Source organism: Thamnophis sirtalis, unplaced genomic scaffold (genome assembly GCF_051295495.1).
Source record: "Thamnophis sirtalis isolate CommonGarterSnake01/CBP01778 unplaced genomic scaffold, rThaSir2_p1.2 scaffold_4, whole genome shotgun sequence".
Taxonomy (NCBI): domain Eukaryota; kingdom Metazoa; phylum Chordata; class Lepidosauria; order Squamata; family Natricidae; genus Thamnophis; species Thamnophis sirtalis.
Genome location: NW_028261384.1, coordinates 119,828,477 through 119,938,636, shown reverse-complemented (window position 1 = coordinate 119,938,636; position 110,160 = coordinate 119,828,477). Strand labels below are relative to the sequence as shown.

The window sequence follows — 110,160 nt, the reverse complement described above, 5'->3', positions numbered from 1 at the left end:
ACCATCTTTCCAAGCAGCCTCCATGTCTCCAGTGTCTTTTTCCCCACTTGGAGCCGAACCCAGAAGGACATTTATTTCAACAGGACAATGCAGCCTCTGGCATATTTTTGTGGTTCTTATCTACTTATTACTAGCCAGTTACAGGTAGTTACAACAGCACTGAAAAAGGTGATTTATGATTGTTTTTCACACAACTGTTATGGCATCCCCATGATCAGGTGATCAAAAATCAGATGCTTGGCAACTGACTCATATTTATGATGATTGTAGTATCCCAGTGACCCCTTTTTGCAACTTTCTGACAAGCAAAGTCAATGGGGAAGCCAGATTAGCAATAGCAATAGCACTTAGATTTTTATACTGCTTTACAGTGCTTTACAGCCCTCTCTAAATGGTTAAGAGAGTGAGCATATTATCCTCAACAGTCCTCATTTTACTGACCTCAGAAGGATGGAAGGCTGAGTCAACCTTGAGCCCGTCAGAATCGAACTTCTGATAGTGAACAGTGAGTTAGCCTGTAATCCTGCATTCTAAACACTGCACCACCACAGCTTACATTCACTTAACTGTGTAACTAATTTAACAACTGCAGTGATTCACTTAACAAATGTGGCAAGAAAGGTCACAAAATGAGGCAAAAGTAAATTGTTTCACTTAGCAACATAAATTTTGGGATCAATTGTGGTCGTAAGTCGAGGATTATCTCTATTATCCACTATGGTAGTTCTTTCCTCTGATATTGGGATTTCTGTTTTTGGAATTTGGCAAACTATGCACAGACCAATCATTTACCAATGCAGAGCCTTGCAGGTAAAAGGGATTAAATTTGTATTTATTAATTAGATATAGAACCTGACTTTAATTCAAATGCTCAAGAAGATGATGTAGAAGATGAAGGCAATAAAACTTTCCCTCAAAGCTGTATCCAGAAGTTATATTAGTGGTCTTCCCATTCTGGAGAAGGAAAAAATAGGTTGGTATCACAGACACTGTGGTGAAACTATATTTGGCATCATTGCCCTGATTACTTAGAATACAGTATATTTTTGTAAAGATCTTACTATACTAATTCACATTCATAAGATTACCGTATTTTTGATTTTTTTTTTTCATTTTTGATTGGACGGCCAAGGACGCTTTCCCAGGACATAGGAGGAGAGAGAAACGGAGTATCTCTCCCCCCCCCCTTTTTCATATTGTTATACATCTAATTGCGCAATTTTTTAAATAGTATGATGAGTGTATGGGACTGGTTGTGATTGAATGAATGGCCCACTTTTATTATCATATTGCTGTAAATTTTTGTGTTTTTTTTAACTTCTACGTGGGGACTGGTCGGGGGAGTGCATGGGTATGTATGATTCGGAGGACCTGCCGGGAGACGCGGGGGCCATGGGGATGGTTGAGGGGACCAGAGACACGGGAGAGGGTCGGGGTATTACGGTCGTAACAGGGAGGGGCAGATACGGCGGGGACTTTAGGGCAGGCCATTACCGGGGAAGGAGGGTTCGCTACATTACAGAGATCCCTCCTTCCGGCCCTATGAGTCCCACTCCGAGACCAGATGGCGCAAGTGATCAGGACCCTGGACTCAGGCTGCTGTCGCTAAATGCCAGGTCTGTAGTACACAAAGCTCCTCTCGTCCGGGACTTAATTTTAGACGAGAGGGCAGACCTGGCATGTATTACTGAAACCTGGCTGGGCCCAGAGGGAGGAGTCCCCCTTGTAGAGCTGTGCCCAGAAGGATTTCAGGTGCTGCACCAGCCGAGAGCCCAGGGAAGGGGTGGGGGTGTGGCCGTTGTTATCCGGGAGTCGTTAGTTCCTCGTAGGGTCCCTGCTCCGGAGCTTGTCGGGTGTGAGTCTCTGCTGATAAAGTTGGACCTCAAGGGTCAAGTGGGTCTGCTGTTAACGTACCTGCCTCCCAACAGCGTTGCAGCAGCCCTCCCCTCGCTCCTCGAGTCGGTAGCCGAGCTGGCAATTGAGTTCCCTAGGTTGATGGTCCTGGGGGACTTTAATTTGCCGTCGCTCGGTGAAAACTCTGACGGGGCGCAGGAGTTCATGGCTTCCATGACGGCCATGGGCTTGACCCAAGTAATTCGGGGCCCGACCCATTCGGCGGGGCACACGCTCGACCTCGTATTCCTCTCGGAGCAGTGGATTTGTGATCTTGGTCTGAGGGGTAATGACATCATACCCCTGTCGTGGACAGACCACTGCCTACTGAGGCTCGACTTCCAGAGGCCAAACCCCCACTGTAGGGAGGAGGAACCGACCAGGTGGTTCCGCCCCAGGCGACTCATGGAACCATTAAGGTTCCAGACGGAACTTGGGGTCATTCCTGATTCTTTCGCCCACAATCCGGTAGAAACTTTGGCTGCTGCCTGGCATTCGGCAGCATCAGAGGCCCTCGACCGGATTGCGCCACTACGGCCCCTCCGAGGCGGCGGATCCCGGAGACCTCCTTGGTTCACCGAGGAACTCCGGGAGATGAAGCGCCGGAGGAGATGCCTAGAGCACCGATGGAGGTCCAATAAGTCCGAATCGAACCGAGCAATGGTAACCACCTGCACCAAGGAATACACCAGAGCGCTTAGGGCAGCGAAAAGATCCCATATAGCCACCTTGGTTGCGTCCGCTGAGTCCCGCCCAGCCGCCCTGTTTAAGATAACCCGCTCCCTATTAAATAAAAGGGAGGCGGGGGAACCCTTACAGGGCAGAGCTGAGGATTATGCCCAATTCTTAGCGGACAAAATTGCTCGGTTTCGGTCGGACTTGGACTCCACCCCTGCAGTTCCAGCCGAGGCACAAGAGGATCAGATGGAACACCCCTGGGTTGAGTTTCAGGATGTTACCCCCGGGGATGTGGACAAGGCCATGAGGGCTGTGAGTGCCTCCACCTGCGTACTGGACCCGTGTCCCTCATGGCTGGTTACCAGCAGCAGTGAGGTGACACGAGGCTGGATCCAGGCGGTCGTGACCGCCTCTCTTCGGGAGGGGAACTTCCCCGCCGCACTGAAAGCGGCGGTGGTGAGACCCCTCCTAAAGAAGCCATCTTTGGATCCAGCTGTCCTTAATAACTATCGTCCAGTCTCCAACCTTCCCTTTCTTGGGAAGGTTGTTGAGAAGGTGGTGGCCTTTCAGCTCCAGCGGTCCTTGGAGGAAGCAAACTATCTCGACCCCTTCCAGTCAGGCTTCAGACCCGGTTACAGCACTGAAACCGCTTTGGTCGCATTGACTGATGATCTATGGAGAGCCAGAGATGGAGGACATTCCTCCATCCTGGTTCTCCTTGACCTCTCAGCGGCTTTCGATACCATCGACCATGGTATCCTTCTGCGACGACTGCGGGAGGTGGGGGTGGGAGGCACCGTGTTGCGGTGGTTCTCTTCCTACCTCTCGGACAGGTCGCAGTCGGTGTTAGTGGGGGGGCAGAGATCGTCCCCTAGGCCCCTAACTTATGGGGTGCCTCAGGGCTCGGTCTTATCCCCCCTACTATTCAACATCTACATGAAACCGCTGGGAGAGATCATCCGCAGGCACGGGATTAGATACCATCAATATGCGGACGATACTCAACTGTATCTGTCCGCCCCGTGCCAACTCAATGAAGCGGCAGACGTGATGAGCCGGGGTCTGGAGGCGGTTATGGACTGGATGAGGGCTAACAAGCTTGTGCTCAACCCAGAAAAGACCGAGTGGCTGTTGTGTTTCCCTCCCAAGGATTCCACCAATATTCCATCTCTCAGGCTGGGGGGTCAAACTTTATACCCCTCAGAGAGGGTCCGCAACTTGGGAGTCCTCCTAGATCCACAGCTATCATTCGACCACCATTTGACGGCTGTGGCTAGGGGGGCATTCGCCCAGGTACGCCTGGTGCGCCAGTTGCGACCCTACCTGAATCGGGAGGCACTCACAACAGTCACTCGGGCCCTCGTGACCTCTAGGCTGGAATACTGCAATGTGCTCTACATGGGGCTGCCCTTGAAGAGCATCCGGCGTCTTCAGCTAGTGCAGAACACAGCCGCGCGAGCGATAGTGGGTGCACCGCGGTTCACCCACATTACACCTATCCTCCGCGAGCTGCGCTGGCTGCCTGTCGACTTCCGGGTGCGCTTCAAGGTGCTGTTAATCACCCATAAAGCCCTACATGGTAGTGGATCTGGATACTTGAGAGACCGCCTTCTGCCAATTACCTCCCTGCGACCAATAAGATCACACAGATTGGGCCTCCTCCGTATTCCATCGGCCAGCCAGTGTCGGCTGGCAACTACAAGGAGGAGGGCCTTCTCAGTAGTCGCCCCGACCCTTTGGAACGAACTCCCCGTGGAGATTCGTACCCTCACCACCGTCCAGGCCTTCCGCGCAGCCTTGAAGAACTGGCTAGCCCGTCAGGCCTGGGGATGAAGATAGTTGCCCCTCCCGAATGATGAATGCATGTTGGTTACTGTTTTTATTATATGTGTCTTTGTTACTGTCTGTATCTCCCCTTTCCCGATTTTGTGTGAGCCGCCCTGAGTCCCCTCAGGGAAAAGGGCGGCCTACAAATCTCAATAAAATCAAAATCAAATCAAATCAAGTATTTGCACAAAAAGTTGCATGATTTTTAGCACTTTGATTAGGATGATTGTTGTTATTATCCCTTGGAGCATGTTTCTCAACCTCAAGCTATGCTGGCTGGGGGATTCTGGGAGTTGAAGTCCACAAGACTTAAAGTCACCAAGGTTGAGAAACACTGCCTTGGAGCCTCCACACCATTTCTGAAAATATTCAGAGGACAAACGATACTTAAAAGACTAAAGTTTACAAAGCCAACATAAACATCTTAATCTGCCAGGCCGTGAGACCCATTCTGAAGAGGTGTATCAATCCACATTTTAATTTATTGTACGTAGGCTTTCCACTATTGTTTGTCTTGAGATGGCATATTATTAGGAAAAAAAAAAGCTCAGCTAAAATCAAATAAACACACAATCTGCACTGGAGGGTATAATCTTAGTTTAGATACAGCAGAATACTTTAGAACAATTAATGTATATATAGAAAAGTATAGTAAATAAATGAGTAATAAAAGTTATTCAATGCAGACCAGAGTAGTATTCTGCTGGTTCTCCCCGGTTCGGGCAAACCGGTAGTAGCAGTGGCAAGAGGCTCCACCCACCCACCCAGACATCATCACGGACGCTCTGCGCATGCACAGAAGGGCTGCACGCACACGCTCCCAGTTCCGAACCAGTAACAAAGATAATAGCACTTCATGCCTGATGCAGGTGTACCGAAAAGATCCCTCCAGCATTCTATTCTTATATTTAAAAAAAACTTTCATGCCTTTAGAAAGGTTCTTGAATAAACATACCGGTTATGGAATAAAAGGATCTGTTCTTTTATGGCATGGAACCAGCAAATGGTAAAACTAAACAGATAATTTTCTCAATGGAAGGCCTGATGCTTTTTTTATTGAGATAAAAATTATATTGACAAGGGTAAGCAGTGAGCTGGCCAAATTTGTGAATGATACTAAATTATTCAGGTTGGTAAAAAATAAAATTGATTGTGAAGAACTCCAGAGAGATCTCTTAAACTGGAGCAACGAACAAAGGGCAAAGTAGTTAAGTAATGGTAATGTGAAGCATTTTTGGAGCAATCTGTTCTATCAGCACATCACAATGATGGGAACGACCTGCAACCAGTGAGGAAAGTTGCTGGAATCATAACAAATAACTTAACAAAAATGTTAACTCAGGGTCTAGCAGCTGTGGAATAAATGCACATTCCATGCCTGAAATGACTAGGAAAGGGATGGCAAAAATCAGAACGCCCTTATTACAAATCAAATCTGTATCTCTGAATCTTAGCATCCAAAAACAGATCTACAGGAAGGTAGGAAGTGGGGTGGTGGTGGAAGAGAGTAGAACTCTCTTCTCTAGGACCTGGCTACCTGAGAGATTGCCTCCAGCCATTTACCTCCCAAAGACCGATAAGATCACACAGATTGGGCCTCCTCCGGGTGCTATCGGCTGGTCAATGTCGGCTGGCGACCCCCCCGGGGGAGGGCCTTCTCCGTTGCTGCCCCGGCCCTATGGAATGATCTTCCCGTTGAGATCCGGACCCTCACTACTCTTCCAGCCTTCCGTAAAGCTACTAAGACCTGGCTGTTCCGGCAGGCCTGGGGCTGTTGATTAGCATCCAGCCCCATTTTAAGTGGTATGTATGTTGTGAATTTTTAAACAATTGTACTTCTATTTTTAATTTTTATATTCCCTTGTTTATCTGTAAGCCGCCCAGAGTCCCTTGGGAGTGGGCGGCATACCAATGTCAATAAACTTCCAAGCTTCCAGAAGATTTGAACATCTGGAAAGAGGACAACGAGCAGCAAGGTGGGTGGACTCACAGTAGTAGTAGATACATCACTGGAAGACAAGATTTGGGGATGGATCATCTTGAAGAAAAACTAACTACACAATTTCTAAGAGTCAGTACTGACTGATGGCACATAATCATCATCAGAACAAATGGGTCTCACTCCTTAGCTTAGAAGGAGGCAACTGAAGGACACAAAATATACAAAATCATGTCTGGTGTGGATAAAGTGGCCAGAGGAAATTCTTAACCCACTGAAACAGGGAGATTTAGAAATGAACTACTTCACACAACACATACTCAAGATATATGTCAACTGGGATGGCTCATAAAAGGGAATTGTGTGGCTTCAAATGCTACCAGTAGAAGAGCTTGAGAGAGACTTTTGTATGAGACACTGGTAGCCCTTTGTAAGAAACGAAGTGCTGGACTCAAATGCCCCTTACTCTGAGACAGAAAGGCTCTGCTAATATTATTAAGAACTCTTGCCACTTCCAGCCACTATGATTTTTGTCATTTAGACTTGACTCATGTGTTATAAATATTTAGTTCTCTCTTCATTTTATTGAGTGAGTTCTCTTACAAAGTCTTGGACAAATAAGTAATAACTAGTAATCAGCTTCATTGGAGAGTAATGATATTTAGATATTTTGAACTAAATATATTTATTTGTATCCCAGATTTAGTAAATTGAGGGCTGCCTGTGTACACTCACTGGGAATGGGATTTCCACTCAGAAGCTGAGATCAATGTAGCTTAGTCCCAGACAAATGGTACTAGATGAGTGTGCCACTTCAACATTAAACCACAAATGAAGTTTTAACTTTCTGGAATCTAGGGCACCATCAACAGTTCTCCTCTTCTTAAAGACAGCAGTTCAAGAACATTTAAATTAACTACTGTATAGCCAGCTTTGTATAACTCTATACCTAGCTATCCATCTATCACACATGCGCCTTGCACTGCATGTTTCTTCACGTGCGCCGCCCTCCGGCCAACCAGCTCAGTTCAAAAACTACATTTTTCCTTGACTTCCTGATTAGAGGGGTTTTTTTTTTGTTGTTTTTTTGTTTAGAACGTGGCGTTTCAATACGGCTGCGCGTGGAGCCTGAAGGAGCGACGACATTGGCTGAAGGCAAAGGACATCAAGAGCCAGATCACTGGCGGCCAGTGGCTGTTCTGAAGGCGTGGCTGGAGGGAGGCGTGTGAGAGCGATTCCGCTTCTGATTGGCTAGCAGTTCGCAGTGGCCCCAGAGAGCATTAGAAAGGTGAGTGTTCCGCGGAGAGGTGGGTGAAGCCTTTATGAGGGCCTGGGCAAAGCAAAGCACTTACGTGGCGCCTTACCGACCTCACACTGGAAGGCTCAGGCCCTATGCGGCAGGCGCTTTGCATTGGTAGCTGTGGATGGCGGGGTGAAGCCTGAACTGACTGCGGACTGCGGAGAGAACTGCCAGCTTCCGTGTTTTTCTTTCTCCCAGTGACAGCCTAAATTAAGCACATGGGGTGGGGGGAGGAATCCTATTTAAATATGGTAGTTAAAGAAATGCAGGTCGAGCTTTCAGTTCCCAGAAGAAATAAGCAAGTTTGAGCATCAGTTTGGATTTTTAATGATTTTTTAAATTTTATTTTATTACTTTGTCAAACACGTACAAGATAGCAGGTCTACGTATGAGCATGGACATGAACAAAGGAAATGAATGCAAATAGATGGGGACAGTAGGACCGGTTTGTTAGGTATGCTGGTGCGCTTATGCACGCCCCCTTTACAGGCCTCTTAGGAATGGGGTGAGGTCCACGGTGGACCACTTAAGGTTAAAGCTTTGAGGGTGCCATCTGGTTGGGGTGTTGGGTAGCAGCAATATAGGAAGATGCTGGAAACAGATTATTACTTTAGTGACAACAGCAAAGGCCGCAATTTATACCACACAGGAAAAGGCAGAGGTTCCTATATTATTACCAAGGCAACTGCACGTATAGAAAACAGTAAATGATTGGCAATATAATGGCAGGTGATGGCCCTTTCAGGTCGGATAGCATTCAATGTGTTCCTGAGGACAAGTTCTTCGTTAAAGCATTCTTAAGAATGGTGGTAGGATTGCATGTGGGATGACACATAAAATAAAATAAAAAACAGTTTGTATTTGTTCAGTCTGACTCTCTTTATGTATCAATAGTATTAATACGAAAGTCTGTTAACATTCACTAGCAAAAATATGGAAAACTCCAGAAAATCTCAATGGAGCAATTATGGGACTTGAAGCCCAAATTATGAGATAGTTACATGAGAATCAGTGTGATGGAGCAGTTCAGGTGCTGAACTAGGAGTGAGGAAAACCTAATCTTCCCTTAAGCACAGAAGCTGACCAGTGACTATGAGCCAGTTATTCTCTCACTCAGCCCTAGACTGGGAAATTAAAAATAAAATAAAAATTACCAACCCACATTGGACCAGTGTGGCAGCCTACGGTCTATAATTATCAGGTAAGGAGCTCTTAATCCTATACTAGCTTGAGTGAGCTAATAATAATTGTGAAGCTTCCACAAATTACTTTGGAGTTGAGCAGTCTAAAAATATTTTTTATTAGATATATTTGCCACCCATCTCTTTTTAAAGCAACTCTGGGAGGCACACAGCATTAAAAGCATTAAAACCTTAAAGATAACTATTTCTAAAACGATAGAAATGGAATCACAATCAGGCTGGCAGCTGATCTCAACTCAGGAACTAAGATGTTCCCGAAGGCAAGAGCCACAGTAAAGAAGGCCCTTCTCTTAGACGCTGCCAGCCAAAATTCATTGACTGATGGGTACCACAGCAGGCCTCCTGTCAGCGCGGATGGGGTGGGCCAGTCCCATTGGAATGAGATGGTTCCTTAAGATCCATGCCATGCAGAGCTTTAAAGGCAATAACCCAACACTTTGAATTGCTTGTAAATATATGGTGAATGAATACACATTTGAAATTTATGAATAAATATTTAAAATATTTAATATTTAAAAAACAGTTCAATTGATTTTGTACAACTACATTTGGATCTTACCTAATGTATTTTACATAAATATTCTTTTACATATGCATAGAGTTTTTGTTGAGGTTACCAAAATAAATTGTACGTCTTTAAAACAAGCCAATATATATTTAATAAAATAGCAAAAAGAAAGTTTCAGGATCTTCTAATATCTCAATCTGGTCTCAGCTTGGAAATGTCCCTGGCACGGCTTGGAAAAGTGGTTCCCAAATCAAGCATCTTGTTCCTGTGTGACATGCAAGAGAAATTTCGCCCCAACATCAGCTACTTTCCTCAGATTGTATCTGTGGCAGCTCGGATGCTGAAGGTAAACACTGGAGGGTAAGGACAAAGGAATTTGGCATGCTCTTAAGAGACAGGACACACAGAGAGAGATGAAGGGATAGAGAAAGAAATTATTTATTTCACTAAATGGTTTCGATTAGATATCCAATCCGCACGACAAAACCGCGAAGCCCTTATCCGCGGAGATATAAGCGCGTCGCTAAAGTCGCAACGTCATCACCGCCCGTCATCACCGCTGCGACAACAGCGCGGCAACAGAAGGGCGCTTTAAAACGGCGCTGCGGCAAAAAGCCGATTTCAATTAAGGTAAGCGTTAGGGTTAGGTTTAGGGGTTTGTTTTAGGGTTAGGGTTAGGTTTAGGGTACTGAGTGCTTGGGAATGCGCGGATCTGCCCTCCGCGATTATGTCATCACAGTAGGGTCGCGTTTTTCCTTAGCGCTTCGAACGGCGCGAATTAGTCTTCGCGCTTATGTCTCTGCGGATAAGGGCTTCGCGGATTTGTGGTGGAACCATCCAATCGAAGTACCCAAAGTACAGAAGTTCAGGATTCTAAATATGAATTCCAGAATTTATTCAGATGTTACAAGGAGGCCATGCTTTAGCTGTTAGGGATGTTACCCAGCAAGTTCCTCCAAGACTGAGTCTAGTCCATAATTTTGAAGTAGATATTGTCCAAAATTTACTGACTTGGGAGCAAATGTTTAGCATTTGCTGTCTAATGTTGGCAAAACCAGGCATTACAACATGTTGTTTTGCCAAATTTGGCAAAAGTGATCAGTTGCCTAAGCAATTGGTTCTTTGGCTTCCAGAAGACAATGGAACTTCTAGTAAATATAGGGATTTTAAGCTATATTATTAACTCCAGCAAACATGTGGAAAAGCATAACATAAAAAGCATATATCCAAGCAAAATATTACCAAAATTTATTTCAAGTTGTCAGGAGTTCCTTAATAATGACAGCAGAAATGTCCCAAGAGTGGCCAATTTCCATGGTACTTAGTGCTAGGTTCCATGCTGAAGTTCCAAACAAACAACAACCACCCACCCACCCCAGGTTTTTATCAAAGTGTGGCACCATGACTTCATGGCCCTGCTATGATCAGAAGATTGCAAGGCCTGACCTTGACTGGTGGTACATGATTCTGGGATGGCAATCAAAAGCCTGAGACTTTCACTGTGAGTAGTAGAGTTATAAGATCCAGGGAACAGGAATAAAAAAACAGGCTAGCTCAAGAAAGAGCTCTAAACCTCTAGGCTTTTTCTTAAGATGAAAGAGAATTCAAAATATGTCACTAAATTCCTCAAAATAACAATGGTCTTCCTGATGGCCACTACCCAAGTACTTACTACTTGGGATGCTCCCTCGATCAGAGGGTCTTCATGAAAGACAGGCCTTTAAGAAAAGGTTAAGGTGTCTTGTGCACTTCTTTAGATGGACACAAGGGGTCAGCATAAAACCAGCATCTGAAAAGCTTACCTCTCCCATCTAAACAATCTGGGAGTCCAGCTTGTTTTCACCACACCCATCCCCAAGGCTCTGTTCTGTCTCCCCCACAGGTTGCTAAAGCTCTTGAAATCTGCACTGTGGTCACTGAGCAATACCCCAAAGGTTTGGGTCCAACAGTACCGGAGCTGGGAGCTGAAGAACTTCCCAAATACACCAAAACATGCTTCAGCATGCTTATCCCAGAGGTGGAAAAGGAGATGGCATCTGTTCCCAACTTGAAATCTGTAATTCTCTGTGGGATCGAGACACAGGCTTGCATCATGGTATGAGATCAGGAACCTGGATTTTGGGGAGAGGGCAAAAGAGCTGATGCCAGGATAGACAGGCTGGCGATGCAGCAATGTACTAGTAGAAGAGAATATTGGTAGCTCACGGTTGAACTGTGGGGTTCTTGATGCTTTCTGAGCTTGGTTTCATCAATGTTCAGCAGAAAGCTAATAAACTCAATGTCAGGATTCCAAATAGCATCCAAAAGTAAATCAGAGTCTGAGGCAAAGTATTGCTCAAAGTTCCAGTTTATTAAGAGAGCAATGTTGGCACATCTGGGAAAACCCGGATCTGAAAGCTTCACGGTTTTCCCCACCCAGTTGAAAGTTCAAGAACTTGCCCTCACACCCACAAGTCCATCACATGGTCGAATCTTCCACTGCCATGCTGGCAGCTCCACCCATCCAGATCCAGGTGCAGAGGTGTAAAGACAAAGCATGACCTTGGCTTTCTAGAAAGAATTTTGTTATGGCTACATCCCAGCTCACCCCATACAATTCCCCCTCCCATTTTCCCACGATAGAAAATTCTTAGTAGAATAATGGAAAGTGTGGCAGATGGCTAAAATATCTGCATATCTTAAAGACCACTCAAATGAGAGATATAAACGAGACTGGAAAAATGGATTGATTATATACAAAATAAATACGGGACTAAGAAATTCCAGTTAGCCTATGCTTAAGATCAGGAATGATTTAAATTGTTTAAAGTTAGTTTAGCAAGGAGGAGCTAAGTTCTATGTAAAGATGTTATTAATTTCTTATTCTTTTTTTTCCTCTTCAATATATCTTAGACTGTGTTTGTTAAAAATCTATACCGTGTACGGGTTCTGGGAAGTCAGGGGGGTAGGTTGAGGGGGGTTGGGGGGGAAGGTGGGGGGGTAGGTTGAGGGGGGTTGGGGGGGAGGGATATATATCAGGTTAGATGAGACATGTTAGATTTCAATGTAATTTGTCTCCACATGTATACTGTTTCTTTTTTTCCCTTTACTTTATATTCTCATTACTATTATTATTACTACTTTTTCTTTAAAATTAGGATAGGTTAAGTATATTGACATGTAGCGGAAATACACCAAGGGGAGGAGGAATGGGAAAGAAGAAAGATGGGAAGAGAAGGATAGGAGAGAGGGTAAGGGGGGAAGATGACAAGGATAAGGAGGAGTGGATTGTAGAGAGAGGAGCAGTAGAAAGAGAGGGGAAGTAGAGTAGAAAAGGATGATGGAGGGAAGATAGAAAGTTGGATAGTGGTAGAAGAAAGAGGTGTATGGAGAGCAGAAGAGCTATAATGGGTTTCTATTTTGGGGGGGGCATTGTTGACAAGAGGAACTGATGTAATTATTATTTAATACTATATTATATGGGCTATGCATAGTATGCATGTGAGTGTGTGTTATGAAAATGAAAATGGAAATAAAAATATAGTAAAAACAAGAAAAATAAAATAAAAAAGGAAAGTATGGCAGGCCAAAGATCCAAAAGAAAAGATGGCTGCAGGTCTGACAGGCAGCCTCCCCTCAGAAGAAAAGCGTATACTGTAAAGAGAATAACTTAGGGTGTTAACATAAGCATAACTAACCACCTCTTCCCCTCCCCTTTGGCTTATCGGGAAATTTATCGTGGACATTTGTTCCCTTCTATTGGTGCTGCTGGGGGGTCCACGACAACTCACTGTGGCTGAGTCGCCTCAGCCAACTTGTCACAGTCAACTTGCTGCAGCCAATTTGCCATGACCACCTTGCCAAAGGACAACTTGCTGCAGGACAAGAGTTGCACTGATGTCGAAGAAATAAGGAATAGGTTAATTAAAGAAAGGATGCCAAAGGTGGGACAAAATGAAATGTAAATGATGAAAATTTTTAAAAAAATTAAATTATTTTAAATAATTAACCTGAATTGTTGAATTGTCCCACAGTGAGTTGGTTCCATGGTGAGTTGAACACAACAAATTGTCCTGTGATAAGTTGGCCATGGTGAGTTGATCATGGTGAGTTGGCTATGGTAAGTTGGTTGCGGAGAATTGTCCCATTCTGCCTACAGCAGTGTTTCTCAACCTTGGCAACTTGAAGATGTCCGGACTTCAACTCCCAGAATTCCCCAGCCAGCGAATGCTGGCTGGGGAATTCTGGAAGTTGAAGTCCAGACATCTTCAAGTTCGCAAGGTTGAGAAACACTGGCCTACAGCGAACCCAAATGCATACATATATGGTGGTGCTTAAGGTCTTGGAGTAAACATGGGAGATTCCAAGTTTAAACCACCTTTAGCTCTCAAGCGTTTGAACTGGTCTCGCTAAGTGATTATTCTTTACAAGATTATGGGAATCTGCAGGAACTTGCTTCTTTTGTCAAAAATAACAGGTGAACCATCATGCTGTAAACTCTGCCCCAAGGCAGAGCTTAGAGTGCAACATGGTTTTAATTGTGCCCCACCTCCTGTGGACCCAGCTGCAAAGGGCTATTGTACAGATAAAAGGGAGAGAGTTTCCTATCTCAATCACCTTGTATTCCTGGAGGAAAACGTGGGTTAGAGGCTTAACAGACAAATAAATGGAAGGTCTATATAGAGATCAGGAATATCAGCCTTGTTCAAATAAGCCAGTAGCTTTTTTTAATAGAACATGCTAAACCATAGTTTACTGAATTAATTATCGCTGCTGGATTCACTAGCGGAATAAACTGTAAATCATGCTTATAAGCTATCCTATCTGGGTTCATACAATGTACAGGTAGTCCTCAACTTACAATCATTCATTTAGTGACCATTCAAAATTACAACAGTGCTGAAAAAAGTGACTTGCAACTGGTCTTTACACTTTTAACCATTGTGGTGTCTCTGGGTGCTTGGAAACAGCATGTACTTATGACAGTTCTAGTGTCCCAGGGTCATGGGAATATTTATTTATTTATTTATTTATTTATTTATTTATTTATTTATTTATTTATTTATCTATTTATCTATTTATCTATTTATCTATTTATCTATTTATCTATTTATCTATCTATCTATCTATCTTGTATGCCGCCCACTCCCGAAGGACTCCGGGCGGCTCACAATAGATAAGGGAAGGGGGAAGACTAGACAAAGACAACACTTTAAAAACAAGACCGCAACATTCACAATTTCCGCGGGGCTGGATGTTTCACAGCCCCCCCGGCCTGCTGGAGCAGCTAGGACTTGGTGGCTTTGCGGAAAGCCGGGAGGGTCGTAAGGGTCCGGATCTCGACAGGGAGATCATTCCAGAGGGTTGGAGCTGCAACAGAGAAGGCTCTCCCCTGGCGGGGTCGCCAGCCGACATTGGCTGGCGGATGGAATCCGGAGGAGACCTAACCTGTGAGATCTGATTGGTCTATGGGAGGTAATCGGCAAGAGGCGGTCTCAGGTTTTTGAACCATTTTTTTGAACTGCTCAGCCAGCTTCTGACTAACAAAGTCAATGAGGGAAGCCAGATTCACTTAATAACTGCAGTGATTTGCTTAACGACCATGGCAAAATGTTGTGAAATTGAACATAACTCATTTAAGGACTTCTTCAGTGATGAAAGTGCCAGTCCAAATTACAGTCATAGTGTTGTGTAGACAAAACAACAGAACTAGGACTACCTAGTGTAGACAAAGCAACAGAAGAGATTCTACATAGCTCAGGGATGTGCTGTTAGTTTCTTGGTATTCTTTGAGCCTGGTCGTTTCTTTCCATAGGTTTCGTTGATTTAAAAATAAGCCATATTTTGATCTAATGTGTTGAACATACTCAGCCACGTCATATGACTTCTTTGGTTTTGACTCTGCATGTTGTGTGAATCTACCCACCTATAATTTATTCAGCACACTATGGATAAGTAAGCTGTGCTTTCCCGTGTTGTTTGCAACCGGCATTTACGTGCCAGAGTAAAATTGGGAAGACATCCATTTCTTCCTACCTCTGAATCTTTAATCGATGTAGCTGGTCTGGTAAATACAGGTAGTCCTTGACAGGAAACAGCTCATTTAGTGACCGTTCAAAGTTACAACGGCCCTGAAAAAAGTTACTTACGACCCTTTTTCATAGTTATAAACGTCATGGCCATGGCCCATGGCCACGTGATCAAAATTCAGATGCTTGGCACCTGGTTCATGTTTATGACCATTGCTGTGTCCCGGGGTCATGTGATCATCTTTTTGCAACCTTCTGACAAGCAAAGTCAATGGGGAAGTCAGATTCACTTAACAACCGCATTGCTAACTTATCAACTGCAGTGATTCAGTTAACAACTGTTGCAAAAAAGGTGGTAAATGGGGCAAAACTCAATTAATATCTCACTTAACATAAATTTTGGGCTCAATTGTGTAATATCAAATCCTGAGGAGCCTGGGAGGGGGGTAAAACAAAGCAACTTCAACTTTTTTTTTCTCAAGCTAAGGCAGCCAAATAATGTACAGGTAGTCCTCGACTTACAACTATTAGTTTAGCAACCATTCGCAGTTACAACAAGTACTGAGAAAAGTGATTTATAGATGGTCCTTGACCCTTCCCAGCCAGCTTCTGATAAGCGAAGTCAGTGGGGGAAACCAGATTTGCTTAACGATCATGTGATTCACTTAACAACTGCAAAAAGTAAAATTGAGTAAAACTCAGTGAACAACTGTCTCGCTTAGCCATGGAAATTCTGGTGTGAATTGTAGTTGTAAGTCGAGGACTACCTGTAGAGCTTAGAAATAGGCACGAAGCTAATATGTGCCTATGAATTAAAGGAGAAGCAGCTTCTTTACATGCAGCCAGCCAGCTTACTACTGGTGGGTGTATTCATGGTGGGAATGAAGACCCAACAAGTCATCTCCACAACACATAGTTAGTACCAAATACCCCAGCATTTCTTAGCCAGGAGGGCCTGCTGACTGGGCAATTGTGGGAGATGGTTGAAGAACTGAAAGAGTTGCAAAACCCTGGGAGTGGCAAGAGTTCTGAAGAGTGCCACCACAGGAATTACTGCACTCTCGTAGAAACTGATGGGAGTTTCTTTCGATATTTTTTTTGGATCCAGAGTACTGCCTTGGATGCCATGGAGCGAGGGCTGGACGTTCACGTCGTGGTGGATGCTTGTTCTTCTCGCAGGTGATCAGTGGGATGTATGGGGAGAAGAGTCCCAACATCACCCCTCCCATTTTCCTCATGTCTTCCATTGGGTTCTTCTCTTTCTGTCTCCCGTTCTTAGCCAGGTGGACAGGATCATAGCTCTGTCCAGACTGCGTCAGAGCGGGGCCTTCCTAACCACCAGCGAGGGACTTATCCTGCAGCTTGTCCAGGATGCGGCCCACCCGCGTTTCCGAGAGGTAAATCTCTAAATTTCTTTGCATGCATCCAAGCTGCTGGCTTCATTCACCTGCTTCAGTTGACTCTCTATAAATGGTGAAGCAGCCATCTATGGTGGTATCTCAGCCACATTTACAGAAGTAAGCAGGCTAGGCCTGTTTCTTTCTCTCTCTCTCTCTCTCTCTTTTTTTTTTTTTGATGGGTTAATAAAACTACGAAACCCATAGTTGCTTGGTCAAGATCAGCAATATCATGAGTAGGTGATGGGAGGAGAATATATCCTTCTTGTACGTTATTCTGTTGTGTCTTATCTCCTCATGTGCTCACTTGCATAGAGGAGGAGAATGCTGCAACTAGTTAGCAGAATTCCTAGAGAAGCCTAGTGTGGGGCCACTCTAGGCTCTTGTCTCTATCTAACTGTAAGGCAATCTGGTTGACCAAATGAGGCCAGCTGATCAAAGCAATGTGAACAAACCAGTTTTGTGTCTCCACCCAAGGGAATGTGGTCTGGCAGAGTTAAACCAACCTTTGCCTGGGAGCACATTTTTGGAGAAAATAAGAACTACACTCATGTTTCAATAGACTATTAAGCCACTTTCCAGAAACTGGATAGCACTAGGACTGAAACCGTCAGACTTATTTTAAATGTAAAAGTATATTCCTTCAGTCACAATTAACATTACAGTTTGGTGAGAACTTCTGGGAGGGTTCTGGTGAAATCCATGTTCGGGGATCTTGTGAATTGCTGCTGGCTTGAAAGAAAGCAAGTCAGATAACTTCCGGATGATTCTCCAGCTGTTCTCCCTCCCCCTTTTCTTTTTCAGATTCAGAAATTGATTATGGATCCTGCCCCTGACAGTGGTCTTCTGCCCCTCATAAAAGTGCCAAATCCCCTTTTCAGTTAGCCCAGCTGCTTCAAGATTGATCTTCTTCTAAAGCACCTTCAGCCATTTCCTCTGATGTCCTTGTCCTTCTCAATGGGAATGATTCTTCAAGTTGACTTTAAAGAGGAAAATGATGAACTATAAATCTAACTGAGAAGCTGCATCAAAACTGTGATCTTTCTATAGTTATGCAATGAAAGGGTTGAAAGAAGGCTAGTAATATTTTGACCTGGTCTTTTTTAATTAAGAAACATCAATTCTGCCTCCTTAGTTCATGATGTGAATCTTGACAATGTGTACAAATATATATTTAATTTGCACATTTTATTGTTCTCTTGTGAGAGTGTATTAATAATATCTGGAATTGTTTTATGTCTATGGAGATTCTCAGTCATCCAGATCATGCTTGTCCCAAAGGTGCTTTTTCAAAAGGCAACTGGGGTTTGTTTTGAAGAGCATTCGGCGACTCCAGCTAGTCCAGAATGCGGCCGCGCGAGCGATTGTGGGTGCACCTCGGTTCACCCACGTAACACCTATCCTCCGCGAGCTGCACTGGCTACCTGTTGATCTCCGGGTGCGCTTCAAGGTGCTACTTATCACCTATAAAGCCCTTCATGGTAGTGGGCCTGGGTACTTGAGAGACCGCCTACTGCCAATTACCTCCACTAGACCGATCCGATCGCATCGATTAGGCCTCCTCCGAATTCCATCTTCTAGCCAGTACAAACTGGCAACTACCCGGAGGAGAGCCTTCTCGGTGGCTGCTCCGTCCCTTTGGAACGAACTCCCCGTGGAGATTCGGACCCTCACCACCCTCCAGTCCTTCTGCGCCGCTGTAAAGATCTGGCTGTCCCGGCTGGCCTGGGGTTAAGATTGTAGCCCCACTCGAATTGTGCGATTGTTGTGTTTTCTTTTTAACATGCTGTATTGTCTATTGTTTGTCTTTTTCCCCCTCCCTTTTTGAATTGTGAGCCGCCCTGAGTCCCCTTAGGGAAAAGGGTGACATACAAATAAAGGCAAAAGTAAAAAGTAAAAAGTAAAAGTTTTTCCTTGAAGACTTTTCACTTCTCATCCCAGAAGCTTCTTCAGTTCTGAGTGCTGAACAATCTTCCTGGATGAAGAGTGAAACGTCTTCAAGGAAAAACAGCCCAGTTGTCTTTTGAAAAAGCACTTTTGCATTTTACACTTTGGTGCAGATTTAGGAAACAAGCAGGAAAGTAAGCAGGTGCTGGATGCATGATGGATATATGATGCTTTTTTGAATAAACTACAGTTTTGAAGTGGTTTTAGTTAACTGCATTTAACGTAGTTCATACAACATGTAATCTAAGCATCATGATTCAAGTCTGATGTATGAATCCAGTTTATTTCTATGGACAGAAAGACAAGTACAGCTCATCTGGTGACCATTCGAAGTTTACAATGGCACCGAAAAAAGTAACACATGACCATTTTTAACTTATGACCAATGCAACATCCCTGTGGTTATGTGATCAAAATTCAGATGCTTGGCAGTTGCAATGCCCCTGGGTCTTGTGATCACCTTTTGCAAACTTCTGACAAGCAAAGTCAATAGGGATTGCAGATTCACTTAATAACAGTTTCACTAACAACTGCAATGACTCATTTAACAACTGTGGCAAGAAAGGTCATAAAATGGGGCAAAATTAACTAAGCAAATGCCTCAGTGGCATACATTTTGGGCTCAATTGTGGTCATAAGTCAAGGACTACCGGTAGCTGTGCACAGGAAAACAGAATTTGTACAGGTAATCATACAATCCGAAAAAATCCTCCCTTCCATAACTTTACTCACAATCATGAAAGCTAAAAATGTGGGTTTATTTAAAAACACATCCTCACAATTTCATGTTAGCCCTGTGTTTCATGCTCTGTTCAACACAGGGAAATGTGTATTTTGAGCGTGACCCGTCAAAACCGCGGTCCACTAAAGCGCGCCCGATCAAAGCGTGTACGTGATGTCATCAGCAGCGCGACAAATAAAATTAAAAATAAATAAAATTAAAATTAAAATTAAATTAAAGCAAGCCGATTCACATAAAGGTAAGGGTTAGGGTTAGAGTTAGGTTAAGGGTTAGGTTTAAGAGTTAGGGTTAGGTTAAGGGTTAGGTTAAGGTTAGGTTTGGGGGGGTTAGGGTAAGGTTTTCGCTTTAATTTTAAATTTACTGCTCACAGCGTGCCGTTTTCGTCGCACTGTGATGACGTCACGTACGCGCTTTCGTCGAGCGGGCTTTAGTCTACCGCGGATTTGTGGTGGAACCTATTTTGAGACCCTAACAATTACCAAATGTTCAATAAGCCCCAGCTGTATTTTTTTTTAAAAAAAGCTTACTAACTTCAGGTACAGAAATTAATAAGTTACGAAGTTTCCCTTCATTTCCTGACAAATTTCAACTGTTGATTTCTGGAAACCAAAAGCATAACATTAATGGCTGCTTTCAATTGTGGAATAAAATGGTGATTGTTTCACTCTCCAGGCTCACATTTTGACTCGAGTCTGAAACAACATTTATCAACCTTAGCAACTTTTAAGATGTGTGGGCTGTTCAATTCTCAGAAGCCAGCAGGCTGGGGAATTCTGGGAATTGAAGTCCAGGTATCATAAAGTTGCTAAGGTTGAGGAACCCTGTTCTTAAGTCACATTTGATTTACATAAAATCTGTCCAAGCCAAGCATCACCATGGGATGTCAATGGTGGTTCTCAGTCATCCAGGTCATGGTTGTTCCAAAGATGCTTTTTCAAAAGGTAACTGGATTTAGACCAGGAGTCCCCAAACTTGGCAACTTTAAGACTTGTGGACTTCAACTCCCAGAATTCTCCAGCCAGCTCTGTTGGCTGGAGAATTCTGGGAGTTGAAGTCCACAAGTCTTAAAGTTGCCAAGTTTGAAGATCTCTGACTTAGACGTTTCGCTTCTCATCCAGAAAGCTTCTTCAGCTCTGACAGGATAGTGGGGAACAGAAAGATTTATACTTGCAGACAAGAATCTGCAAGGAATACAAATCCTTCCATTCCCCACCATCCTGCCAGAGCTGAAGAAGCTTCTTGGATGAGAAGCGAAACGTCTTCAAAGAAAAACTAGAAAGTCCAGTTGCCTCTTGAAAAAGCACCTTTGGGTCATCGCCATGGGAAAAGCACATTATTCTGACAGGAAAGGCTTCCAAGAAATCTATGCGTCCATCATTCCATGGTGAGCAGGGAAAGAAATAATGTTTGCTTCTGTCCCTGTTGTTGAGACTGCTTTAACTGACAAGCTTCAGTCAGAGCAAAACTCTCTGCACCTCTAGAGGATGCCAGAAAGTTAGCTTTCTGGATATGGTGCATTGCCACCCTTCAGGCAGTTGGGTAGTATTTGAAGACAAATCCAACCTCAAGGATATTTTTTTTAAAGTCATATCCACTCCAGATTTGACCTTTTGATCCCCTCTTCATCCTCGCCCCCCCTCCCCATTACTTTCCAGTGACTACTGCTCCTTTAAGACCCAGGCTTCCCTTTCTGCTCACCATCACAACACCAGCGACACGTGCCTCCCCGCGTGCTTCCAGCACTGAACTGTCGCCTTTTTCCCCCTGCCGCCTTCCTATTGGTCAAAACTGGGTCAGGCTCCTCCCACCGTCTCCCCTCCCATTGGTCAAATCTAGGTCAGAGCCCCACCTGCCCCATGGCAGACGCACATGACAGAATAAGCAGCGGGGGGAGCGTTGTTTGCAAATCTCACGCTCTTGGGCGGCTGGTTGGTGGAGAAGGGCACGCTAAGCCCCGCCCACTTTCGCTGGCCGGCCCCTCCTACTTTGTGGCAAAAGGAGGGGCGAATTCGGAAATAGTTGCGAAGTGCTCGTGGAGGAAAGTAACTGGAGCGATTTTTTTTGTTGATGCAATTTTATATCTGCATCTCTCCGTCTATTGCACGCGTCTAGCTCAAATGCATTGGTTCCCTTCTGGGGATAGCCTGCATAGGACTCCGGAACGGATCGGGATCCACTTTCGGTTTCTCCCCCTTATTATAACGGCGATCTGGCAGAGAAGCAGGTGCGAAAATCTCGGATTCCTTCATTGCCCGCTCGAGAAGAGGCTTAAACCCGCGTTGGAGACTGCTCTGCTTTTTCCAGTGCTTCTGGGATTTAGCTGGAGGAACAGGCGAGTTGATCCAAGGGAGCAGGATCTATTAGGGAAGGGATCCATTGCCCAGTCTTTTCCTTTAGAGAGAGGGAAAAGGCTAGGGCTTTGGAGGAAAAACCTCCTAAAGGTCCTTAATGTTCCTCCAAAATAAATAAATAAATAAACCTTTTAAAAAAAATTGCGAGTTAGACTATCAATTCCTCCCGTTTCCTTAATTATAATCGTCCTTAATTATCATTTCCTGCTTTAAAAAAAATTAAATCTCTCCCAGCCCAGCCTTCTCATCTCCAGCAAGATCCTAACAGATCTTCTGCGAAGATCCTTCTCGGTGCTGCCGACTGTTCGCTAAATTTGGAGCGGGGCAAAGCGGGGGCCGTCCGCCTGCGCCCTGGAGGCTTATTTCGGGGCTGGTGGTGGAAGAAGAACGAGAGAGGAAAGGGGGGGGGTGCAAGCGGGAAAGAAATATGTTTTTTGGGGAGGGGGCTGTCATCCAGGTACTGAAATTACCTTCCCTTCCTGAGCATCGTCGGTGGATTTTCGATAGTTCGAAGCTTGATGCTTTTACTGGTGTTTTTTTATATTTCTAAAGTCGGGACACTTTGCTGGAGATCGGCGAAAAGAGGAAAAACCCACCGTAGGCGGTGGGCATCTCCCGGAGTTAGCTGCGGCTCCCCCCACTGTCGCTGCAACCTTCACCATGGCCCAGGGCAGTCCGGCACCCAACCTCATGTCTTCTCCTCCTCCTCCTCCTCCTCCTCCTCTGGCCATCGGAGGCCCGAGTTCCACTATGGTCAGTCTCAAGAGCCTCCTGCAAGGACCGGTCAAGAGTCCGGATCGCCGGGGGACCAAGGAGCTAGGCTCATGTGAGTGATTCCACCCCACCCCCACCCCTACCCCACCGCTTGCAACATGCCAGGTCTAACCAGCATTTGCCACGCAAAACATTTGCTGCTTTCCAACTGTTTCACAGTTCACAGTGGAGGGATTTGATTTGTTCGTTTAGAAATTTCTAAAGCAATTTTTGTGTATCTCTGTGTAGATTATCATCTATCATCTATCTGTCATCTATCTATCAATCAGCATTCTAGCTAGCTACCTAGCTACCTAGCTACCTAGCCTGTCTGTCTGTCTGTCTGTCTGTCTGTCTGTCTGTCTATCTATCTATCTATCTATCTATCTATCTATCTATCTATCTATCTATCTATCTACCTACCTACCTACCTACCTACCTACCTACCTACCTATCTACCCACCCACCCACCCACCTACCTACCTATCTACCTACAGTATCTATCTAGAGTATCTATCTCTATATCTCATATCTATCTATCTATCTATCTATCTATCTATCTATCTCTATCTACCTACCTATCTATCTATAGTATCTATCTATCTATCTATCTATATATCTATCTATCATCTATCTATCTATCTATCTATCTATCATCTATCTATATTTTTATCTAACTCATCTCTGTCTATATATCATCTATATGCAATCTATATTATCATTCATTATCTATCTGCAGTCTATATCTACAGCCATCTATATCTATCTATCTATCTATCTATCTATCTATCTATCTATCATCTCATCTACTATCATCCATCATGTGGTTGCTAGGAATCAAAAACAACTTTGGAGGCACATAATCCATCAACTATATATAGAATTGCTGCTAGTTCCATTTTACAGTTTGGGAACCAAGAGGATGAGCCACCCTAGAGGGAGAAAGATATTGGCCATGTTTGCAAGGCATATTTTCTGGTTATGAACCAAATCATGGTTTATTTAACCCATTTTTAATGGGCTTGTCCCACTTACTGAAGCATGAACTTGAATGGCTGGCCAGGTTGCACCACACGTTAGATACATTACATTTGGCTGGTTTGTGGTTCAGTGTGCCTGTGGGAACATGGAATAAAAGTGAGGGTCTCCTCTGGGCGGGCATCATTTTTCATCCACCACTTGAACCTTTCCCAAGTATTTCATTTTAATAGGTCAAGTGTTTTCTGGCTAGCTTGCCTGAGACATGCCAATTTCATAACATGGATGTAAAAGAATGTAAAAGAATTAGGTGTCTTATCTCACATTAAATATAAATGGTATCAGGTTGTTGTGGGCTCTGTATGTGTGTGTGTGTAACACACACACACACACACACACACTATAATAAATATCATTCCAGCTGTCACTCCATCTTGTTCATTTTTCCTCCTGATTACATTTGTTTCCCAATCTCCCTGCTCATTTGGGATTCTTTGCAACACTGGATTGTCTTTTCCATCCCAACCTGGCCAATCTCTTTTAAAGTATCAGGAACACACCAATGCTAAAAGGCCTCCTTGCTGTGGTTTTCTGCTTGCTTTCACTTCTACCTTTTCTGCCATCTGGATTTGGGAAGCAGGGGGAGGGGAGGAGCAGAGGGAATGTTGCCATTAATGCGGTGTCCTCATTTCAACCTGCCACTGTTACTTCCCCTTTTTGTTCTGTTTCCTGTACTGTGAATTGCAAGAATGAGGTTTGTGTTCAAGGAAGATTCTTTCTAAAGAAATTGCTTATAGGAGCTCCTGTGCTTTCCCTGTGCATAGAAGACACAGCCCTGTTTTAATTTTGATGGGATCATCATTTTAATGAATATTTGGAAGGGGGGAGGTTGTTCTCTCATAGCTTTTGGCTGGGAGGGGCTTAGATCTGAGAATTCCACAGGAGAGCAAAGCTCTTGTAAATAGGATACGGTATAGTAGGTGGAGTTAGGCACATAGCACTTCTGAGTTGTCCTCCTCAAATCTGGACCCTTCTGCAGCAGTGGCTGGAGAGGGAGTGGGGAGGGGAAGTTGTACCCATATGAAAGATGCTTGCTTCTGGGAGACTTTGGCCAAGATGTAGGTGGGAGCCAGTATTTTCAAAGATAAGGATGGGGGGGGGAGTAAGGGGGGGGGAGAGAGAGGAATCTTCAAGCCTAAAACTTATACATTCCTTGCAATGACACTTGCAATGTCTTCTGTTGCAGTTCCTTCGTTTTTTAAATGCATTTTTGGAACTCTGTTTTCTATTTCAGTCCTTCTAATGCCTCACAATGCAACAGCATCACGGAGGGTCTTTTGGAAGTCTTGCGGTGGTGCAGGGTATCAGGATTTCAGGTGGGAAAGTGGCTGACATAGTCTCCTTGCAGGAGAGGGGTCCAGGAGAGGATAAACACAGAGATCTTGGGTTTCTGGGAAGAGAGGGGAAGCCATCGCCCTTTTTAAGACCCTCCGGGAGAGAAGATTTGGGGGACCCAGGATTCCTGGAGTTTTGTTGCTGGAGAAATGCCAACTCGTCAGGGTTTTCCAGGGTGATCCATCAAGGGGTGTTTCTGTAAATGCGCGTGCATACACACACACATACACACGCTTGCATCTGCTGGCTGGCAGCAGTAAATCCCTTAAAGCTGCACACAGCTCAGCCACGGGACACAGCAGGAGGGGACGAAACGTGCCGGCGTGGAGCTTCGCCCCAGGAAACAATCTCTAAGACTTTTCACACGGGCAATCAGACAACAGGCGGGCAAGGGAAGTGGTATCAGCCAGAGATATTGTGGAGACTATCAGGGCATTTCCCAGGGTCAGCAAACTTCTCCTCCCTCCCCCCCCCCTCCTCCCGCAAGGAAAAAGAAGTGGGGGAAAGCAAAGAAGTGTGTGGGAAAGCTCCTTCTCTCCACAAGCTGGCATTTATATTCTAGTTTAGCAGTCAGGATGAGAGGTGGACAGAAGGATACAGACGGTGGGTATCTTGGCATAGAGACCATGATGTGGGGATGGGCAGCTGGTAAGCCAGATCAAGGTTTGAAAGGTGCCAGTTAGACCCCCTTTTAGCCGACCTGGGCAGAATCTTCTGTGGGCTCCCAACCTCCCCTTTTAGTCCTTACTTAATATTTACTTTTCTCCTAGCTGCATGATCATCATTAAGACAGGAGGGGAGACCGTTGCGTGTTTTAAGCCCCCCCTTCCCCCAACAAGTACATTGGGATGCCTGCATTGGGAGACATATTCTTTCACGTGCGCCTCCTCCCCTCCCCTCCGCCTGGATTTCGGGAGCTGGTGCTAACCTTGACCATCCGTATTAGCGTTCAAGGGTTGCTGTTGAGGTTTTTTTTCTTTCTGCCACGTGCATTATTTTGTTGCTTTGGAGAGCATTCTGCTCTTGGGAGGGGGGGGTGTTGTGTTGTCTACGTTCGCTGGCTGTCTGGGCACTCGGTTTGCTTCTGATAACTCCAACCACTCTCAAGGCTGCTTGGTCCTGGCTTCTGTCTTTGGAGGTTTGAATATTTTGGTTTGGTTTGGTTTGGGTTATGACTGCAGCAGGCTGGTGGAGCCTCGGTTCAAAATAATAATAATAATAATAATAACAAAATCTTGTGATATTCATTGCTTGGTGCCACAGCCTGAATATTGGGCATTAGCTATTTCCCTGCTCCCTTTCATTATATTCCTTTTAGCAATTGATCTCCAAATATCCTGAGCCATTAGTCACAAAGCTGGTGTGGTTTGTGGGTGAGAGTGTTACGTGGACCCCAAGCTAGGATTACCTGATGGTTCTGTTCACTGTACATACATGCCTAGGAATAATGCAGGTTAAATATATTGTGTGAATTCAACCTTGAAGTACTTTGTATTCTGAGACAGTTTTCACCCCTGCAATAGCTAGTGGGGCAGAATTAGAAAACAAGCCTCATGTGCTGAAGTCCAGCTTTAGGTATGATGTTAAATTGGCCACAGGGAGGCATTTATGGGAATTTTGGGGGGAGTGAGGGAACAGTTTAAGAGGTAATTTTAGTGTCACAGAGGAAAAATCTTTGGGCTTAAGAGCCAAGACTAAAGGCAAAGGAGGAATGGAGACAACATGTGTCTCATTTTTATTTTCCACTGTATCATTCCCCATATTTTAAATAATATCAGCAGTATTCTTTCTATATCCTGTTCTTTCCCGTTATGTATCCTCTGTAGGCATTTTATCACTGAAGTACCTTTGTTGAGGTAGTTCATTATTCCCATTTTACAGATGGGGAAAACTGAGGCATTTAAAAAGATCAACCATGGATTATTCTGATGAGCCCTGTGACTGGGACAAGATTTCATTCAGCAGTTCATAATTGCCAGTTTCAGGTAGTTGGATGGGTGGATCTAGGCACTGGAAGAAGAGAGGAGCAGGAGGAGCAGGAGAAGGAAGGAGGGAGGAGAGAAAATGTTCCGGGATCAATCTGTATGGGGCATCTCTTTACAATTGGGAATTGCATGTGGGTTTAATCTAGTCATGGGGCGTTGGGAGTGACTCGCCCAGTTTCGGGGCGCCAGGTTGGTGTCGCCACAGCCCATCAGCTGGTCCTGGACTTCTTTTCCACGTGTGCAGGCAAAGCGTAAGAGTTCAGGTATGGAGTGCCACTCCCAGGCCTGTCTGAACCTCATCGCGTGGGTTGGGCACCTGTAAAGCAGACAACCACCTAAGCTTCCAGAGACCTTGTGATTTGTGGAAGGAGTGCAGACAGCCCAGGTGCAGTGGAGAAAAGGTGCAGGCAGGTGTCTGTGTGTGTGTGCGCGCGCATGTAGGTAGATAGTAGGTGTCAACTCAAGGACGTTTGGAGAAACGTTTGCATCCTCTCCCACTCACCTCCTGGCACTATCCTCTGTTTTAGCCCACTCATGAATAATGATCCCTGCAGTCTGCTGTAAACACTGGGGCAACCAAAGGGCAGGGTGTATGGATGGTGGAGGTGGGAAATGGATCCTTTTTGCCCCTGTTTTAGGCACTAGGCAGGAGCAGATTGAATCCTATCTGAACCTAAGCTGGTGGATTCCGGACCTAGACTGCTCACCCAGGCAGAAAAAAACCTCCTTTTGCCATTACTTTTGCTTTTGCCCTAGATTAATGGTCTATATTAAAGTCACTGAGAAATTATTTCCCTTTCTCTTTCTCTGAAAAGAACCACCTTCCCGGCTGCCTCCTCTGAGCTTCAGGCTGGCACGTTGGCAAGGGGCAGCAAAGGAGCAGGAGCACTGATGAAGCCGATCAGATATGGCTGAGTGCAGCAGGGGTCAGCTGGGGTAAAGCCGCTTGTATTTTGCTGCTGAACAACAGGCAGGCCTTGGGGCGGAGAAAGTGAAGGATAAGTCCGGGGCAAATTTCAGCAGTTTTACGCTACAGATAGGAGCGATTGCATTTTGCAGCCTCACTGATCTACAGTTGTCCTTGTTTTCTCAGTCCTTCATTTTAACCACAGCCATAGATTAGAACCATTTTAATGTGACGCCGTCCCCTGACTGGAGCCTCCTGGCTGCCAGATATTTAAAAAGCCAAATAAAAACACATGATACACCACAGTCAGACACATGTCCAAGTCTGCAGCGCAATGCAAAAAAAAACAAAACTCAACCCACAACCAAACCACCACTAAGAACAATCATGCAAATCCTGGAGAAGATTGGCACGATTGCAGAAAGATAGAGGGAAGATTTAGCATCCTTAATTTGTTACTAGAGGAGTGAAGAATATTTCTGATCTAAATATCTTTTTTCCATTTTTAATCGGAAAGTAGTTGCTTCAAGGGTGAAGCAGGCTGTTCAGATCATTTGGAATCCTTCCAAATTCAGAAGAGAACTGATTGAAACAATGTGATAGAAGCAGGCGGCTTTGAACCTGAAACAAATTTTTGCATTCCACTTTAAAAAAAAAAAAAGCAGGTCAAATTTTTTTAAGGTACCAGCTGCTGATTAACCTGGGGGGAACTTCATTTTGAGTTTGCATGAAGCCACCAAGGAGATCAGAGGTAGAATGTGGGACAGTGTTATCTACAGCAAACAGTAGAGATGGCAGAATACCAGTATGTGCCTGGTGATACCATCACACAGCTGCCACCCTTCATGTGTTTGCATCCTGACATCTGATGCAAGGGTGTAAGTTAGGGTGTTTGTGTGGTGACTTCGCCTGCTTATCCCCCACCCCCCCACCCCCCGTTTGTCCCTTTCCCTTCCTGCAGAAACCCATGGGATTACTAGTTTGCATAACCACTTTAAAACTTTTAAAATCTTGGAATTGGGGTTATATAGTGTGCCTCTGATTTTATCGGTCCCTGAAAAGCAGCATTTCTCACCATTAGCAACTTTTAGGAAGTATGGACTTCAACTCCCAGAATTGCTCAGCCAGGATGCATCTTAAGGTTGAGAAGCATTACTGTACAATTAGAATAGTTTCCAACAAAGGCTTAATTATAGAATGCAGTGGGTAGGTGGTTTCAGTCCAGGTAGCATAAATGGTAGGTGGTAAATACTTTGACTATCATTGCCAGAATTGTTGATCTAGAAACTTTCTTGACTATCTATCCACAAACTACCTGCATGCATGCAAGTCAATATCAGGAGGAAACTAAAAAAACAATGAAAAGATAAGGAATCCCATAGCTGAGAGGTGGTGGGTTTCTCTTGTGGGCACTTAAGCCAAAGCTGGAAGGCCATCTGTTCAGGAACCTTTAAATCTGATCTTTGAATGGAACAGGCAGATGGACAGCCTAAATTACCCTATGATTATTATTAAGTGTTGTACCTTATGATTCGTGATGAATGTATTTTTCTTTTATATACAATGAGAATATATGCACCAAAGACAAATTCCTTGTGTATCCAATCAAACTTGACCAAAGAGAATTCTGTTCTGTTCTGTTCTGTTCTGTTCTACTCTACTCTGTTCTACTCTACTCTACTCTACTCTACTCTACTCTACTCTACTCTACTCTACTCTACTCTACTCTACTCTACTCTACTCTACTCTACTCTGTAGTGTGGTTATTAAGTGAATCTGGCTTCCCCATTGACTTTACTTGTCAGAAGGTTGCAAAAACCATAGCAATGGTCATAATATGAACCAATTGCTAAGCATCTGAATTTTGATCATAAGATCATGGGGATGCTACAAAGGTTGTAAGTGTGAATAATGTTCATGTCACTTTTTCCAGTGACTTACATTCTAACAGTTGTAACTTATGTTGTAACTGTTGTAACTTGGAGCTTGGAATGATTATTTTATTTGACACTTTACAAATCTCTCCACAGCACAATTAATCACTGTAAGTAAGTTGATTCAAACCAGGGGTGGGTTCCTGCCAGTTCTAACCTCTTCTATAGAAGAGGTTCCACAAATCTTCACTGCCGTTTAGAACCAGTTCCAGGTCCCTCCCCCCGCCCATCCACCCATCATCAAGATGAAGAGCGAGAGGAGGAATTCTGGGAGTTGAAGTCCACAAGTCTTAAAGCTGTCAAGTTTGAATACCCCTGGGTTTTTTTCCCTAAAGGGTTAGGGGTGCAAGGTCTTGTAACTTAACAGCTTTAAGACTTGCATGCTTCAATGCCAGAGTTCCTGAGCCAACATGACTGGAGGAGGAATTCTGGGAGTTGAAGTCCACAAGTCTTAAAGCTGTCAAGTTTGAATACCCCTGGTTTTTTTTTCCTAAAGGGTTAGGGGTGCAAAGGTCTTGTAACTTAACAGCTTTAAGACTTGCATGCTTCAATGCCAGAGTTCCTGAGCCAACATGACTGGAGGAGGAATTCTGGGAGTTGAAGTCCACAAGTCTTAAAGCTGTCAAGTTTGAATACCCCTGGAATTTTTTTCTAAAGGGTTAGGAGTGCAAGGGTCTGACAGCTTTAAGATTTGCATGCTTCAACTGCCAGAGTTTCTAAGCCAACATTTTGGTAGCTAAGCAAAAGTGTTGTTAAATGAGTTTCACCACATTTTACAAATTGGCCACACCCACCCAATCACATGACTGCCAAGCCACTCCCACAAAGCAGGCCACACCTACAGAAGAGGTTCTAAAAAATTTTGAAACCCACCACTGATTCAAACAGACCTGTGTGTGAAATCTAATTTACTTAACTTGCAAACTATAATAACTTATTGCTAAGTTAGTTTTTATTTTTTACATTGCATTCTGTATCCCTTCCAGACAAGAAGTTCCTCTTCACTTTGTCTGTTAAATAATCTGAAGCCTCCAGTTGTATGTAGGAAGTCCTCACTTTAGGACCACAATTGGCACTGGGACTTCCATTGACAAGCGGGCAGTTGTTAAGTGAATCATGCCTGATTTAATGAACTTTTTTTTGCTGCTGTTGTTAAGCGAATCCAGCTTCCCCCACTCTGACTTTGCATGTCAAAAGCCCCTTGGGAAGCTTGCAAATGGTGATCACATGATTCCTGGATGCTGTGACTATTGTAAATACATGCCAGTTGCCAAGTGCCTGAATTTTGATCATGTAACCACTGAGACAGTCATAAGTGTGAAGACTACCTTTTTCAGCATTGTTATATGTTTGAATAGTCATTAAACAAATGGTCGTAAGTGAAGGACTACCCGTATTGCCATTTCCAAAAATTCAAGGTAAGTAGGTAAGTAGGTAAGTAGGTAAGTAGGTAGATAGGTAGGTAGAGATAGATGATAGATAGATAGATAGATAGATAGATAGATAGATAGATAGATAGATAGATAATAGATAGATAGATAGATAGATAGACAGACAGACAGACAGACAGACAGACAGACAGACAGACAGACAGATTGATTAACAGAATTGGAAGGGACCTTATAAGTCATCTAGTCGAACCCCCCTGCCCTCCCAAGTAGGGGACCTATACCATTTCTGACAGCTAGCAGTCCAGTCTCTTCTCTTTTGAAAGCCTCCAATGATGCTCCCACAACTGCTGAAGACAAGGTTAGAAAACTATAAATGGAATTGGAGCTAAACATTTTGAACTTTCTGGAGTTGGAAGATGATGAGGTTCAATGTTTTCTGCTTTTGAAGGGTTAACTTTTGGTTTGGGAAAGGCGCTTATCATTGCTAAAGGCATTTTTTATTCCTTTTGAATTATATTTTCCTTTAAAACGGGTGGGGAACAATGGCCCTTTTATGATTTGTGGACTTCAGCTCCCAGAATTCCATGCTGGCTCAAGAATTCTGGGAGTTGAAGTCCACAAGTTATGAAAGGGTTAAAGTTCTCCATCTCTTCTTTAAAAGAACATCACCTTTGGTTAAACGGCTTAAATATGCATAGCTGTAATTTATATTCATTCATTGTTTTCCCTTTCCTCCTCACATTAGGTCGTTCTTTTTTTAAATTATAAACTGCTTTGGCAAGATATGGCCCTTGTCCCTTTAAGATGCAATGTATGGTGTATCGGGGAAACAATTATTAACCAATTAATTAATTATTCTTCCTGTCCAAGTTCACTTTGTTTCTAAAAGACTTTTATGTATGACTTTTTGGCACAAGTTTTTCAGTTTCCTTAAGCATCTTATCTCAAGATTTTCAGCCTTCAGCCTTCTCCTCACAGCATGAGCAAATTCTGGTCTAATTTTCCAGATCCTGACTTTCCAGTTAATTGCCTGTCTTGATTTTGATCGCATTTCAGTAGATTCCTATTCTTAGATCATACACATCGCACACATCTTGTTCTTTAACCTGCGTTTCTCCCTTTTGCCCTCCCCTGCTGCTTCTGTTCCATTGCAGGTGTGATCAAAGACAAGGAACGTAAAATGGAGGACGATATGAGCGTCGCAAGGCCTGGGCACTGTGCATATCTGGGGTCCCTGCTGTGGGAGCGCACCCTGCCCTACAACGAGATTGAATATGTTGACTTGGACGAATTTTTGCTGGAAAATTTGCCCCCAAGTCCAGCTCATCAGTCCTATTCCCCAAGCAGCCAGCCCACCGCCTCGCCTTCCAGTGGGGTAGTGGTAGATCTTAGCCGACCAGCTTCTTGTGCGTCATCATCTTCGGTCTGTTCTTCATCTGGTGAAGGTCTAGTTGGCAGTGATTATGACCAAAACTGCAGCAAGACAGGTAAATTTGGCTGTACATTGGGTAAGAAGATAGGGGGGGAGAATGAAAACCTAGTTATTGGCTTTTGTGGGTCTGCTTTTGGGACGAGATTTGTAAGAATCTCCTTTTAACTCTTTCCCAAAGTCTGTTTTTGCTATAGGAGAGAGTATTTGTAACTCAGGGTTGAACTGTGGGATCCTTGTTACTTCCTGAGGTTGGTGGTTGTCTTGCAGATGTTTCATTACCCAACCAGGTAACATATGCACTGATGGTGTTACCTAGTTGGATAATGAAATGTCTGCAAGAAAACACCAAGCTCCAAGAACATCAAAGATCCCACAATCTGGATTTCCCCCCCCCCCCCCCCCAGTTTCCAAATATTTTAGCAGTCACATCCAGCACAAACTGGTTGCAGGCCTAAAACCATAGATGGCCACACAAATACTATTTGTTGATAGTATTATAAAGAACACCATTATAAAGCTAGGGTGCAAATTAGAGTTGCATTGCTATATGCTTTGCTTTGTTTTCCTTTTGTAGTGCCTCTATGGCAGAGGTGGGGAACGATGGCCCCTTTATGACTTGTAGACTTCAACTCCCAGAATTCCTGAGCTAGCAGGGCTGGCTCAGGAATTCTGGGAATTGAAGTCCACAAGTCATAAAGGCGCCATCGTACCACACCCCTGCTCTATGGGATAACAAGAAAGCGTAATTTAAACTTGTCCTTTGAAGTTATAAGGGGCAAAGTCCTACTGTAATTTATATTTTATTTAAAGACACACAGGCTTGAGGACCTGCATCCAGGTTACACATGGATGCATGTAACAAAGCTTTCCTTATTTAAAAAAATTGATTTGCAATGAAAGAGCAGCAAAAGAGAGGAGTGCGTATAGGTTCCCCCCCCCCCCCCCGTTAGTCATTTTTTCTTTTCTGAATCATTCCTTTCAAGTTACTTTTCTTCCTGTGGCTAAATCTGTAGGAAGAGAAAAGGACTTAGTGCGCTGAGCAGAGAAAATTGCATTTTTTTCTTCCTTCTGCTCCAGATCTCAATTTTAACCCCCTATTTTGACCCTTGTGCTAAATGTACTCTTGTTTGTCCTGTTTGGCTAGTTCTTACATTAAAAAGAACTCTAAAATTATTTAAAAAATATTTATTCTTGGATTAATAAAGACTCAAAGGTGCTTTTTTCTTCTTCAAAAGACAATTGGATAATTTTTTCCCTTGAGAAAGAAAAAGATTTGCTTCCCATCTAAGAAGCTTCATCAGTTCTGATGGTGGGGGATGGAAAAATAGATTCATCAGAACTGATGAAGCTTCTTGGATAAGAAGCAAAACATTTTATCTCCCCCCCACTTCTTCCTCAAGGAAAACACAGCCCAGTTGCCTTTTGAAAGGGGAAAAAAACACCTTTGAGACAGCTATGACCTGGATGATTGAGAATCTCCATAGATAACTGCAGAAAGACTATTCTTTTGAAACATGGTGTATTTTGCAGACTTAGCAGTGGTGTGGAGGTGATAAATTTTTTTATTTTAGCATCCTCAGTGGGTTAGAGAGGGGAAGGCAGGCAGTTTCGTGTTCCTCCCTAATTGTGGCAAGAACTATCAGTTTCATCTCCTCCTAATTGCAAATAGTTTTCAGTCCCACCTCCTGGTTGTGGGGGCAGTGACAGGCTTCTCCTGGCTGTTCAGAAGTCCAACCTCTCATTCCTACCCTAGTTGTCACATGCCACTACAGACCAATACACAAGGAATTGTGTACTGCTACCCCACACCATGCACCTAGGAAGGAACGTTATTTTTAATCCCAACCTAATTTGTATAAGAATTATTTTCTCTACCTGTTGGAAGTTTTAGAATTTCAGAGACATTTGAAGCTTCTTTGTGGTTGTGGAGAATTGTGAAGAGGACCAGGAAACAGATTTTATGGAATAATCTGAAGGCAACTAACGGTGCAATGTTCTGTAAATAAGCCTATCCTAACTTGATCAAAGGTTCACAGTAATCTTCATCAATGTGTGGACTTCAGTTTCCAGAATTCCCAGCCACTGAATTTTAATTATAGATATTGCAAGGAATTCTGGGAGATGAAGTCTATACAGCTTAGAGCTACATCTATTGAGACAATGGATGAAAATCCCATGTTTTAATAAAATTGAAATATTAAAAAGTACATGGAATGGGATGGAGATTTAAGACAATTTCCAACAGTAAAAACATTGTGAATTAATGCATATAATCAACTTTATTTTACTTTAACTGTCTAATAGTCTTTGGGGATGTTTAAGACGTTTGAGGTGGATATTGTGTTCAACTCCCATGCTGAAAACCATCACTTCTAAACTTCAATTTCTTTGTCTAGATTTGCACAACATGCTAAGTTTGGTTACTTTTAACCTTGTTTAGGGTTTTGGTGGAAGGATTAGCACGTTGTACAAGTCCAGCCTGTTTGAATAGTTTATGGTTCAACAACATTAGAAGATGGATTAATTCAGTAAACCAAATTCACTGCATTGTGCAAACCCCACCTCAGTGGTAATATTATTGTTTTTAACTTCATTTCTGACTGAGACTTGTTCTGATTCCCAATAAAAAGGTGGAGAGTGTGGATTTTTAAAAAAACAGAATAATAAGAAGTTTGAGTTGGATAATATTTAGAAAGCTATCCTGAATATTGCTTTTTGGCTTCCATTTAGAAGTGTAATTGTTGAGAAGTTGGAGGAAGTTTACAGAGCTTTGGATGGGAAAGTGGTGCTTGCAGTTATGCTGAAAAATATCAAGAGTGCAAGTTACTGGGGATCAATTGATTCCATCCATTGTGTTTGGGACTCCTTGGAGGATATGCAACACCAGAATTGTGCTCTAGAGCAGTGTTTTTTAACCTCAACAACTTTAAGCTGTGTGGACTTCATTTCCCAGAATTCCTCCAATTCCCAGAATAGCTGACTGGAGAATTCTGGTGCACATGCATGTGTAACAATCAGCTGGAACAATCATGCTCATGCTGGGAAACGGAAGACCAGCTCTTCCAGTTTCCAGCACTGCCGCACGCACAAGCCCAGGTGAACATTGTGTGCACATGTGTGCCAGAAACCTGGAAGAGGAATGGACAATGCCATGCATGCCAGACAACATGGCTCCGGGTGCCACTTCGGGCACACGTGCCATAGGTTCTCCATCAAGGCTCTAGAGTCATTCTTAGACCAGTGATGCTCCAGTTGATTTGCACATCAGTAATGTTTTGATTGCCTCAGTATCATCAGTAGGGTGCAAAAGTGATGCAACTAAACTAATGTTCAAGATAATGCAGGCTTTCAAGTGAATTTCTAATTCCTATATTTGATAAATGTATAGAGTCCCCCACAAACTTTAAGACTTGATGCTACATCAGCCCTCCCTACCTCCCCCTACCTCCCGTAAAGTTTCTTCTCAATAATGATTCTTCACTTTCTCTAACTTAATTAGCTCAATGTTAATTGGAAACCCCCCGTATTTCTGAATGTTCCATTCAGACATAGGCTTGTAAGACATAGGCTGGATTCTCACAACACACTAAAACCCCATGGAGTTTGGTGACCCAGCACGGAAAGACAACCCAGCCATGATCTTACCTTGTGGTGTGCACCAGGCCATCACATTGTGCCATAAAGTTTTAATTGTTTGAGCACATTATGTGAAATGAAGACAGAAATTGTTTTGTTCATCCAGATGTATTAGTCAGTGAATCTAAGACCACTGCAAATATTTTTCTCTATTATTCAAATCTAAAGAAAGTAACTGGAGCTCTTGGGGTGTGTGCGTGTGGGGATCCAAAACATTAAATACAAATTGCCTCCCCCCCTCTAGATGTTCTTACATTTAAGTCAACCTGTAAAACCTCTGTGGGATCCTTTGTGCTCTCTGAGCTTGGTGGTTTTCATCCAGATGTTTCATTACCAAACTAGATAACCTCATCAATGCACTAATGATGTTACCTAGTTTGAAAATGAAACATCTGCAAAAAAATCACCAAGCTCGGAGAACAACAAGGACGCCACAATTCAACCCCGAACGACAAATATTCTCTTCTGTCTAAAAACTCTCTTGCCTTCCAGGAAGTATGGAATCCTGATATTTGCCCTGTACCCTTTATCCTTCCCCCCACCCCACTGCTTGTTGCTTCGTCAGCTATGTTAGTATTTCTGGATAACAACAAGCCTCCATTTAAAAACAGAAAACCCTCCCCTTTGCATGAACACTGCCCCATAACCTGGAGATCCTAGATGTAAGGCTTTTGCCCCACTTACAAGAAGGAGAACTCCCCGGGATGAAGCTTTCCCCTTTCTTGAACATCAGCTGTAGGTCTCTCTCTCTCTCCCCCCACCCCCTCTTAAGGAGCATGTTTGAATGTGTGTGCACGTGTCCTGGAGTAGAGACCCAGCCCTAGCGTGCCAGGAGGCTGCGGGGAATCCCGTGTTACTGGTGTGCCAGAGCCCTGTGTCAACCACGCCCGCTCGGAAAGGCCCAGTCTCGTGTCTGTGCACGGAGCCTCCTGCTTTTGCTCACGTTTCTCACCCTGCCTCTGCGAACACATGTCGCTCGGCTGGGCTCTGCGCTCATCGCTCCTGCCAGCTGGCAGCCTGCCCCTTCCTCTCCTGCCAGCTGGCAGCCTGCCCCTTCCTCGGCGCAGGGCGGGGCGAGCGGGCACGTGGGGCTGCGGTGTGAGGCAGGCAGGGCCTCTCCAGGGGTGCCTGTGTGGCTCTCCCAGCGGGCAGGTTCCCACGAGGGGCCAGCAGCAGGGGCTTGCAAAGCGGGGCGGAATAGCCGTGGGGTTCTCCTCCAAAGGGAGGTGGGTGGAGCACTCCAGCAGGGCGGTCATTTAGGGTCTCCTAGGGGGAGATTAGAAGAGATAACTGGCAGATGTCTGGGGGAGGGGGGGTACCTGGGTTCTGCAATAGGCAGGAGCACCTGAGTTCCTCGGCTCTGTTACAGTGGCGGGGGGGGGGGAGAGAGACAGCATTGATTTGTTTACAGAGGAGGAGGAGAGGGAGATGGTTTGCTAACAATAAAGAGCTAGAATGCTGATAGGGAAAATGTTGGCTAGAACAGGAAATGGAGGTTAAGTGCAAAAGGGACTTTTGGATCCAGGATGGATCTTAGCAGCTGATTGAGTTGCAGGTTGTTGGTGGTGAGCATTTAAAACTGCACATTATAATTTATGAAGGTTATATTACTTTGTGACCTGCATTTTGAATTCACTTTCTAGGTCCTAAATCTTGAGGAAGAGGGAGGGAAGAACCAGGAAATTTGGAGTTAGGAAGTGGGGGGGGGAATGGTGTTTCAAGTTGAGGATTTCAGGGGAGCGTTAAAGATTGGGAGGATTGTCAAGATATATTGAATATCTGTTTTCTGGCAAGTGCTCTCATTATCCATTGCACAGGGGTGTTGCAACATTGCAAAATTCCAAGCCATCGGTGCTTTTGCTAGCCACAAAATGACCTTCTCCTTCTCTGTCACATCCCCTGATTTCTGCAGGCAGGGTAACTTAATAAGCTTTTAAAGCGACGTTTCTCCACCTCAACAGTTTTAAGAGGTGCGGACTAACTCCCAGAATTCTGGCTGGGGAATTCTGGGAGTTGCAGTCCATGCCTCTTAAAGTTGTTGAGGTGGAAAAACACTCTTTTAAATCAACCATCCCTTGATTTGGGGTTGCCAGAACAAGTTTGCTTTTATGCTCTTTCTCTGACTGCTTCTTATGTCCTGTCAAACATGGAGGGCTCCAGAAAATCCAAATGGGGTTGTTGGGATGTTTTTTAACCTGCATTGGGTGTTTGTTTATTGGATTTATATGCCGCCCTTCTCCCAAAGGACTCAGGGCGGCGTACAACATTAAAAAAACAAAACACATATTACAAAAGTTAAAAAGGAAATTAGATAGAGTATCCAAAAACAAACCTAATTAATATTAACAATAACTTTTTAAAAATTAGATTAAAATTAACAATTAAATAAATCATTTATTTTGTTTTGTTCAGGCCAGGTTGCTGGAAAAGTCAACTTTTTAGGGTGTGCCGGAAGGACCGGAGGTCGGGGATTATGTGAAGCTCCGGGGGCAGCTCATTCCAAAGGGAAGGCACTCCCACAGAGAAGGCTCTCCCCCTGGGTGTCGCTAGCTGACACTGCCTGGCCGACGGCACCCTAAGAAGGCCAACTCTGTGGGATCGCACTAGACAGTGGGAGGCTACTGGTAGCAGTAGGTGGTCGCACAGGTACCCTGGGCCTAAGCCATGGAGCGCTTTAAAGGTCATAAGTAGTACCTTGAATCGTACCAGGAAAACAACCGGCAACCAGTGCAGGCCGCCTAAAAAGGGCGTAACATGGGAGCACCTAGGTACCCCCGTGATAACCCGCGCGGCCGCATTCTGGACCAGCTGAAGCCTCTGGGTGCTCTTCAAGGACAGCCTCATGTAGAGAATGTTGCAGTAGTCCAGGTGAGAAAGGACAAGGGCGTGAGTGACTGTGCACAGAGCATCCCGATCCAGGAAGGGGCGCAACTGACATACCAGGCGAACCTGGTAAAAGCCCCCCCCCTGGTCATGGCCATCAGGTGTTCTTCTAAACTAAGCTGTGTATCCAGGAGGACTCCCAGATTCCGGGCCCTCTCTGAGGGGGCTAAAATTTCTCCCCCTATCATCAAAGATGGAACAAGATGCATAAATCGGGATGACGGAAACCACAGCCACTCAGTCTTGGAGGGATTGAGCTTGAGCCTGTTCCTCCCCATCCAGATCCACACAGCCTCCAGGCATCAGGACATCACGTCGAGGGCATTGTTTGAATGGTTTGGGGTAGAGATGAAAAGTTGGGTATCATCAGCATATTGATGATACTATACCCCAAAACCACGGATGATTTCACCCAGCGGTTTCATATATATGTTGAACAGGAGGGGTGAGAGAACCGACCCCTGGGCTACCCCATAAGTGACGGACCTCGGGGTCGATCCCTGCCCTCCAGTCAACACGAACTGTGACCGATCCGACAGGTAGGAGGAGAACCACCGTAAAACGGTGCCCCCCACTCCCAACCCCCCGAGTCGTCGCAGTAGGATACCATGGTCAATGGTATTGAAAGCTGCCGAGAGGTCTAATAGGACCAGGACAGAGGAGCATCCCCTATTCCGGGCCCGCCAGAGATCATCGACCAACGCGACCAATGCCGTCTCCGTGCTGTACCCGGGCCTGAAACCTGACTGAAACGGATCCAGGTAGACAGCTTCATCCAGGTACTGGGGAAGCTGACATGCTACCGCACTCTCGACAACCTTTGCTACAAAGCAAAGGTTGGAGACCGGACGATAGTTGGCTAAAGAAACTGGGTCTAGGGAAGGCTTCTTAAGGAGAGGCCTCACCACTGCCTTCTTCAAGGCAGTGGGAAAGAATCCCTCTCTCAATGAAGCGTTGGTAATCGCCTGAAGCCAGCCTCGTGTCACCTCCCGGGAAGCCAAAACTGATCAAGGGGGACACGGGTCCAGCACACGTGGCAGCACTGAGTCTCCCCATAATCCTGTCCATGTCCTTGGGGGTCACAGGGTCAAATTCATCCCAGATAGTCTCCACCCAGATTCAGCCCCGTCAACTCGCCCGAATCTACCCAGTCAGAGTCCAAGCCTGTCCGGATCTGAGTGATTTTTTTCTGCAGATACTGAACAAATTCTTCAGCCCTACCCTGCAAGGGGTCTTTCCCAGTTCCTTGGTTAAGTAAGGAGCGGGTCACCCTAAACAGGGTGGCTGGGCAGTTATCTGCGGACATGATAGGAGCGGAAAAATGTTGCCATTTTGCCGCTTTTATCACCACTAAGTAGGATTTAATATGAATTCTTACTAGTGTTGGCTCAGCAGCACTTAAATGTACTGAGTTGCTTTCCACAATATTTGTTAATCCCTTTCTTGAAGAGTTGAAGTGCACCGAGAAGCAAGAGGGGCGGTTGGACATATGTTCATCGGGAAGGAACAGGGACCAGCAGGTAACTTTTGATGGTGCTTTGTGCAAAATTCACCTGCCTTCTTCCTTACCTGCCTCAGGTCCTATCACGCCAGTATCCCGAAGCACACCCAGCCCGGTAGACCCTGAGGCTGTGGAGGTCCTCATGAACTTTGACCCTGACCCTGCTGATTTGGCCTTGTCCAGCATTCCAGGCCACGAGACCTTTGACCCTCGCAAGCATCGGTTCTCAGAAGAGGAGCTTAAGCCTCAGCCAATCATGAAAAAGGCCCGGAAAATACAGGTTCCTGATGATCAGAAGGTGAGCTGGGAATAAAGATAGGCTCCTGTTTTGGGGTTCAGAGGCCTTTGGCTTTCATTTTCCCATCCTCCTTCATGTGGTTGAAATAGCTTGGATGTTTCTTTAAGGAAGGGAGTATAGTATTCAGATAAAGAAAGAACAAAGTTTACTCACAAACCAAGCAATGAAAACAAGACCATAAACAGTTTTTATGTGTTCATTGCACGTATAATAAATTCTTGGGTTTTGCAGTTGGTTGAAAATGATTTAGGAGGAGTTTAGATGTAGCGCAAGCCCGACACTTATGTGTAGTCCTCTTATGAAGGGCTCATTTAACAACAGTTTGAAGTTATGATGGCCTTGTGGAAAAAATGACGTATGACTGGTCCTTAAAGTTATGACCGTCACATCACTCTTCCAGTCACATAATTATGATTTGCAGTCTTCCTAGTTAGCTTCTGACACACAAAATCAGTTGGGGAAGCTGGATTTGTTTAACATCCATGTGATTCATTCAGTGACCATGTGATTCACTTTAGAAAATTAGAGTAGAATAGAATAGAAATAGAATAGGAATAGGAATAGAATAACAGAGTTAGAAGGGATCTTGGAGGTCTTCTAGTCCAACCCCCTGCTCAGGCAGGAAACCCTGTCATTTCAGATAAATGGTTATCCAATCTCTTCTTAAAAATTTCCACTGTTGGAGCGTTTATAACTTCTTGAGGCAAGTTGTTCCACTGATTAATTGTTATGACCGGCAGGAACTTTCTCCTCAGTTCTAGGTTGCTTCTCTCCTTGCTTAGTTCCCACCCATTTCTTCTTCTCCTGCCTTCAGGTGCTTTGGAGAATAGGTTGATCCCCTCTTCTTTGTGGCAGCCCCTTAGAACACTACTATCATGTCACCCCTTCTTTTCATTAAACTAGACATAATCCAATTCTAGTAAAAACGGATTTGACTACTTAATGACTTACTTAACAACTGCATCACTTAGTGACTGAAATTTTGGTTCCAGTTGTGGACGTTAAGTCAAAGATTACCTGTATGACCTTTTTCAGGCTAAAAAGAAAGTACATGGTTTAACAGAAAGCAGAGAAGTGGTCTGCTGGTCAGGTTAGATCTGAGTATTTTCAAAAAGTCCATGGACCTAAACACAGGGAGATAAAAACAGGATGCTTAGGCCTTCTCCCTCGTCTTTTCTCTTCACAACAATGAGGCTAAAAATAGGAATGAATTTCAGGGACGCTTTATGGTAGAGTGAGGATTTTAACTCCCATCTTCCTAGTTCTTTCCTTCCATTGTAATGGATTAGTAATGTTTGGGGGGGCGGGGGGAGAGAGAATAATACAGGAGGAATGAGAAGTTTTACAAGTGGTCAGTCACCTTGAAGCAGGGTCTCTAACCTCCAGGCCACTGACTGGATAGGTGGGTGGCCTGCTAGTTGTGCAACAAATGAAGCTTTATCTGCGCATGCACAGGATCTGGGTTGCAAGTGAAACCATCTTCTCTCCCCCCCCCCAAAAAAAAAATAAGTGGAAAAATTGTCTTCCACGAAACTGGTGCCAGAAAAGTTTGGGCTGTCTTGAAGGATTTCACTTGTTATTCATTTGGTTGCTTTTCCCAAATTGGAGTCCCTACCAATGATGTACATATATCCTTTTACTCTAAGAATGCCTTTGTTAGCATTTGTTTCTTTATTGATTTATATCCCACCCTCGTTCAGAAGACCATGTCCCTTGCTAACAGATGTGCAAGATTCTGAGTTGAATCTTGCACATCTGCAGGCCGTGTTGAAGAGCCGAGGTGGCACAGTAGTTAAATGCAGCACTGCAGGCTATTTCAGCTGACTGCAGTTCTGCAGTTCGGCGGTTCAAATCTCACCGGTTCAGGGTTGACTCAGCCTTCCATCCTTCCGAGGTGGGTAAAATGAGGACCTGGATTGTTGTTGGGGGCAATATGCTGACTCTGTAAACTGCTTAGAGAGGGCTGAAAGCCCTATGAAGCGGTATATAAGTCTAACTGCTATTGCTATTGCTATTGAAGAAAGATTGGAGTGCCATCGAGTCCAATTCCCCGCTCAACGCAGGAAACCAGGTTAAGGCTTCCTCCGTGGAGGGATTTTCAGCTTTTGCTTGGATGCAGCTGTGAAGGAAAACACACCATCTCCAGGCGTTCCTATTCTACTGCCAAAGTGCCCTTAGATGTTCGTTTCTAATCTTACAAAGCCTTCTTGTAATGTAAATCCAGCATTTCATGTTCTGTCGTTCTGGTCATGCATGACATCCTTGAAAGTATTGGTACAGAGCTGTCCTATTCCCACTCTGCCCCATTATTCCGTTCTTTATAGAACTTGATTTCTTCTCCCAAAATCACATTCATTGATCTTTTCCAAACCAGTTGGTTTGGTTTCCCTGGGGTTTATTTTTCCTTCAAGTGCAATGATCCCTTGAACGATTGGCTGAAAGTTTGACTGGGGAATCTGATCTGTGTAGGATGTAGTGAAACTATTAGTTGTGTAATGTGAAAATAATCCTCCTTGGCCCTAACCTTAACAAGGAAGCTAGAATGAAATAAGTAAAATAAATTTAGAAAAGCTTGTTCTTGAAGTAGCCATCTTGACTTCAGGTAATTATTGCATTGTTTTCAGGATGCTTATAGATCGGTTGCTTTATGGTCCCTAGAATTTCCCCAGGTATCAGTGACAGGTTTGTGACTTCTTAGATCCACCTTTCCTTCTTTTTTAAAGACAGATATAATGTTTGTGCATCTTCGGTCACTAGATCAGTTCTCCAGGGTTCCTCAAAGGTTCAACCAGAGTGGAAAAGGTTCTGTTTGGTTTTGGTTTTGGTTTTATTATTATTTATAGGCCGCCCTTTTCCCTGAGAGGACTCAGGGCGGCTTACAATATATAGGGAGGGGAGTACAAGACAATAAAAAACATAAAACAATACATAAATAAAAAATAGTACACAACATTCATCATTCGGGTGGGGACGGATTATGACTTTTATCCCCAGGCCTGACGGGATAGCCAGGTCTTGAGGGCTGTGCGGAAGGTCTGGACGGTGGTGAGGGTACGAATCTCCACGAGGAGATCGTTCCAAAGGGTCGGAGCTACTACTGAAAAGGCTCTCCTCCATGTAGTTGCCAGTCGACACTGACTGGCAGATGGGACTCGGAGGAGGCCTAATCTGTGTGATCTAATAGGTCGCAAGGAGGTAATTGGCAGGAGGCGGTCTCTCAAGTACGCAGACCCACTACCATGAAGGGCTTTATGGGTGGTAAGTAGCACCTTGAAGCGCACCCGGAGATCAACAGGTAGCCAGCGCAGCTCGCAGAGGATAAGTGTTATGTGGGCGAACCGAGGTGCACCCACAATCGCTCGCGCGGCCGCATTCTGGACTAGCTGAAGTCGCCGGATGCTCTTCAAGGGCAGCCCCATGTAGAGCACATTGCAGTATTCCAGCCTAGAGGTCACAAGGGCCCGAGTGACTGTTGTGAGAGCCTCCCATCACAATACATGTTGGATCCAATACAGGTGTATTCAGAACGTTTCCTGGGCTTGGAAATGTGTGTGAGTTAGGAAGATAGCAACAAGGAGTCCAGGTAAAAGAATCAAGGGGCTGCCCACAGTTAGAGCAAGTAACACCTGCTCTGAAACACGTTTTCTGCTTTGGAGCCAAATACTGCAGGCAACAGGTAGTCCTCAACTTACAACCAATGGGTTGGCAATTCTTCAAACTTACAATGGACCCCCTCAAAGGATACTTAGAACCTGCTTTCAAAATTCCAACAGCCACACACCCTTCCACAGTCATGTCACGCTTGCAAACTGGCCCATATCATGACAATTTATTGTTTTTGCTAGCAAACACAACCCATTGGAAACAATGAGTCCACTTAACGACTGTGGCATTTGCTTAACAACTGCAGCGTTCACTTAGTGACTCTGGCCGTTGCTTAGTGGCAGCAGTGTTTGTTTAATGACCACAACAAAAAGGTTGTAAAATTGTACATGGTCCTGGGGTGGCCTGCGTAACGGTCAGCATGACTTATAGTGGTAACTCTGGGCTCAATTATGGTTGTAAGTTGAGGAGTATCTGTAATTTCTTGCTTTATCTCAGTCCTGTTCTTTCATTTCAGCTTCTCAAATTAGAGAAGAGAATCAAAATAGAAGTTGAGTAGATCTGGTTTTTTATTTGTTACTTGTTATCATTTTACCACTTTTGCTCAGCTGCTTAATTTAATGTACAGGTAGCCCTCAACCTACAACAGTTCACTTAGTGACCGTTGAAAGTTACAATGGTACTGGAAAAACTGACTTATGGTCATTTTTCATACATATGACCGTTGCAGCATTCCCAGGGTCATGTGATTTATGTTCGGATGCTTGATTCATTTTTATGACCGTTGCAGTGTCCCGGGATCATGTGATCCCCCTTTTGGGACCTTCAGACAAGCAAAGTCAATGCGGAAACCAGATTCACTTAACACACCTGTTACTAATTTAACATCTGCAGTGATTCACTTAAGAAATGTGGCAAGAAAAGTCGTAAAGTGGGGCAAAACTCACATAACGAATTTCCCATTTAACAATGTAAATTTTGGGGCTCAATTGTAGTTGTAAGTTGAGGACTACCTGTATCTTCTTCTTTTTAATTCTTTAATTTAGCTTTAAAAATTCTTATTTATTATTTCTAGCATCCTTCATCCACTCAGCGCCTTATTTTAGTTCTGTTCCCTAGCACTTTTTCTAGTATTCTGGACTAGCTGCCTGTAATGTTTCATTTTCGCTTTTCAAATGGTCGCTAAACTTTTCTTCTACTCTTTTGAAAGAGAACGTTGCCAGGAAGACAAAGTAGGAAGCTTTGCAGAGTTTCCAGCAGATATTGGAGTAACTAAACTCCTTAGTTAGTTCACACTCCTTGGCAAAATCTGCCACTCATTTGCATGAATGGATTACTTTTTTGTCTGGCGCCACTGAAAGGTCATTGAATGGAGATTCTTCCTCAGCTGAAACCCTCCTGGTGTCTTGGACTCCGGCCCTCTCTCATTCTTTTCAGCCAGGGTAGTTGCATGCCCATCAAGTTAGGAAGATGTGATGCATGAACTAAAGCAGCCATTTTCAAACTTGGAAGCTTTGAGATGTGTAGACTTCAACTCCCAGAATTCCTCAGCCAGTTTGAAAAACACTAGTCTAAACCCAGATTCCACTGTTTTTGGCAGGACAGGGATCACTTTTAGGAGGGTCAGCCAAAGGGTACACTCCAGAGATGGGTTGCTGCCAGTTTGGCCTGGTTCAGCTGAACCGAAGTGGAATTCAGGCCTGGGTCGCAGAACCGGCAGCAACCCAGGACTGCCATACCCCGGAACCGTTTCCCTCGCTGCCGCCTAACCGCTGCCATTTTGTATTCTAGTGACTGTGTATGCACAGCTCATTATAAATTGTTCAATTTACATTGAGTAACGCATGCGCAGGGCACAAGCAAATGGAGATTGGTTTTAATTATTTTCAGTTAATATTGAAATTCCCTTGAATTTAACAATGTTCTTATCACAAATACTCTGTGATATTTTAACTTGCATTTTAGAGGTTTTGCTTATGTAAGTTGTTTGTGCTAGTCATATCATCCCTGATTAATATGACATCAATCCTGCGTTCTTGTAAGATATTATGTCTACAGAACTAAAAACCCACAGATGGTTTAATATTTTTGGCTGTATAAACATAATTTTACAAGGTCGTCGACTCGTAGCTAGTTTCCACAATTCACCTAATCACAAAGCCACACTAGGAAAAGCAGAGAGCCAGATAACTTCCCCAAGGACTTATTGAACAGCTGGCGTCATATAGCACGCATTCTAAACTAAATTGTACTTTATTTTTCCAATGTGGTTCAAATTTGGGTTATCTGTATAAATTTGACCATGAAGCTGCCTTAACCACCAGACCAAACAAACTCTCCTTTATTCAAAAGGTGTGGATATTTGTATCAAAAGCAGGAGTGGGTGGCGCGGTGGCACAGAGATGGACCTCTCGTGTCACAATCAGGAGGCTATTGAGTTCGATCCTAGGTAGAGGCAGATACTTCTTTCTCTGGGCACAATGAGAATGTATCTGCTGAACAAAAAAATCCACACTGGTGACAGGAATGGCTTCCGGCCATTAAAACACTGCTAGCTCCATTCAGTTGCCCAGACTCCAGCCCCCGCCAAGGGATTATGAGTTCATTAAAAGATGATGATGATTTCTATCAAAAGTGGGAAGTCCAGAGTGGGTATGCTCACTATAGTTTTCAGTCTCTTTTTTAAGGTGATGGCAGATCAACAAGGTCAGCAAGAGATCCTGTCCCAGATGATCCAAGCACGGTACACCTTTACTTGAAAAGATCATTTTAAAATCCATTTAAAACCTTCTGCCTTAGGCCCATGAAGCTGGCACAGGATTCGGCACCTTCAGTCGCTTTTCCTAGTGTTGTTTGGCTCATAAAAGTAAAGCAGTGTATTTGTATTTTGCATAGAAACATTTAAGTGATGCAGAGCCTTGTGGGAAGTTGTCAAAATTATCTAGTGCATAATACTTATGTGATAGTTTCTTTGGCATGTCACTTTTTTCTTCTTTGTCTGTCCCCCCCCCTTTTTTCCCCCCCATGTTGCACCAGGATGAAAAATATTGGAACAGGCGGTACAAGAACAATGAGGCAGCAAAACGCTCAAGAGATGCTCGACGCCTGAAAGAGAATCAAATCACCGTTCGGGCAGCTTTTTTGGAGAAGGAGAACGCGGTCCTTCGCCAGGAAGTGGCCAATATCCGCCAGGAACTAACCCGCTACCGCAGCATCCTCTCTAAATATGAATCTCAGCACGGCACCTTGTAAAACCCACAGCAGGGCGCTGTGCTCTTCTCCAAGATCCTGCCATTGAGATGGTAGGGCCACCCTGGTTTTTCAACCCAGACCCCCTATCCTCCCAAACCAGGCAAACAAATAATCCAACGACCGATGTTTGGAACAAGGGAAAAGTCTGCGGTGAGCACTTTCCACCTGCAGGGACTAACCGTGGTTCTGGGTGCACAAAGGAGAGTTCCTGGGTGGGCATGTCCCTCCCCTCACCCAGAACAGGACAGCAGCCAAGATGTTGAACTGGGCATCGTAGATACCTGGAAGGCACACGGGCTCTGTAGCACGTTGGACGATGTATTGCACACACTAACACATACATGTGCACGTACGTTCTCTCTACACCTGTATCTTAGGGTTTGGCTTGTAGGTGAACTCTCGATCCAAAGGGCAATTCAACCAGAGACCGTAACGTCTGCAAACCACTGTTCTGTGTGGCATTTGGAATGGGACTTGGATATGGTTGACCCAGGAGCTCTTTAGGCAGATCTTGGTGCCTAGGCTCGGTCACACCAGTAGTTTGTTTTTTTTTCCAGCAGATGATTGCACACAAGTTTAAACCCTTTCTCATTTCATCCATCGACCGTGGGGTTACGATTAAGGGACAGGCAAGCCAGCTACAAAAGTGGATGTGATATCCAGGTTTTCTGGGCTCATTCCTACCACTATGACTTTACATGCCCCCCTTGAGGAAGCCTCGAAGTCTTGGACACCCTGAATGGAAAATCCTTCTTTTTGAGATCAGTAAACATCAAGACTCTTTTGTCTATAGAACGCCAAATTAAATCAAACGGGTTGCTTACTCATTTTATTTCCACACTTGGCCGAAGGGGACTTTACATCTGATGGCAAAGCTAGGAGTCCTTAGTTTTAATTGTTACAGTTATATTATTCTCTCTTGTTTTTAGTTAAAAAAGGCAAGTGACTGCATCTGTTTCCTCCTAGCACTGCCCAACGCAGTGCCATGTGTACAGAAATGATAAAACACGAGACCTCATTTGTGTCCCTTCTGAATATGAAATCTATACAAATACTTACACACACATAGATATATAGAGATATAGATATATATAGATATTAAGTTTTGTTTCATCTCTTCTTTTGTAAAACAAGACAAAATTTGTGGTTGCTATGTGTTTGTGTGTATATATGTGTATATGTATATACACGCAGCCACATTCACTCCAGGCCAGATTCATGAGATTAAACTATGTTCTTCTATTAAGGGAAGAATGGTTCTTTCGTACAGAAAGGGAATGCTGGACAAACATGTTTAAAATCTCCTTTGGAGAGGTTCCTAATCTTTTTATTTTTCCATGTAACAGTGTTGTTAAGAACTTTTGGAGAGGGCCCGATGGCAGTTCCCACCCACCTACCAACCCTACCAAAAGATGTTTACAATTATATGCTACAAGCAATGAGGAATAAAGGAAGATGGGATTTTACAAAATACAATCACTAAATAAATTTTCTGTCTCTGTTCACATACCTGTCTGTAGATGTAATGCAGACATACACACAAGATAGTTCCTTGGTGTTGTATCAGCTTCTATTTTTACAGGCTGGCCCATTTTTGGCTTTGGATCAAACAACCACTTTCTTTTTTGTTTTGTTTTTTCATTTTACAATTCCCTTTCTATAAAGGTTGTTTATATGCATGGGAGAGAATGTGAACAAGGAAAGCAACTTTACTGTAATAAGAGCATCTTGTGACACCCGGAAGACTAACATATAATGATGCCACATACTGGTAGGCCTTGATTTAATGACCACAATTGACCCCAAGATTTCCATTGCTAAGCAAGACAGTTGTTAAGTGAATTTTGCCCATTTTACAACCCTTCTCGCCCTTGTTCCGTGATGGTGAGCTTATAGCACATGTGCCCAAAGTGGCAGAGATACAGAGCTGTATCTCCAGGCATGCCAGCCATCGCCTGTTGGCCTTCTGGTTTCCAGGGCTGGCCAGCTGGTCTTCACACACACATGCATGCCAAAACCTGGAAAACCAGGTGACCGGGCGCACATGCTGGAAATTGGAAGCTCAGCTCTTCCGGTTTCTGGTGCTCCTGCGCGTAAGGTTCACCAACACTGCCCTAGTTGTTAAGTGAATCACTGCAGTTGTTAAGTCAGTTACATGGTTGTTAAGTGAATCTGGTGACATGCCAGATGCCAAGGGTCTGAATTTTGATCACGTGACCATGGGGAATGCTGCAACAGTCATGTGAAAAACGGCCATGAGTCAGTTGTGACTTTGAACGGTCACTAAATGGATGGTTGTAAGTTGAGGACTACCTGTAATGATTATGTGCCATCAAGTCATTGTTGACTCTTAGTGACCATTGAGATTTTCTCCATGAAGATCTGTCCTTACTGAGTCTTCGGCTCTCATTGCTACTCTTAACTGGAGCGATCTATCTTGTTGCTGGTCACCATCTTCTCTTTCTTTCCCGGCATTGGAGTCGTCTCCAGGGAGTGAGATCTTCGCATAATGTGTCTGAAGTAGGATAACTTGAACCTGTCTTTTGTGCCTCAAATGAAAACGCTGGATTGATTTCATGATCCATCAGTTTGAATTGTTGCTGTTCATGGTACTGTTAGGAGTCTTAAACACCAAAAAGGGTTGATATTCTTTCAATTTTTGCTTCGACAAAGTCCAACTTTGGCTTCAGGGGTGAAATCCTACCGGTTTGGACTTGTTCAGGAGAACCAGTAGCGAACATTGGGCCTGGGTCGCCGAACTGGTAGGGACCACTGGCTGGCCACACCCCTGAACCGGTCCAGCTGTCACCGCTCGCTCGTCCTGCCTAGTCTCTGCTTTCCACCATCCCAGCCTGCATCCCCTACTCCCACGCGGCCGGTAGCCTTTCCATGCTTGCCTGCTTTCCACACAGCCTTCTCGGTGTCCCGGTGGCCAGCTTGCAAAGGCAGGCAACCGGAGGGCCGCATGGAAGGTAGGCAAGCATGTTGGGGCTGGCTGGCTGTGGGGAAGGGAGTAGGCTGCTAGCTAGCAGCCTACTCCCTTCCCCAGAGCCCTACCATGCTTGCCTGCCTTCCACATGGCCTTCCTGCCTAATCTCTTCTTGGAAACCTCCAGTGATGGAGCACCAACAACTTCTGGAGGGAAGTCATTGCATTGATTATTTGTTCTAATTTCTCCTTAGTTCTAGATTGCTTCTCTCCTTGATTAGTGCCAATTTAACCCCCTGGAAAATCTTCCCCCAAGATTTTACATAACAAACGTGAGAAGTTATGCATGAACCCCTTTGCAATGCCATGTATATTTTATTTTATTTGCCTAACCCCTCTCCTTCTCCTCCTCATCCAGATCTTTCAGGGTGGGAACTTCCTCTCCTTGCCCAGACAGATCTGGAGGAGTGGGGGAAAGGTTGGAGGAAAGCAGCTTGACTCACCCACCCATACCCTTTGGACACAGCAATGATTATAAATATGAACCAGTTGTCAAACATCTGCATTTTGATCCCATCATCTTGGGAAAGCTGCAAAGGTCATAATGGTGAAAAGTGATCGTAACTCACTTTTTTCAGTGCTGCTGTAACTTTGAATGGCTCATTAAATGAGCTGTTGTAAGTCGAGGACAACTTGTACAGAAGACAAGTTGGGAGATGAGGGAGTGGGAAGGGATGCTGCATAAGGAAGAATCAGATAAAAGGCGGCATAGCCCGCAGCTGCATAACGGGCAGAGAAAAAGAAAGGAATCTCCTTCTCGGGTGGTAAAAGTGACGGGAAAATTGTATTTCCAGATTTGCAAGATTGATGTCAATTTTCCCAGACAGGAGATATAACCAGATGAGTTTATTCTATTTTATTGTAGCAGAATCTTGCAAGTCTGACATTACAGATCTCCTGCAGTCTTTTTTACAATCTGAGAAGTTAGGGAAGTTCCTTTCTGGATTTCTTTCTCTGCACTTTATGCAGTGATGGGCTATGCAGTCTCTTATCTGATTGTTCCTTAGACAGCATCTCTTCCTTGCCCCTCTAGGCAATGACCTTCCTCGAGATCATTGCCATATATGCAGGGAATGTTTTGTCCCAATTCCAGCTTCTGTGCTCCTAGATAAAATATTAGTCATTGAAATTTGAGTTCAACACCAAATCTAACCGTAGTCTTCAGCTGCTGTTGCAGACTCAAGCTAGTCTCTGATCCCTGTGGATGTGTTCAACGCACACAGCCCTCCAAGCAACAGTGGCCTTTTGTAACCTTCAGGTGTGTCTCACATTGCCCTACACTGGTGTAATAAAACTACAGTCTCAAAGGCTCTTTGCTCCTGGTGACTTCAAAGACTCTTCATGAATCTTTTTGGCAACAATAGGGAAGTGACTTGCTCCTAACACCTTAACTTCATGAGCTATCCTGCAACACCCATTTTCTGCTGGTTACTCTTCCATGTAACCTAATAGGATTCAAGTCAAACTAATAGCTGGACTCCAGATTAGAAAGGGAACCAACAGCAACAGCTCTCCTAACTCCAAGGTTGGGAGATACACAGCTATATGTCAAACTTGGGTCAAAGCCTCTCACTTCACAGGAAGTCCATGCATATTTTTAGAACGGAGCCTGCTTAATTACTGCGGAGAGGGTAATCCTTTAATGAATACACCCCCACAAAGAAATCCTGAAAGTGATAAAACAATTGCTCTTATTACTCAGAGCAACCACATCCCCTTGTATTAAAAGTGAATTTTTCGCTGTTTCTCAGAGTCACTGATGCAGTGGGAGAGATTCGTGGCTATTCCACATGAACTAGAAAGTCAAGCAAGGTAGCTATGTAAAAATAGTAATAATAATATTAATTCAGCATCTGAAAAGAGTAAGCAGACTCCAAATAACTTTTGTGATGGGAACTTGTCAAATGTTTAGAATAGAATTCAATTCAATTCAATTCTTTATTATTGTGTGATTGGACACACAAGGAATTTGTCTTTGGTGCATATGCTCTCAGTGTACATAAAGAAAAATGAAACAGAATACATTCATCAAGAATCATATGATACAGTGATAGCCATTGGTTACTAATAAGCAATCCAATCACACTAGGAAACAAATAAAACAATATAAATTATAAAGATATAAGCAACATGGTTTTAGTCATCAGTAGGAAGAGATAGATATAATTTGACAGTGTTGTGGGAATTAGTTTTTTAGTAGAGTGATGGCATTCAGAGGAAAACCCGTTACAGGCAAAAGAAATGAAAACATTCACATACTACATATTTCTTTTAAGCAGGGGACAATCACTAGCTACATAAACTATGCATAAGCGGCATGGGGAATTTTAGGCGGAGAATGATGCATGATTAACTGGGCCAGAGTCTAAATATCTAAACACAACTTTAGAAAATTCCTAATTTGACTCTTACTTGTATCTATCTCCCCCCAACTTTTGTCATACACACACACCTGAAGCAATTAGCTATCTCCCTCATCTCTATCTACCACCACCCCCAATTCTAAATCCCCCCCTATACTCTGAATAGTCAGTAGCAATTAACAGGGCCTAAAGTAGAGGCCCAGGCCTTTATTTTTAGTCCTACAGCCACCACAGCGACTCAAAAAGGCCTCCTTTCAGCGTTCCCCATGTCACACAAATTTTAATGAATGGTGCAATTGCCCCAGTAACTCAGGACTGTCCAGGAACTTTCTGTTGACAGACAGACAGACAGACAGACAGACAGACACGTGGCTTACCCACGGCTGCTCCAAATTGCACAAGGCCTTTATTCTTGAAGTGGCTTTTGAGAATGCCACTTCAGTGGCCTCTGAAAACTATGCAAAGCACACCCCATTCTTGCCCAATTTTCAGAGTCTCCAGAGGCACTGAAAAAGCAACGGCCTTCTTGCCTGACTTTCCTGCTTGACTTTCCGGATGATCTGTCTGCAGGCCTCTCAAGAGCAGTTCTCACACAGGCTCCGCAGCTTTGAAAATTACATAAGGATGGGGCGGGGGACGCTTTCGAGAATAATTGTTGATGAATGTTTGTGAACACTGGCACATCATCGAAAATGTCATGACACATGTATCATAGGTTTGACATCACTAGCTTAGCAAGTGGCCAAAAGGAGCTATAGAACGGATGGTTTATTCTTCCTCTTGCCTTTCTTTCTTTTTCTTTCCTTCTCTCTCTCTTTCCTTCCTTCCTTCCATCTGTCCTTCTTTCTTTCTTTCCATCTCTTCGTCTCTCTCTTTTGTTCAAAGAATTTTTTATTTTTTTAATTCTCTTACATACCATTTTAACTATACATTCACATGATTTCTTCTTCTTCTTTACATTTATCATTCTTATACATTTATTATTTCATTTAATAGGTTACAATATACAGTTTGAGTTGCTTTATTTACCATCCCCTCCTCCTTTTATAACAGCACCTTGTTTTCCCTTTCTTTTCTCCCTCCCTTATCTATTTTCTTCCTTCCTCCTCTCCTTCCCCTTCCTTCCTCCCTTACTTTTCTCCTACTCCTACTCTTTCTTTTCCCCTTCCTACCCTCTCTTCTTCTCTTTCTCTTCCTTCCATCCTCACCTCTTTCTTCTTCCCCCCTTCTTCCTTTCATTCTCTCCTTCTGTCTCTGTCTCTGTCTCTTTCTGTCTGTCTCTCTCTCTCTTTCTTTCACTGCCTTTCTCTGTCACTTTTTCTTTCCTTTTTCTTTTTTTTCTTTCTTTCTCTTCTTTTCTTCTTTCTTTCTTCTTTTCTTTCTTTCTTTCAACAAAATTCTGACCAAGATTGTAAATAATCCTCTGGATGGCGGTACAAATAACTTTTGAAAAAAGGGAGGGGTAGCAAAACAGGAACTGACCAACAAACCACAAAGCATGTAAACTTGGTTCATCTGTAAAATGGATTCTGAATGCTTTGAATATTTAATAAGCCATGTTCAAAACAAGCCATGACTTCTTAGCAGTGTTTGCATATGTGTATGTGAGAGACAGACAGAGAAATGAGACAGTCAAAATGAACCAACCTATTTATTATAGTGCAGGATAAATAATCGACAATACACCCAACTACTGTCAACAAAGTTAAATAAATAAATAAGATATATGGTATGAATGCCACCTGAAACCAAGACCAAATCAATTTCAAGTCCAATATAGCTAACATTCTACTACATTAAATGATGATGGCTCATCTTCATGATCAAACTGTGTTTGGAAAAAGAAAATACTACATATGGATTTCTATAAAGAGGTTTAAAGTAGAACCTTAAGTAGTTCTGATTTACAAGAAAAACCCTCAGCTGGAAGAGGCCAGAAAGGAAACTTTCCTACTATGGTGCTGTGGAGAGAAGCCACAATAAAGTTTTTGCAGCTCATTTTATTTGTAAATTCATATTTATGCTCAGTCTCTGCAAACCCCCCACCCCCACCCCACATCCTTTTATTTTTCTAGCATTGGCTGAAAAAAAAAACGTTTGATCCATATCATGGCTGCCACCTTGTGACCAAAGTCACAATTACAATTCTAGGTCTCCTGTTTAGGATACTTTATTTTATTTTTATTTTATTTATTTTGTCAAGCATCAATTAGACAACAGATATAAGTATAAATATGATTATGAATACATGAAATGAATACGAATACAAGGGAATATTATGACATGGACGGAAGACACACTGGTGTGCTTATGCACGCCCCTTACAGATCTCTTAGGAATGGTGGTGAGGTCGACAGTGGACAGTCTAAGGTTAAAGTTTTAGGGGTTTGGGGAAAGAAGCCACTGAATCAGGTAACACATTCCAGGCATTGACCACTCTGTTGCTGAAGTCGTATTTTCTGCAATCGAATTTGGAGCGGTTTACCATAAGTTTGTATCTATTGTGTGCTTGTGTGTTCTTGTGGTTGAAGCTAAAACAGTCGTTGACAGGTAGGACATTGTAGCAGATAATTTTATGTACCACACTTAGATCGGATCGAAAACGGAGAAGTTTTAAGTTGTCTAAGCCCAAAATTTCGAGCCTGGTGGCATAAGGTATTCTGTTGTGAGCAGAGGAGTGGAGGACTCTTCTCGTGAAATATCTCTGGACTCATTCGATTGTATTAATGTCTGATACATTTGATAAGAGAGAGGAGAACAATGCTGGGTATCTTTCCAGCCCTCTTCATAGCCCCCTCCAACAAAATCTTTCCCATTCTTTAGAGATATGGAACATACAAAAATTGTAGTGCAATCCCATTATTATTATTATCGCAACAACAGAATTGTACCACAGCGGCCAGTTGTTTTGCTGGATTTGGCATTAGTTACTAGTTGGGCCCCACCCAGGGGCCTAGGACGTTGTAACGTATTTTTGTAATATGCATGCGGATCCAAGCAGTGCGGCTTTTTGCATTTGACTGATGGTGATTTTGTCAAATCCTGTTTTAAATGTAATTCCAGTGCTTTTGGAGTAGCAGCCAGTGTGCCGATTACCACTGGAATTACCACTGCTGGTTTGTGCCATAATTGTTGAATTTCAATTTTTAAATCCTGGTATTTCACAATTTTTTCATATTCCCTCTCATCGACCCTGCTATCACCTGGTATTGCAATGTCTATGATTGTAAACTTGCTTTTCTCAACCAGTGTGATGTCTGGTGTATTATGCGCCAGTATTTTGTCCGTTTGTATGCGAAAATCCCCCAAGATCTTGACCATCTGATTTTCAGTGATTTTTTCAGGCTGATTATTATTATTATTATTTGCACAACAGTGTGAAATCAATCTGCCAGTTCTGCCAGTCCACTAGGCAGATTCTTTTGTCTTTCTTACCAACAATTGTTAAGCATTGTTGCTATTTTGTGATGCTGTTGTTTGTAGTCAGTCTGTGTGATCTTGTAGCTAGTCCACTCTTTCTTCAGGTTCTCTGCACAGACGACATCGTCTATTGCTTTCTTCCCAATTCTGACTTTGTATGCATTTGTTCTTAAAGTTTGGTCTTGTGCAACCAGAATTAGGCCCCCGACTCTTTCTTCAACTTTCCTGCTCTCCGCCATTGCCAAGTGTTGTTTCTGCTTCACCCATTACCTTTTTTTTTGTAACAGCCATGTAATTTTTTTGTTTTGGCATTTTTAAAAAACTTATTCTTAATGTAGTTTGTCTTGTAAGCTAATTTGGTCTCTCTAGTATCCAGAAATTCCCCATGGTGTACTAGCTTCAGTGCAGGGGTGGGATTCAGCTGGTTCGGACCAGTTCAGGCGAACCAGATGTTAATCTTAATCTGGTTCGACGAACCAGTAGTTGGAAGGACTGGCTGACCCTGCCCATCCTGCCCCTCCACTCCCAGGAGTCTCCATGCGGTCCACTCTTCATGCCAGGTAAGTGCACGGAGGCTCTGGGAGGGCAAAAAATGGGCCTACCGGAAGTCCGGAAACAGGCCCATTTCCAGCCTCCAGAGGGCCTCCAGAGCCCAGGCCAGGTCGTTTTCACCCTCCCAGAGGCTCAAGGAAAATCTCCAGAGCCTGGGGAGGATTAAGACATTCCCTGACCCAGCTGTGGTGCAGGAAGCCGACTAGGCCATGCCCCCATGGCCATGCCCACCTAGCAACCAGGCAGAGAACCGGTTGCTAATTTTTTTCAATCCCACCCTTGCTTGAGTGCATGTTCTTCAGTATCCTTCAGATATTCTTCCAATGCTCTTTTCCTCTTCTTCATCTGTCTGGTGCACTTTGAACATTCCACACCTATATATCCTCCATGTTGAAAAACAACATTGAGTCAATGAAGGGCATGTTTTTATCTTTCTGATCTTCCTATCTTATTAGTTCAGCTTGAGTCCAGTTCACTTTTCTAGCTGTTTATTTAATAATTGGAATTGCCTCAATATTCATTGCCTTGATGGTGTTTCCTCCAGTGACTTTGGATTTTAAGATCTTCTTCACTCTCATGATGTATTCATGTCCAACTTTCTTCTTGACTTAATTATAATTTAATAAATTTATATGCCGCCCAATCCCGTAGGACTCCGGGCGGCTTACAAATACAAGAGTAAAATAAAAAGTAAAATATAGGGAAAAACAAAAACAGATTTAAAAGCAACACACCATACACTCAAACCTAGATGGGGCTGGACCTCATTCATGGGTCAACAGCCCCAGGCCTGCCAGAACAGCCAGGTTTTAGTGGCTTTTCGGAAGGCCGAGAGAGTGGGAAGGGTCCGGATCTCTGCGGGTAGATTGTTCCACAGAGCCGGAGCAGCTACAGAGAAGGCCCTCCCCCGAGGGGTCGTCAGCCGGCATTGTCCGGTCGACGGCACCCGGAGGAGGCCCAGCCTGTGAGATCTTATCGGCCGTTGGGAGGTATGTGACAGGAGGCGGTCTCGCAGATATCCAAGTCCTAGGCCATGTAGGGCTTGATGTTCTAAACTTGAAGGATGCCCAGTTATTTGTAGTGGCTTTCTTCATTCAGACTCTGTGTTATTTCCATTGGATATTCTGATACCTTCAGCTTTCAACCATTTTTCTTCTGTTGATGAAAAAGGAAACACATTTGTCCAGTCTAAATTTAATTGCAATATCTTGGCTGCATATTTAGACAGTGTTGACCAACGATTCTATGTCAGATTATGCTTTTTCATACAGCTTCAGATCGTCCATATGAAGAAGGTGGGAGAGCCTGAAATATGTCTTTATTGTTTGATAGTTATGGTCTAAGTTGTCCAATATTGTTGTCAGAGGAATCAATACAATGACAAATAGCAATGATTGCTGTTTGTCATTGCATTGATCCCTCTATTAACAATACTGTTGTTATTTTTGTTGGTTGCACCGTCAGTCAGATATTTAGACTGAGTTTGGTATTTTTATTCACCTATCTAGTCCTTCCCAAGAACCTTGGATAGGCAGATGTTGTTGTTTAAACATTTAAACTTTCAAACGTCAGGAAAAGCAACAAAAATCCAGTTTTGCCAGGGCACCATCAAAATTATAGTTCCATACTTGAGAGTGCCAGTGTTCCACCCTGAATGTTGTCTATCTATCTCCTGACTACTGAAAACGTGTCTGCTCTTGAAATTGTGTGCGTCAAAATGTTTTGCAATCATCACAAATATGAGCCAGTTGTTAAAACATCTGATTTTTTGATCACATGACCATAGGGATGCTACAATGTTTGTGTGAAAAACAGTCATGTCATTTGGTTGCCATTTTAACTTCGAACAGCACTAAACAAATGGTTGCTAAGTAAATGTTTACCTGTATGTTAGATTGGCAGAGGAGCTGTTAATCTCTAATCATAATTAACCATTAAACTCATCTAAAGTCAAGAGACTTCTAATCATCAAAGCTTATAAAAAAAGATTAATAGATGGTAGATGTTGCTGTTCCTAATAGCCATCATCCAGGGGAGAAGTTAAAAATGAATCTCGTGAATACTGCTGCTTTCAACATACTTATAAATTTGGATGAAGGTGGCAAGAGATGGTCATTCAATTTGCACTCCAAAAAAAATGTCAAGGACTGGAGCCACATCCAAAATAATTTCAACGAAGGTGAAATGAGCCTGAAGAAAAAGGAAGCAAGCTACCCATAAATGTAAAATTCTGCATTGAGGTAAGAGAAAGCAAAATGCATAGGTAAAAATAGGTGTGAAAATAATTTAGGGACTTCAACAGACCACATGTTAAACTGAATTGACAAGTGTGATGTGGTTGTTAAAAAATATTAAAACACTATTCTAGGCTGTCTCAACACAGTACAACATAGTATAATTTCTACGTTTTAAGATATGTGGTCTTCAATTCCAAGAATACCCCAGCCAGACCATTGGGTTCCCAAAGCTGATTGGCAAAGCCAGTTTTCAGGCCCTTTTGGAAGGCCAAGGGGGAGGTGGATCTCTCCTTGAGGAGCACAACATACCAGAGAGTGGGAGCCATGGCAAAAAGGGTCTTTTTCTGAATCCCACCAGCTGAAAGTCCTTGGTCGATGGGGTCTGCAGCATGTCCCTTACGTCAGGGTGGGATGATCCAATCCCACTGGGATTACATGGTTCCTCAGGAGACTTGGACTCATGCCATAAAAGGGCTTTTTGTAGAAAAGGCAGAGCCGAGGAGTGGAATTAAACAAGTTTGTCAGCTTAAGAGTCTTTTTGTTGTTGTTAGTCGTGAAATTGTGTCCAACCCATCGTGACCCCATGGACAACGTTCCTCCAGGCCTTCCTGTCCTCTACCATCCCCTGGAGTCCATTTAATCTTTAGAGTCCTTACAGCACCATAAATGATTCAAGTCCAGCTCCCTGTTGTGACCCGCCAGTGGCCAGCAGAGCTGGAAGCAGATTCAGACAGTGAAGAGGTTGGGGAGGAACATGGGCCAGTCCTGGAGTCTGGGGAAGGCTCTGATGAAGGCTCTGCATCGGAGGCAGAGATGGAGCCAGGGCAGTCTGACAGTTATTAGCTGCCTTTGGGGTTGGAGATCAGTGGGGCAGAAACGCAGGAGCCTGTTCCCAGTGTGTGGCACGTGCAGAGTTGCCAGACAGAGGGAAAGCTGAGGAACAAGGGTTACCTTGGGAGTAAGGCCACAGGTGGACAGTGAATGGCCCCTCCCATAGGGAATAAAAGAGGAGTGAAAGGGGAGGGCTGTTTGCAGGAGACAATTCATTCCTTCATTCTTGCCAAGTATTGCTTTTGGCCTGGCTACTCTCCTAGCTTGATAAAAGTCGGTAATTGTGAACTATCTTTAAAGATTGTGGTAGAGGAAAGACTTTGCTGGAGAGGAATTCACTGTAAAGTAAATAAAAGGGGTTTATCAGGACAAAGGCTTGGCTTCGTGCTGGTGGGGAAGCTTAGGTCAGAACACTCCCCTTAAATTCCATTGACCCTTATCTAGTGCAGATTCGAATTTGAACTTTAGATGACCAGATTTATTGCTCAAGCCTATATACAAGACTCTAAAGTTCAAACCTGAATCAGCACCAGATAAGAATCAATGGGATTCAAGGGTGGCTGGATTTGGATTGCTTATGGCAATGTGGCATTTAATTCCATCCTCATCTCTGCCTGCTCTTCTCCTCCACTTTTGTTGTCCTTCCCACTGCTGCACTTAAGTATTTCCCACCCACTCTTGGCTTGACAGAAAACTCTACCAACATGGACTCTCTACATTGCCAATCTCTATGTTGTGTCTGCTGCCTCTGTTCCCAGTCACTGCAGCCACCTGGAAAACCACCAAGATCCTAGGTGACTATGCCCAATGCAGTTCGCTTAACTGGGGGGCTATCTCTGGATAGAGCTGGACTCAGAAGGAACAGGCTGCTATAAAGCTGGAACAGTTGAGGGCAGCCTCAGCTTGGTCACTCATGGGCTGGGGAGATGAAGAAACTTGACGAGAACATAGTAGGAAGAAGCAGATTGCCAACGCTGGTCTATGTTGTGCTTGGGTTAAGGACTTTTAGGAACGACAGCTATGATTTCATAGTAACTGTGGTCATGGCTTAAAAATAATGTGTGCCATAATGATTTGCTAACGGTTGACCTGGAATATGAGACTCAGCTAGCAGGTTCAGATTACAAGGAAGCAAATTTAGGCTAAACATTAGGAAGAACTTCCATCTGGCCTGGATAAGAGAATAAAGACTCTAGAAGTTGTCAGAGGACTGGTTCTAAGTCACTTAACTGAATAACAGAGTTGGAAGGGGCCTTGGAGGTCTTCTAGTCCAACCCGCTGCTCAAGCAGGAGACCCTATACCATTTCAGACAAATGGTTCTCCAGTCTCTTCTTAAAAACCTCCAGTGTTGGAGCACTCACAACTTCTGGAAACAAATCAACCTACCGATTAATCGTTTCTGTCAGGAAATTTATCCTTGGTTCTAAGTTTGTCCTCTCCTTATTTTCCTTGATTTTTTTTTCAGTGCTGTTGCAATGTTGGTCGCTAAACCAATAGTTGTTGAGGGCTACCTATATTATTTCTTAGCCAAGCCCCCGGAGAATGTTGCCATCTGAAGTGAAGCAAGTACCCCTCTGTTCTGCTAACCTCCCAGTCAGCACAAGAAGACAAGGACCAGGGCTTCATGCTATTGCTTTTATTGCATAGGATGTTTTTGCTTTGCTGTTGTTTTACCGAGTTGCAGAATATTCACTTTAAACATGATTTAGCTGACAGGCAACACAGTAGGGGCAGCTAGAAACAAAATGTTTAAACTCTACAACACATTCAGACGGATAAACATCCCAAATTACTCCCCTCTCCCATTTTCTCCAGTTGTTAGGTGCCAAGGAAAAGATTCCCATAGCTGGAGGATCATAAAGGTGCCATGGCTAGAAAGGAAGGGGGTGGGGAGAGATGAGACTAGAAAGCCTTTATTACAGTTGATGACTGTCTAGGAAGGAGACAGAATAAGGCAGGAGGAACAAACAGGCAAGGCTGAAATGCATTCATGGAGAAAAATAAGTAGATGCTGTGGAAAGAGAGAATTATGCCTTGTAATTAAGATGGGTCTACCCTAATGGGACCATTTTCTGCATTTTTACAGTGAAGGTTTTACAGAGAAGGACCAGAAACACAAAAAAAAACCCCCAGCATTTGCTAATGGAAGGAGATGCATTGATGCCATTCTCTCACCGTTTCTAAAGCAGCTTGGTACACAATTCTTGGCATTTTCAAAAGTTGGCCAAGCCACCTGGGAGCCGGAAAAACTTCTATGGCTTTTTCCCAGATAATGCAAACAACAAAACCTTAATACAAAACAGCCAATTTAAATGTCTGACCTAGAAAAACATTACAACCCATGAAGAAATAAGCAACCACTCCACTAAAAACATGCAATAAGTGGAGCTTGCCAAACCCAGCTGGAAGTTTTATACTGAGGAAGTGAGATCATTACTGAAAAACCTTTTTTTCAACTTCACCCTTTGGATTGCTGGACCTCAAGCCCTTGAGTTTATATTGCAGGCAGGAAAAAAAAAACCAACCAGGGGCACCCTTTGCAACTGATGGGATCTGAATGTTGGCTAAAATTTGTAAGCCAAAACTAGCACTTAAAATTGAGCTACAAACTAAACAGCTGCAATGCGGAGGTTTTGTTTTCAGATTGTCTCTAAACAAGAATTATAGTCATCTAATCTCAGTGGGAGCATTGCATTCCAGAACCTAAGCAAAAAGGCCTTTTACCAATTGGGAGTCATATGGGCAAAAAATAAACCTCTTTTGGGCTATACTAAGCAGACAGAATTGCATCAGAAAAGCAAGCTCTTTCCGCTTTTGAAAGGGTGAGATATGAGAATAAGAATGTGTCCATTTGCACCATTTATAAAACCTCGGCAAACAAAGGGGTACAAGCCAAGTTTTAATTCACACAAACATAATAGGGCCATCCAAAATGAAAATGACACTGTTGGTGTGGAAATGTTTCCTAGGAATGGCAATGGGATTACAAGAAGAGAAAACAAAATTTCAAATGTCATCTACTGAGACAACCGAAAGGAGCAAAGGGCACTTATCCACAAAAATTACATTTTCGAGCATTTCTACATTTCTATAAACATAACATTCCAGCAGCTGTCAACAGAGTTTGGGTTTCAGCTATTATATTCTTTTTACACTGTCTTCTATTCCAACTGCAAAGTATAATATAACATGCTATGCATTTGGCTACCCATTTAATCTGTATTTTCTCTTTTTTCCCAGGGGAGGGGAGATGAAAAGTTATTTTTAAGTGGTCTTCTGCCCCTCCTCCCCATTTTTTCAACTTTGCTTAATTTCAGCAACGCTGAAACACAAATCACTGTGTGAGTTACACCAAAGCTGTGGTGTGTGCGATAAACATGAATACCACCCAAGTAGTGGGACAGGCTGGAATAATTTGGAAAAGGAGGCAAATAATTTTTTAAAAACCCACAGAAAATCAGTTTGGTACAGTGATTAAAACACAGGCTAGAAACTGGGAGATTGTTAAATTCTGCCTTAGCCACAAAGCCAGCTGGGTAACTTTGGTCAGTCACAGTCTCTCAGCCCCAGGAAGGAAGCAATGACAAACCACTTCTGAAAAACCTTGCCAAACTTGTAGGCAACCTCTGAAAACCCAACACAATTGAACAGAAGAAAAAATATAGCCAAGGCAGTAAACATACCTAATATTTTTGCCTATTTTTCCCAAATATCCACCATGTGAGGTGTGTTGGGCTGAGATAGTAATTGGCCCAAAATCATGCCTAAGGTGGGACTAGAATTCAGTCTTCTGGTGATTGGCCCAAAGTCACTCAGTTGGCTTTCATGCCTGAGCCAGACCCATATGATGTCCCTCCCACTAAAAAAATAATAATCCCACAAACCTCCTATAAAATAAATGAGACAGAAAAAAAAAGTGAGTCGCAGAGTTTACAAAGTCAAATAACGAAATAATGAATCGGGATTTAATTCTTTCCCGTATAATAGAGCCAAGATCATTCTTTCTACATAATTGTTTTATCACGTCTGCTAAATAATTCTATGTTGTTGAACAATGGATCGCTCAAGTCTTTGTAACTATGTTTTTCTTAATGAATTAACATTTCCTTCAAATTACCAGGATGAAAACAAACAATTCACTGGCAGAATTGATAAGGATTCTTTACAGAAGCTCAACTAGTAATAAACAGGTTTAAATGTGCAATGTAAATAAGTCTTCAGTTCTGTAAAGGTTTTTAATCAAATAATTAATAAATTATAAATAAGCCTTCAGATGATGCCCTACCCCAGGGGTCAGCAAACTGCAGCTCTGGAGCCACATGTGGCTCTTTCCTCCCTCTGCTTGTGGCTCCATCACCGGTTGGTGCCACAATTTTGAGAGGAGCTTCCGGGGGGGGGGGGGAGGAGGGAGAAGCACAGTGCACCAGGAGAAGACTCTATGGTAAGGGGAGGGTTTTCCAGTTTTCTCCACAATTGTTAGGGCTTTCGGTTATGACAGGTAGAGGAAAAAATACGCCATGCTAGGAGGAGACTCTATGGTGGGGGAACTGAACCGGTTAGGACTTTTGTGGCTCACGGTGTTTTCTTTTCTGTGGGAAACGGGTCCAAATGGCTCTTTTCGTGTTTAGGTTTACTGACCCCTGCCCTACCCCATTACCAATTGCGTGTGTTGCAGAATATTTACAAAATATATGTCACATTTTTGCCATTACTCCAAACTTCTGAAACTGCCAAGCAACGTGAATAAGCTCCATACTGCCGGTGTACCAATTTCAAATGGCCTAGAAGGGATTGGTCTCTGGGAAAAGAATTTGGCCACGAAAACAAACGTTAGAAAGTAAGAGAAAGAGGGCTCAACAAGAAAGCGAAAGGGCGTTTAAAATGAAAGAAAGGGATTATTGAAGAGGAAAGAAGGAAGGAAGGAAGGAAGGAAGGAAGGAAGGAAGGAAGGGGATGGAAGACATGGAGGGAGGAAGGGAAGAAGGGAGGGAGGGAGGAAGGGAAGAAGGGAGGGAGGAAAATAGGGTTTCACTGTAAAACCTTGCTTAAAATTAGCTTTCTTGGGAAGCTAAAATTTACAGCAAATCCCAGACAAAGATACACAGCATTACCTGTTATAATCTTTATTCTGAACTGGACTCTTACCCCGTCCCAAGACCAAGGTAGGAGGGACTTATAAGGCTAGCAGCAAAAAGAAAGGCATCTTCTCACATTCTAGACTTCCACAAAAATGTTAATTAGGTGAGAGCAAGTACCAGCACCCAAACACAGATATATATAAAGAGGAGAAAGTGAGGAAAGAGGAGGGGAAATGAATTTGGCAATTCTACTGGCTTTAAAACCAGTTAAGCAATCCAAGAATTACTCCTATGTGCATATATAAGTAACAAGCTGTTAGGCTTAGAATCCAGAAAAAAAGAGAAATCCCTTAATGATCTTTCATGCCACCAGTGCCAAAAATACTCCTGAAGAGGTTAGAGCAGAAATATTCATGTTAATGCAGAAGAAGAAGCAGAGCTGGATTTTTAAGGTACCTGCCAGAGCCCATAACCCCAAAGAGGCCCATCCTTCAAAGCTCCCTGGCCCTCTTGCCCAGCTTTGCCACATGGATAAACAAAACGAGCACAGGAAGTGCTCCATTCTTCAGGAAAATTGTGAAGAAGGGCAAACCCAATCAAGATGTCTTGACCAAAACACCTTCTCTTTTTCTCCAAAACACTGCCAGAAAAGCTTCATGTTCAACCTCAGCTTGGAGGCAAGTAGTGCAGCGCGCGAGGGAAGGAAGCGTGGGTGGGAGTTGTGCACGCATGCGCATGTGGGGGCATGCTTTACCAGCATACATGTGCCATCACATTTTTGGCACCCAACAACGAAAAGGTGAGCCATCACTGCTTTAGGGGAAGTAGACTGTATGTTCCACACCAGTGTTTCTCAAATCTTGCCAACTTGGTTGGACTTCAACTCCCAGAATTCTCTCTTTTGACTGGGGAATATAGGAAGTAGAAGTCCACATGACTTCACACTTCTAAGGTTGAGAACCACTCTCCAGATCTGTCCCCAACCTCTCCACATTGATGGGAGAGATTTCTAGTGATGGTGCAACCACATTTGGAAGAGCTGCAACCTTCTCTGAAATCAAGAATCCCATGAATATAATTGTGTAACTCAATTCAGCTAGTAGCTGCACACCCATTTCAGATATTTCTCCAACAAGAAAGGATGGGGATGAAGGGGCCGAACACCAGCATCCTAATATTCCCAAAACAGTTTTTACAAATATTTCATGGTAACTATCCAACCCCTCGAATTCATAGCCAGGCTCAAGATAAGAAACTTTTGTGCATTGTGCAATATTACTTATGAGCATCAGTTCAGTTGTTAAAGAGGAACAAGCAGCGGAGTGACTTAATAGGCTGTCCATGAGGTTAGCAACAACTATAGTCTTTAAAAATGGGAGAAGAGGGGTTTCATCCTTGGGAAGGACATGCTCCAATTTGTCACCTGGAGTGCAGCAGCAGTGACTTCTGCCATCATGTTCCCAATGCCATATTTTTGAGGGACATAATTTGAGGACCTCTCTCTCTATATGGTCCAGGAAAGAGAGGGATTCAGGCTTGCATTAATCCTTTCTTTCCCCTTGCACCAAGCAGAAAATCAAAGCATCAATTAGGATGCAATTTGAAAAGCAGGAATTTGTGATGGCATTCAGAAATGGGATACATGGGTAGTCCTCGACTTATAACCAATCACTTAGCGACTGCTTGAAGTCACAACAGAGCTCGAAGAAACTAGTTGCAATCCAGATCTCAAGTTCTAACATCTGCCCCCCTGCCCGAAGATCATGTGACTGTATTATGGGCACTTACAACCAGCCTGCATTTAGTCATTTGCAACATCCTGCGGCCATGTGACCACAAATTATATTATATTTGCTGAAAACCAACCTTTATTTCTAGCTTCTGGCAAAAACAAAAACCAACTAGCCATAGCAAACAATGGCTTTGCTTAAAACCATGGCATTCTCTTAACCTCCACCAAAAACAATTGTCTGTGATCATGTGGTAATCCAATTTATGACCATTACAACTGGAATTGAGGGCTCAATTACAGTCCTAAATCCAGGACTACCTGTATGGATCATTCTCCACCCTGGAAACTCCATATTTTGCTTCAGTTCCAGCAAGCACTTCCTAAAATTGAGGAAGTTATTTTGTCCCTACTGCTGTTGCCAACATTTAACAAAGAACACCCCCCCCCCCTCTACATTTGATAAATGGATCCAAATTTACTTTCTGCTCCTACTTGCTCCCCAGTAGTATCAGGATGCTTGTTACTAGGGATGGGTTGCTGGGGGTTTGGGAAAACCTCTAGCTAAGATTCTGTGCAGTTTGGAGAACCCCCAAATCCCACTCTTGGCTGGCCCTCCCCTCCCCTCCCAGGAGCCCCCACATGGCCCATTTTGGATGTAGGTAAGTGCAGGGCATGCGTAGAGGTTTGGGAGGGCAAAAAACGGGCCTACCAGAAGTTCGGAAAGGCCGTAAATGGGCATGTTTCCGGCCTCCAGACCCTGGGGAGGCCGTTTTTGCTCTCCGGGAGGCTTGAGAAAATCATCCAGAGCCCGGGGAGGGCAAAAATGTTTCTCCCCTGCCGTGGTGCAGGAGGCCGGCTAGGCCACACTCACCATGGCCACGCCCACTCAGTGCAGAGAACCCCTTGCTAAAATTTTTGAAGCCTACCTGTGCTTGTAATTGAGGCAAGTACAAAGTCACACTTTCAATACTCCATATTGGTAGGGATGGGGAATAGAAATTAACTCCTGAGAATAAAGGCTGAACCGGGAACACTGAGTCTTGAAAAGACAAGATGGAGGTCTCTTCAAATGCCTGAGAGTATCGCACAGTAGAAAAGTCAAGACCAGCTTGCCTCTCATTTCAGTCTGCAGGACATGGGGTTAATATGTTTACGCTACGAGGAAGCAGGTTTCAATTCAACGAGAGAAAAAGGATTCTTAACAACAAGAGTTAAACAGTATTGAAGCTCATGACTAAGGAAGGTGATGGCTTTTCTTTGCTAGATACTTTCACCATATATAGCTTCCTATCTGGGATGTTTTAATTTGGATTTTTTTGAACTATGGAAGGATTGAACTTGGGAGACCTAAATGCCTAGGTTTCTATGATCTGGTTAATGAAACACATCCCAAGGTATCAGCTTCTGGCCTTGTCCCCTTGTTTATATGGGCCAGATCCTGTGCTTTCTTAACTACCCCCTTTCTTTACTCTTGTCGTCTTTTTTGCCCATTCAACCCTCTTCTTGCGACTCTCCGAGAAGACAAGGCAGACCACAAAAGGAACAGCCATCACTACAGGCCGCTTCTTCACTCATGTGCTTTCTTCCAGCTTGGAGCTTGATGACAGAGCCGAGAAAGGTCGGAGCAATAGGACATGTCCGAATTTGTATGGTAGATGTCCCAAAACGTCCACACGAAGGAGAAAGCCTCGTGCCTTCGCATTTATCTTTCCCAATGTTCACAGAATAACCCACGGTCAAGTCAGTGAAAGGCCAAAGGTTAACTCCTGGTATATTTATGTCCACGCAGTTTTCTTGGAAACATAGTAAAAGTAGTTTGCTGTTTTCCTCCCAGGTTCAGGATGTTTTTCCAGTTATCTTACAATTTTGGCTTTCTAAGGGGGCCTCTCACTGAAGAATTAATCAGGCTCTCCTGCTCAGCTTTTTGAGATCAGCCAGTTTCTACTAAACTTGCCATAGAACCTGAAGCCACTTGAGAGCCAGTCTTAAGCAATCACTTGCTCTAGGGATTATCACTGTATGAACTTGGGAAAAGTTGGGCAAGGGAGATGTTAACCAACTTGATCTCCTGGTTTGAAATTAGTTACAACAGAGAAAGGGAGAGGGAGAACACATATTATAAGCATTGTCTCGTATACAGACACTTATCTATTACAGTTTTCGGATCTTTTAATTTCTTGTTAGCCCCCACATAGTGGGGAAGGGAAAAGCAGCCACCTTAGCATAATTTTCCCACAAGAAAAATCCAGTTACATTCATCCAGTGTATTCCTAAAATGAAGCCATCTTCAAGTCATGATATGAAAGGGAGATGTTACTTCAAGCTCCCTCTAGCATACCCTAAGCGGGTTAGAAACCAACAATTGTAGGTCTCAGAAAACAGGGTCCTCTTCCTTTCCTTATATGGCTTTGGTCATCCATGGAGAGGAAGAATAGCAGGACCACCCAAGCCAACCCCCTGTAAACCAGGAGAGAAGACAAAACAATTGGCCTTAATTAATGCATCTGAACAAAACAGAGAACAAAACACTCCAACAAACAAGCAAGTTATCCGGTACATTCAACGTCCAATTTCAGGTGCATTTCCCTGGCCTGCATTTAGGCTGGGAAGCCAGGGGAAAACTGTAGCGTTCAAATATTTTATCTTGGCCCCAGCCCATATGACCAGCAATCAGGGATGGGTTTTGTAGTCCATCAGTATTTGGAGGGACCTAAATTTCCCAACTCCGGTTTATAGGGAGGGTAGGTAGCCTATCAAGTGCATGTCAACAGTGCAACCATCAGGGCTTCTAAATGAGTCTGCCTTGCTCAGTCTCCCTCCTCTAGGCCTTATGAAATGTGAGCAAAAGAAGGCTAAGACCTTGGAATAGGAAGGAGACTGACTTGGCCATTTGTGGAAAGGGGACAGAGGAATCCCGTATCACCAGTGAAACCTAAAGTTTTGCTTAAATGCAAAGTCCAGTGTTTTAAATCAAGTGCTGAAAAATCAGACTAATTTCAGTTCCAAGGACTAAAGTACAGAGGGAGCTTTAGTATTCAATTCTTCTGGGACTTCTTCAGCCAAACCACCATCTCGGCCCTAAAACTTTAAATAAGGATTTTTGAGGGACTGGCAAAAATATAGGGCAAATAGATGGCTGCTCACTGCCTCCAATCTTCAATAGTGAGAAAGGCTATTGCCAAGGTGCCTCTAAGCCCTACAGGAAGAGGTAACTTAGCGTTGGAAAAGTATGACAGAAAGAAATGATGGGTGGAATGATGGAAACCCCGGGTGGATAATTGAGGCATTAAAAATACATATAAGGGTTCTACATTTGTATTCCACCTCACTCAAACCAATAGATTGGGAACCCGGTGGCTTCTGAGTGATGGAAAATCTTGAGGCAGCCTGTCCAGGTACTGAGTTGAAAGAAGGAAGTCATCCTTCAGATTATTGCATCTCTTGGAAAGCAATGGTTAAAACACTCTAGATGCATTAATTAGGATATACGATGTGTGCGCTCAAATGCCTAGAAGGGTAATGAGTCATTTTAAGCAGCTTGCCCTCTAGTGGTTGGAGAACAGATAGAAGGAAACACACGTCAAATTAGAATCGTTAGTCTCTGTAAGAGAATTAACACAACCTGTCAGAAGGTAGTCACCTTAGACCGGTTGATCCCAGTAACTAAGTTGGCAATCCCATGATGGATTTGTCCCTGAATGGGTCCATATTCCACCCTTTCACCATCAATGGTGATGATTCCCTTGTGAGTGAGAGGCTCTATGCGGAAAGCTCGGACGGGGAGGTGTGTAAAATAAGGATTTTCGTGGTCAATATGAGTGCCTTTCTCCATAGCTAAGAAGAGGCGAAGCATGGTTGCCCGGGAGACGCCTGCCCTGACAAAGCAAAGATGGATAAGACCATCATTAAAGCCAGCAGTGGGCATGGTGAAGAGGTCTGCCCCTAAGTGAGTTTGGTAAATGGCCAATACCAGTACAAAATCATCCTCCACCGTCACCCAGGATTTGGGCACCGGTTGTTCAAGAGGGGCCAGAAAGTCATCCAAAGGGCCATGCATTTGCCGGGCAGAAGGCAACTGGTTTGGTAGAACTTTGGGCAGATCAGCATGCTGGGACTCCTTGTCTACCGTCACTTCTGACAGGCTTTCAAAACTGAAGTTGGATGCTTGGAAGCTGGAAGAAGGCGGGGAGCTGGGTGAGGGAGTGGGCTCCTCCGCTGACTCCATCTCACGGTAGCAGAAGGCTTGGCGCTCCTCGCAAAGGCCCATATCGGAAACTGTGCGGTGGAGGGGCAGGCGTTGGAAGGGAAGGCTCCCATTGGCGGCTACAGTGATGCTGCGCAAAATCGGCCGATGAGTTGCACAACCAAGAGCAGGAAGGTAAGAGAGCCGGCCACGGTAAATGTTGAGGGAAGCCAGGCGAACCATGGTCCCTAAGGTGAACCGGGCTGGGCCCATGTGCCGATACTTCTCACTTTCGATATCCACATCTGAAATGAAGCCCCAGGCCACACTCAGGAAAGAGAAGACACGGGTTCCTGATGTGGTGGTGATGGAGACCAGGTCCAAGGGAGAAACTGCCCCATGGCAGAGAAGAAGAGTGCAGTTTGTCAGCAGCTCCTGGCCCAAGACCTGCTCAAACCTGGCCAATGGGACAAAAACAAACAAACAAACAGAGACAGAATAATGAAAACTGCTCAGAGTCACTTGCCAAGTGGATGGCAATCCAATCCATCAATCTTTATCTCTTTGGAGGGGCGAAAAGGGCAGGGCAGCCTTAGTGAATAAGCATTCAGAAACAATATATAAGTAATCATCAACTTACAACCACCATGGGGCCCAACCTTTCTGTTGCTAAGGGAGAAACTTGTTAAGTTCATTTTGCCCCATTTAACGACCATTCTTGCCACAGTTATTAAATGAATCACTGTCGTTGTTAAGTTACTAAGAAGGTTGTTCAGTGAATCTGCTTCCCCGTTGAATTTGCTTGTCAGAAGGTCGCAAAAGGTGATCAAATGACCCCGGGATACTGAGACCATCTTAAGTATGAGTAAGTTGCCAAGCATCTGAATTATGAATGCGTGATCATGGGGAGGATGCTGCAATGATCATGTGAAAAACAGTCACAAGTCACTTTTTCCCAGTAACTCTGAACAGTCATTAATTGAACGGTTGTAAGTTGAGGACTACCTGTGAAGGAAATCTACTTTACCTGCAAATTTAGGAAACAAACTATCATATTTCTTGGAGTATAAGACACATCTTTTTCCACCAAAAAAGAAGTTGAAAATCTGGGTGCATCTGAATACAGCATTTGTGGCCTCCTGAAACCCTGCCCGCTTTGCAAAAATGGCTGTGCATAGCCTTTAGGAGGCTTGTAGAGTGCCCTAGGGGGCTGGGGAGGGCAGAAATGAACAAAAAAGGGGCTGTTTTTTGCTCATGGGGGGGCGCCCCCAGGAGCACTCTACAAGCCTCCTAAAGGCTATACATGCCTTTTTTTGACAAAAAAATGGGCAGTTTTTGGGAGGTCTGCAGAGAACAAAAAAATTTTTTTTTTAAACTGCCTCTTCAAAATCTTGGTGCGTGTTATACGTCGGTGCGTTTTATACTCCGAAAAATATGGTAGGTGGACAATCATTTTACAGCTGAAGGATGTCCTTGGGGTTTTAACTTTGTTTTTATCTTCTGGAGGGCTGCCTGCAGACATGGCAATGGTCACTGACTGACATAATTAAGCATTTGTCACCATATTTGATTCAGATGATATACAGGTAGTCTCGACTTACAACAGTTCATTTAGTGACCGTTCAAAGTTACAATGGCAATGAAAAAAGTGACTTATGACTGTTTTTCACACTTACCTTTGTAGCATCCCCATGATCATGTGATAAAATTTTAGATGCTTGGCAATTGGTTCATACTTATGACTGTTGCGAATGTGATCATGACCTTCTAATAAGAGAAGTCAATGGGGAAGCCAGATACACTTAAGAACCACGTCAATAACTTATCAACTGCAGAGATTCATTTAATAACTGTTGTAAAGGTCATAAAATGGGGCAAAACTCACTTAGCAAATGTCTCACTTAACAACAAAATTATGAGGCTCAGTTGTGGTCGTAAGTCGAAGACTGCCTGTATCAATTGCTGTTACATATATATCCCTATGGGGAGAGAAATCTGCCTTGAACTGTTCATTCCTGTCTCGTATGCACTGGGAGGTTGTTATTATTATTTATTAGTAAACAAGAGATTTTCAAAATTCTAGATCTCAGAAACAATTGCCATGTGTATGTGCTGAAAAGGAATAAATTCTTAAGCACAAGGTCTTCCTTTGGCAGGGGGCACTTAAGGCTGTATGAGCTTTTTCCATTAAAAACTACTGGAATAATTTTTACTGTAAACTACCTGGAGTAACTTAATTAAGATGAATTATGTAAAAATGTAATAAATAAATATTTACATGGAGGTTAGGACCAACGTTTTCATCCTTTTTGGCTTGAGAGAAGAGTTGAATAAATTACAAGGGAAAAGTAAAAATGTTAAATTCTTATAAAGAGACTTAACCCATCTACTTTTTGTCCTCTTTTTCAAAGTTTTAAAAAAGGAAAAATTACTTATTCTTATCTAAATCCTAAGTACGGAATGAAAGCTCAACTTCTGGTAACACTTTTTCTTGGTTACATTTCAGATGTTATTGGGATGTTATTGTCTTCATCCTGGATCCTCTTTGAACATTCTAACCTTCAGCCCTACTATTTCTTAGCAATCTCCCATCCAAATAGGAGCCAGGCCTGACCCTGCTTAGCTAATGATCCTAGACATAATCAGCCAGGTATTACTCACTGTCAAGATCCTTAGGGTTATTAGGAGTGTGAAACATGGGTGGAGCTTTGCAAGACAGAAACTTAGTAAATGGTTACTATGTTCATTACCCCATACCACAAAGCAGGTCAATTGATATACGTAAGTGCTCCTCTCTGCCACAGTAAATGCAAATGTATCTTCTCAAACAGGCCACTTTTATCTAATTAATTACAGGACTAATTTCAAAGCAATATCCTGCAAGCTTTGCTTGTGAATTGCAGGCACAGAGAAGCTGAAAGTTATTATTTGTGTAGGAAGGATGAAGACTCTCTGTGCATGCTCCCCGATACTTTTGCATGGTTTAGTTTCATCTATCCAAGGACTGAACCTTATAGAATACAAAATTCAATGTTGCCACTATACTTGTGCATTTGGTTTTTCTTGCCTAAATGTAGAACCTTCCTTTTTTCACCACTGAATTTCATTTTGTTAGATAGCATCCAATGTTCAAGTGTGTCAAGATTCTTCTGTATCTTAAGCCTATCTTCTGGAATGTTGGCTATTCCTGCCAGCTTGGTGTTGTCTGCATCTACCCCACTCATCCAAATGATTGATGAAAATACTGAAGACTACTAGGCCTAAGACAGAGTCTTGGGTGTGAGGGGAGAAAATATCAATTGGAAAGTTGCAGGTAATAGGCCTAGGAGTGAGCTTGCAGGCCTCACTGAACCAAAGTTTTAAACTAACACAATTGCAAAATGTACCAGACTAATATTTCTAATGTGCTGATTTGTGTCTGCATTTTCTGCAAAGTTTGTACTTGATATGGATATATTTAGAGCAGGAAGAATAAGATGATTGGAAATGAGGAACTGAAAGTAACAAGTGTCTGAGAACTTCAAATGTACACAGATATTTGCAGAGAGTGACGGTCAGTAAGACAGAACAAGGAAGTAAGTTGTGAAATGCATGCAGTAAAGTATAAAAAGAATGTCTTGGGAAGAGTTCAGGGCCACTGGCTGTAGCTAATCCTTGCTGGATTCAGCTATGACAGTGGAACTTATTGCAATAAATTGCTAATCTAAGTAATGCTATGTTTGCTATTCATGTTAAAAATTGCTCATAAAACAATAAACCTCTGATCTTAAAGTAAGATTTATTACTTGTGTTGCTTATGGTTTCCCTTTGTTTTATATATAGAGATATTTTTATAACCTTGGGTACCCCACTGCCTATTTTTTAGCGAGACTTCCTCACTTACCCAGCACTACAATTAATAGCAGCTGCCACAGCATTCCCAGATCCACAGGGAAGAATCCCAAGAGGCATTTTAACTGCTTCCTCCCAGTCAGGACGTTCCATCAAACCATTAATAACCTGAAAGGAAAGCAGAGAAGAGTGAATACAGGTAGTCCTCAACTTATGACTGGTCACTTAGTGACCGTTTGAAACTATGACCTATCTAGGGTTACTTATGATCCAGATTCAAAGTTATAATGGTTGTTCCTCCTCCACACAACCACACTTTGGACACTTAGCAAATCTGGGCCAAACTCACAGTCATTTGCAGTGCCCTCTGGTTCACATGACATTTTACAAACCTTTTGTGAAAACAGGTATTTACTTCTGGTTTTCTGCAAAACCAGCCCATAACAAACCCATTCAGACTTCATGAAAAAGTTCATAAAATTGTGTGATCATCATAACTTACAACCATAATGAGTATGTTTCCATTAATTCAAGGATTATCTGCACTTCTAACATGCAGCTCTTTATCCAAAAGCCAGAGCAGCCCATTCAAGCAATCGGAAATCTCACACACTTGTTTAATCTCACACACTCTTTAAATGTTCTTCCAAAGAATCCTAAATTTTACAAAAAAAAAAAAATGGTAAAACAAACAAACAAACAAACACCCTTTGCTCAACCAACAAGATTCCAAAAAGCAATGTTATTCTGTGTGGATATGCAAAAATCCAGTGCATCTTTCCCTCATCTGATGCCTTCCATTCATTACATGTAGCCGTCAACTTCTATCTATTCAGTTATTCTATTCTGAATATTCTGCCTATTCAATCATTCAGTTATGGTGGTGCTGAAAAAAATAAAGCCTGTCCTCACACTTATGACTTGCAACATCCTCACTGACACATGATAAAAGTTCATGAGTTTAGCAACTGGCATGTATTTACAATAGCTGCAGAGTTCCAGGGTCACATGATGCCACTGAGGATTTTCCCAGCAGAGCTTCTGACTAACAAAGTCAATGGGGGAAGATGGATTTACTTGGCTGCATGATTCACTTAATGACAGCAGCAAAAAAGGTTGTAAAATTGGGCACTGCTCACTTAATGACCACATTGCTTAGAGATGGAATTTCTGGTCCCAACTGTGGTTATACATCGAGGACTTCCTGTACATGGAAATGAAAATCCAACATATAGGGAGGGTACCAACTGAGGAAAGGGTGAGCTAATGTAGCAAAAATCTGGCTCAGGAATAAGTCACTATTTATATATGATCTCTGGCTAATTTGTCTGCTCATGCGCTAAATAGTTTAAACACGAACGCCAAAAAGACATACCAGTAGATAGAAAAGTACAAAACAAAATCCAGGAAATTCCAATTTTCTCAATTAGCCTCTTTTCCCCCCACTCCCGTTTTATACATTGTCACAGCTATCTTTATTTTTTTATCTTGAAACCATGAAAATATGTTAGTTGGAGGTGAAGACAGAAGATGGAAAGAAATATCCAAATCCCACCCAAATAGACCAGAGGATTCCCCTCCCCCCCAGTTACAGGAAGCAACAAAAGAAGTGGGCCTGAGCAGGCAGGAGAACTATGAATTATCTTCTTGTTGTTGTGGTTTGAACGATACCTCGTGAAGGAGTCCGTCTCCTGAAATGACCACAATACCATCCCATTCATCTAAAGAGATGCTCTGCACCAGCTCCCGGGCATGATTCGGTCTCTCTGGGGAAGACAAGGACAGGCATAAAATTAAGTAGCTGAGCTCCAACTCTGTTTTCTGACTTGACAGTCCGCTTCAATGTCAGGTCTCCTGGAGACAACTGTGAATTGTCTTCTGTGACAAGGAAGTAGCTATTTATAAGTATATGGAACCAAGATGCTGTTGCATTAATTACTGAATGGTTGAAGTTATTGCATAGAGTGGTGTGTGACACGCTGCTGTGGATGAAAATCTGGGGCTATAAAGTAAATGGCTGTAATTTCCACATTTAGGTGAACAATTCATTCTAATCATATTTTAGCGATTATGCAACCTTTGGGCGAGGTGCTTTGTGTTTATGACTTTACATGCAATGTCAGCAGCAGGAAGCATACTTATTCTCAGTGGTGCTGGAGAGGAGGACAGAAGCGGAGGGGAAATTGTGTTTCTTTAAAGGTTTCCTAGGAAAGGCTTGGCTGCAGAAATATTTCTCCTCCCTCCCCCGCCACCAGCAGCCCCACTCTCGTATAAGTGTCCTTATGGACACCCCCGTTCTTAAATGTTGCAAGATTTTCATTTTACTTGGTAAAATCTAGTACATTCTAGATCGTTCTGCCAATGTAGTCAATCCTGCCCTTTGGAGAGCCCTGAAGCAAAGGCAGATATAGCAAATTCTAATATCTAATCCTGAATTTTGATATTTCTTTTCATTAACCTAATTAATAGATGTTTATGAGTTAGGCTACCCAGAATTGTCTATGATGATAGTTTCATTGTTTTCTACAAGAAACCGTGATCCACAGTATTTTAGCAGAATTTCAGTGAATCTCATAGATCCTCTGGCTGTTAGTATTTTCTATACCTTTTTTTAAATATGTGGGCTGTCAAGAAGACTTCATGTTTTCACTCCCCATAAATCAGTATATCCGACAATGGATGAAAATAGTATTGAGTTTAGCAGCTGGATTTCATATTTTCAAAAATGGGGCATCAAAACCTGTGGCTTTATTTCTTTGGAGAACTGTTGTTTGCAGCCACTTCTTACACACAACAAGATCTAACTCTTGTTTGGAGATTAACTCCACTCTCTTTCCAAGATTAACTTGGTGAAAACATGAATAGTAAACATACATCTATCCTTCTGTTTTGATGAATTTTGAAGCATCTTGGTTCAATTTAGCAATAAAGTACTATACCTTAACCCCCAACACAGAATACAGGTAGTCTTCAACAGTTCATTTAGTGTCTGTTCCAACTTACAAGGGCAGTGAAAAAAATGACTTATAACTGTTTTTCACACTGACAACTGTTGCAGCATCCCTGTGATCACATGATCAAAAATCAGGTGCTTCACCACTGGCATATATTTATGACAGTTGCAGTGTCCCTGGGTCATGTGATCACCCTTTGCGACTTTCTGACAAGCAAAGTCAATTGGGAAGCTGGAATCGCTTAATAATTGTCTTCTAACTTAACGACTGGACTGATTTACTTAACAACTGTGGCAAAAAAGGTTGTAAAATTGGTCAAAATTCAGTTAACAAATGTTTCATTTAGTAAAAATTATGGATTCAAGAGTAGTCATTTCAATAATGTTTGGTTTTCCTCTTCATGTGGGATTTATGCCCAAAGCGGGATTAGAACTCACGGTCTCCTGATTTTTTTAGTCTGTTGCCTAACCACTATAAGAAACTAGTTCACATTAGGATTACTCTAGTAAAAAAGGGCAAAGAATATCATCATCATTCTCACCACCACCACTGGCATCCTGGAAAATCACAGTCATTGATCTGTCTGTCTGTCAAATCAGTTTTGCATTCTTGTTCTACTCACAATGGCTCCAAAACATTAACTCCTTAAAAGGAATTTAATAGGTTATGATTTGTTTTCTAGGACAACTTTTTCCATACTGCTGGCCTTCTGATGCATATGAACTGTGACTCCCAGAATTCCAACTTGCAGGGCCAATGGGATTCTGGGAGTTGCAACCCTAAGGCATCTGGAGCAGTGGTCCCCAACCTTTTTATCGCCGCGGACCAGTCAGCCTTTGATAATTTTACCGTGGCCCGCTGAGCGCGCGCAGGGGTGGGGAGGCATTGTTCTGCAGCGATCATGGCCCCCAGCCATTAATGTCTAAACTGCTGCAAGATATACTTAAATATTGATAAAATGTGAGGGGGTGTACTCACTTCGGTGATATCTATCCATCCATGTCTGTCTCTGTCTCTGTCTCTCTCTGTGTATGTATGTGTGTATGCGTGTATGTGTATATATCCTCTATCTATCTATCATCTATCTATCTATTTATCTATTTATCCATCCATCCATCCATCCATCCCTCTCTATCTATCAATCACCTATCCACCATCTATCTATCTATTCTAGCTGGCTGGGCAATTTGGGGAGTTGAAGTCCAAAAGTGTTAAAGTTGCTGAGATTGAGAAATGAGGACGAAACAAAAGGGAAGAGAATGAAACAAGGTCGTAGAGAGAGATTGCAAAATGAAAGGGCAACTTCTCTTTTTATTTCCTTCCACCCCCACCACCCCCACCGTACCTCTCTGGAAATTGGCTGCCCAGGAGGTGGGGAGGGGAAGATGTTTCACAGACAGCTGCCACCCACCCATCTCTCTCTCTCTCTCTCTCTCTCTCTCCGCCTCCCCATCTGACCTCGGCTGCTCCACGGCGGAGACCCCAGAAGGCAAGCAAAAAAAAAAAAAAAGGGCTCAGGAGTGGGGGAAGAAAACAAACCCCATCACGTTCCTATCTGTGAAAGCTCCCCGCTCCCTTCCTGGGCAGCCAATTGCCAGAGAGGCAGTGTGTGTACGTGTGTGGGGGGGGGAGGTTGGCAGCCCGCGGCGCACCTAGTCCGCTGTGGAACGCACTGCCACCCGCCCAGCGCTCGCTCTCTCGCTCTTTCGCTCTCTCTCCCCCCCCTCCAATCTCCCGCTTCTGCTTCGACCGGCCAGCAACTTGTCCCCGCTTGCCCGGGGACTGGCCTCTGATTGGCTGGCGGGGAGAAAGCCTCGCCAGGGAAGGAGGCGAGGACTCCGCGGTGACGTCATGGGGACGGCGCCCCCAGGTAGCGGCGAACCGAACGCGCTCCGTCTCCACGGGCTACCAAGGCGGCCGGGCGGGCGGCCGGGGTGGGAGTGGGGTTTGGACCGGAGAGGCGGCTCTCGGGTTCGAGTCCCGGGGTTGATCTCAGGCTGCGCGTGTGGGTGAAGAGGCAGCAGGGATCATGGCCCCCGGCCGCTGCAGCGATCATGGCCCCCGGCCGCTGCGCAGCCCGGTGCCAGGTACTCCACGGCCCGGCACCGATCCGCGGACCGGGGGTTGGGGACCACTGATCTGGAGGGCACCAGTATGGAGAAGGCCATCAAGAGAGAAAGTCATCTAGTTTTCTTACGGTGACCCCCCCCCTCACACTCAGTTGAAGCTTTACCTGTTTGGATCAAGTTGAAGCTGACATCTGCCTCAGTGATCATGGGAAGGATGTGATTCTGACACCACTGCAGTGCATTTCCTTTGCCTCCAAAGGGGTTGAGCAAGAGGAGGAGGCGGCGGGAACGTGGCAGTAGATTACTGCTAATCTCTGAAGGGACAAAAAGACAACAAAAAGATTAAGCATTCTGATTTCCAAGGAGCACTGAGAAAATTAGATAGATAGATGGATGGATGGATGGATGGATGGATGGATGGATGGATGGATGGATGGATGGATGGATGGATAGATAGATAGATAGATAGATAGATAGATAGATAGATAGATAGATAGACAGACAGACAAGCTTTATTGTCATTTTTTATTGTGGCATATATTAAAAATGAAATTCTGTTGCGCACTCTCAAAAAAAGTATATATCCATACATGTACATAACACACACACACACACAACACACACACACACACAAACACAGAGTGTTTGCAGCTTCAAAAGCACAGCTGATCATTGCAGGGTGCTGCAGTGAGTACAGGAGGTGAAGCACGGAATCGTTCAAACAAGGCAGCAGCTGTTCCAGGTTGCCATTTTGGCTTCTGCGCCTCGTGTTTTCAACCTTGGAATGTTCTGTTTGAGACCCATTCAAGGCTGCGGGAATCACCAACGCACATCGCCACCAACTGCGGCCCAAAAATGTGACGCACAGAGGCAAAAAATGGGGTTTGCAGAGGCCAAAAATGCAATGCAGAGGCCAAAAATGCAATGCACAGAGGTGGCGAAGTGCTCTGGTGATCCCTGCGGCCTTGAACAGGTTTCAAACGGGGCGTTCTGAGGCTGAAAACGTGAGGCGCAGAGACCAAAAACACAAGCCACAGAGGGGGGGGGGGCGATGGTCTGTGGCAATCCCTGCAGCCTGGAAATGTGTGGAGGCAAAAGGATGGGGGGCAGCGGGTGGGCAGGCTATATTTGGTGTATAAGACACCCAAATTTTCACCCTCTTTTAGGGGGGAAAAGTGTGTCTTATAGTCCAAAAATATGGCATTTATCTTACTCCTTGTCCATTTTGAATACAGGGTCGATACTATATGGGCAAAGCTGTGACTGAATCCAGATGTCCCAAAGGTGCTTTTAAGAGGCAACTGGACATTCTGATTTTTCTTTTAAGACCTTTCGTTTTCCATCCAAGAAGCTTCTTTAGAGTTGAAGAAGCTTCTTGGATAAGAAGTGAAAGGTCTTCAAAGAAAAAACAAGATAGTTCAGTTGGCTCCTGAAAAAGCACCTTTGGCACAACCATGATCTTGATGACTGAGAAACTCCAAAGAAGCTGAATCTGGATAGTCCGCTTTGGATACCACAAAGCTCCCTCACAGAAAGCAACAAGGAAAACTGGCCATACAGAGGATAATCCCTGACAATAATGAGGACCTGATCAAGCAGCGCTTATATGCTATGTACTGGATAGAAGGAAGTGAGCTAATTCTGCTGTCTTCAACAGGATAAGTAACTATGGACTTATCTTCAACCTAGTGCAAAACTAAAGTATAAAATACAAGATTCAGTGCTGCAATAAAGGACTATCAGCAAAAGCTCCTGATATTCTAATCTGTGCACATACCAATGATAAATTAAATGGATCCACATAAAAGGGTGCAAAGGGCAGGGAAACTGATTGTTATCAGAGTAGAACAGCCAAGTTTCTAAAACTTGGTCAAAGTCAACATTTAGATTTATAAGAAAGCAATCCTAGGTGCATGTCTAAAAGGGAAATAAATTTAGTCAATTATGAGGCTGAATTTGAATTGATGAAAAACTGCATACAGGGAGCCCTCAAATTGGGACCACAACTGAATCCAAAATTTCCATTGCTAAGACAGTTGGGATGTGAATCTGGCCCCATTATACCACTTTTCTTGCCACACTTAAGTGAATTGTGGCAGTTGTTAAATTAGTAACACGGTTATTAAGTGAATCTGGTTTCTCCATTGACTTTGCTTGTCGGAAGGTTGCAAAAGGTGATCACATGACTCAGGGACACTGCAACTGACCCACGTATGTGCTAGTTGCCAAGCAACCAAAATCTGACCATGTGACCATCAGGATGCTGCAACGTTCTTAAGTGTAAAAACCAATCATAAGCCATTGTAACTTTGAACGGTCACTAAATGTATGGTTGTAAACTGAGGATTATCTGTACAGCATTACATTCACTATGGCAGAGTTGTCAAACTCGCAGCTCATGGCCGGATGCCTCACGTGCTGGCTCCGCCCAACCCAGTTTAGCCAAGGGGCGGAAGTCCTGATATATCATGTGACTCCGCCATGGCAATGCAAGTTTGACATCCCTGAACTATAGGATATCTTCCTACAATACAAGGGAAAGCATCCCATCACTTCAGCATTTGCTCAGGTAAACTAGCTAAATTCACATTTTAGGAAGCAGAATCTGCCGTCTGGTGAAGGCATGAAAAATCTGCTGTCTCATGAAGAAATCTAAAAATGCCAGCATGGTAGTTATAATCCTGCCATATTGTGCAAGCTTCCTGCTCAAATTCCACCCACGAGATAAAAGCAGCTTTTCCAAACCGCAGGCAAGTTGGAAAGACAGATTAGTGGTTAAAATTGAAGCCTGCAGTTCCAAATAACTCATCTTCTCAGGATCTGCAGCTAATCTGCTAATTTTAGGTCACAGGCGCTCAGCATTACAACACTGAATCCTCACAGCATTTGAAAGCTGCCTGAATGGTATTTTTCAGTACTTTGGTATAAATAATGACCTTTCATGCAGTGAGTTTGATCTCTGAGGGTGCTGTAAGGCTGGCTGCATGCACCGAATTGTATTGTATTTACACACATGGATCTATAGTTCTACAAATGTACTGATGTATCTGTATGCATGGCTGTTAAAAAAACATCAGCCTCAATCCAATTAAGGTGAAGGCATTTAAGAATTGTGGACTTCAATTTCCAGAATTCTGAGAATTGAAGTTCACAGGTCTTAAAATTGCTCTGCTCTAGAATCTGGTTTCCAGATTCTTATTGTCTCCCGCTCCATTGTGACTGTTGGTTTAACTATTCTGACTTTTATTATCATGATCTTATATTAATTGATTTTAGGGAGGAAGACAAATCTCCTTATTTCTCCACTACACTATCCATTGATACCAGAGGTGGGTCGCTTCTGGTTTGGCCCAGTTCGGCTGAACCGGTAGTGGAATTCAGGCCTGGGTCACAGAATCGGCAGCAACCCAGACCTGCCACGCCCCTGAACCGGTTCCCTCACCACCACTGGGCCACATGTGTTAAGAACAATTTACTTTGAGCAGCACACATTTGCACACCGGTAGTAAAACCGCCAGCAACCCACTCCTGATTGACACATATTCTTAAATCCAAGAAAACAAAACCATCATCTTCAGTTCTTTGATGGCAAGTATGGATTTGCTAAGAGCCAGTTAAGGTAGTGCTTAGGTCATTATGCTCAAAACCAGGAAACTGTTTAAGGTCATGTCCTGCCCGAGGCAAAACATTAATATTATTTTGATTTCAGCTGTCATCTATTCCAATCCTCCCTTTTTAATAATGTATTCAGTGTACAACTCAATAAACATGGTATTGAGGTGTGTCCTCATTTCACTCCCTTCCCTAAACCATCTATTTCTCCAAATTTAGTTTGTTAGCACATGTTCTTTTTTATACCTTAGCATTTGTATTTATACATCAGTTGTGGTTAATTTTTAAATTATCATTAACATTGATGTATTACTTTTAACTTGTAAATATTAACGTTTTTTAATGTTGTTTTTAACTGTGCTTTTAGTCGTATTTTATACTATTTTATTTGTAAACTACCCAGTCACTTAAGGGGTCACTTAATTCACTTAAGAGGCCCGTGAAAATATTTATGGACCTCTTGCATCCTGGACATAAATTGTTTCAACTCCTACCCTCAAAACGACGCTATAGAGCACTGCACACCAAGACAACTAGACACAAGAACATTTTTCCCCAAATACCATCATTCTGCTAAACAAATAATTCCATCACCACTGTCAAACCATTCACTAAGGCTGCATTACTATTAGTCTTCTCATCATTCCTATCATCCATCTCCTCCCATTTATGACTGCATGACTGTAACTTTGTTGCTTATATTCTTACAATTTATATTGATATTGTTTCCTGAATGCTTATTTGTACCCTATGACTACCCTTAAGTGTAAGTGTTATACCTTATGATTTTTGATGAATGTATCTTGTCTTTTTATATACACTGAGAATATGTACCAAAGACAAATTCCTTGTGTGTCTAATCACACTTGGCCAATAAAGAATTCTATTCTATTCTAAAGCGAGATGGGTGGTATAGAAACTTGATAATTAAAAGATTCTATATTTATCCTGTACGTTGCCCTGAGTAGGGCAGCCTTACACATCCTTATATAAATAAATAGCCTTGCTCTTGTGAAGAAAACAAAGATGCTTTTTTGCTCTTTATTTATTTATCCTGTGTTAGCTCTCTGCTATGACATTCTCTATTTTTCTGAATCCTGTCTGGCTATTTAGCACTTCTTTCTCAGTACATTGTGTATTCTTCTTTGTAAGTTCTTCACTGAAATTTGACTTCCATGAGGAATTAGTTCAATAACATGCATACTTTTTTGCATCTCATTTCTTTGGTATAGATATGTCAGACTGTATATTATCTAATTTCTTGGTTGCACGGATTTAATTCACATTGGTTGATATAGGGAGGTTAAAATTGTAATTATTTTGCACTGATGATGTTATCTAGTTTGGGTAATGAAATGTCTGCGATTAAACAGCCAAGCTCAGAGATCACCAAGGACCCAGATATTTTTCTTGCAACTTTACACATTCAATAGTAATTCATCTGATCTTAGTGATTTCTTATTTGATAATAATTTGATAATTTGCTTAATTCATACATGACAATAGTTTGACAGAGCAATTGTCTATTGTACCTTATTTTCTAAGGGTTGTCACTTATATTGTTGAATATAATATCTCTCTGTCTATGATTCTGTCCTCCTGTGATTTCTTTTGTGAAGCATTTTACAGGTAGTCAAGTTACAACTATAATAGAGCCTGCCCATCATGGCCATAAATTATGAAGAGCATAAGATGGTCATGTGACCAACCTGATTTTAATTACCTTTTTTGTGGCGGTCATAAAGCAAACCAATTATTTGCTCTAGGTGTGGTTTTGCCAAGAACTGGAAATAAATACCATTTTTTGGCAAAATGGTTGTAAAACATGGTCACGCGACTAATGGGGCTCTATGATTGACTGTATATGCAGCCTGGTTGCCAAGTGTCTGAAGTATGGTCACATGACCAGCAGATGACCTTTGGAACTTTGAACCTGGGTCATAAGTACCTCCTCCCTGATAGGTTCAACGGAACTTCAAACAGTTGCTAAGCAACTGGTCATAAGCTAAGGCCTACCTGTATTTTCATCTTTAATTTGCTTCTATAGAGATAATTAGAGTATTCTTGAGATTCTTTCTTAACTGTAGTATTTTTAATCTTCTGTTGACATTCTTGGAAAGAAATGATAGAGATTTATTTCCTTCTCCTTTGTTATTTTCTGTTGGAAATCTACACTGAATCATCATTATCCTGTTCTGGTTTACCCACAAGGCTTCTGCCCTTTCTTCAGCTTTCGTGACATGTTGTTCTAAAACTCATTTGAATTTTTCCTTGGAAATTTTTGAGATTCTCTCCTTTTAACTTTTAAAGTATATCTAATCTCTTCCAGCAGTGTTCATCTCATAATTTAACCCTAGTAAATCTGCTTTTGATTGATCTTAGATTCTGATTAGACATCTTCCAAGTCAAATCTTGTTTAATCAGTTTTGGTAATAATAATTTATGTCTATTTCAATCTGCACCTGAAAATATACTGACTGACTTGCACTTTTCCAAATGTGATCCCCAATTGATTCCATTGTGTGTATTGTCAAATATTTATGTTTTTTGAAGCAAGTATTGACAATATTGCATTTACTTAATTTACTTCCTGTTCAACATTTCCATTTTCTTTTATTTTAGTCCAATCACCACTGGAGGTACTATATGCTTTCCTGATGCTTTATTTAGTTCTACTTGCAATTTGCCATATAATTCATCAGTATGCCATAATACTTCCGTAATATAGATGTTAACTAGATATCCACTAATTCTAATAAACACAGTCCTGTTGTTTATTAGGTTAAAACCAAGGGCTGTGCTTATTTAGTAACGCTACCTTTTTGAATTTCACTGCTATTTTATTCTTTCATATTGCAGATGACACACCTTCCATTATGAATCACGTAATCATTTTATTTAAAGTGATTCTCCTCTATCTGCAATCTTATTTCTAAAATATCCATTTCTATTTTGACAAGTCAATTGTTTCATGTTTATCATACTCCATCTTTCCCTTGCATGAGTTCTCATAAAGCAAGAAATTCCTCTTTAGATATCAGCACTCTGAATAGATTTCCTTACAGCTTTGGTCTAATCATACCATCACTTGTACATCCACTCCTCATTTAGTGACTACTTCAGTTAAGGACCATTTGCAAATTCATTTTCTGACCAATTCATTCCTTTATGGCCATGCAGTTATGTGAGAGTAACACTGGAAAAGCAGTACGAGAAATCTGAATGAGATAGCAACAACCTGTAGGAGATGACCAGGGTGTGCCTGAAGGAGGGGTCAAGCACATCATCAGTTTGAAATCCTTTTGTGGTCCCAAGAGATCTAAGTCCAGGGTTGACTCTTATCTGGTTTGGTTTGGTTTATTGGATTTATTATCTACTTGCCTTGAAGATTAGTAGTGCAGATTCTTGTTAAGAGATAGCGTGGAATTAACTTGTACACATTTGAATAACTTTGTTTCCTAATTTCTTGCGCCTGATACAACCCTTTATCTTCATAGTATCTTTCTCTTGCTCAATTATGTGTTTCACCCTGTGAACATTTCACCTAAAGACTGATCACTGGAACATAAATCAGTTGCTCAATGAGGAGTGGGTGTATTTCCTTGTGAAAATTCATTATTTTTTCCTCAGTAATTAGAGGAGTGTTTCCTGACTTGAAGGTCTTTTCATCTGGTACCCAAACTTGTCTAAATAATTTATAATCATAAAGTTTTCTTGCTAACAGGCTCTGGCTGTTTTCTAGGAAGCTACATTTGGCTGTGGCATCTGCATTGTGGAATATTCTACCTCACAAGATCAGGATGATCACATAGCTTCTGAAGGTCTTTCAAGATTATGCCAGATCTTTGAGGACCCCAAAGGACAGGTGAATTAGTGAGGTAGCTGTTTTTTTATAGCTTTTAAATTTTCTTGTAATTGTTAACCATACTGATTTTAGATACTTGTTATTTTAGTTTTGTTATACCCTGCCCACTTATTACTTATAACATGGGTAGTTATATTAGAAAAATAAAAGAAAAATGTAACAGCAATTTATTGCTGCCTTTATCAGAGTTGACTTTGGAATTTGTTCTTCGATAGGATGGTTGTTTGGTAAAAAATTTTTTTAAAGTTTATTTAAGAATTAGATCTGGACTTCACATATCTTAAAATTTGAGGGCAATACTGATGGAAACTATGCACCATAGAGAGCTCTTCTAAATGCAAGGACAATTTATTAGCTTTTACATGATTTAGAGATTTGGCATTTGTATTGAGAACTTGCTGATCTAGGCCATGTTATGCTAGCAAAAGGTCAAATATTGGCTCCGGCTACTAATCATTAACTATATAATTAAATTTTAAATTTAAAAGTGAATTTAAATTTTATAGAGATATAAATCCTCAGAAGCACCAATATGCACAACACATTAGGCAATTACATATTGGTATTTGCCAAAATTTTATATAATCAGGCTTTGAAGATCGTAGAAATAATTATTTATTCAACTTTAGCCATTGCCCTCAGCTGAGATGTAATGAGTATGATCTGTAATAAAATCTCCAAAGTACAACAAATCAAATAAAAAATAAGTCCAAAAATAACATCATAAAAGAACATGAAAAATGTAAGTTATAACAACAGCAAGAAATAAATAACTAGATGGATGTATTCAGATGTCAAAAGTCCTCTTGAATAATTTTTCCTTTAATACTTTCCTAAAATCCTACAGTTTAACCCTCTGGCTGGTGCAGGACTGGACTGTCAAAGAAAACATGACAGATGGCCATCCTATTTCTATAATGGTGGTTTAATAAGCACAACCTGGACTTGTGGATTTCAACTCTCAGAATTACCTAGCCAGCCATGAGGAAATCTGTGAGTTAAAATAAAATTCCGCACATCTTAAAGTTTGCAAAGGTTCCATCCACTGTTCTGGATGGAAACTTATCCCAAATTTGGACTGTTTTATCATGCTGTCTAAGTGCAACAATCTGGCACAATTCAACTTAAATAAAAGCCCCATGCTCTGTAATGCACTGATAGCAAGTAAGGACATCTTCAGAATGCCACAAAGCACGACATCTTATCATTCCCCCAAACTCTTGTCAGATGAGCCTTAGAGAAAGGTCGTTTTCTAGGATGATGCTGGTTTGTGGAGGAAACTCTTCCCAATATTTATTCGGATGCACAGAATGTAACAATAAGGGTGAGAACTGAATAGGTATTTAAGCCTCTGAAGAAGTAAAATTAGGTTGGTGCTTCAGAGGTCAGGTTCAAGGCAAAGAAATGGGTGGGGCCATACATAATAATCTGACCTTCAAACATTGATATTAGAATTATAATATATAAAGTATTCTGTTTAATAAGTTTCCCCATTTCTAGAGTTAGGCCAGGGATCTGCAACCTTAAACACTTGAAGAGCCATTTGGACGGGTTTCTCACAGAAAACACTGGGGGACACAAAACCTGGGTGGGCGTGGCCAACTCAACATCACTCCCACCCAGTCACATGACCCCCCCAGCCATGCTTACTCAGGTTTTGTTGCTCCTAGTGTTTTCTGTGGGAAATGGGTCTCTCTCCCCCCACCGCCCTTCCTTTCCTGTTTTTCTCCTTTACCTCTCCTTCTCTTTTCTCTTTCTTTCTTTTCCTTCTCTTTTTCTTTCCTCTCTCTCATTTGTTTCTTTTTCCTCTCTCATTCTCTCCCTCCATCATTTTCTCATTTCTCTCCCTCTCTTTCTTTTTCTCCCTTTTCTCTCTGTCTCCCTCTCACACACGCATGCATGCACAAGTGGGGATACACTCGCAATGCTGCCCACGGCATTGATTGAAAAGCATTCTCCAGGCAGCTTTAAATCTTGCATGGGGGACTTTCAGTGCCTGGAGGATGCTTTTCAATTAAAATTGGTGGCGGCACTGCTCAGCTGGAAGAGTAAAGAAACTCAGGGCAGCGGGAAAAGGAGGATGGTCACGCCGAACCTCGCAAGCCCAGGCTCAGAGAAAGCTGGAGAGCTCTCACCAAAGACATTCCCCCGGCAGCAACCCATCCGCTCCGTGTGCCTTCACTGTGCTTTGGCCGAGCGCAGCCTCTTACTTGAGGGTATCCCTGCTTGTGTGCGCCCTCCCAGCCCTGCAACAGCCAATTGGGGGCTCGCGTGAGGAGAAGGAGGATTGTATTCAGGGAAGCTGCAACCACGGTTCGTGCTCGCTCTTCAGCTATGGGTCTGTCTCCCTTTCTGTCATACCCTCCTCCCGGATCCCATTCCCATCCCACCAGCCCTTATGTTAGTAAGGTTGATGTTGGCCATGGCCGTGTTGGGCCAGTGTCTCAAGGCGGAGAGCAGGTTGTGCAACTGGGTTGCTAGGGAGCTGCAGGAGAGGGATCAAAGAGTCACATATGGTTCTAGAGCCGTGGATTGATTCATCCAAGTTAGGCAATCACTAGAGACATTATGTTCTACTTTGAGTTGAAAAAAACGTTCATCCAAAATGTGCCAAGTGAAATCCACCCTCTCCTTTGTACATGGCATCCTTCTGCTGTTTCTTTAAGGTGACCATACCCAATTTCCTACATTCCAGATATATATACAGGCAGTCCTGGATTTACGACCACAATAGAGTCCAAAATTTCTGTTGCTAAAGGAGAGATTTCTTAAGGGAGTTTTACTCCATTTTATGACCTTTTGTGCTACAGTCATTAAGAGGGATCCTTGATGCTCTATGAGCTTGGTTGTTTTCTTGCAGATGTTTCATTACTCAAACTATGATGCTATTGCCTTGTTTGGCTTTTGAAACATATACAAAAAGCAAAACAAAACCCCAAGCTCAGAGAGCACCAAGGACCCGTTCATTTCAATCCTGAATGATATATATTTTCCTTTATTAGTGCAGTTAAGTGAATCATTGCAACTCTTAAGTTAGTAACACAGTAGTTAAGTGAATCTGAATTCCCATTGACTTTGCTTGTCAGAAGGTAACAAAAAGTGATTGTGTGACCCAGGACACTGCAAGTGTCATAAATATGAATCAAATGTCAAGCATCTGAATTTTGATCATGTGACCAAGGGGATGCTACAATACAATGGTTGTGAAAAATGGTCATAGGTCATTTTTTTCAGTGCTGTTTGAGCAGTCACTAAACAAACTGTTGTAAGTCAAGAACTACCTGTATTGGACTTCAACTCTCATCATTCCCAGCCTGGTTCTAATGCTAGAAAGCCAAGCAGGAGAAACTTATTTAAAGCAAACTAAATGCAGAAATGTAATACAGGTAGTCCTTATATACAGCCATTCATTTAATGAGGGTTCAAAGTTACAACGGCACTGAAAAAAGTGACTTATGACCATTGTTCACATTTACAACCATTGCCACAATACCCATGGTCTCAAGATCAAAATTCAGGCACTTGGCAACTGACTCATATTTATGACGCTTGAAGTGTCCTGAGATCATGCAATCGTCTTTTATTACCTTCTGAGAAGCAACGTGACTTATGACCGCTTATCACACTTACGACTATTGCAGCATCCCTGTGGTCACATGATCAAAATTCAGACACTTGGCAACTGGCATGTACTCATGACGGTTGCAGTGTCCCGGGGTCATGTGACCACATTTTGCAACCTTCTGACAACCGAAGTCAATGGGAAAGCCAGATTCACTTAACAACCATGTTACTAACTTAACAACTGCAGGGAGGAAAGGTTGCAAAAGGGGCCAAAACTCACGTAATAACTGTCTTGCTTAGCAACAGAAATTTGGGGATCATCTGTGGTCGTTAAGTCGAGGACTACCTGTATTGAGAGGAAGGGAGATGGTCCTCTCTTTTCTTGGCCGGCTTTGTTGGATGAAGAGGGGCACTCCTGCACAGAGAAAGCCTCCAAGCTGAAAAGTGAACGGATCCCCATGAAATACAAGAGGGTATTTGTTTAATTTGTCCTTCACAGCTGCTGTGGGAAAGAGCCACAACCCAGAAAGCGGCTCCTTGCACTGAAAGACTGGTGACACTGCAAATGAGTGTCTGGCTCCAATCTGAAGGGCTCCTGTGGAGTTTCTCACCATTAAACTGCAATGCCAGCAGCTGTGTCTGGGATGCAGAAAACGTAACACTCCCAGGATTAGGATTCTATGGTGGAATCTTGGCTTATGTCACTCCCCACAATGCATCTGTGCCTTTTGATATCTCCCAGGTAATCATGGGCCCCGTTGCATAGCAGTTGGGGAGTGTAGTGCAACACTTCCCAAAGGAAGAACAAAATGTTCCTGTGTTTGTTTACAGGTTTTCCTCGTCTTAGCTTGGTTCCTAAGTTCCAATGATTACTCCTTCCGCAGTCACATGACCCCAGGCATTTGGCAAAAACTGGCCCATAGTGAACCGTAGTTTTGGTTAACGAGTGAGGTAAGAAAAGGTTCTGAAATCAGATCAGTCATGTGAGTGACATTTATAATTGTCATGATTTAAAACTGTTATGCCCAGGCACCATTATGGTCGTAAGTTGAGGACTACCTGTATTATTACCATTACCGTGTTTCCCTGAAAATAAGACATGGTCTTATTTTGTTTTTGACCCCCGAAATAAGTACTTGGCCTTATTTTCGGAGAGGTCTTATTATTTTTGAGGTTCAGGAGGCGGCAGGTGTGGTCACCTCATAGCTGCTGCTGTGTGGCAATATTTTTGGGGGAGGACTTATTTTAGCGCATGCGCTCAAAAGCCCATTGGGCTTATTAGGGGAAACAGGGTAGTTATACTCTTGTCCCCCTTTTTCAAGAAAGTGTCTTTCTACAGTAGACAACAATGGCAATACAGGCATGTCCTCAACTTAGGACCACAACTGTGGCCAGAATTTATGTTGCTAAGTGAGAAATATGCTAAATGAGTTTTGTTCCATTTTACGACTTTTCTTGCCACATGTGTTAAGTGAATCATTGTAGTTGTTAAATTAGTAACATTGTTAATAAGTGAATCTGGCTTCCCCACTGACTTTGCTTGTCAGAAGAACTGGAAAAAATGGTCACATGACACTGGGACACTGCAGCCGTCATAAATATGAGCCAGTCATCAGGCATCCGAATGCAAATCACGTGACCCTGGGGGTGCTACAATGGTCATAATGGTGAAAAATTGTGGGAAATGGTCATAAGTCACTTTTTTCAGTGCCATTGTAACTTTGAATGGTCACTAAATGAACTAGAAGACTACCCGTACATGAACAGAAATCATAGTCTAAGTAGCAGATAACATGCTTTAGCTGCCCTCCTGAAGGAAGCCAATAGAAGAGTTTCATGGAGAAGGAGGAACTGTCCCATCCAAAAAGGGATCCACATTTTCCCTATGTTGGGACCATTCCTGACAAAAGACTGTGGGCGCTGCTTTGAAGGAGATGGGAAGACCTAATGGATCACTAACAAGGAATAAAATCCTCCTAACTACATTTGTACCGTTTCCCTGAAAATAAACCCTCCCCGAATAATAAGCCCAATTGGGCTTTTGAGCGCATGCGCTAAAATAATCCCTCCCCCAAAAAATAATCCCTCCCCTAAAATATTTAAATGCATGCACCCTTTCTCTTAGTGGCGGCCACAAAGAGAGTGGCAGGCCCATGGATGTTAGGGCTGGCAAGAGCATGCCAGAAACACAGACAGACCTTCCAGCCCTCTCCGGATCAGCTGATCCGCGGGCCAAAGTTAAGGGGCCTCCTACATCTCAAAAATAATAAGACCTCCTCGAAAAGAAGGCCAGGCACTTATTTCCAGGGTCTTAAATTCGGGAAAACATGGTAGTTTCTTTCACCAACAAACCCCACAGCAATAGTACTTTAAACTTACCATGTTTCTCCAAAAATAAGGCCTATCCTGAAAATAAGCCCTAGCTCAATGTTTTACACATGCACTCAGTATAAGCTCTACCCCCCCCAAATATGCCCTGGTTAAGACCCCCGTCCACTCCATTGCACCTAGTTTCATTGGGTGGGAGGGTGATGTGCAAGGGTAATAATAAAAAAGGGTAGGGATGGGGGGGGGTGAAGCTGCTTACCTTTGGACAGTTGTAGCTAGGCATCGCACATCCCAGCACCTGCCTCACCTTGCTGGCCCACTTTTTCTATAGCTGCTTGCCACCACTCCTGCCTGTCTCCCTGGCCTCCATTTCACTGTCAGAGGCGTTTAGTAAAGGCCTCTGCAGCCGATAAAAGAGCTCAATCCTCAGCTGCAGAAGCCTTTCCTGAAAGCCTCTGCGGGCAAAACGGAGGCATGGAGATGATGCATGCGAGTGGTGGCAAGCAGCCCCAGAAGAAGTGGGTTGGCAGCGGCCACATGGGCTCCTGCTGGGCAGGGCTGTCGGTACTGCCTGTGTGAGGTGAGTCAGTGGAAGATATCTCTGAAAATAAGACCTAGTGCCTTTTTGCTGGCAAAAATATATATATATAAGACCAGGTCTTAGTTTCGGGGAAACACGGTATAAACTGCTTCATAGCACTCTCTAAGTAATTTATAGAGTCAGCATATTGCCCCCAACAATCTTGAGTCTGCATTTTACCAACTTCAAAAAAGTGGAAGGCTGAGTCAACCTTGAGCCAGTCAGAATAGAACTGCTGGCAGTCGGCAGAATTAGCCTGCAATAATGCATTCTAACTACCGTGCCATCACACTTCTGTTGTATTATTTAATTCAAAATTTTATTTAGTAATTAATTCAAGATTTATTTGAAATATTTGTAGGCATTGTAACCTCAAAAGGTGGTTCACACAACATTACTAGAATTAAGACATAGGGCAATATCCTAAAATACAAAGTCCATAGAAAAGAACTGAAGACAACTGGACTCAAACTTCCAGATAATGTTCATCAGCTGACTCATGCATATGTTCAAAAGCAGAGGAGCTACAATAAAGACCTGAGTCCAGGAACATGAGATGAAAGTTCATAAAAGTTCAATGACTTCTCAGTCACCGGTATCTCATCTTCTGGTTACCTGAGGAAATTTCATTAGATATTTTGTATAAGGATGAAGGAATCCCCAGAAACCTGGTTCCGACTGAATGAGCTTTATTTTTATTGATTTATTAATCACATTTACACGGCTACCCATCACACAAGAAGTGACTCTGGGCAGCTTTATCACAAGATATAAGAAATATATGGGGTGAGTATGAGGGGCAGGAGCAAAAATAGCCTGGATCAAATGAAGGTAAGGATGATTCACACATCCAAGTACATCTAAGCTACCAGGTAGGCAAATAAAGCAGCAACTTCCTGGAGTAATTTAATTCCTTATCATGGTATTTTACTAAACCAATCTGTTATCTGTTACAGAACACCCTGAACTCACAAATCCTACTACACAGCAAGTGCAAAACTACACCGCATGCACAAAGAATGCTACTGAAACTCACTAGCTAAGCAATTTTCATGCAACACAACTTTTTGTTGCTCTCCCACAAAGTCAGGAGACCTGCTTCAAAATGCTTAATTCCTATATTGGTAATTTTTGTCTTACAACTATTCATTACGACCTTTGCAGCATTTCCATGGGCACGTAATGAAATTCAGCCACTTGGCAATTGACTCATATTTATGATCGTTGCATAAATATCGCCTTTTGTGACCTTCTGACAGGCAAAGTCAATAGAGAAGCCAGATTCACTTAACAATTGTATTGCTAGGTTAACAACTGCAGTGATTCACTTAACAACTATGGGAAGGTCATAAAATGGGATAAAACTCACTTAACAATTGACTTGCGTAGCAATAGAAAATTTGGGCTTAATTGTTTATTGTGAGACGACATCTACCTGTAATTTTACATGTTTACACCCTCCTCAATAAACCAGCAATTTTATTTAATGAAGTGCATTTTCTACTCAGAAAAAATTGTGGCTTCTGTCACTCTCTATTTTATATCACGTGCACAACCGAACAACATTTCCACTTCTGGTTTCTTTTTCCACAAATGCCCCCTCCATGTAAACTGGGATCACCCTCTCTTGCCTAGGCTGATAGGCCAATGGGCCTGGATAATGTTACATCCCAAACACCACTGTCCCTGAGCCCACCAAGAAGCCCTCTCAAGGCACAATATACAAAAGAGCAAAGTGTTTTATGGATCTATACTTAGGGATTCAGTAATTCTTCCAAGGACAGAAAATGCACAATAGATGCAAACCTTTCAAAAGTTGGCAGCAACTAGTAGTTCTTAATGTGATAGAAATGGAAACTCTCCTGGAGACTATGAGAATTCCATCAATAATGAATAGAACTGAGTGCAATCAGTTCGATCCCTCTCAAGTAACTGAACTATCCCCATGTATTATATAGAGACTATTTAATTATACCAATCCCCATAGACAATATGATTAAATACAATTGAATTTAAACGCCATCTTCTCTTCCTGCTGGCAATGCCCACTTCTTTTCTGCTGCCCTCTGCTATTTTCTCTGCATGCCACACAAAGATCAAGAATGATCCTTGTGTTGTGCGTTTTGGAGACTAGAGAAAGGAGGTGCCAATGGGCCCTTCCACCAAAGTTCTGCTGTATGCTCCATAAATAGAGGTAGTCCTCATTTAATGTTTGTTCAGTGACTGCTCAGTTATAATGGTACTGAACAAGTGGTAGTTATGTTGTAAGCCAGAAGTCTCCAAACTTGCCAACTTTTAGGTCTTATGGACTTAAAAGGCTGGCTGAGGAATTCTGGGAGTTGAAGTCCACAAGTCTTAGAAGTTGCCAAGTTTGGAGTTCACTGTTCTAATTTTGGGGGGGGGGCAGTCTCCAGTATAAGGCTTAGATACCAGTTGTGCAGTGTTGAGGACTTACATCATCCCTTAGGCTTTACCATTATTATGGGAACCCATGTGGAGACCTATTAGTAGTCTCACTGTGTTTGCATGTTTGTGTGCGTGTGCGTGTGCATGTGTACACAATGGAGAGCATCAGGATAGAAATGGTTCTCAAATGACTTCTCACCTGTATACTGGAACTTCGGTGGCAGAATGTTATATACAATATTCTGCTAGCATAACAGGGTTTCCATCATTAGAGTGCTATAATTATAAGGCTGGTACTTTGTTAGTAATGATTTATAGGGCTTTTTTCTTTCAGCATAGACAGGTGTTCCAAGGCAGCTTTCTACTGGGAAGCTTCAACAAAGTTGTGTCACTATGTAATTCGGCCTACATTCTTGACATATAAAATGTATCTACTGATACAGCTTCTCTTGTATGCTTTACTGTAAAGCTTTTAGCTTAGAGGGATACCTGCCCTCAGGGTTCATTTGTATTTTGATTAGGTACATACAGAAAAATACCAACTGACTCTTAAAGTACTGCTTTTTCTCCTCACTCTTATCCTCCATAGATCTTTTCCAACTTGACTGAGCAGCTGAAATTCTTCAGTGTTTTTTTTTACTTCATTTGAAAAACATACCACTGGTACAAAAGCAGAGGTGACAGATTTCCTGTCAATGGAAACGATATATTGAAAGAGGCTGTAGGTATGAATTCTTGGTCCAACACAACCCTTTAGATTTTATCCTGTCCCACAAAATCTTCTGGATGAGGAGAACAGAGCAAACAAGTTTAAGAATTTGGAGAGCGAATGAAAATTCTTAAGTTAAACATTAAAAGAAAAGATGTTTAGTATCATTTGAAGGAAACACCCGAAGCACAAATCCTATATCACGCAGTAAGGAAGAAACCTGCATGATGTGGGTTTTTTTTTTCCTGCCAGACCATCCTTCTTCCACAAAATCACTAACCACACCATAAAAGCATTCATATAAATCTTCTAGCAGTAAATGCATTCAGCAACCCATCAGCAAGGGGTAATGCATCACACAGAAATTCCTGGCCACTTTCAAACTAAAATGAATGGGGGAAACTGTGTGTTTTTAGACAAATTCCCTTGTAATACCAGCCCTCCTATGCAATGTTCAGCACTTCCTCTGCAGTTCTTTAATTGCTGGTATAGCTGTCTGTGTTTAATGCATCATCATCATTATCCTTTAGAAAGCCTGCTCTTTTTCCTTGTACACAAACTCTGAAAGCGAGCACTTGTATTCTAGGAGGGCTTATAGTTCTGTACAAAAAGTACTGCATCTTATGGAGCAGCAATTATTTTGACTTGGTTCCTGAGAATTCTTCTTGCAGTCAGCTGATTCATGACTTCTTTGTGGAATGTGCAAACCAGATGCAAAAGGAGGCCAGAATGCTGTATTTGTATGTTCTTCGTCCTTAAAAAAAAAAAAGTCACCCACTAGTTTTAGCTAGCGCTGAATCCGGAACTGCCAGGCTAAACAGCATGTGGTGAATTGTGAATTCTCAGTCATCCAGGCCATAGCTATCTCAAGGGTGCTTTTTTTCAAAAAGCAACTGAGCTGTTTTTTTCCTTGAGAAAGAAGTAGTTTGGCTTCTCATCCAAAAAGCTGCATCAATTGTGACTGGGTGGTGAATGGGGGGGATGGAACAACAGGTTTTGACAGGATAGTGGGAAGGGGATGGAAGGATATTTCTTGGCAGTCATCTGGTTGTTAGCAGTCTAAGAGCTTTTGAGGGCGGGGGGGTTGTTTATTAAGTGGGGCAGATGTGTCATGCACAGGCCACGCCCACATCAGCTCCACCAAGGGGAAAAAACATCGTGAACCATCATGTGATGTCAAAGCAACACGGCGAGTTTGACACCTGTGCTATAGTCAATACTCATGCTTTCATAACTTAACATAATTTTTATGTGCCATTTATGGGGTAGTCCTTGACTTACTACCACTAGGGTCTCCTGCTTGCACAGGGGGTTGGACTAGATAACCTGCAAGGTCCTTTCCAACTCTGTTAATCTGTTAAATTAAGTCTGCCAATTACACTCATTGTGGTTGTAAAGTAGGTCATCACATGACCAACAAAATTTTACAACCCTTTTTTGTAGTGATCATAAAGCAATTGCCATGGTCGTTAAGCAAACCCATTGTTTGCTATGGGGTGTTTTTGCTGAAAACCAGAAGTAAATGTTGGCTTTTAGTAAAAATGTAGTAAATTGCAGTCACATGATTGTGGAATGCCACAATTGGTCAAAAATGTGGGCTGGTTTCTGGGTGCTGAAAATGTGGTCATGGGGACAGCAGCCATTGGAACTGGATTGTAAATTTCTTTTGGGAAATCATGTCTAACTTCAAAGGTTTGCTGACTGACCAGTTGCAAATCAAGGACTATCTCTCTTCTATTTGATTGTCCCTTTCCCTCTGCTATACATTAAATAAGCAGTTGTATATGGTGCTGATAAATAAGAATACTCAATAAAGAATCACTATCAGTCTGATATTACTTAAGCGAACACAATATATTCTGTATTCTTTAGAGTTGATATGTTGATTGGAAATTACAGAATTGAATTCAACACACTTGAATTCAGAGCTGCAACTTGTAAGCAAGTTGCAAGCAATATAAATGGATCTTCTTCCATTTTTCATTTACATGAATTGCAAGTTAAACACATTTGAGTGTGGGATGTGAAGTCATTGCAACACTTGACTCCATAATTCCCAGGACATAGCAATAGCAGTAGACTTATATACCGCTTCATAGGGCTTTCAGCCCTCTCTAAGCGGTTTACAGAGAGTCAGCATATTGCCCCCAACAATCTGGGTCCTCATTTTACCCACCTCGGAAGGATGGAAGGCTGAGTCAACCCTGAGCCGGTGAGATTTGAACCGCTGAACTGCTGATCTAGCAGTAGCCTGCAGTGCTGCATTTAACCACTGCGCCACCTTGGCCCCATAATTCCCATGCTCACATTTTAAACAGAAAGTTCATTCAGTTGGCAAAACTGGCCTTTAGGCTGATTATATGATAAAAGGAAAAACAGAGAAGCATATATTCTCTTACTTCTCGCAGACAACATTAGGGATGGAAGGTGGTTTTGAAAAACACAATTGCAGAGAAACATGACAATTTCAGCAGTCAAAACTGATCAGGATGAAGACAGGTTTAATACGATGTAATCTGAGGAGGTTTCAGATTCACAACCTTTGAATTCTGATGGGAGTTGCCTTCCATTATATAAAGGAAGGTCAACACAGCAATAATTTTATTCAAATATGCTGTACTTATTAGAAAAGCCATTACTTGCTTCCATCTCAATTACCAAACATTTCAAAAGCTAACAACACCCTTGAATGCAAGTTTGCATCTTTCCAGGGCAATCCAACATCAAAGATTTGTAGATTGGAGATTAATCTACTCTGTAATCCTAGCAATTTGAAAGTAAGATTACAATAGGATTATAAAAAATACTGACAATCAATAAGTTTGCAGAAAGTATGATGCAAAGATAATTTAGAAAGGATCTGAAGGAAAAGAGTTAGCAAAATGTTCTAAGACAACAGAAATAGGAGTTTTATATTTTCTGGGTCATGAGAGCTTGTATTAATTAATTTTTACTTCTTTAACTAAAGATTGACACATCTGTTGGCAGGCACACTCTAAGCTGATGTTCAGTTTTTCGGATATCTTATAAAATTATGTGGCAGGCCTACACAACAATATTGTATTTATTAAATTTATATGCAACTCATCTCACTGCTGAACCACTCTGGGGCTCTCCTACATTTAAAGCACACACACACAACATTATTCTTTATCTTCCAGAAAATCATCCTATCAGGATAAGAACTTGTAATGAATTCTCTCCCAATAAGCTGATTGTTTTTTTAAAAAAAAGACTGATAAACACGCAAGCATACATAAGACTTACAGTCCAACAACAGAACAGTTTAAGGAATGCCACCACATAGAAACAGATAGCATCTGCCATCTCTCCAAGTGAGAAGCAATACTCCCCAATACAGGGCAACCCCTTACCTGTTTCACTGGAAATTGGAATTCCCAGCACTAGGCACTTGATGGCAGCTGCCCATTTTTCGGCCAGAGCCTGGTTGTCCTTGTAGCGCTCTGCTCCGTCCACTTGAAAGGTCTTTGCAATCCGTTGCCGGGCCCGTCCTGAGCCCATTGCTACCTTTTTTTTCTTCAGTGGGTAGGCATAGATGCAGAAGAATGCTGACTGGTTTGCTACTGTATGGCTGCGCAGCGTGTGGCAACCCACCACATCTATCAGCCGTATCACAGTCCGTTGATCAGTGTCCGGCTTGGGTACTAGGCGCTGGATATGCAATTCAGTCCGGGTGAGGCTGAGGGCATAGCGGATCCCCTTAGGCGGGTAGGCTCCAAACTCCCCATGGAGGATGGCCTCGGAACCTTCTCGACAAGGCTTCAGTACCAGGTTCATCTTGTCATGGAATCCCACCTTTACAGCTGTGCTTTATATCTGTCAAAACAGTTGGTTCCAACCCACCACTACTTAATCTCCTTTTTCACTACTACTCCCACCACCCTAGATTTGAAAAGCAGAATTTAAAATCTTTCCAGTAGCACAGATTTTCCTTAAGTCAGCTGGGCAGCCAGTGCAACTTTCTTTCATCAAGAAACTTGTCTTAAGCATTTTCCAGAGTTAATTGCTCTTTTATTGAGCAAGAAACCTTTGTGCCAAGGAAATGAAACAAGAAGAAAAATACAGGTATGCAAGTATCTCAACTTTTCTGAAAAATGTCATCCAAATTCTAGAGGAATGAACACAGACCAGTCTGATTCATTACGGGTTTGGTATAACAGTAGGGTTAATAAGTATGAAAAGAGGCTTTTTTTAGTAAAACAGGTGCTTCTTCAGAAACATATGTAGAAAATCTTGTTTTTGGCATGATAAATTCCCCTCTAGATAAGGTGTTTAAATATTTAACTAAGAAGCTGTCCAACCTGTAAGAATCTCATCAAACAAGCTGACCACAAAACATACTGTTTTAGCAAACTCTTTCCCTTCCCTTTAAATTTTTTTTTTAGAAACCTGCTTCCCCAAAACTTCAAAGAACTTCAGTTAAAAAATAAACAAAATATTGATCTATTTAGGAGACACCAAGGAATGAAACAAAAATACATAAAAAAGGGGAGAAAAGTTGAGTTTGGAAAGAATGCAGGGACACCATCCTACCCTTCAACTAGCAGCAAGCGGGGAAAATACTTTTATTAAGGCACCCCCGTTTGCCGGTTTAACCCAAATCCCGAGTTTTAGAAACAAATAGTCTCTCACAAATGTTTGCAAGAGGGTCTCATTATAAAAGGGGAGAACAGGGGAATCATTTTACAAAGCTATTTAGTTTTTTAAAAAGTGGAGGAGGGCAACAGAGCTGATCATTATTATACACACACAAATACACATTTATGCTGGGATGCGGAAGGACCTTTTGAGATACACCCCCCACCCCACCCCAGAAAGGACTATTCCCCTCTCACCGGGCACTCTTTCTCCAAAAAGCCAGATGACCTTACGAAGGAGTCAGTGGGGAGGAGAGGAGGGAAAGGAGGAGAAGCTCCCGGGCACTTCTCAAGGTCTCCCCATCCCTGACAACCTCCAGTCTTCAGGACCTCTCCCACACTTCTTTCCACGCCATTCCCCGCTTTGCTCAGCCCCAGCTCTTCTTCCCGCTTCCCAAGCCCAGTTCTCGCCTCTGCGCTGACTTGCTCAGCTGCAGACTGCCTTGCATGCTACACCGGGAAGTGTTCTTTTCTACCTGGGGAAGAATGAGCAATGGGGTGGGGAAAAGCTTTCTCCCGCCCTATCAGAGATCAGAAAACCGTAACAGTCCCGTCCCACAACAGTCCCCTCCTCGTACATTGGTGGATGGTTTTGCCATCTTTGACGACAGCGCGGGTATAAAGCAGCAAAGCGGCCATCTTAATTAAGGGACGGGCACCCACGAAGGGACTCAAGTTATAAAGGAACGCCGAGTTCTTAAAAGTTCTAGCGAAGGAGGTTGTTTCTTTCAGCGGTGATAGGTTTTGCTGAGGGGAGAGGGACAATTTGAGCTTTGGGCAACGTCAAGGGAGAGAGACTGCTATCTTTAATAAGTGAAAAAAACGCAGATTCTGTCTCGAGAAGAGGGATGCAGTAGCGGCCATTTTGGATCAGGGCAATTTCATCCTTCACAGCCCAATCCCTAGCCTAGCCCTAAACATTTAGTCAGGGAAACTTCTGCATGCGTCACATAGCGTCATCCATTTTGGATATGGGCAAAACGTGGCACCTTCACCTGGAATTTTTCTTATGAGAGCGCAAGCCCTGATTGGCTGCTTTCAGCTTAGATACTAAAGAGAGTCGCTTATGGGAGGACTTTCACTCCGAAATTCGCATATAATCAATTATAAATATACAATATACAGTCTCCACATCATATCTATTCATATTGTTACACTCTCAATAGAAAGTGGAAAAGTCGTATGCAATAAATTTGTTTATATACGTGTACAAGTAATTCTCTTTATAAACCAGAATTGGGACTGGCAACTCAGTCTTTTAAGCAGAGCAATCAATAGGTGAAATATGCTTATAATTTTATTTCAGCTTTCCCTTGTTTTACAGACCTACAGAGATTGTAAATGTGAGGACTGATAGCAAAATTACTTTTTATCGCTGTTGAGGACTACCTATATACCTATAGAAGTATTAAAACCAAAAATAATCTGTTGAATGCAATTTAGAAGATTTTGAAGTTTTTCTATAAACACTAGGCTATTCACTACTCCAAAGGAAAATATAGTGCACACTGTTGGAAGAAATGTCCTCCTGGGTTCGGCTCCAAGTGGGGGAAAAAGACATTGGAGACATGGAGTCTGCTTGGAAAGATGGCTTAATGGTGGACAGGACCACATGGCTTGAGTCCTGAACAGAAAAGGTAATCATATGCTTCAATGTTGGTGGAGAAAAAGAAGGAAGGCTGAGATGTTGAGTCCCTGGTTTTATGCCCTCTCTGGCCTTTGATCTTGACCTTGTATTCTGATTGGTTGTGGGGCCCATGGGGCCATGCAGGGGCAACTCTCTAGGCTGCGTTTTGAATCTAGGTTTGATTGAGTTCTCAGATGCCATGTGGCGAGTTGGGTAAAGCAGTGTTTTTCAACCACTGTGCCGTGGCACACTAGTGTGCCGTGACATAGTGTAAGGTGTGCCGTGGGAAAAACACTTTATATATAGTCAATATAGGCACAGAGTTAAATTTTTTTAACATTTTCTAATGGTGGTGTGCCTCGTGATTTTTTTCATGAAAAAAGTGTGCCTTTGCACAAAAAAGGTTGAAAAACACTGGGGTAAAGGGCCAATATTATCATGCCTTAATCCCATCCCCCTGGAGCTGAAGGGTTTGGTTTGGTTTTGGTTTGGTTTTATTGGACTTATATGCCGCCCTTCCCCCAAAGGACTCAGGGCAGTGTACAACATAAAAACACATATAACAAAAGGTGAAAAAAGATTAAATAGGAAATCCAATAAACTTCAACTGACAATTTAAATCAAATTTAGGATTAAATTAAAATTAACAATTAAAATTAATAATTTAATTTACTCTGTACAGGCCAGGTCGCCTTACTGAAAAAGTCAACTTTTTAGGGTGTGCCAGAAGGACTGGAGGGCGGGGATTATGCGAAGCTCCGTAGGCAGCTCATTCCAAAGGGAAGGCACTCCCACAGAGAAGGCTCTCCCCCTGGGGGTTGCCAGCCGACACTGCCTGGCCGACAGTATCCTAAGGAGGCCAACTCTGTGGGATCGCACTGGACGGTGGGAGGCTACCGGTGGCAGTAGGCGGTCTCGCAAGTACCCTGGGCCTAAGCCATGTAGTGCTTTAAAGATCATAATTAACACCTTGAATTCCACCTGGAAAACAACTGGCAACCAGTGCAGTCCGCCTAAAAGGGGTGTAACATGGGAGCACCTAGGTACCTCCTTGACAACCCGTGCGGCTGCATTCTGGACCAGCTGGAGCCTCCGGGTGCTCTTCAAGGGCAGCCCCATGTAGAGAGCATTACAGTAGTCCAGGTGAGAAAGGACGAGGGCGTTAGTTACTGTGCACAGGGCATCCCGATCCAGGAAGGGGTGCAACTGGCGTACCAGGCGGACCTGTTAGAAGCGCCCCCCCCCCCCCCGGTCACAGCCGTAAGATGTTCTTCTAAATTAAGGCGTGTATCCAGGAGGACTCCCAGATTGCGGGCCCTCTCTGGGGGGGGGCTAAAATATCTCCCCCATCATCAAAGATGGTACATGATGCACAAATCGGGCTGACGGAAACCACAGCCACTCAGTCTTGGAGGGATTAAGTTTGAGTCTGTTTGTCCCCACCCAGATCCGCAAAACCTCCAGGCACCGGAACATCACGTCGAGGGCATAATTGGGGTGGTTTGGGGGTAGAGATGAAAAGTTGGGTATTATCAGTTTATTGATGATACCGTACCCCAAAACCACAGATGATCTCGCCCAGCGGTTTCATATATATGTTGAACAGGAGGGGTGAGAGAACCGAGCCCTGGGTGAGGCCCCTCGGGGTCGATCTCTGCCCTCCAGTCAACACGAACTGCAATCGATCCAAGAGATAGGAGGAGAACCACCGCAAAATGGTGCCCCTCATTCCCAACCCTCCGAGTCGTTGCAATAGGATACCATCAATGGTATCGAAAGCTGCCGAGAGGTTTAATACGACAAGGACAGAGGAGCAACCCCTGTCCCGGGCCCGCCAGAGATCTTTTTTTTATTGCTAGTTTAATTTTTTTGAAGCTGTTCTTCTTCCCTCCCTCTTTTACGCCTGAGTGCATTTTTAAATGCTTATGAGTCATGGTGCTCTACCGTATGATATTTTGCTTGCTTGTTTGTTTGCAACACAAGTTGTCCCTTTTGGAAATCTATTCATTTTATTGCGGAAAAAAATGTTTCAATCACAGAGGCAGTGGGAATGTCATATTCCATTAAATTTACATTGTCTGCCTTCTGAAATAATGTTTGGATTTCCACACTTGGACAGAATGGGTGAAATTCCACAACATGAGACTAAAGGTATGTCTGTAAAGAACTGTATACTTGGTCTCTCCTCTTCTTTACCTCAGAAACAAAGAACTGCTAGCTCAAACCATAACTCTCGAATTGGCTGCTGGTGATTGCGTCCTGATAAAACCTGACATGGGAAAAAACTTAGCCACACCTGGAGCAGACTCTACCAAGCCTGACTGACCACTCTTACCAGCAGGCCAAGCCTAATGCCATCCAGCAGACATGCAAGAAAGGGCTGTGAGGCTGTGTTTTGAATCCAGGTTTGGTTGAGTTCTCAGATGCCATGTGGTGAGTTGGGTAAAGGGCCAATATTATGCCTTAACCCATCCCCCTAGAGCTGAAGGGGAGAACTCTTTATTATGTAAAGGGACTGGTTTGGCCATCTTAATGGCCCATTGACAAAGTGGGTTGGGGCAGGAAGCTGCAGGGAGCTATTCTCTCTTTAAAACATGTTTCTTCCTTTTTACATCCAGGGAAATATTCTGCCTTTTCAATATTTCCTAGGATATTTCATTTTTCTGGGAGAGGGATGGGTTTTAACTTCCTACAACACTTTAGGATAAATATAATTCCATATACTGTATTTCTTTTATACCTAATTAACAGGCCTGCATGAATAAAAAGACACTTCTTCTATATTTAATGTATTGACAGACTCATACCATGGGTTTTTATTTTACATGTACTTATATAACTACAGCATGTGCAACACAAAAATACCTCAAATACTGATACATCATTTGTAAAACATCCACAATTTTTATAATAATTAGAATATAAGATCACAACTAAAAATATATAGGCTTCGTAAACTGGAGGGCCCATAACCCTTTTTTCCTCCCTTCTGTTCAACTCAATTGTGGGTTTCAAAAAAAATTTCCTACTTGTTCGGTGGGTATGGCTTGGTGGGTGTGGCATGTCTTGGCATGGGGGGGTTGTCATGTGACCTAGTGGGCGTGGCCAACTCAATGTCATGGCAAGGTGGGATGGCACTACCCCACCAAGCCACGTCAACCAAATCACGCCCACGGAACTCAACGAAAAGTTCAACTAAGTCTTCTAGCATTCAACCTGACTGCTTCTTGCTTTCTTCTCGTGTTTGCTCTGTGTGTTTGAGCCCCAGAAGGAGGAGAGAAGCAACCATGTTGAATGCTGCAGCAGAGAGAAGCCGAACTTTTCTGCCTCCCTTTGCAACGGAGCTCATCGGAAGGCAGCTCCTGCTGTTGCCTGTCCCTTTATGGTCCCCCTTCCCTCACTGCGTCGAAGTACCTTAAAGACTGGCGGCACTGGCAGATCATGGGCAGTGGCTCCAGGGTCTTGGTGCAGGCAGTTGCTCCAGGGTCTTGGGGAATGGCGTGTCCCTGGGACCTCGGCCCCTGACCCAAGGCGAAGGGCAAGCAGGTGGCATGCTTACTTACCTTTGGTGAGTTGAGCAGAGCGGGCAAGGCCCAGAGGCAACTGGCGATGTGCGTAACTGGGCCATGTGTCGGAGCAAAGGCAATATATGTAGGGTTGGTGTGGGCAGGGTGAGCATTGGGTGGGTGGGGTGAGTGAGCACTGAGAGAGCATTGAGCAGCCAGCCAGCGAGCGGTCACTACCGGCAACTCAGGCCAAATTTCCGCTACCAGTTTGCGTGAACTGGTGCGAACTGGCTGAATACCACCTTTGGTTGTGCCCAATTCTCAGAGACTTCCTGGACAAGTCCCTGCAGGTTTTTTTGGCAAGGCTTTTTAGAAGTGGCTTGCCCTTCCCTGCTTCCTAGAAATGAGAGAAAATGACTAGAGCACATACTGTATCTATCCAATTGTCTAGCCTGATGAATTCATAATCAAGTAATTCCGGATGGTAAATAAATCTTTTATTCACAGAAGTCAGTTATGCATGCAACGAGAGCACTTAAAGCAACACTGGGCACCAACAGAAAGAGAATTTGTCAAGTCAGACAATAGAAATTAGGCATGTTAAAAAATCACATGATGGAACAGGCAACTGCTGACTAACAACTCTCCTCAGAGTTATTGAAAGAAATGTCCTTTAGCTCCAAGTGGGGGAAAAGACACTGGATTCATGGAAGTTGCTTGGAAAGAAGATTTATTGATGATGGACAGGACTGCATAGTTTGAGGTCCTGGTGGCGGGGGGAAGAAGAGATGCTGAGAATGTCTGAGTTTTATACCCACTCTGGGCCTTTGAATTTTAGCTGGCATTCTGATAGGTTGTCAGTCTCCCATGAAGCCATGTAGGCTGTCTTGAGTCCCAGGCTTCGTTGAGCCTTTCTAGATGATGTAATCTTCCCAGGTGCCATGTGATGAGATGGGTAGAGGGCTTTGGGCAATTCTTACTATGGCTCTGCTTGAAGGAGGTAGATCTTTGTTATGTTAGTTATGTTATGTAGACTGGCTCAAGCCTTAATGGCCCATTGACAAAGATGTATGTGTGTGTGGGGAGTTTCTGCCTCCCTTTTAAGGGAAATATTCTGCCCTTTTAATATTTCCTAAAATATCTCATTTTTCTAGGAGAGGCGTGGGTGCTGACTTCCTACAACCGCCTCCCCTTTTTCCCCCTCCAAAACATGTGAGTGGGATATACATGTTCTTGACAAAAGGTTAAAATTGATCAGATGAGGGAGGCTTGATGGGTGCTTTTAATTTTTCTAATGCAAATGGGAAGGCACAGATAAAGGCAGTAGAAGAAGCATTCCTTCAGTGGCTCCCAAAAGGAGAGCTTCCAACCATGAAGGTCTAGCAGCCAGGGCAAAAGTTCTGGAAAGAAATTTGCAGTATCCAATTTTCTATGCCAATTAATTTCAGATGTCAGATATCACTTTCTGTGAGCTTCCAATCAGTTCCAAGCAAGCACAACTCCCAAAATTCTTCAAAGCCATGGTTTTGCTTTAAATTACAGGCTGCCCATTTCCAACGATGGTTTACTAAACTTGCCCTAACTCTTACTTTAGTGCATCCAGGATTTGTGAGTCCAAATTCAGCTTAGCCAGTGTGCAATCCAGGCTATTTAATATTTTTTTAAAAATGACACACAATGAGTCTTGGGACTCCTACTAATGAGACCACCAGTGCAACATATCCTGCTTTATTGTGCAACTGGGCAGAATCATTTGTGAGTCACAATCAGGGCTTGGGTTTTGGAGATCTCTTTTCTGCTGTCTCCTCAAGTGAGGGAATTGTCTGAGGGGAATGTCCACTCCCCCCCCCCCCCCAATGGGATTAGCATGGGATGACTGCTTGGGCCTTAGTGCCACAAAGCAAAAAGGAGAAGCTTTGTGAGGAAGTAGGTGATTAGATAGTTTCAATCTAATTCTGAATGGGGTGTCTCTTTGTGTGTGCGTGTGTATGCAACTACTTTTACAATACAAGCATGCTGGACAAATTTTCCTACCACTAGACAGAAATCCAAGGTGTTCAGAACTTGCTGTGCCAACCACTCCCAAATACAATATCTACATTAATCCATTTAACTGATCGGTTATAATTATGAATGAAGAAAACTGCTTCCCCCCGGAAGGGCATCCAGAGTTGGAAATAGGCCTGTTTCTGGACTTCGGAAACCTCCGGTAGGCCTATTTCCCCACTCCTCGAGCCTCCGTGCGGGCCCTGCACTTACCTGGCTTGATGAACGGGCTGCGCGGAGACTCCTGGTAGGGGTGCGGTGGGCAGGGCCAGCCAGGGGTGGCATTTGGGGGTTTGATGAACTGAGTAGAATCCTAGCTAGAGAATCACCTGAACCCATGTGAACCCCCAGCAGCCCACCCCTGAATGTGGTGGGAGAAAATTTGTGGGAATTATGGGCCCTATTGCAAATTATCAGTGTTGAAAGAAAGACAGATGGCTGTTTCTAATCAATATGTCTAATGAGAGTCAGTTTAGTCCAGTGGTTAAGGTACAGGCTGAAACAGGAGCTTGTGAATTCTAGTCCCACTTTAGGCATGAAAGCCAACTGGGTGATGTTGGACAAATCAGTAGGAGATGGTGAATTCTAATCCTGCTTTAGGCATGAAATGGGCTGGGTGGCCTTGGCCCAATCACTCCCTCTTAATCCAACTCTTTCAGAGTTGTTGTGTGAAAAACAGGAGTAAAGAGTATTGTGTGTATTTTGCTGCCTTGCTATTTATATAAAAAAAATAAAGGCAGGAAATAAATATAAACTCATACTTTTGCCTGCTTTCTTATCTGAAAGTAACAACTGGATATATGGCAGAAGTATAAAAGTAAGTTGAAAGCCAGGTGAATGAGATGTGTCTGTAACAAAGTACAACAGCCAGAATGAGTGAATGGATTCTGAATGAACTTAGACTAAATCAAAAGGAGCACACCATGTGGTTTGGTAATGATAAAAAAGAGCATGAATTATGTAATTGGAAAAATAATTTTTTGAAGATGAAAGCGAAGACTGAGACCAACATGGTGGAATTAAAATTTATCTTATTCTGAAAACATTACATCTGTTTAGAAAATTTGTCTGAAAATCCATTTTGATTTTTCACTAGTTGATTAACATAGTTGTTCTCTTAGAATGAAAATATAGAAGAGAGAAAAATAGATTTTAATTATTTATTCCCCTTTCCTTTTCTAGCTTTAAAGGTGTTTTTTTACTATATCTTATGTCTTTTCTGCTTTTTTTGATTGTTGCTTTTCCAAAAAAGCGTGATATGCAATGTAGGTTCAGCCCAC

The 110,160-nt window shown here is 43.0% G+C and overlaps 3 protein-coding genes across 6 annotated transcripts; 2 read left to right on the top strand and 1 right to left on the bottom strand.

Annotated features, from left to right (window-relative positions):
- The first annotated feature begins 7,484 nt into the window (after nucleotides 1-7,484).
- On the top strand, nucleotides 7,485-17,941 carry ISOC2 (isochorismatase domain containing 2). 2 transcript variants are annotated; one of them, XM_087713930.1, is made up of 6 exons: nucleotides 7,485-7,625; nucleotides 9,555-9,693; nucleotides 11,230-11,442; nucleotides 16,464-16,534; nucleotides 16,635-16,752; nucleotides 17,557-17,941. In XM_087713930.1, exons 2-6 carry the CDS (start codon nucleotides 9,562-9,564, stop codon nucleotides 17,635-17,637), a joined length of 615 nt encoding a protein of 204 aa, XP_087570056.1. In that variant the 5' UTR covers nucleotides 7,485-7,625; nucleotides 9,555-9,561; the 3' UTR covers nucleotides 17,638-17,941. The 2 variants fall into 2 exon arrangements, with proteins under 2 accessions (XP_087570056.1, XP_087570055.1); XM_087713929.1 differs by lacking the exon at nucleotides 7,485-7,625 and adding an exon at nucleotides 7,695-8,838.
- Nucleotides 17,942-21,445: 3,504 nt separating this feature from the next.
- DBP (D-box binding PAR bZIP transcription factor) lies at nucleotides 21,446-48,758 on the top strand. Of its 3 annotated transcripts, none has more exons than XM_087713927.1 (5): nucleotides 21,446-21,665; nucleotides 22,345-22,618; nucleotides 32,290-32,622; nucleotides 40,665-40,885; nucleotides 47,525-48,758. In XM_087713927.1, exons 2-5 carry the CDS (start codon nucleotides 22,453-22,455, stop codon nucleotides 47,738-47,740), a joined length of 936 nt encoding a protein of 311 aa, XP_087570053.1. In that variant the 5' UTR covers nucleotides 21,446-21,665; nucleotides 22,345-22,452; the 3' UTR covers nucleotides 47,741-48,758. The 3 variants fall into 3 exon arrangements, with proteins under 3 accessions (XP_087570053.1, XP_087570052.1, XP_087570054.1); XM_087713926.1 differs by having other exon boundaries at nucleotides 21,446-21,773; XM_087713928.1 differs by lacking the exons at nucleotides 21,446-21,665; nucleotides 22,345-22,618 and adding an exon at nucleotides 25,154-25,521.
- Nucleotides 48,759-61,753: 12,995 nt separating this feature from the next.
- Nucleotides 61,754-102,143, bottom strand: SPHK2 (sphingosine kinase 2). Its single transcript, XM_014052962.2, has 6 exons — nucleotides 101,900-102,143; nucleotides 100,418-100,880; nucleotides 80,144-80,293; nucleotides 76,628-76,722; nucleotides 75,009-75,124; nucleotides 61,754-71,582 (listed from the first exon to the last, which is right to left on the bottom strand). The coding sequence occupies exons 2-6, from the start codon at nucleotides 100,839-100,841 to the stop codon at nucleotides 70,568-70,570; spliced, it is 1,800 nt and encodes a 599-aa protein (XP_013908437.2). The 5' UTR covers nucleotides 100,842-100,880; nucleotides 101,900-102,143; the 3' UTR covers nucleotides 61,754-70,567.
- Between the last annotated feature and the right edge of the window lie 8,017 nt (nucleotides 102,144-110,160).

Excerpts from the sequence above, each read along its gene's own strand:
- DBP (XM_087713927.1), top strand. The coding sequence starts at position 22,453 with ATGGCCCAGGGCAGTCCGGCACCCAACCTCATGTCTTCTCCTCCTCCT. Across the intron at positions 22,619-32,289 it reads GACCAAGGAGCTAGGCTCAT|GTGTGATCAAAGACAAGGAA; the intron begins GTGAGTGATTCC and ends GTTCCATTGCAG. Across the intron at positions 40,886-47,524 it reads AGGTTCCTGATGATCAGAAG|GATGAAAAATATTGGAACAG; the intron begins GTGAGCTGGGAA and ends ATGTTGCACCAG.
- ISOC2 (XM_087713930.1), top strand. The coding sequence starts at position 9,562 with ATGTCCCTGGCACGGCTTGGAAAAGTGGTTCCCAAATCAAGCATCTTG. Across the intron at positions 9,694-11,229 it reads TGGCAGCTCGGATGCTGAAG|GTTGCTAAAGCTCTTGAAAT; the intron begins GTAAACACTGGA and ends TCTCCCCCACAG. Across the intron at positions 11,443-16,463 it reads AGACACAGGCTTGCATCATG|AGTACTGCCTTGGATGCCAT; the intron begins GTATGAGATCAG and ends TTTTGGATCCAG.
- SPHK2 (XM_014052962.2), bottom strand. The coding sequence starts at position 100,841 with ATGAACCTGGTACTGAAGCCTTGTCGAGAAGGTTCCGAGGCCATCCTC. Across the intron at positions 76,723-80,143 it reads CTTCAACTTGATCCAAACAG|AGAGACCGAATCATGCCCGG; the intron begins GTAAAGCTTCAA and ends TGTCTTCCCCAG. Across the intron at positions 75,125-76,627 it reads GAGACGGACTCCTTCACGAG|GTTATTAATGGTTTGATGGA; the intron begins GTATCGTTCAAA and ends CTTTCCTTTCAG.